The sequence below is a fragment of the Falco rusticolus genome, chromosome 7, assembly GCF_015220075.1.
Source record: "Falco rusticolus isolate bFalRus1 chromosome 7, bFalRus1.pri, whole genome shotgun sequence".
In the NCBI taxonomy this organism is placed as follows: Eukaryota; Metazoa; Chordata; class Aves; order Falconiformes; family Falconidae; genus Falco; species Falco rusticolus.
This window is the reverse complement of record NC_051193.1, coordinates 36,086,247-36,229,290: the sequence shown is the minus strand read 5'-3', so window position 1 is coordinate 36,229,290 and position 143,044 is coordinate 36,086,247. Positions and strand designations below refer to the sequence as shown.

The 143,044-nt window shown below is 48.1% G+C and overlaps 2 protein-coding genes across 7 annotated transcripts; both read left to right on the top strand.

The window, feature by feature from the left end:
* The first annotated feature begins 60,813 nt into the window (after positions 1-60,813).
* EXOC3L4 (exocyst complex component 3 like 4) lies at positions 60,814-85,866 on the top strand. Of its 6 annotated transcripts, XM_037394607.1 has the most exons (13): positions 60,833-61,011; positions 61,082-61,297; positions 62,837-63,236; positions 67,780-68,431; positions 71,454-71,571; positions 72,615-72,740; positions 73,996-74,096; positions 76,027-76,122; positions 78,280-78,394; positions 80,431-80,553; positions 81,181-81,333; positions 82,303-82,424; positions 84,462-85,866. In XM_037394607.1, the coding sequence occupies exons 3-13, from the start codon at positions 62,894-62,896 to the stop codon at positions 84,622-84,624; spliced, it is 2,112 nt and encodes a 703-aa protein (XP_037250504.1). In that variant the 5' UTR covers positions 60,833-61,011; positions 61,082-61,297; positions 62,837-62,893; the 3' UTR covers positions 84,625-85,866. The 6 variants fall into 6 exon arrangements, with proteins under 6 accessions (XP_037250506.1, XP_037250507.1, XP_037250505.1 ...); XM_037394609.1 differs by having other exon boundaries at positions 60,814-61,297; positions 81,181-81,276; XM_037394608.1 differs by lacking the exon at positions 61,082-61,297 and having other exon boundaries at positions 60,830-61,037.
* Positions 85,867-100,669: 14,803 nt separating this feature from the next.
* LOC119151689 (tumor necrosis factor alpha-induced protein 2-like) lies at positions 100,670-121,254 on the top strand. Its single transcript, XM_037395876.1, has 12 exons — positions 100,670-100,713; positions 108,138-108,489; positions 110,410-111,037; positions 112,725-112,839; positions 114,073-114,198; positions 114,958-115,058; positions 115,148-115,246; positions 115,446-115,569; positions 116,524-116,646; positions 117,544-117,699; positions 118,777-118,898; positions 119,303-121,254. Exons 2-12 carry the CDS (start codon positions 108,150-108,152, stop codon positions 119,442-119,444), a joined length of 2,076 nt encoding a protein of 691 aa, XP_037251773.1. The 5' UTR covers positions 100,670-100,713; positions 108,138-108,149; the 3' UTR covers positions 119,445-121,254.
* The last annotated feature ends 21,790 nt before the right edge of the window (positions 121,255-143,044 follow it).

Sequence of the window (143,044 nt, the reverse complement as noted above, 5' to 3'; positions counted from 1 at the left end):
GCTGGCACCTGCTGCAGAAGAGGTTTCTCTAAATCTCAGTTGTTCCTGTCCTTCTTGGTGTTGGTTAATTTGGCCCAGTGGTGAAGCCCAGAGGTGCTGGGATGGTGTCCCTTAGGGGGACAGGGGCTAACCCCACTCCTGCGAAGGGTCTCTGCAGAAAGGGGAGAGCAGCTCCTGGTGCCTTTTCTACCATGAAGCCCTTAAAGTACCACAGGGATTGAACAGTCCTGTGCTGAAACCAGTTTTGCTCCAGTAGGAACAAGAAAAAAAATTAAGATGGGGTTTGTTACGCTACACACCAGGACGACTCGGTGCTTAAAGCACAACCAGAAAACATGAGCAAAGGCAAAGCAGCCATTTGACTCCTGCTGGCCCCAGCACCTTCCTTTCAACTCACGGTCTCTCTCTGGACCAACCCAGTGCCCTTGTTACCTTTAATGACCCTTTAGCAGTAGGGACACATCTCAGATTAAAACAGTGCCTCTCAAGTGTGATTGTAACTGAGGAGGCACATCTGAATTCCCTAGTTCATGTAGAGGCTAAGGTGCTGCTTCCTATTTATAGCTGGCTGGGTTAAATAAAGTGCCTTATTCATCCTTGAGGTTTTAAACAAATTCCAGAGAGGACAAAGGGCCTTGTGTCTTTTTCCCCCACCCTTTTTTTTTTTTTTTTTTTTTCATTTTGGCCTAGTTTGTACATGCAGAGCTAAGACTTGTTCCAAGAATGATTCAAAATAAGACTAGAAAATTATTTGCTGGCTCAGCATGAACCGCTGTCCTGCTAGAAATCATCTGTATGATTTTCACATGCATTCTGAGAAAAATAAGCTGTTAAAATAACACAAAGTTTTGGTGTGTGGGTTGCAGATTCACTGATAGCAATCCTCTAAATTTACTAGTATTGCTTTGGGTCCACTGCAGCTGAGGGATGTTTAGGTATGGAGGGGGAGAAAAAAGGAATAAAATGAGGGTATTTTAAACCTCTGCTTTATAGAAATGCTCAATAATATATTGAAATAAGCAGAGCAAGACATGGTGCTTATCACGCTAAGCCGCTGTCCCGAGCAAGGCCAGCTCTCTGAGTCAGTACAGATTTTATTGCATTTTTCAAAGTTGTTCTCGTTTCTAACAGTGATGTGTGCCCTTGTCACCATGCAGAGCCACGGCATGTTTGGGTGGCAGTGCTGCTGGAGGTGCTTCACTGTTCGAACAACAGAGAAACTTAGCTTAGGTGCTTGCATTTCATTTCAGCAAAAAGGAAAGAACTGACTCAACTCACAAATAACCCAGACGTGTAATTACCTTGTTTTTGCAATAGGTGATTTTGTCACAACCTAGCATCTGACTCTGGTCATGATAACCACTAATGTAACCAAGCCAGATCTTTCCTTCCAAGCAATTGGATTTTAAACTCTTTAGGGTAGCAACTGCCTTTTGGTTGCCTTGCGTTGGAAATACCTGCACAGCACCTAGGGCAGCGGGCTCCTGTCTGCAAGCAGGAGGGTCCCCTGTGGTAGGAGGAAGCCGGCAGGAGTTGCCTGTGGTGCTCATACCTACGCAGAGGTTCCTGGTCCATACCATGCCCACGGCTCCAGCTGTGCCTGCCCTGCCCTGGGGCAGCTTTTGGCATATTGCCCCTCTCCCCACTGCCACCAGCCCTTCTTCCCCCTGCAGCTCAGCTGAGGAGGGGGCTGCCAGTGCAGCCCAGCTGGGTGGTCAGGCTGGCTCTTGCAAGGACAAAGACAGCAGGTCTCTGCTGTGTTCCCCACTGCAAGTGTCTGGGACTGAACTGAGTGTGGGCTGAGACCAAAGGGCCAAAGGAGGCAGGTGAAATGGTCCAAGAGCTGCCAAACATGTTTGCCTAAAAGCAGAGTAAAAGCAACAGCTCTGAGTGTCTCCAATTTTCTTTCCCAGTTACTCCTGAGTTGCCAGGAAAACCATAGACAAATTAAGTAATTTGTTTCCTGCCCCCGACCCCCCCCCCCCCAAAAAAAAAAAAAAGGCTCACATGCATTTATATGAAGACACAGTATTTCTGCTTGCAGAACTCTGCCAAGAGCTGTGCTTGTTATTCCAGATTTACAATAAAAATTGTTGTGCAAATGACCTAGATACATAGAGTGCAACACTTAAGTGGGGATTTGGCTAAATCCAGCACACATATCTAATCAAAAAACATATACAGTCTTGGGAAAACACCATGATGTGATCTTACAGAGTCTTAATAAGAAGAGGCAAACAATACTACATTAATGCTGGAAACTATCTTTTGTATTGGTTCGTAACATCTGCTTGCCAAAGGAGAGAACTAAGAGCATCTTGAGATGTAAATCATCCTGATCCACCAGCTCAGTGCCTGAATTGAAGTCATTTGATCTCTTGTGTCTCAGTGTTAGAAAATTGGATAAATGACTGATTCCCAGAACAAGAACCAGGTGCTGCTACATTTTAGCAAAATCTTCCTGCCCATGGAACTATTCTTACTTAGAAAGAAAATTCCACAAGCAACACTTTTGTGCCTCGAACACAAGTGGATGCGAGCTTCTAGCAGAAGCATGACTCCAGATGGAAGGATAAGGCCCGTGCTTTGCACCAGAACAGAATACAAGTATCACTATAATGTGATCACACCTCGAGTGTTCATAAACAACAGAGCTTCTGTAGCAACATATGCCTATAGGCAATGCATCGTAGTAGGTAGGTTTCTAAGTACTGTACCACTGCAGAGTAGTTAATTTACACAAGTTAAACATACGCAAACCAAATGAGACATACTGGCACAGAGGATATGATGCCAAACATCAAATATCAAACATTCTTAGAGTGACCATCAGCTCTGTTCCAGAGAAAGATTTTAGAAGACACTGGAAAAGCTGATTTCCACTCCAAATTTACTGTGATTAGAACTGCATCTAAGATGCCCATGTTGATATTTCAGACTTTACAAGGAAACACTATTTATTCTGTTTTACAATGTCACCTTCTTTTCCAGTGCATTTTAATAAACTTTAAAATCATTACTAGAATGTGCAAGTTGAATTTTATCAGGACTATACATGCCAGTACTAACTCAGAAAACTTGCATATACCACTCTTTCTACAGACTACCAGGAACACATAACACTCTGCACATTGAGTTGTCCCATAGTGAAGCCAGATATTCTCTTTGTGGATTTATTTTTTCACCTAGAATGATACCATTACATTCTGAGTAATGATTTGCTTCCAACTCAAAGCAAAACACTCTGGACACAATACAAATGAAGAAGCAGAAATCACCAATGTGTAATGTGAAAACAGCTAATGCAGGTACTCGAGGTTTATCACAAAGGCATAAAGCAACCCCAGCTGTGTCCATGCTGCTAGGTTCGGTCTGGTGAAGTTTTGCTCATGAACCTCCAGCCCAATATTCCTCTGAGATCATGTATGTACAGAGGTAACTCCTTTCACTTTGTGGACCTGCTTCTAGATGGGTAATAACACTGAATTTGGTCATATGGACTGTTATTGGAGCTTACTTTTGGGGTGGCTGTCACCCTGTTCATCTGTTGTGCATTTCTTGGCAGCTTTGCTGAGCTTCCACTGAGAACTTTCCTCATGTGTCTTCTTGGAGAGATCAGGTAGCTCAAACAAAGGAAGGATTAAAAAACCACAGGATGGGATCCCTTACAGTGCCTATGTGCTTCCCTCTTCTTTTTGGAAAAATTTTGCAAAAGGGCATGTTACCCCAAGCTGGTCTGTTCTGCACCAGAGACTGGTGGATTTGGCCCACAGCCTGGAGCAGAAGTCAGCTAATATGCCCCATCTTTGCTAAGCAGCTTATTATCTGTCTTTGAATCCCTAGATGACAAGCACACAAAGAGCATATTAAAGATTAATGCAAAAGGCCCTGAAGATTGGAGCTTCCTGAAAAGCATCGCACAGCAGGTCTTCGTTAGCGCACGAGAGCAGATGGATACACCGCTGGGGGGCTGACAGCACATGCAATGCCTCTCCACACTTCCTTCTCTAGCCTAACGCATCTGAACTTTGTAAGCAGCCTCAAAACACCCATAAATGATTCAGAAGAAGGTGGATTAACCAGCGGGGAGAAGTGTCACTTGCTGGGTTGTAGGAGTCCCTAGACCTCTGCTCTGGTTCTTGTTTCACCATAAACCTAGGACTAGCCACTTCATCTATCTGAGGTGAAGTCACAAGGAGATTTATATGTTCAGTCCCCAAACTTTCAACACCTCCATCTTTACTCTCCTGGGATATCTACCTTTCCTCAGTAAAGAGCTCTGCATTTTCCCATCTGACATAAACAGTCTGTACCTGTGGGATTCACAGAGTTTGTCATCGGTAGGGTCTGGTCCAGGAGACAGTGTCTCCACAGTACAGATTCTGGCTGCCTCTTCTCAGGGCAGGAGGAAGGCTGCTGAGCAGTTGTTAAGTGTTCCCTGCTAAGAGCATGGCATTGACATGATATGCTGGTTAGAAGTAGTGACACTCTTCTCATAATTTCCCCTTTTCACCCCAAACTCAAGAGCAGCAATTTGTACGCCTAGCATTTCAGAAATGTTTAAAATTAAAAAAGACTACAAAATAGGATTTCTAATGCCCACATGATGTGACACTGAGCACTGCTGCTTAGAAAATTGGACAAGATTCGTAAGTGATATAAGAGCATAACGACAGTGTTTTTACTTGCAGCTTTGCATAAAACATACTGGTGAGACTGGCATGACTTAGGGATTACATCTTCAAAGTAATGAGTGGAAACATGCATGTAGTTACCAGAAGCTGTTACTCTTCCATTCTTGACTCTTCTCCTTTTTAACATTTGCTTTCCTGTTGCATTGCTGGTGCTGATACTGAGTTTTATACACAAAAAGTGAAATAGCTCAAATATTCTACATTCCTATCAGCAGTTGCCTGATGTTGCTACACACCCATCTCTCCTCTCCAGGACGCAGCTGCCTCTGTTGGACACAAACAGCCAAGGGAGAGCTGAGGAGCTAAACCTGTGGCTGCATCAACGGTCAGCCAAACACTGCTGCTGGCACCTTGCTGCCTGCCCTGAGCAGGTGCCAGTGCTCAGCCCTCCCCAAGTGCCACCAAACCAACACCTACAAACTGAGTCGTTGCTCTTTTGCAGCCCACATATGCCTAACAACTTCCTGCTCTGCCTTCTCTTCCTCCCCATCTACTGACACAATGGCTGTCGCCCACCACCAGAGTCATGTCACCAGCAGATGCTGGCGACAGCCCTGGGACCCCTCTGGGGCTGGCTGGAGCTGTTGCTTCAGATTACAGAGTGGAGCGGCAGACAGCAAACTTTGTGTCAGAGCTATCAATGGGACCTGCCTCTCAGCTCCGTGTCCTATGCTTAGATGCTGAGATTTGCTTCGTATGGCGTTCAGCCCCAGCACTGCCCAGCACCCTGTGTGATGCCATGAGCTCTCCATCCCTCTGCTTTGTGACAATTCACCGGAGCTGCAAACTCAGGCAATGCCTGGTTGTTTTCTGAACTTACACCTAGTTTTGTGGCAACTCCGTACCTGGCTAAATGTGCAATTTAACTCACAGCATGTAGCATCATGCAAACGAATTTTTATCATCAAACATTCAAAAGGGAACTTTTTTGCAGAAGAACACGTTTCAAACCATCTGACAATCTCCACTTTCTTCAACACGATGTTTCCAAGTGGAGGAAAGAAAAATACCTAGCCCAGCTTCCAGAGACACACTACTCACCATAGAAACTATAAACTAAACCAACCCTACTAGTGATTGCCGCTCAATGGAGCATTTTAGTTAATAGGTTATTTGAGTAAGAGGGATATTTGCAAAACATCCCTGCTAATCTTGCCATTTGCTGCATGTGGAAGGGCTCCAGCCGATTTCAGTGAAACTCCACCCATGCAGAGTAGGCAGCAGAATGAGGGACACAATGAGCTCTTGCCTTTTTTACCAAAATAACCTGTCAGCAGCCATGTTTCAATGTAAACTAATCATGAATAAATATGGGCTTGTTTCTCCATAGCAGTTTAAGGTTTTTTTTTTCTCGCTGTCCCAGCAGAGCAGTTCAGGATTTGCTTTCACATCAGCTACACTGGATGGCCATTGCTGGCAGTGGGGTAGCCAGGGCTGGGTGTGAGTCGTGGGGTAACCAGCCTTTTGTGCTGCTCCAAACCAACTTATCTTGCTCTTTCCCCTGGTCAGTGCTAGGAAAACCTCTCTGTCTTTCTTGGCACAGGTGGAAAATTATAGGAGTGCTCCAAGCAGTTTTTCAGCCTGCATCCTCTCTGCAAGCTGATGCTACGCCTACTCACACCAGCTCATCTGGCTGGAAGTGCCACCAAACTCATGCCAGAGGGTCTTGTGTGCACAGATGAGTGAAATGATAACACTGAGTTCAAGCTCAGCTTAACTCCACAGCAAAGAACACATCGTTTGGACCAGATTTCTCTTTCTGAAGTCTGAGGCATTCCACTTAGCACAGGTTGATTTACACCTAACCATCCTTTGTTTCCCATGAGAAGTCACAAGCTTATTTTTAAAGGCAAACCTCTAACTGAAAACCTGATACATCAGGTTTTTCATCTTGGAAGAAGCAAAGCCATAAATTTTCCATACAAGTGCTTCAAAAATCATCCCCATTTTGATTCATTGTGCTTGAAAATCTTTCTGAGCCAGAAAATGCAGATCTTTCTGGGTTATTCATTTTGAAAGTTGAACAAAGGGCTGAGGCACCCTTTAGGAAGTCTGTTCAACATGCCAGAAGATGAGCAACCCAAATATGCAACTGCATATATTATCTTCCTTCTGACCAAGTGACAGCAGCCTCTCTATCACACAGACAAAAAGCACATGAATACTTCAAAAGAGGCCAGTGCTTCGGAATGTGAACATTCAAAGTATCAAGTGCCTGTTTCAAGAAACTGAAACAGCTTTTGCAAAATACATTACAAATTGAAGACACATGTATCTGTGCAGTTATTTGCAAAGGCTGGGTGGTCTAGGCACAAGGACCTCTGGGATGTAGCATTGTCAGCTCCAGGTATTCAAAAGTTCTACGATTGGGTTAAAATTACAAGATTTAAAACAAGTTGATCTGGGGTCCCTCTTTGCTTTTTGCAGCAGGGTAAGAGGAGAGATAACTGCATTTTCAATTGTTTCTCTGCAGCACAAAGAGCAGAAAGCATCCCTTAAGAAATCCTCGAACTGAGGTTCTCTGATAGTCTCACGACTCCAGGTGCTGGACTTCCAGGGAGAGAATGACAGAATGTGATCTGGTGAACTATAAACCCTCAGTCAGTCATATTGCCTTGGAAGCCGATGTTCCCCCACTGTTTCAAGCATACTTTGTGACGCTGGGCCGGTGGCTGGGTCCCTCTGTGCTAAACCCACACAAGGATATCAGCCCCAGGGCCAGACTCCTGTGCATCCTGCAAACCAGTAGACGCAACAAAGGAGACATGGAGGATCCCTAGGCAGCACACGGGAAAATGTAGTGCCTGGGAAACAGGACTGCTTACAGCTCGGTATTCATGGGGAAGCCCAAGTTATGCTGCTGGAAAACCTGAGGAAAGAGGTGGTTCAGGTTCCACTTCCAGTGATTTACACGTGGTGTCAAAGAGTGTTTGCATCTGCTTAGCACTTGCAGCCAGAAGCCTTCTTGGACCTCCCCAGCCTTCCCCTCTCCCAGCACGATGGAGGGGCAGAGCCTGCCAGCAGGGAAAGAAGTTTCAGGGCCCGCGCTCTGCCAGGTCAGCTGGAAAAAGCACAGCTCAGGGGTTAGTATTGGGGCAGATCCAGGCACAGGGGAAAGTGAGACTCCAGGAGTTCAACCCTTGCTTTAGTGGATCCTCACTCCAAAACATTTTTTAATTCACACTTATCTTCCAGCTGGCTGCCCTAAGCAGCAGCCTACATGGTCTTTCTCCTCCTTCTCAGAAAAACAGCTGTTTGATGTTGCATGCAAAGTGGAGTAGGTTTTTTGCTTATTAAGGTTTTGAAAATAAACTGCAGCCTCACAACTCCCTAGTGCTTTACAGAGCAATCACCTCTGAAGCAGGAAATACGGTCAAATCCCCTAGGCAGATGTGAAAACTCCTGAGGCTTCTCCACATCCCAGTGTGTGCACCAGACAGCTGAGCCCCTGGGTCTAAAAGTGATGGCTTCATCCTGATGCTGCCTCCTGGGGAAAGCACTGAGCTGTTCAGACAGGATGGGGAGCACGCCAGTGACCTTCTTAAACTCAGAAAAAATGCAGAATCATTTAGACTGGGAGGGACTTTATTGGATTCAATCCCTGCTCAAAGCATGGCATGGCTATGTCCCATTGAACGTTGAACACCTTCAAAGATAGAATTGCCATATCTGCTCTCAGCTCCTGCTCTCCTGCTTGACCACCCTCTTGGAGAAGCTTTTGCCCATATGTCCTAACTCTTGCTACAATATGCAAATGTCACCTTCTGCCCTTTCACTGTGCACAACTGAGAAGAGTTTGCCTCTTCTCCATAACCACCTACTGGTGGTTAGACAAGTCAAGACAGAAGGGAGATCTCCCTTTAGCCTTCTCAGGATTGGAAAGGTGGGTTTAATAAAAAGAAGAACTATTGACCCAGGCCTGGTGCTCAGGATATCCTGGCTTAGTGACTCACTCCAGTACTAGCCTCCCTGGCACCATTGGCAGGTAACCAGAGGAACATGGCTCCAAAGTGTCCAGCTCTCCCAGGAACAGCTCCTCTGTGCTCCTAGACGAGCTCAGTTTCTCACTGCTACTATCTGGACACTTCAGAGTGGATTTTTATCATGTGGTGATGACCTGCCATGAAGATCATAAATGTATGCTTGAAAATACAGGTGTTTCCTTGACACCTAAATAGCAATTTTTTGAAAATAGGCTGGATGTGATAGGTGCAGAGCAGATGTTCTGTGAGGTCCCTATGCTTAACCTCTCCAGCCATAAACTGCATATGCTAAGACTGCCTTTCTCTTACCTTTATCTGTCTTCTCCAGGGACATTTTCAATATCTTTGGGAAAGGGCTGTCTTTCCTGAGTCCATTCAGTGTTTAGCAGAAGGAAACTGGTCCTATTTGGGTCCTGTGTGGCATAAACCATAGAAAGTGAGAAGCTGGGACTTTCTCTCCATGGTTGTTGCTGTGGCAGTGCTGTAAGTGACTCACAGATCAGTACAGTCCACTTGCACTGGGATTTTCATGGGCAAGGGAGATATTTTCACAATACAGATGTGGAGGAAGCCTCGGTGACAATGTGTGTAGGAGTGGGGCTCTGCAGGCACCTCAATTGCCTCACACCAACCGTATTGTGCACTGGCATTGCTAAGAAGTGGCTGAGGGCAATAGCTATTGCTATTTTCTCCTGTTGGGACAAGTACTCCCTTGTTTAAAAATCCACACCTCTACGCACACCTACACAATGCTCCAAATCATTGCAATATGTGGACTCAGATGATATGAATAATATAAATATTCCTTTATACTCATTAAGAGACCTAAGCTCTCCCCTCCGCATACCCACCCTTGTGTACCTCTATATATCTGATAATATGGGATTATAAAACAGTACTGTTGTTCCTGTGGGGCTTGATCATTTAACATTGTACTGAGCAAAGTTATCAGCACAATCCTGAAGGACCAAAATAACTCTTTGTTTCTGATATGGCGTTTGTAAAATGTGAGCCAAAAATAGCTGTTGGCCAGTTGACTTGAAATATTGCTGACCTTTCAGCACACCCAGCAGAATCTGCCAGTGTAGAAATCCCTTTGCTCTGCATGTGCGGAGCAAATCACCCTCCGCTCATCTCTTCCACTTGATTACTACTAAATTTGGGTCCAGTCCCATTAGCTTTCAGTCCCCTTGAGTTGCATGCTGAAGGGGAGAAAGATGTCGGCTCCACCTGGGAAGACTGTCTGGTCTTCCAAGAGAAGAGAGGTCTGTAAGAATATGCCACCACCTGCTCCATTTCTGCGACCATTTTAGGTGATCCAGAGCCAGTCACAACTGTAAATGTCTTTTGCACTGTTTCCTGCTCCATGCATGGAGCCAGACCTGGACCTGAATGCCAGATGGGAGCCAGGAGACCATTCCCTGTTCTGCTCGGCAGGGTGTCCTGCTTTCTGACTTGTGTGCCCCCTTTTCCTTCCTGGTTTGCACTTCTCCATCCTGCTCAGGGCTTTGCTGGCCAACTCACTGATAAACACCTAACACACCTGAAGAGGCAAAGTGTGTTCATCAAAGCTTAGGCCCATGAAGCCCTGATCCCTGCAACTAATTTCTTCCTATACAACCAATCCTCTGACTCTTCTGTTTCCCCCCTGGTTTAAGAGCCTCTCTTGATCAAGGACCATTTTATCCCATCTCACACTGAACCTACAGTCCCATACCAAAGAGCAAGGACTTAAGAAATTCCTGAACAGGTCTCCTCAGCCATGCAAATGACTGTAAGAGAGGTGCCTCCTGCTCATCTCTACTCCTTCTTGCAGTGTCTCCTGTCCATCATTACTTCTTCTTACCTTTCTCCCACCTCCTTAACTAAGCAGAAAACCCAGGACGTGCAGGAATGAAGGTACCTTGTAAGTCAGGCAGCCAGCTGAATGTAGAGACATCAGGAGCAAGTTCAGGCAATAGCCAGAGAAAAGGGGAGGTGAGCTCCTTGTCCAGGTGTCTGTTCCTGACTTGACCCATGGGGCCACTGGTGGGCAAGACCAAGAGGCAGGGAAGACCCTGCTGGGCTGACTGAGTTGCACTCAGAAGAGAAGCCTGGTGAGAAGCAGCTCCAACTTTTCCCTAACCACCCTTCCTAAACTTGCCACAAAGCACACTGCTTCGTTTGCAGGATATAGAGTGTTTTAAGACAGGACATTAAGCAAAAATCTCTTTGCTGGCCATATTTGAAGAAATCATCTGCTCATGCTGGATCTTGTGGGAAGCACCACGTGACACAGACTGGACCCAGAGCTCTGGTGATGTGCAGAAGTAGCTGTGGAGAACTCAAGAGTGTAACACTGCTTGGATAGTTTCAAGGACACCTTCCCTGCAGTGCACAGAGCTCATGGAAAGGAGAGACTCTTAAGGAATCCAGCTGTGAAATTCCTGCAGCCTTTCCTGTGCAAACTGTATTTTGAAGGTTCACACATTTAGCTCCATTTAGGGGAATTTTCACAGAGAAAGGTGGCCTTGATACAACAAAATTTCAAATCGCTCCTGCAATTCTTTCATAAAATGGGCAAAACAATACACTTTCTTTGTGCTTCATTGTCAGAAACTGCTACTTTAGGTTAACATTTTTACATATGCAGTAAATATCAAATTACCAGGCTCAGTCAGAATGCTCTTCATGTTACATTTCAGGCTAAACAGGAAAAGGCTGCAAATTAAACAAAAGGGAAAGAAGGGTCATGTAATCAGAAGCATCAGGCAAGCAGCTTAAATAGCAGGTAGTGTTAGCAGGACGGCCCATAGCAGAATGCTGATGATGCTGTCAGCAAAAATTTTCCTAAATGTGCTGCAGAAGTACATGAGAAACACCAAAAAGGAGGAACCTGAAAACATTAATAGACTTTACTGATCTGGGTAATACTTAGTCCTCCTGTAATACTGCAAGAAGTGCACAGGTGCTGGTTGAACACTGAAAAAAACCCCTACTGTGAACCTGCTGGGAAGGGACTAGTGCTGCTTTTCAATTAGTTTCTAATCATGTTGGGATCATACTGGTTGTTTAAGGAATGTTCCTTGCCAGCAACAACCCCACTAGCCTACTTTCCATTTGCTTTTATGTAAAAGAGGCAAAACTTGGGAGAAGAGAGGGTGAAAGCAGAAAGGGAGCAGCATCTAACCTTTGAAACTCAGCCAGTTTTAAACCTGGTTAGATTCACATCGGTGCTGTGCATCACCATGGCAAAGTCATTACTCCCTGCCTGACACTCCTGCTGACACCCGTAGGTATTTTGCTTGCAGAATGCAAGCGGGAATGTGCAGCAGATAGATACCTCATTACAGACTGGAACTTCTATTAACCCTTTCAGGGGCTGCGACAAATTCTTGCTTTACTGCTTTGCTCGCAAGTTGTCTTCAGGAATTATCCATTGCAGAATCTGGCTCAGGTAGCATCGATCTCAGATTTGACTTGCTTGTCTTTGTTGCTTCACATCCTTATTGTATCATTCTTCAAAGACAAGTGTGTTTTCTCTGTAACAAGACCATCTCATAGAGGGTTAGCATACAAAGGGCAGATTACCAGAGAATCAAGAGCAAAGCCCTTTGGGACACTTGTGCAAATAGCAGCTGAAGCAGATGGTATTTAGACAGAAAGTCTGGGAAAAATCAGAGGGGGAAGAGGGAAGCCACAGAGGACCTGGGAGGCAGACTAACAAGATCTTGTAGCCTTGGCAACACCTCCTGATTGCCCACATCAAATGCAGAGGATAAGGCATGAAGGAGGTCAATAATCGAGTGCCATCTTTGACGATCTTCTTCATTTCTGCCATTCCGCTCTGAAGGGCTCCTGACTTTCTCCTAGCCCAGGAGAGACAGTGTGGATTTGCCCCAAGGAGCAGCAAGCAGCCTGACTACCAGAATAACTAACTCAGGACTTCCAAGAAACTGCATGAGACTGTGCTGGTGGCAGGACAGAAATGTAAAGGACACACAAACCAAAGTTTCCAGATGTAACTGTCATCAGGGAGGACTTTCTCTCTGCACACTTTTGCTCACTCCCTGACCTGTGGTGACATGTCCTGGCAGCACAGCGGTACCTGGCCACCAGCTGAGCTGGAACGAGCAGTGCTCACAGGCAGCTGCGCTGCGCACCAGCAGCTGGGAAGAGAGGCTGCTGCCAGACCTGCTCGCAGACATTGATGGGCTGGGAATAAAAATCCAGGGTGAGCTTCGCCTTCAGCAGCTGCCTAAGGAGGGACGTAAATAGGCTACTGAATGTCTCAGGCCTTATTATCTCCAAGCACATTCAAACACAGTGATTTCCTAGGACAGATGCCCCCAAAACACACACACAGGAAAGCAGAGTCAACCTCCCTTTTGCGCCTCTGATGAAATTGATGATTGAGATATAGAATCATAGAATCATTTAGGTTGGAAAAGACCTCTAAGATCATCAGGTCCAATCATTAACCCAGGACTGCCAAGCCCACCACTAAACCATATCCCTAAGCACCATATCTACGTGTTTTTTAAACACCTCCAGGGATGGTCATTCCACCACCTCCCTGGGCAGCCTCTTCCAATGCTTGACCACCTTTTTGGTGAAGAAATTTTTCCCAATATCCAATCTAAACCTCCCCTGGTGCAGCTTGAGGCCGTTTCCTCTTGTCCTAGACAAGCTCCTGGAAAGCAGCTAAAGAGGAGCCCAGAAAGCACAGGTGTCCAGGCAGGCAGGCAGGTCCCCTACATGAACTTCAGTGATTTGCACACACCAAACTATTCCAGCTGTAGCCAGTGGAGACAAGTGAATGTTTCTAGAGGAAGATCTGTCTCGTCTTCGAGTAGATGTTTAAAATGAACAGAAACAAAGAAGTTCCCTATGTAAGATAGAAAGAAAACTACATGCAAAACTTGTGACATTGGAGTTCTTAAGGGATTTCCAAGAAAACTGAAAAGAACACAGAGATATTTTCTCTATACACTCTGGCATAATCACCTTGGCCATTCCATGGAAAAACATTCATTTAGATGACAGATAGAAGCTAATTTTTAATTTGACATCTCTAAATTCCAGAATAAAACTTTCTGCATCACCTGCCAACTTACCTAAAAAGTGCAGATTCAGTATTTTACCTACAAAAGCGTTTCTAAGACTTGTCTTCTAAAGAAAGCAGTGGATAAACAAACTGAACTCTAATGCAAGCAATTCTTATTACCATGGGATTGTAGGAGGGGTAAATAAACAAGGAAGATCTACTTCAAGGGTAAGCGTGCAGGAGGAAGAAATGGATGGATGAGGAGCTGAAAAATCTGAAAAAAAAAATTAGTCCTTTTCAAAATTCTTCTCAGCTTACATATATCAGTTGAAGGGGATGTGGATTCAAGTTCCTTTTGCAGGCTGCAGTCTCTGCAGGACTGAGCAGCAACTACTCTTCACCTCTGCTCTGGCACATATGATCCAGGACCTTCTGGCCAGCATAAGGATAAACCTCCTGCATGAAATTTCCCTGTACATTTGTCTTTCCTCCTACAGTGACATCTGCCCTGATCTGTTCCTCTTCCTCCAGAAGCAGCACTTTATCAGCAGCATAGATGAGCCCATTTTGCATTTCACAAGTCCCAAATGGGGAATCTTGGTTGGTATCTGAGCTCTGATCCTCACTGGCACTTGGTCTCATCTGTTAGGACTCTCCTGCTGCTCAGTTTTACATGTACCTTACAGTGGTTGGGCAATGCTCTAAGCATACCTGCAACTCCCCCGCTTCCCCAGTACCCCAATACTTTAATGCTGGAGCCATGCACAGCTTCTAAGAAAGCCCTTAAACCTTTCCTAAGAGCCAATAAAGTTGTCAGCATCTCTTTTTCCCTCCCATTATGGACTATGACACTGCTGTTCTCTTTCATGGCTTAGCCTATGGAGCAGAAGTGTAATTTCAACATGAAAAGAACATGAATAAAATTTTCTCTGCTCCTCACTGAACTGCTCTCCCATGTTAATAATCTGTAGTGTTAGATTTGAACAAGTCTCAGCACTCACAGCATCCGGAACTTGGAAGATGCAGAGATCCCTCCACAGACAGCAAGGAAGGACGGCATGGGAGCAGGGGCAGAAGAGGAAAGGCTGGGAATGCCTCCTGCAGCCCAGGGCCTGGCCGTATGTGCCTTTGCATGGCTTAAAACCCAGGGGGGAGCTGGGGGCTCGTGTGAGCAGATACTCACAGCCTCTGCATCCAGCTTTACTCAGAGGTCAGCTTGCTCCCTCGCACCCGCGGCCCAGTGGAAACAGGGCAAGGACATGAGCAGTACTGAAAGAGAGCGCTACATTAATAAGAGGAGTTGCACTCAGAGCTACACCAAAGCAGCGAGCCAGGCAGCTCACAGCTGATGGTTACTTCTGAGGGACTGAGCCACAGCGCCATTTCTGCACATGGAGGATCCAAGAGGCCCTGTGCATCCTGCTCTGCCTTCCCTCTCCCAGCAGCTCCCTGGAAGAGAGCATCCCTTCACTCCCTGGACATGTGCACTGCCATCCCCAACCAGCATCCATGTCCCTGTCCCCAGAGCGGGTCAACACCCTGGGTGCCCTGGGAGCAGGAGCAGGGCTGAGCCAGCACCATTTTCTGGATATCTTATCAGACTTTTTATTTTTAAAACAGGAGAATAATATTTCTCTTTGCCTGTGTGGGGAGCGTTCTGGGTGGGTTTGCAGCACTGCTTCTGGGAGAGCATCCAACGTCCTGCGCTGTGTTTGGAAAGGGTGGCTCCTGCCCCACCGCCAGGCTTGCCGTTGATGACATTGGCAGCTGCAGCAGATCTGGCCCATGGACCTTGCTCTTCTGGTTGGTTTTCATCCTATCTCTCGTGTTTTTTTCCACCCAACCTCCTCCCTCTCGAGGACAAAAATAAATGTCTCTGTGGCTGCTCCTTGTGGTTGCCCTCGCTGTCCCCCCAGCAGCTGGTGCCACACATGCGTCCCTGGGTGCTAGCAGAGCCACCAGAGCCACCACAGCTCCTGTTTTCCAGCGCAGCAGCCAGCTATGGGATGCAACATGAAACCCGGCAGGAAGCTCACGCCTGTTCCCAATCCCTCACTAGCCGGGAGTTGCCTGTTTTCAGCAGCTTTCTGCACCGCAGTGCCGTGAAGGTCAATAACATCCTCTCCCCAGCCCAGGACTGGTTCAGGATCCCACATCTCCGGTTATAATAGTGTGAAAATACTGATTAACCAGAGGTTCACAGCAGCAAGAACAGCCTTATGCAGGCAGTGCTCAGGCTCGGGGAGGGCATCCCTAGGGGTCTGGGAGAAGGCAGAGAGCAAATGCTGGTAAAGGTATCTGCAGCCTGCCCAGGACAAGTAGCAGAGGGGAAGGATGAAGACGCACTCCCTGCAGGCACACTGCAGAGAGAAAAGCCAGAAAAAGTGGGTTAGCTCCTGCACTGATGGCTCTGCAAGCCCCTCCCGAGAGCGTGAACACTGCACCTCCCCGAGGGACTGATGTTGTACCCAAGCAAGTCTGCACAGGGTGTCCGAGCAAGCCCGCAGCACGTTTGCACCGGTGGCAGAAGTGCCTTTGAGTCTGGCTGCTTGCAGGGCTCCCAGCCACCTGGAGCACACCAGTCCCCACTGGTGCTGGTGCCTCTCATGGTAGCTCAACCTAGAGCCAGGCAAATCTTCAGGGAACCTCCTGGCCCTTTTCCCCACTCTGAGCTTTCCAAATAAACAAAATTCAAGAGCCAGGTTTTGAGAGCAGAAGAGAACAAAGAACCCTTTGGTGTAGAGAAGAATCAAAACGAGTCAGAATACAAGTAAATGGCGTTTGCAGTTCAGACTGCTGCTGCAAAGATGGTTTTCCTCTCCAGGTTTCCTCAGCCCCGCAGCTGTGTCTCCCTGCACAGAGACCAGTCCTTCCTGGGGACCAGCTCTCTCTCTCCATCACCTCCAAGGCTGGGCTGTGTGCCATCCTTGCCCATACCAAGCGAACAGAAAGCTTTCTGCTCTGTGTCATCCCTCATAGGCTTTGTAGGAATATAACATAGGAACAGACATCTCCCTGTGAAAAGACCATAGATCATCTGTCATATTTGCTGCACCTCAGCACAGATTTGGCCTGATACCTGCTGGTGGCTGAGCCCCCTCACCAGCATAAGCAGTTACCTGTGTTAGCTGCTGCTTTGAAACCATCTAATTCCCAGGCATTTGTATTTCTCATGGTAGCAAACCCAGCTCCCTTCTTTCCACGGTTTGGCACTCAAACCTGCACCAATACATAGTCCAAAGAGGTGAAATCAGCATTGCTGTGCTCCCATCTTAGGCAGCCAATTCTTGGCATCTTTCAGATGATGCACTGTTGGTGTAACCACAATTGCTTGGAGCAGCTCTGTGCCTCCAGACTCATTCCTGTCTGATGTGCAACACCACCAACACCAAAAGTCCCAAATCTGTCCTTCAGAATTGTGGGGGTGGGTTAAAAAAATCGAGGTATGGTACACCGGGTGTGATTCAGAAATACATGTAAGTTCTTTTTAATTTAACATTTTGGTTTCTGTGCAATCAGGAGCAGTGCTTTGTATTTTATACAGCTCTGACAGCTGGAAACTTCTTTCTCATTTAAACAGGAGTGAAGCTTCTGCATCTAGAAATTGGTGTTCTCAGAAAACCATGAATATGAAAATCACAAGACTTAACAAAGCTCTCATTAGTAACAGCCATTTTCTGAGAATGCCAAAGGGCTGGGTAGCCAAAGGCCAGGTTATGAGATCTGTGTAACCAAGGCATCACCCTACTCACAAAAACACACACGTCTTCCATAATTCCTTTTTGTGTGCCAGTTGGAAGAATGGTTTTGTACGGAAGATATTTTACCTGGGTTGCTCAACAGCTCAGGATTAGATTCCCAGCTCCACTACAGATTTTCTCCTTGAGCTGGGGAAACCGATGTTTAAACTCTTTCTGGTTTGGTTTCCCTGTTTCAAAACTAAGGAGACTAGTGATCTTTCAAAATGGCTAAGACTCTAAAACTATGTGTTATTTTATTCAAGTTTCCAAAGAACTTAGAAAATGTCACGTAGACAGAACTATAAATTACAAAACATTATTTTTCATATGAACTTTGTCTTGAATCAAACTTTCCTCTTTGACTACTGTCCTTAGTTGACACTGGTATGTTCCTTTCTTCATGCCTTTAATTGCTTCAATACTTCATAAGTACAAGACTTATAAAAATTAATTAAAATGTGAATTAAATGATAGCTTGCGGGAAGATTGCAATTACTATGATTTCATCTTTCACTGTTACGTCCCATGGTACCAACAGGTCTGTGCAACAGGTGTGCCAATTAATAGCATGCAATAGAGATGTCTGCAGTCACTTACCTCTCTGTGCTTCAGGTTATTCAGTAGATGTTGTCTTGCACAATTACTATACAAGTACCTATTGAAGTCTCCAGCTCCATCAGATTGAGAGGTGAGAAAATGAGGTCTTCAGCAAGAAAAGAAAGAAAAATTTGCCCAAAACAATGGACAGACCTTTAAGAAATCTTACAAATTATTTTCCACATGGTAAACAGATGGTTGCTGAGATAGTTAAGTGAAGCAGCATATTCAAAGTTGTATTTTGTCACCATGCCTTCACCTTGTCTAGCTGAGAATGGATCAGCCTTTCCATTATATCTGTGTATTTAGAGCTGTTGAGTTCAACATGTCTTTAGGCTGAAATTACCAAGTATCAAAAAGAATGTCAGTAATTAACTTGATTATACCAAATCTGAAAACAGAGTTGGGGAAGTCATGTTTTTTCTTGCTTACCTAAAAATGGAAAATAAAACACTTCTAACAGGGACATAAAAAAAATCACCATGGTATTTCCAATGGAACAAGTGCAGTGTATTGACAGTCATCATAAAACCCATCAGATTTTTTGTAAAAAGGAGGTGGAAACTCAAGATGTTTAGTGTCAGAAAATCCCAGAGCTTGAAATCTTTCTTCACTGTCTAACAAGCCAGAGGAACAGCCGCAGCATGCATTCAGCAGGGCAATAGCCACAGCAAAGGGGAACGTTTTCACACAGACATGGCTGGAGACAGTGCATAGGGGTTTCTGGAGATACAGAACGGGTGAGGCTGGCAGGGACCTCTGGAGACCTTCTGTGCAAGACCCTGCACAGGGCAGGGTCACAAAAAGCAGGTTGCTCAGGGCCATGCCCAGTCAGGTTTTGAATGTCCCCAAGGACGTAGATACCACATTCTCCCTGAGCAACCTCTTCTGGTGTTCAGTCATAGTCAATGCTGAGCTTAGGAAAGAGTGGGAAGAAACAGATGCCTTGTGTGCAAGACATCTTTTGATAGAAATGTATGAATACAGAGCTAAAATTTCCTGCTTGTGGAGCATGGAGGAATGGAGGTTCTGACTGCACCACAGGCACTGAAGGGAACACACTGTCCTGGAGATGCAATAGTGAAACCTACAGGAGGTGAAAGTACAGCTTCTGGTCATGCTATGTAGAGAAACAAGGAGGCAGAATATGCAACAGAGTAAAAACTGTCATATTATTTTAGGTGATGATGATCTACCAGGACTGTGATGGGCCCCTACTGCAAACTCACCTGGTCATGGACAAATATTGCTGTAATGATACCAGGCAGAGACATGGTGAAAGAGTCTTATCACCATGTGAGGCTCATGCCCCAGCAGCCACCTGGAAAGTAAGTGCAACTGTGGATGAGATTTTTGACAGTCGTGGCTTGGAAACCAATGAGGACTTTCAAGAATCAGGCTGAGTTAAAACCTTGCACGGGAAAAAATAATACAGGGGTCATTGAGGATGATGCTTTTAGTCATATGGTTTAGTTTAGATAGTCCTATGACGAGCAGGGAGTTGGACTTAGTGATCCTTATGGGTCCCTTTTGACTTGAGATATTCTATGATTCTATAAATGAAAGGAGAATAAGGACAGATCTGTTTTGTTATATGGTGAGAGTGTGGTAGATTAAAGGTAACTGAGGTATCTCCCCAAAACAAAGCAAATGCTTTGCTAGAGTGACAACATTTACACTGAAAATAACAGAGAAGGTAGGCTAGGTAATGGGAAAAAAGACAACAAAATGGAAACGATGCCTAAAGTAAAAGCATAAATCTAAGATGTTATTGTGTTAGAGCCAGCAAACATAGTGGGAGGAACAGACAGAGAATAAGAACAGATAGTCTCTACTGGAGCCTTCGGGCATGTGAAAACATTGTCCTAGTAGCCAGGTTCCTCAGGGAAGTCAAGGCAGTCACACCTGACTAGGCAAGAGCAAATGTAGCACATCCATGATGGGATGGTGGGAAAAAAGGTATGAAAGGCTTTAGAAGACATTCTGAAGAAAGAAACAATTAAATAAATACATGGATAAAACCAGAAAAAAAATGGAATAAAACTATTTTACTTAACATTGAGACAGATTAACCTGACCTCTTCTATTTTTTTAAGATTTTCCAGCTATACATTTCATCAGGCTGGAGAGCAGACAAATGTTCTTATAGAATCATACAGAAAATATGGAAAATGTTTAGGGCAGGCAGAAATCAGCAGAAGTAAAGAAAAGCAATTTTTCTTGAAAGACAGCTCCTTCCAAACTGTTGCAATCCACCACAGAAACAATGCCTACTTCTACAACTGCCTGAAAACAGACTTGTCTTGAATGCTATTGTAGTGCAACAGCATTCTTGTAGTATCCTGGATCCCATTGCCCAGTTTTGCAGAAGAACCTGAAAAGAGGACAATGTCTCTTTATGGGTGTTTATTCAAGCACCGCACAAATGAGAAGGCAAGAAGGGATAGCACATGGTTATGCTCAATCTCAGTTTTTTGAGAAGGCTACAGCATCAGTGATGTAACCCTTGAAAGGACACAAGCTTTCCTTCCTTGGGGGCTATGAAGGACCTTGCAAGGGAAGCCAGGCAGGTCAGATGCAGTGGCAAGGAGAAGAGGGAGGCATGGGAAGGATGCCAGTGGAGTGGCATATTCAAAGCAATGGTGAGGATGGTGATCTCTGCAGCATCATCACCAATGGATCAGGGCAGGGCCACAGACCTTTTGTCCAGATTAAGTAAAGGGGGCTTGCAAGGAACAAAAAACAAAAGAACATGTCTCTGGAAAGGAGCTTTGATTCTAGTATGGCTAGATGCACCCTTCCGTAGAGATGTAATAGGAGAAGAAATCCAGAGGGTCTAGTCATTACCCGGATGCTGGGGCCAAAAGAGATCAACAGCAAAGACGATGCCCTCTTGGCCATGGCCTCTGTGGAGGCAGGATGTTAAAGAGATTGCCAAAGCAGCTTAACCAAGTACTTGGTTAAGCACTGGAGGAAAAACAAATCCAGCCAAGGCAGGCACACGTTTCATCTAGGCAGTCATTTCAAGTGGCAAAAAACCTGAAAAAGCCTCTCAAGAGCCAACGGCTGGACTGTGATTTACACCAGTGTAATAACAGCAAGGTTTGGCCAAGTAGGATTAGTTATTATCATCTTTTATCTGTTTCTGTATAGAACATCTTTGCTGTGAATTGTGAAAGCTTTGCTGCAATAAACTTTCCCTGATTTCTTTGTTTGGTACTGGGGAAGAGGCTCAAGGTGAAAGTACAAATAGGCTCACAAAATGTAGTAGCCAGTCTACAACAAACAGCTTGCTCAAATATCACAAAACCTGCTGTACCGAGCCACCAGAGCAGTACCGGGGCACGCTGGAGCCATTTACTGTTGTGCTGCCACTGCACGGAAGAGCTCCATGTAAAAGCACAGAAAGGTTCAACAGGACCTATCACCTGTGGTGAGGTGTCAGTGTGTAAAGAGCCAACATTAGGACAAATGGTGACTGAGAAACAAGACTGAAAACTTCTTAGGGAGTACTGATCACAGGAATACTGGGTCAAAGTGAAGGAAGATGGACCGCAGGAGCTATCAACAGAGCTCACCTGGGGACCAACGCTTGGGGCTGTAGGCTGGGTCAGGAGGTGGCTCTGTGCAAAACACCATTCACTTGCCCAGACATGCAGCTCTGCACCTCAGCACTTGTAGGGCACAAAGAGAAAAGCCACTGTGTTTATGAACTCCCATCTGAGCAAAATGGGGCCTTCAAAGAAGATGACAGTGCGTTAGGATAAAATCCATGACATGTTCCCTTCCTTCTCCGGTCCTCACATGACGAGCTGCCTCCTTGCTTCCCATTTTGCCAAACAAGGATGGCATGTCCATCCATCAGAGGCACGGGGCTCTTTGGTTTCCTTTTTTTGAGCTCATAGACAAGCCTTGATCCAAACTGACACAGATTTCAGGGAAGCTTGGGATGTAGCTTCTCAGTTCAAATTCATCTTGTATTTTTAACCAGAAAATGTTTCTAGTTAAGATAACCTCTAAGCAGCAAGCAAGGAAGGAAAAAGAGGAAAAATAACCCATAAATAGCCTCTACCTGCGCCAGTGGAAGGGTAGAGAGCATGGGGACATGGAAAAATGCTCCTCAGGGACATTGTCCTCAGAAACTGGGACCTACTGCAGTGCAGCCCATCCCACCATGCTGCACTGCTGCAAACAGGGACTTTGCAAAGTCTAACTTCTATTTCAAGGTGGCAAGTCACCCTTGTAGCCTACAGTCACCCTTGTAGCTCAGGCAGTGTGGGGAGCGCGCCCTGCGGGAGCGTGGCCTGCACATAGAGCTCAACCTTTAGCAGCTGAACTCCAGCCGGCAGTCCTGCTCTGAGTCACCTTTTGTGCCCCCTCCAAAAAGTAATAGTGCTGTTTTTTAAATTTGTAAGAGAGTTTATCCCTTGTACTTTTGTAATCAGTTCTTTCTTGGCTCTTTGCATGCAACGTTAAAAAAAAAAAACAAAAGGCTTAAGATTGGCTTTTATACTGTGGTATGGTCACTGAAAACTCCTAGTGCTGCTGTGGTGTGAAAATGACATATTTAGTCCTACAGAGATGAGAGTGAAAGGGAGAGTATGCTTGGGACCTGCCTCTCCATCACAGGTACCCCTATGGGAAGCAGAACCAGAGTAAGGAGACACAGCCCATCAGCAGAACCTGGTCAGAATGAAGAAAGGGGGAGAGAGGGGACAATAGCAACACTTTTCAAATTGTGAATGTGTTTATGCATTGCCATGTCAGAGCAGAACACTTACCCTTCCTTACCTTTTAATGCATTTTGCTTTTGCATTGCTTTCCCTTCTTCCCTGTTGCTTCTTCTTGGCCATTGAATGACATTAATGTCATTTTTTTTCTCAACTAGGACTCTCGTGCTTGTGTCCCTGCACAAGAATGGCTCCACACGTCCTAGAAAAATCAGCATTTCTGTTTTCACAGTGTTTTCCCCACCCCCATTCTCTAACTTCTCCAAATCGAAGTTTTGAAAGGTTAGACAGTGGAAAAAGGAAGGTTTGGAAAGAATATGTGAACGTTGTACTTTCCCTGGCAAGCAGATGGAGGAAAAGTGGAGGGGAGGTGGTGATGGGAGTAGGGAGTGGAAAAGAAAACCTGACTGAGAGGAAAAAAATAAAAGAATTTTTTATTTTGAAAATCGACAAGTGGAGACAGTACCAATATTTTCACATTTCCTGTAATTTCTTACGAAACTGCTGTTTTGTCAAACATGAAACTTTCCCATGACTTTCCTCCCTCTTGTCACAGTAAAGTGTATTCCCATTGGAAAATACATAGGTATTGAGTCCAGGACGAAGAACACAATAATGCTGGAGCACTGAGCCCAGGGAAGGGGGAGGTGAGCCGGGCTGCCGCCATGCCCACCGGCGAGCTGGCTGGCACAGCAGGCGTGCTGCTTGCCAGCACCAGTGGGCTCGCTGCTTCCCTAACCACGTCAGTGGTGCTGGGGTCCAGGAGACCCCTGCATTGGGGAACAGTCTGCAGTAACTAGGAAACTATAACTAAGGGATACAGCAGTGCTCAATGGCTGTAATCAACCGTACTCGGCAATCAGTCGCTCACGGTGAGACTGGAGGTATTTACAGTCCAAAAGACATCTTTGTGGGGTCCTGCATCCTTCAGTATCTTTATCACTAATGTTAATAGCGGGATAGAAAAGATGCTTATTATATTTACAAACAGCTTTGGCATGGGGCAGGTTGCTCCGTGCTGGATCACAAGTGAATGTAAAGTAATCTCAAAAAATCAGAGAAATATTCTGAAAAAAAGATAGGATGAAATTAAATGAAGACAAATTCAAAGTCCCAACTGTAGATAGGAAAAGGTGTTCATGTTTATAGGAGATAAGAAGCTAGTTTGGTATCAGCTAGGTAGGAAAGGATCTGAAGGTTTTAGGGGGTCACAACCTGACCATGAATCAACACTGCTGCTGCAAAGTAGTCAAATACCATACTGTGACATACAAACACGATTGCTGCTGCAAAGTAGTCAAATACCATACTGTGACATACAAACACGATTGCTGCTGCTAAGCCACATGAAGCAATTCTAGTCTGTTCAACAGTGGTAAGATTTTAGCTTGAGTTACTGCTCTTAGTTTGGAGGCAATTTAAGAAGGTCTTGAGCTTGTTGGTGGGAGTTCAGAGCAGATGACAGCTGGGACACAAAACCACAACTTGCGTAGGAAGGTCAGAAGAAGTGGGTCTGTTCTGCTAGAGAAGAGAGGATGAATTCAAAGGACATAAAGAAAAAAAGAAATACATTTCTCCCCCTTTCTACTGTGAGTAGGACAGAAATAATCTAAGTTACAGCAAGGGAGATGCAGACAAACTCCAGTAGAGCTTTGGGTCAGTGGGGGCAGCAAAGCACTGGAGCTGTTGAGCCAAGGCACATGGGTCTCCATCTCTGGAAGTTTACGAAGACATTGGACGAGTACCTTGAGAAATGACACAGGTATGTCACCTGAGATAACACCTTGTCAGTACCCTTCCACCCTGTGTCCTGTGATTTTTATGACAGGTGTCATAACAGTTCAGCAAGTCATGACTTTTAAAAATAGCTCCCCAAAGGCTTGGAGCTTCCTGAAGATGCCTAAACTTTCTTTTTGCAGGCTTTTCCCACTGCCTCGTATTTCCACTGGCTTCAGTGAAATGAGCACTTGCTGGCTGCAGCTCTTGGACCACATCAATGACTGCTCACAGTCAAACATTTAATTTACCTCCCAGCCACACTCGGAGGCTCTGGAGTGAACAGCTATTTTTAAAGCCACCATCCTGCCACACTGGAACATTTGCTCGGCAGTAGAGAGTGTGTTCGAAGAAATAATGACTGCCTTTTTATCCAAAGACTATTATAGCTAATGTTTAAAGTTCACTAAAAAACATGTTTCTGTATATTTGTATGGAAGGTATATTTAAGGCAAACCTCCCTCAAACTCTACTCTATAAGCAAAGAGCACACAGCAATACTCCACTCTTGACATTTTAAAAAGCTCTCTGATGTTCTTTTCTTCCATTAACAATGGGGCCAATTTTCACTTTCCTGGCTGCCAGCCTGCCTCTCTTTTTCTTTTAGCACCTCTTGAAATTACCTTGACCTCACCTTTAAGCACACTATTCTCCAGGACACTGAGCTCAGATGGGGTGGGAGGTGTTGCTGATGGAGGGATGAAAGATCAGACATTAGCATAAGGGTGAGAATATTATCAGCGCTCAGTTTTCTGTAATGAGGACCCAGCAACCTGCTGGGGCCACCATGAATATTGATCATGGGCCTTGCCTCTGCCCTGGTTGCTTCCCAGGGCTGCAAATCTCTGATGTTTTCTGGCCATCGTTCTCCACGAAGGACTGACTGACTGCCAAACAGGCACCTGTGTCTGGGAGGGGAAGGTGAATAGACCAGGTTCAGCCTAAGCCTCTTCCCAGCCATCATCTTCATGACACAGCTCAGTCTCTTGCTGTTTTACTGCTGCCTTGCCAGAGACAGATGTTGACTGCTGCCGCCAGACACTCATCTTCACCAGACCAGAGGTAGCCACCTCTCACAGCTTGAAAATAAGCAGCCTACTTGCTTAGAGGTTTGAACACCACGAGGGAAAAAAAAATATGAGCCTCCCACTGATAAAAATAGAAAAGCCAGCTACCAAGAGGAGCCCAAAACTGTGAGTGTGTCTGTGCTGGAGAGTTGTGTTCCCAATTCATAGGCACAGGGCCAGCACAGATCGCCAGCTGTGGCTGCCTCACTTCAAGCCATGTCTGTTTGTCACTGCCCGGGGAAACCTGGCTGATAGACTGGGTGATGGGCTTTGAGATCAGGAGCCAACAGCCATGCTTTACCCCTAACTGCTTCAGTAAAGCATTGCAATGAGGTCACCTGCTCATCTGTAAGCCCTGCCGCATCCCCCAAAAAATTTGGCTTCTGAAAAAAATGGCATAGCCCAGAAGCTGATGAAAGAGTCCTCCTTTGCCACCACTATAAACAAAACCTTCTATTTACCTTTCTGACACCAAACACCACCGATCCAACCCCGTCAGCACAGCTCAGTCCTGCTCCAGCAAAGGCTTCCCTCTGGGGCAACCATCTCCACTGGCTCCATAGCTCCTGGCCTGACTTTTGGGCCATGCCTCTACTTGAAAGGCAAATCAGATTCAACTAGGGTGTTAATTGTAAGTGCAATCCCCATTCTTAAATATCTCAGCTAATCTCAACAAAATGTGTTATGCTAAAACAGAAAAAGACATTCAACCTAGAATGAAATGGATCATGCATAAAACCAGAGAGCTGCTATGGAAAAAACGCGTCCTAAGTTACTCCGAACAGAGAAGCTCTGAGCACGCCAGTGAGCTCGGAAAATAGCACATTTGTGAGTTATTGGCCAGAAAGGAGATCCAGCCCATATTCACTAGGCTGAGGAAACTTTGTAGGCCTGGAGGAGAAAGGCTCTGCACCCTGTTAGCAAGCAGTCAGTGCACTTCTGAGGGCGCTCCCCTGAAGGTAATTAGCAACTCCCATTTTGCCAAGGCTCAGTCAAATGTGTTATCTGATTTCTTTGTGACACCCCGTCCCTTCTGAAGAATAATCTAGGACATTTTCTACAGACAAGTCCTACAGCTAGTTCATGTAGAGTGAGTGCTTCCTCACCACCAAACACAGCAAGACATGAACTAAACCTGCTAATGAAGCCCTACGTGCACCTTTCACAAGGGTGACTCGCTCCACATGTTGCCCCAGGGCCTGGCAGAGCCTCCCCTTCCTCCTCCTTGCAGCATGAGTTGTGGCTCCCAGCCCTGGTCCTACCCTTGTGGTGTGCTCCTACCCAAATTTTTCACTTGCCACAACTGATTCTCACTGGGTGGTGGGATGAGCAGCTCCAGGGGAAGGTGCTCATCCTCACACAGCTTCTCCTGCCCTCCAAGGCAGCGGGCCAGGCTCCCCTTTCTCCAGTGCAAAACCCCACCACTTTGGCTGCAAGCTTGTTCACAGCAGCATCCCAGGCTCCCGAAACCCAATGGCCTGTGGTCTTCCCATGGTGTTGTAGATCCCTGTGTCCTTGTCACTGCTTTCTCACCCAGCACTACCAACTTCCCCCCCCCCCCCCCCTTCTAAATTTTCTGGTTTAGTCATAAGCCCTGCTATTTTGGTTTGTGGCTGTGGGCTACTTGCTGCACAAAAGGAAGCAGGAGGAAGGTCCAGGCTGGGTGTGACATAGGGGCAAAGAGCTCATAGTAACTGCAAGAAGAAGTGAGCATGTCTGCTTGTCACCTTTCAACCGATTCAAATGAGCAAGGAGAGCTGGAAAAGCACACTGCTTCAGCTGGTCCTGCAAGAGTGGTGCACCAGCAATGGGACCAAGGAGTAACCATCTCCTTTCTAGGGAGAACCACCTGGCTACCACCACTCCTAGGCCACCCTTTTTGAGCCAAGTCAGCTCCCGAGGGCCCATATGTTTGCTCCCAGAAGGTAATTGCCAGCAGTTTTCACAGCCACTGGCAGCATGATCTGAGCTGGACCATGAGACTACAGAAGAAGATGGAAAATGGTGAGGAAAGACCTAGAAATTCGGACAAGATTTTCACAGCTGCACAGTCACTTTACCATGCCCTCAGCTTTCATAAGGTGCTCAAGATGCAAACACAAACACAACCCAACACATGCAGAGTCAGTAGTCTCACAGACATGGAGAAGGCAGAAGACCTTGAGAGACCTGGCAGACCCACATACCATGTGTGGTGTGGGGTAATGTTATGCTGTGGGTGACAGCAGAAACGTGTTTGAGCAATGAGACTTCTGTGGCTTGATGAATTGTCTCTCTTTCCAGTAGACAGAGGCAACACCCCACTCCAGAAAGCTCAGACTGGGGTTGTGCAAATAGCTGAGTTTTTTTGGCTTTAATCCCAAAACAAAATATTTTAAGAAATTGGAATCAGAGCAACCTGAAAAAAAAATTGTTATTCTTCTGGGCTAAGTAGACTGGTCTGAGCCACCCATCCCTCTCCTTCTCTCCAGTGATACTGCAGAAATATTTGTGCATGGATAGATTTATTCTGGGACACTTGAAGAAACAGAAAAAAAAGAAAAAAAAAAAAAAAAGAAAAAAGGAAAAGGGCTGTCTTCCCCCCTGCTGCAAATAACTGTGGGAGCCTTCCCCCCCTGAGCTCCGCATGGCAAGCGGCAGTTGTCGTGGGGCTCTTGGCCCTATCAAGATTTTACCCCCGTGCAGATCAGGGTCAGGAATGCCAGGGCTGAATTCACAAGCCCATAGAAGGTAATGGTGACCTTGCAGGGAGTCTGGAAAAAAGGAGAAAGCAGGACTGAGCCCCATGCTTAAAAGGACACTCCAGTCTCGTTAATCCAAAGACTGATGGGGTCTGTACTGACTTGACCCAGGAGATGTTGCAGGGTGATCACAGAGGAGCACTGGTGGGAAGGTGTCAGAATTGGGCCACCAGAGGAAGAGAGCTCGTCAGTACTGGGCAGGAAAGCAGAATCCTGCTTTGTAGCAAATTTCTTATTTAAAAATCTTAAGAATAGACCTGATTTGAATCAAAAATGTGAGTCAAATATTTAAGAAAGAATTTTCGGGCATTAATTTTGATATAAAAACAAATTTGAGAACAGTGCTTTTCTGAACCATGCTCCACCCTCAGCAACTCCATTCCAGTAATATCAGTTAGATTATGAAAACACTGTCATTAGAAAAAGTATTTCTGCAAGAAATTTCATTTTCCTGGTGGAAAATCATCTATTGGTATTTGTTCAGCTTGGTCTAGTGCCAGGAGTTATTTGCTGTTTTGTATGATGAATGTACAGTACAACTAAGAACCCATGACAAATACATGCATATGACCCAATCAACAGGAAAATATTAGTAGAAGGACGGAAAACCAGGTACAAATTTTATTTGTGTTATCATGAGTTATTATTTTTATGGAGTAATAGGATGCTGGCAACCTGTTGTTTGTTTTTTTTTTTACAGTATTAAACCAAAATTCAGTCTTTCAGAAAGCATCCTTTAACTGGCATTTACTAAAACCTGTTTTAAGCTACTTCTTTAAAACATAACTGAGTTTTCACTTCCTCTGAAGGCCTGCAAATGCCTTCAGCATGGGAGAAACCAAGCTGGTGATCCAGTGCAGCAAGGAAGCAGTGAAGCAAACTGTACCCACTGCAGCTATGTGCAAAAAACCAGGCTGAAAAACAGGAAAACCCTCCTTACCTGAAATGACTCCTTAATTCTAGTCATGCTGAAGGCTGAAACAAGAAAAATAAACATTGACCTCTTTCATAAAGATCTCGGAAGTCTCTCAAAGAGGAAAAAAGCTCTATAAAAGCTTTTACAATTTACATCGTTTCCAGAGAAGTGTGATTTCTATCTTGTCAGCAGGCCCTTATGCTCTCCAGCAAGGCTTACTCCAGTTGGGGCTTTGCAGCCCTGTCATTTCAACATTGAAAAGGGACAGTTTCTTCCCTTCTCACCATTCAAGTAAAGGCAATAGATGTGTAAGACTAGAGGTACAAACATTTTTTTCTTCCAAAAAACATCATGTTCTGGTACGTCAGAATGGCGTGGCGAACACAAAGACCTTCATGCCTTCCCCTAAAGCAGCATTTGTGGCCCCTTTGCATTGATTTATGATTTATGGACTCCTTGGGGCCCTTTTTATTTGCATATCCATCACCTTCTCTTCTCCCTGGACTTGATGTTCCCCTCAGACAGCTTGAATGTTATATGCCCCTTCTCCACGGGCACCAAAACTCCTTCCTGGCCCAAACCTGCCTCACCTGGGACCCACACCCTGCCCAGACCTGGCTTATCACTTGCAGTGTTTGGGACTATTGATGGACCCCACAATGAGCCCTGCTCTGCTCGTGCCTTTGGTCCCCAGGGGACCATGCCGCTGAGGAGGGCACATCCCACCTGGGACCATCTTGGCTCCTGTTGGCTCCTGGCTCTGGCTACTCCCTGGCGCAGGGAGCACATTAGGAATGCCTTTCTATTAGGAGACTACCATGCACGGCACCAGCAGGGCATGAATTACAGATAGTTTTGAATTGCAGAGGGAAGAAAAATATTTAGCAAAATTATGTAACCAAAGTTCAAAAATAGCCTATTGCCATCTGGTTGTGCTATTTTGAAAACAAAAAACCCCTCAAGTCTTTTTAGAGCTAGCTATAGTGTTTGCAAACTCAGCCAATTTTTTTACAAAATCTCAAATTTCACATGCTTGATTTACTTCTGGAGTTTTTTGAACCAGCTTTGCCTGTGCACAAGCAGTACACAGTCATACAGTTCCGTTCCACATCTGCCACACATATTTTAAAAGCCCTGTCACATTCCTGTAAAAGCAGGTGCACAATGTCAGAAGACTGCATAAAAAATAAAAAATAAAATACAAAATAAAATAAAATATACCCCCTTCAAACACTATGGATTAACCCCCAACCTGCTGTCCTGTCTCCATTGTGCTTCAGGAGGTGGCTATTTTAACAGCCCGAGTTGCAATGAAAACATCATCCTTTAGCCGTTACGTTTGCTAAAGCAACTGAGAACTGCAGAGAGCCTGAAACGATGCCCAGACGTGACCTTCCCCATTAAACAAAGGACAACTTCATGCCATTTGCACCCAGTTGAAATGTTAGCAAGGAAGGGAGCATCACCCTGCAATCCCTCTGGGCCAGCAGCCTACAGACAGGGGACAGAGCCGTGCACCGTGATATAACAACGTGCAAGGAGGCAAGGTTATCCAGCCTATCCTACATCAGCCACACATCAACGCTTCCTGGGTTTAGTATTCAAAGATCCCTACTGACTACTAACCGTAGGAACAAACCCCAAGAAATCACCTTCCTACAACTGCAATTGCATCTCAGAAGTTGTGCATGAGTGAGAGCGATGTTTATGGAAACCTTCAGCATTCAATATTGGCTATGTGCAATTCCCCAGAACATATCAAAAAACAAAGCAATGCTTTCAAATGGATTCTAACATCATCCAGCCTGAACCTGACCCCTGCAGCAGGGATGAGGGGCAGCACCTACCTGCTCTGCTCTCGGACTTGCTACCGCAGCACTGAGCTAATGACTTCCACAGCCGACGTACCAGGGAAAGACTGTTTCCCCTCAGCAGTTTTATGTGTATTGCCTTTCAGCCTCATTACATAAGGTTAATTATTTCTGACTTGCTTCCTCTGGCATTATGCGCTTATTGCCTGCCCTGATACTTTGCAGTCCTGACCCCTTTTCACACTTGCCTTCTGAGATAGGGGCACAGGGTAGTATCCCAGCATAGACCTTCATCACCTCTGGAGACATCATCTGCCTCCACTGATGCTCACAGGGGCCCAAACCTGGAGGGAAACCTGGCCTGAAGCAAAGCCTTGGACCACCCTCCAGAAGCCTGGTTGAGGTGCTCCTGCAGGAAGCAGAGTCACAGAACTGCACACCCAGTTGTAGGTAAACACCGAAAGCAAGTTATTTAAGAGCATTATTATAGTCCTACTGTCCTGGAGTGAACCATTAGCTAATAGTTAGGACTTCATAGGGTTGTTTCTCCACTAGAAAAATTGAGAAACCAATTAAGACGTGTCCCAGGTGCAATTGTGTCTGTTTATGGCGACTGAATACAAAGCCTAGTTTTGTCAAGTGTGGAAGGACAGAAAAAGACAACAACAACAAAACAGTTTTCTTGCTCCCGTTTGCTAAAAGTACCATCTTTCATGGCAGCTTATCGCTACCTAAATGGAGACCTCTGCCACCCTGCCTCCTCCCCTCCTTGGTCCCTGGCTGTGTGGGGCTGCCCCCTTGTCTAGGATATGCAGGATCTGATCAGACTGCCAAGGGGGTTGTGAAGGAGGTGGAAACGATGGCAGGATGGGCGCCAGGATGCCATAGGAGTATCAGCTTCAGCTGTCCGAAGCTGCACTCCATAAGCAGGTCTGGGTTTCTAATGAGCTCTATCCCTGACAGATAGCAGAAATATTTCTTCTACTTTCTTTCACAACCATGTGAGACTATGACTAATTAATCCCTCTGACTTTGTGATTACAATCCCAAAGCAAAGCCCTGCCACTCACTGCTCCCCTGGACGAGGCTCCTGCTGGCCTGGCGTTGACTTGCAAGGCCATGCTTGCTGGTCATGTTGGCCATTGAGTGACAGCCCCTGCTGTGCCAGGCTCTCAGAGGGGAAAGATGTGCTCAGCACATCTGTCACCCCTACCAGCCTGTGGATAAAGATCAAAGACCCACCTGATTGCGGACATTACAAATCCTAGTGTGGTGGTTTTTCAGCCTCATTTTCTACATCTTGGCAGCTTAACGCCCTGCACCCACCTCACCACTGCTCAGGGAGCTGGAGCTGGCTATCCACAGCAACACGCTGGTTTGTTTTCTCCTTGGGCTGTCACAGTTAATTGGGCAACCCAATAAAGTCACTTCAAATTAATCTTCTGAAGAGCCATTAGTTAGCCTCTGTCAACACTGAATTTCATCTGAGTCTTATTTAGTTCCTCACTAACGTAGGCGCAGAGCTTTGCCAGCTCCATCCTCACCTTCCCTTGGAGGTTACTTATCACAGTGATGAACATGAGCCCGTGTGACACCCACTCCCACCCCCCCAGCACCCCAAGAACCAGCCCTTATCCTGGTGGTGTGCCATGCCGCATCTTCTTCTGGACATCCCAGGGGCAGGGTCGCTCGCTCACCCCGTTACCCTCTGGGACAGAGGCTCTTTAGTCAGTACAGGTCAGAATAACATTATTCAGTGGATTGTAAGTTTGACATATTGTGCTGCTCCAAATAAAAACGTACTGAGTTCAAGTCAACAGTTTCAGTTGAAAAAAGTACTTTTTTTTTTTAAAAAAAAAGCTTTCTATTAGCATTTCTGACAAAAAACATCTAAACAGTATTTTTAGTTTGAAACTGATTTTTTTTTTTTTAATTGAAAAGAGAAAGTCAACAGGTGAAGAACCACATGGTCAGACAGATGTTCCCCTCCCTCTACCTGTCTCTGTATCACACAGTCTTTGTAGTACACCATCCTACAGGAGGGAGAGGGGAGAATCTGAGTTACCCATTAAAAAAAAAATAATCAAAAACTGACAAGGCATTTAATGTGCTTACGAAACACCATCTTCCCAGCAAATGCTACACTGCTGGTTGTGACTGTGGATGATGAAGCTTCTTCATCAGCCCAGAACAGAATCTCCCATCAATGTCAGCCAGCTCTGTGACAAACCCTCATTCAAGCCACTGTCCCACTGTGGGCATGGAAAACTCGCACTGTAATCAGGGTGTGCCCTGCCGTGAGCTGGCTCTTCTCAAAGCTTTCCAGTCCCCTCTCTCTTTAAAGGGCTTGATTTTATTTCAAAAGGGAATCACATTTTTATGCTGGTTTCAGGCTAGATCCAGTACACATCAGCTCCGTGCCCCGTAACTGCTACATTCATTCCTTCCCCCTCTGTAAGGCACCATCATCTCTTCTGCTTATAATTAAGATGGGTGAGTGGCAGTAACAGTGCAGAGGTTAATGGCAACTCAATTCACAGTACACCATGGGCAGTGCAATGACGATCGGTGGATGTAGCCATGCACTCATCTGTCACCTCCTCCACCAAGCAGCCCGCTCCCGGTGAAGGCGTATGTGCAGCATGATGCCATCTCCCCTTAACTGCTTTGAGTGCTCTGGGTTAGGCAGGGAGCAGGGTGCCCCAGCCAGAGCTATGCCTGACCTGCACCCCCTCGGGGCTGAGCAGGGGGGGACGCTCTCTCAACAAGCTATACAAGGCAACCCTGCTCCCACCTTTGAGACCATAGTTTAGTGCCTAATATTAGATGGTATGATCCCAGGCCACACAAGAGGCTCAGTCTCCTGTGTTTCCCCTGTTCCCTGCCCTGGCAGGTAGGATAGATCAGGAAACCCAGGCACACAAGGGCTGGATGTGGCATCCAGACTGCCTCTGCACCAGTGCTGAACACAGAGGAAACACAATCTCACCGCTCCCACTCGCTGTCTGCTTTATGCATCAGGGAATTGTGTTAGCTCTCGTTATCAGCACAGCACATGTCCACACCTCCTCTTCTTATTGTCCACCATGACCTTCCCCTCTGCACCTCCAGCAGCTTTCAGAAGCACTGGCTTCCCTGAAACTCCCTCCCACACCATAAGTCTCATCCCAACTCTTTTCTTCTGGATCGACGTCCTTGTATTTGGCCATGCCAATATAAACAACCTATTTATAATTTTCTTTAACCTAGTTTACCAAGAGGGTCCACTCAGCATCAAGGTCCTCTTCATGAGTTACCAGTCGACCAGTGTCTACAGATGCAAGCTGTCAAGGTTTTCTTTGCAAGCTACTCAAAGTTAAATAGGACAGGACAAAGCTCCAGGACTGTCTTCCTAATGTAGTTGCCAGCATGATTTCCAGAGAACAGTCAGCTCAGGAAGGCAGCAGCCACCCACCTCCAACCTGCAAACTGGAGCTTCAGAGAAAGCATTTCTGGAGAGGGGCTCTTTGGACAACCTTTGTGATGGGGAAGAAGACTCCTACCACTGGTGTAAATTGTCAGTGACTGGGTTGGGGTCTTTTGCCTGTGCTTCCTAAAGTAATGAAATTTCTGTAAGAATTTGTGTATTTAGCCTGCAAGCCCTAGGGTGGCACCTGAGTTGTCCTGGGACAGGTCTGGGAGATATGGGATGTTTGGCAGGTTGCACTGTTGCTTATGGAATGGTTGCAGAAGAAGTCAGGCTTGAAGCAGGTTTCACATAGTGGAACCATGGGATTCCAAGGGGTATTTAAGGATAAGGGGACAGGAGATGCTGACATTTCATTGTCTAGCAGTAGAAGAACTGCAAAGTAGACATGTGCCAAATCAGAGATACACCAGGACTCTGCATTCCCTTCCTTACCACATGCTGAAGCTTCCATTTTACTTTGCAGCACCTGATGAGGGTCTCTGATGATGAGAGTTTGATAGATTCACACCACTTTGTTAATCATTAACTGAAAGCATTGGTATTTCTTGACCATAAGTCAAACTATGGTTGCAGTGGCACTGTGTGGAATGGTAGCGAGACAGGGAGATTGGAAAGCCAATCCACAGATGTCCATCAGAGATTCTCATGCAAGAAAGCCTCCTGTGACATCCTTCAGGATGTTTAGAGGATGAAAATGAGGAAGATGTGAGCCAATCTCTCAAGTAAATCAACTTTGAGCTGTCCAGGACTGTCCCTGCACTTTTGGCTGAGCAGGGACCAGTTGTGCAGCACGAGTGAGATGCCAGAGCTTCTGCTCACCTGTGGCTGGTAAAGGTCAGAAAGAGGAGCCTTCCTGGAAGCTGTGGTCTTGTAGGTAAAGAAACTTGTCAAAAGGAGGGCTTTTGGAGATCTTCTTGGAACTGACATTGCCTACATGTCAATGGGAACAGGACTTAACTTCTCTTGTATGGTAGGAAGAAAGCAAGCCTGGCTGCTGTCAGTGGTTAGGAGCCTGTAGTGAAGTTTCCCAGCTGATTAGCAGGTTTTAAGGAAAAGAGTTTCTAGACAGGAAAGAGAAACAAAATAGGCTCTTAAAATAATAATGTATGTTGGTTTCCTGCCACTGGCTCTGGCCTGGCATGTGCAGGCTGCTGCCCTGCAGACTGCTCAGTGGCCCTGGCACCGGCATCACCCCCCACACACACACACCGCCCCCAGCCAGGATCTAACTGCACAGGGCTCATTCAATTGTCCCAGCGGAGACCTCACCCATAAGCTGGCCGGGAGTCTGGGCTGGGAGCCTCTTCCATTTCCTTCATGCAGACTTTGCCCACAGCAGAGCGAGGTGGCCAGTTCCCAAGGTCTGGCATAGCCGGTTTCACCCTAGTACAGCCTCTCCCCAATGCTGGCAGGTGACTGTGGGACAGATGCTCTCTGCCTGCCACCTTCTGGAGAAGCCCTTGGGAACCCTGGCCACACTCTGCTTTGGAAAAAAGCCTCCACACCCATAAATTACAAGAGAAACTATTAACAGCTACAGAAACAATGACTACGATGGAAACCCAGGGTCTTCACTGTGGGCTGGTGGCATAGCCCAGGAGATTGTCTTGAGCTCTCAAAGACAGGATCTTATATGCTACCAAACACTCAGGAGCCTGGGAAAGTCCCTGCTTTGCTGCCCACCCTGAAGAGCAGGGTCGTGTTGGAGATAGCCTTGATACTGCTCCTGCCAGAGAGCCATAGCAAGGCTGGTGGGTAAGAGCATGTAGCAGAGTGACTTGGTTGCCTCTGTGAGAGTACATGTTCAGGAAATATGGCAAGGGAAACAAGTTGGACTCATGCCCTGTTCTGGTTCTTTGTGTATGAGAGGCTGGAAGTGTTTTGTTTTCTGCTTTTTCTTACTTAAAAAAAATAAAAAAAAATATCAAACATCAAGTTGTGTTTTGGCAGAGGTCTCCTCAGAAGATCTAGAGAAGTGGAGTGGGAGGTTTTGCAGCTTCCAGTGAAAGGGGGAGAGGAGGAGGTGTTGAGCTGCAAAGATTTTCTCTTCCAACTGTTGGTTAGGAGTGGAGTTAGATAAATGTTAGCTAAATACAGACTGCTTGAAAGATTCTGTAGGAAAAGCAATTCTACTCAAAATTCGTCAGCTTTTACTTGCACTGTCATAATACTATTAGTTCTCCAGTGAAGAAAAAAACAAACAGGGTAGACAAGACCTGAATTGCTAATGTAAAAAACAAGAAACAAAACAACTTTTGTACCCTCCTCACACAACAAAGAAGTTGACTGAGTGCCCATTTCTCCTTAGCTTTGCACATTTTTCACTACTTCTTCCTCTTACCATAAGTATAAGAGAAAGGAGCGTATGGGAGTTACACCTAATTGCAATGCAAGATGCCTCACACTCCTCATATCCCCAGTGCACAGGACCAGGGGGATTTCTGACCTTGGCAGTGACAGGATCTAGAAGATATAAACATTCAGACCAGGCAAAACTGGTTTCTCATGTCCAGAAATGGAGATGAGGATTGGACAAGGCTGACCACTCAGCCTGTCAGAAGTTATTTCTCAGATGGAGGAAAGAGCATGTCGATGGCTATTTATGAGCCTTGGACCAGTTAGTGGTCCTCTACTGACTGGTCCTAACCAAACTGCCTCGGACAGAAGTCAGAACCTCAAAGATCAACCCTGAGCAATAGAATTCTTACTGATAGGAGGTTTCCAGAATGTACCCACAGAGACACCAGCTGGAAAATCAGCTCAGGTCATAGGCAAGATGGAGAGAGCAGTGATCTGGTCAGCATGAGTGAGTGCAGAGAGCCAGGAGGAGGTTGCATCAAACTGAAGAACAAGAAAGTGATGGACCTCTGAGGCGCCCTGGCTGGAGGAAGAGGGGACACTGCCCTACCTCTGAGTGGCATTGTGCAAAAAAAGACCAACAATAGGTGAAAGATTCTTGACATGGATTATGCTGTGGAAAATCACTCAGCACTACCTCTAAACAAGAAGGGTGCAGTGAAGAAGACAGAGAGGAGTGCTTTCATGTCACCAAAGGCTTTGCTACAGCAAGGTTATGTACCAAACCTTCCATGGGCAAGGTGTCTATGCAAGTAAGGGTAGAACACCAATGGGCCACCGAGAACTGTTTCATACATTAGAAATAAAGACGGGAACTTTGCCAACAAATCGCTGGCAACTTCCAACTTTTCTCCCCAAGAAAAATTAAAAGTGAAACATATTTATTACCAAGTAAATTTTCTCCTAATTATGAAGAGCTTTTGTGAGCATACAAGGCAGCTTTGGACAATATTGCCAGGAACACAAATGCTTCTCTCTCCCAAGTAATTTTATAAAAAGCAAACAAATAAAACTTCTAAGACATACAAAAGAACTTGAACTTCAGCCCTCAAACAACTTACCCACATGGGAACCAGTTCTCGATAATGTATGCCAGGTACACACATGTGAATATTACAGAGTTTCGCGATTTCCTGAGGACAGGAGGTAAAAGGTAAAAATTACTTCAAAATACCATAGAAGTCCTCATGAAAATAAACAGGTGGCTCTGAATGTCTTCTATTAATAGACAGGAGAAAAAGACTGATCCTGTAAAAAATCAGCTAGAGAAGACAGCTAAATGTTGTTGACATGTTTGCCCAGGAACATGAGGTGGCAAGCACAAAAGAGTATGTGAGGTCCCTTGCAAATCTCAGAGACCTACAAGTGAACCAGCTGCAACTGGAGTGCTTCAATCAAAACGGAAATAGAATTATTCTCTAGCTATGAAGGACAAAGAAAACATGAAGTAGACCTTTTTATTCATTATGTTGAATAGATACTACTTGGAACAAAATTCACCTTTATCAGCATAAAGCTAGAATTTTATATTAATCACAAACAAATATCACCTCAGAGGATTTCAAAGTAATTACCAACAAAGAAAGACTCACAGAGCAACACATCAGGATAAAAGTCCTGCCATTTTCTTCCAGCAGCTCTGTAAAGAAAGCTTTGGAACAAAGCTACATCTCCTCTGTTGAGCCTGGGAAAGGAATCTACCCCTAAGGATGGGAAAAAAAGGTGTTCAAAATTTCCTCAGCAGATTTGAACTACTAAAACTATCAGGATGGAAACATGCTGTTGCCTGTTCCAAGGCAATACTTTTTGCATAACAGCACTAAGCAGAGCCCACAACTCCGTCAATAACAGGCTTCCAATGCAACCTGGGTTTCGTCCTATTCTTGCATTGACCATATTTTGTACATCATTTAAACAAATGGAAGAATAGCTGCTATCATGCATCCGTATATTTGTTTTCAGAAAGTCTTTGACAGGGCAAACAGAGGCTTTCTGTGGCAGACATTCTCCAATACCAGAGCAGTCACACTGAAGCCCCATCTGCCCTACATCCTGGCTCCAACAGCAGGCAACAAGTAATGTTCAGGTAAAGGACACAGGTATGGACCATGCATACAGTGATTTCCCACCCCAAGGTGTACTTCTCCCATTCCCAACCACAAACATCTGTGTTTAAGGTCTCACTGAGCCAGGAGAACATCATTGTATTTAATTGCCTTCAGTGGATTTTCATTCTCCTTGGCTACCTACTCAGTTTGTGAATCCTCATAAAATTCTGTCATCTACAACATCCCCCGGCAATGCAATTCACAGCTGAACTGTGTAGTGGAAAAAATTAACTTCTCTTACATTTTGAGCCAACCTCCTGCTAATTGCACTTTCTTGTACTGACAGAAAAAGGGTATGATCATTCCACATTCAACTCTTCTATTTGCCTCTTCTGACTTCATAGACCTGTCTTACATTTCCCCCCCCCCCCCCCATTTCTTTGTTTCAGGCTGAAGATTTATGGTCTGTTAGAAATCTTTAGCTACCTAAATCCAGACGAATCATCCAGACACTAAACGTGATCTCCATTCATGAGTTAAGAAATACTCAGTGCTACCACTGAGTAACAAAATCAAATATTTCTCCTTCCCTGAGCGGGAACCAATACTCACTTCTCTGAAGGAACTGGCCTTTTTCATGGCAACTACTGTTCCAGGTTTGGACAGTGTGGCTGGCAGTCTGGGCTTATCCAACAACATTTATCTCCTGAGTGATAAACAGGATGCAACAGCATACAAACAGCTTAGTTTGAACCAGCTAGCAGCAAATGGATCTTAAAAATCAGGGGGGAAAAAAAAGTCAGTGTGTCCTCATACCATCTCCTAGAAACAGGGTCCTTGAAAATTTCTGATGCATTCACTTACCTAGGCAGCAGTTTTCATAAATCCGATGGCTTCAGCCATGTTTTTTTGTTTTTTTGCAGGATCAGCAGTGGAATTCCAGCACCCTCAGCACCAAGCCACAGCTCATTAGCAATAGCGCACTGAGCATAGGTCAGAGTCTTAGAAGAGAGGTAAGTCCAGCCAACAGCCGTTAAAGAGCTTTTAACGTGAATGCCTGCAGCAGATGTTCAGAATAAAATGGCCAGACATAATGCAAACTGCTGAGGTCTTACAGTGCAAAAGTCCACACACAGCTATACAAACAGCACGGGAGAGAATTGTCTTGGGTATGCCCTACAAAAGCTGGGCAACAGGGTCTCTAAACAAACTCTGTTACAGGCAAACCCCAAATGAAAAACAGCCTGGTGTAGTGTCTGTAACATGAAAACAACTACAGCAGTGATTTTATAAGGGAACAGCTGGAAAAAATTAAAAGCATTTTTCTGCTATGGGGCTGTCTGGCAGGGCCAGGCTCTGCCTCCTGCACCTGGCAGGTGAGATGTTCATCACGATGACCAGAGGTGGAATTGGAGCTTACCAGGAGCATCAGAACCAAACTAATCTCAAGTATCATGATCATTGCAGTATGGGCAAGGCCCCTACAAACTGCCTGATCTTTCTGGCTTGCTATAACCTCCTTATTATATCTTTGGGGCTTTGAGATGCCTCAGGCCTGTGTTCCATCTCATGACACTCAGTGTCAATAATACCGTAATGAAAAGGGTCTCAGCTGTTCATGCAGCTGACCAAAACGCCTAACTTTATTCTAAAAAACACATTAAATTTAATCTTTAAAAGCCACCTTTTTGCCTTTGAATTGGTGCATTGACGTTACTTTGACTTGTGCCTCATGGTATAGCATTACCCTTAGGAAAGCAAAGCAAGCCAAGTTTTAAAACATTTTCTATTGCAGGCTTACATAACTTCACAAGATAATATTGCTAGACAACTTAATGTAATAGTTTACAGACTTGTAAGCTTTTTAATAGCAATCCAAAATCATTGTCTCCTAATCGCCTGACTTTGGAGGAGCCTTGCCAGTTTTCATCAGCCAGGAAATCTGTTCCTTGGGCTCATTCACAGAACATTTTGAGCATCCCTGGCAAAACATTGGCTTGAGTAAGAGAGGAAGAAGTTACTCTGAGATAAACTCAAAAATAAGTGTATAGACAGCAGGAAGCAAAATTCCAGGGTAGTTTTGTTTTCATGGGGATGCACAGGCACCAAAGTGTCCACAACACGACATTTCAGCATCCCTGTGCCCTTGACACAAAGCAGAACAGAAGAGCTCATTGCTCTGCAAATGCTCCCAGAACTGGTGGAGGAACAGTCAGTACTACTGGTCCGGTGCAGTGGCCTGAACAGCACATACATCAAAACGGCTCCAGAACAAAAATAAGTTGTTTTGTTTTTTCCCTGAGGGATAAGACCTTCCTTTAAAATAAGCATAGAGAGCACTTGATGTGGGGCTTCTTCCTAGCAACAGCACAAAGTGAGAAACCTGTGGTCACATCTCTGCTGCCAAGAGGGAAATAATTGCCCGAGACTCTAAAGCAAAAGCTGCTTGAAGGCAGACCTCAAAGCCCAGCTGTAGAAGCCTGGGGCCTCCTTATGCGGTTTGACACGAAGGACCCAGCAGGCCCACAAGAGAGGCAGCAAAGGCACCCCCACAGCAGCCACCTTTCCACACAAGCACGTCTACAGCAACCTGGCAATTAGGCGATGCAGCTTAGGCATCGCCAGCTCCAAAGCACTTCAGTGCTTCAGGCACTGCAGCTCCAGTACTGCCAACCTCAAGGGGTGCAAATACCATATGCTTTTAAAAAATCAGCAGCTTAAACAATAAAAGCAGGTGCCAGTGGCCTTACCTAACAACTTCAGGTTACCACAGGGAAGGTATTGCCTGTGCCAGAGAGGGTCCTGCTGGAGCACTGCACCAGCACAACAACATATGGACCCAATCCCAGCTCAGGCTGGAGTCATTTTCTCACCCCAAGACCCTCTGCTCCAGTTCCCTCTCACACAAAAGGTTTTAGCAGCTTCATGCACTCACACCCAGCTTCAGCTCTCCTTCCCTCCAGCTTCCCCTACCCCTCTGGAAGGTCAGAGGAACATCACCCATGAGGGAACAGCCAGGATCACAGCTCACCTCACCCTAACATTATGCCAAGGCCTCCAAGATGTCTTGCAAGATTGCTTTAGCAATACTGCACACAGCTATGGAGAAAACAGCAGTCTTACCACCAGTACCCTAGTTAAGGAGGTTTAGCTCACATGCTTCAGCTGGAAATCATCAGCTGATCAGCAGTGTTTACTTATCATTAACATCAATTAAAAACATGATGGAGTTAAAAACCTAAGGAGCTCTCAGTGACACAAAAACAGGTCGTGAAGAGATTTCACCTGCTCTGTATCACTTCTCACCATCCAAAAATATTGTGGCTTTAAAGACTCCTCTTCAGTGTGGCCCTTTGTTGCCTGCTGTTACTTGCACTGCGGTGTCTTACAGATGCCCTGTGCAAAGAGAAGGATGATTTCTTGGTGTGAAGTCCCTTGGCAGGACTGTTTCACAGATTACCTGCATAGCAGAAGTCCCTGCCAGCATATCACAGCCACAGCCCATCTCCATCCCCAAGGTGTGGCATCTCCCTCACCCCGCCCCTCGGCAGTGGTGGGGCTTTGGGCACAGCCCAGTTGCCCATGGCCTCTTTCCTGCCCTGTGAGAGGGAAAAAAGTCACCGAACAGAGAGTCAAGCTTCCTTTTGTTTGCCTCCCCCATCACCGCTTTGAGTCACCACACGGAGGGTGCGTGGTGCCTCCCAGCGCTGCAGTGACACACTGAGCCCTGGCATCAAAGCCAGAGCACCAGCAAGTGCTCACGAGTGGCAGGAGGAGGCACCATGACCTACATGAGTCACAATTTTTTTCCTTGCATTACTATGTGATCCTCACAAAAGAAACATAAAGCACGCTCTCCATCTCTCCTTCTCTAGCCCATGTTTTTCTCAACGGGACCAAGCCCACGCCACCACCCAGTCCATAGGCAGCGCTCCACTTCTGTCCTCCACTTCCCACGCTGTTGCTGCTGGACCCTTGTCCCTGCTGTGCGTGTGTGGCTTCTCCTTGGTGGGGTGATGGTGGGGGACCACAAGACAGGAGCACCTCACCTTGCTGGTGAGGAGCCAAGCGCGGGGGAGTTGAAACCCATGCAAAGCTGCAAATAGAGCTGCAGAACCCTGCGTTTACTACTACGCTCATCTGGAAACCCTGAGGCAATTGTCAGAAAACCCTGCTTGCCTCAGACTTTCTTTAGAGACTAGATACAGCAAGAAAAAAGTTTGTGCAGGAGCTGCTTTTGCCTTTTGATAGCCTGTTTCTCCAGCACGGGCAGAAAAGATAAAGGGAGCTCTATGGGGAAGAGATCTGCACTGAAGAATGTTTCTGAGTCACTGATCAGTGAAGGAAATAAAGGGCCTTAGAGCTTCTTGCTCACTTGAAGAAAAAAAAAAATCAGATCATTGATTTTACTGGGACTCCCCTAGGCAAAGCAGTTACCTAAAGTACAATATATTTGTATTGTGCCACTGGGAACTGGATGCAAAAATGTGTAAATCTTCCTTTGAGGAGGTTATCACTCAGCTGTTTTAAGTAGCTTTGTGTGATACAAAATTCCTCAAAACCAGACACCCCTCACATTTAAAAGGTTCCTGCAGGGAGGTGAGGCCCCATGTTTGAAAATGCACCTCATGCTCTCAGGGAGGAAGCCCCCCTACCCAATGGGGGTCTGAGGCTGGATTGCCCCCCAGCAGACCCTCAGTGCTGGTATGTGGTCCAGGACTCCCTGGAGCTGGCCCAGCCCTGAAAGCGCAGAGCAGGGATCCCCTGGGCATCTGTGGCTGCTGGCCCCAGGTCTGCTTAATGCTGGGGCAGGCAGAAAGGAGGTGGCTCAAGATACTGGAGCCTGGTGGGATTAGCTGCTGGCCACTACTAACAGGAACAGTTCGCCCATTTAAAACTCACTCAGGTATGTCTGCATTCACCGTGCTATCTTCAGGATTGCAAAGCCAGCGCTCCGATAGCAAGACGCAGCTGTGCTGAAGGAGTGGCAGTCTGGAGCTGCAAGAGAGGAATGTGGGAAGATATATCTTCTATTATCACAGCTGACAGGTTGGAAGAACTGGACAAACTCTGGCCCAGAAGGGGTTTGGGTACCCTACAACTTGCCTTTTTTTGCAGTGGTGTTCATTTATCAAACAAGGATGGAGTCTGCAGAGGCAGTGGAGACCATGAAGGGCTGGTATCTGATCTGTTTGGTACTGCTTAGCTGCACTGAATCCAAAGCAGTGTCGCTAAAGCAATATAACTCACTTTTCAGGCCACACAGTAATTAAAACATGTCTTTTGAAATCGTTTTCTCCTTTACATTGAAGGAAACATTCTCTGTCTCTTCCAGTACAGCAGTTAGGGGCAGAAAGTGTAAGCTTGCTTCCAAGTGAAGCCCAGTTTCAAGACACGCAAAAGAAAGTGGTCCTTCAGAGAGTGGGTGGCCATGTGGGACTCCTTGCTGCATGATGTTTTGGATGCTAAAAGTTCACATGCATTGAACAGAAAGCTGGAGAAGTTCCTGGAAAAGGAACCTGCTGAGTGCTGCTACATGCACGCTGCAAACCACATTTAGTCCAGGAAGCCCCTGAGCCAAAAATAGTTGGAGGAATATCTGATGTATCTGTTTTCTTCTTACTTTGCTCTGCACACCCATTTATGATGGCTTTCAGAGGCAAGGTGCTGGGCTAGATGGACTTATGGCCAGAATCATGTTGCCAGATTTGTGCTCTTTTAAAACAAGCCATGCTGATCCAAATCATCTTTACACCAGTGTGACAGTGTCTGCTCATCAGGACCAAAATAAATTACGTGGGACCCGTGTAAAGCAAGGACTGAGGGATGCGGGAATCTAAAACAAGAAGTGAGAAGAGAAGCCAGCTCCCAGGAGCAGCTGTGCCACAGAAAGCAAAGTTTTTTCTGGATGATCCCCTGGCCCTTCCCTTTCCTCCCTGGGCCCCAATGAGGATAGCTGCAGCTCTACAGCTCCTGGACCAGGATGGTCACAGTCCCCTCACTCATCTGCAGGGACATAAAAAAACGGATAGGGAAGGAGCAACTCCTTTCTGGGCTGGGGGTCCACTGTTCCCCCCCAACACAGGCAGCCTTGTTTGTTTGCACAGTGCATTTTGTACTTGTTTCTGTTGGAGTACCAGCCCTGGGCGGAGGAGCAGAGGGAGGTACAGATGCATGGAGTCTGACTGTATAGTTAATCCTCAATCATAAACACAGACACAGTGTCAGAAGTGTCGAGCTGCTTTTTTTTCCCCTCCATGTTTTGAAAATAGTAACAAGAAGTAGTTTCCATCCTGTCCCCTGTGTTGCCCCTGCTTCCTAAACACTGGGCACTCCAAGGTAGCAGTGCACGTACCCCATTAGGAGGCACGAAAGGGAGCATCGCTTGGCCAGCATTGCTCAGAGGTGGTCTGTCCTGCCGAGGAGGCACAGCAGGGGCAGTGGAGCCCCTGGCCAATTCCCATGGACAAGGAAGGTCTCAGGAGCAGGAATTACTGGGGCTACTGGGCATGCTGGGCAGCAGCACAATGCTCCCAGCACGGGCACGTTGGAACCAGTTTGCTTAGTTCTCAGACTTTCTCAATTCTAAAGACCTTTCAGAAACCCCAAAGAATAACAGTAATTAAATACAAACCAGTGCCTGGACATGATCAAGTAATGCTGGCCTGAAGGGTATAGCGGAGGAAGCCAGCAAGTACATACCCTAATGTCAGTGTAGTGCAGGTCTGTCCCTGCACCACAGTGAGTCTCACCAAGGCCACCAAGTGTGAGTGAAGCATGAAATCCAGTCGGCAATAGGCAGTCAGTCACAAGAAAGCATCTTACTGGGGGCTGTTGACATTATTATTCTAGATCAAGAAGCAAATCCTACATGTTAGTTACTTAGTAGATGAAGTTACCATGCCAACTCATATGCTACCTTTTTTTTTTATTATTATTATTATTATTGCAAGAGTAGGCAGCGCTCCCTTGAGATTTCACAAAAGGGGAGGAAAAATGTCAAAGTGCCAAGAATATAATGGAATTTCTAGTCTCAACTCTTTTCCCCATAGATCTGTTTTTCAGTATACATCCTTCTCCTCATGGCAGCAGCGAGGCTAAGCCAAGAGACTCTCTGAATGGTAATTTAGTGGCCAGCCCACGATATTGTGGTGCTACACTTCAGTAATCCGCAGCTCTCTGCCCCCGCTTTGCACAATTTTCAGGGAGCTAATGCAAAGAGCTGGTGACAAATGATTGCGCAGCCTTCCTCCAACCTCTTCTTGACTTCTCTGCACTTCTTTCTTTGTTCACTGTTTTTCTCCTGTCTTCCCATCTGTCTTCTTTTCCTCTGCTTGAAAGATTTTTATTTCTGCCAGTTACTTTCATTTTTTTTCTCTGTTGTCTTTACTTGTTTTCCTTCTCAAAACATATTATATCCCTGTCTCTTCCCTGACGTGGTGCTGCCCCTTCTGTTATCCATCAGCTCTGAGACTCCCTCGCAAAGCATGGACCCCCAGGGGAGCAGACTTGGGTGCCACCAGTGTGATGCTGGGAGGCAGGGAATTAGCTGTCCATACCACTAACAATTTCAGACAGGCACCAGTTCAGCATGAACACGAGAAAGCCTTTGCCTGCCAGAGCTGCTGTGCCCAGCCTTGCTGGAGGCAGAGACGAAAGTGTATGCCTAGACTTAGTGCATTTTGCTTTCTGCCTTGGGATTAAAAGCCACCCAGCTTCAAGAAGCGCAGGTGCTGTAACCTCTCCTGGGGGAAATCTAGTGATGCAGGACATCTAAAAAGAGAGGGGCTGTGGGGAAGAGATTGAGGGCAGGATACAACCGCCAGCTTCCTACATCTCTTTGGGAACCTGCGTAGGGTTGGTTTGTTGAGGAGCAACAAGATTCTTGAGAGTCTATGGAAAAAAGGTGCATTCAGTTAAATGCAGCCACTCCTGGCACTGCCTCCTGGCACAGCCGGGAGTCCTTGGCGCAGTGCTCAGCTGGATCAGCACAGGAGCCACTTGTGCCCATACACCGATTGTTGGTTGTATCAACATTGCCGTTTGTTTGGAAGACAGGCAGCGGCAGCAGGGAGAGGATGCCTGGCAGAGGCTGGGAGGCTGCAGGGGGGAGGTGGGGATGGCAGGGGTCCCTGAGCTGCTCACTATGGCGGGGCGAGGGGGTCTGGGCACTCGCTGTTCCTGCAGCAATGGGCAGGGGGATGCCAGACACCACTTTCAGATCTTACATCCCTTGTATGAAGACACTAGAATCCAGGGTTTACCTTCACTGCCTGGGAGCCAGCTCTGCCTCCTAAGAAGGAAAAGTGCAGATACTTGCACTGGTTTCACACTCTGTTTTCTTTAAGACCTGACCGTGACAAAAAAAACTGGGCAGAGACCTTTGCAGCAAGTAAAGGTTCTTTCATGACATACTTTGCATCACTTTAGCCTGCTTATCTGTTCACAGCCCTGGTCAGTTAAGTTCAAGGATGTGATATGGGTTGTGACTCAGCAGCTGGCTGCGGCCAGTACCAAACAGGATACGTTACTTTGTCCTGGTCAACATCCAAGGCCAAGTCCTGCTTTTTATCTTATTTAATGATCTTAACTATTGACCATTGTGAAGTGGCAGTGAAGGCAGGCCATCCAGAGGTGCTCTGTAGTTTTTCACAGACAATGAAGCAGGTAAATATGAATAATTACTGCAGTTCTAATATTATGCAATGTGTGCCGATGCCTGGCTTTTTTGTGATCGGGTCCACACATCTATTTGACTTTTCCTGTTACCATTGGACCCCACAATACATGAAAGCCTGACTTGGTGGTGCGTAACAGGACTTCACAAAAGAGCACAGCAACTGCCAGCTCTGCTCGCACCAAGGTTAGTGGCCGTGAGATAAATCCACACTGACTTCACACTACCTGCTCCCCCCCAGACATAAGAACTATTTGAGAAATACCAAGCTCAAGCAGAAGCCATTCTTAGACTTTGGAAAGGTTGCTCACAAGAGTGAGGACTATCCCCACGTATCAGTGCCAGTGAAGGGATGGAGAGATTGGAGTCTGCAATTCGAGAAATTACACCAGCGCAATTACTGGTTTGCACACAATGACCTGAATCATGGCTTGTGGGGGGTTTATTTTCATCTTGGCGCAGTGCCGTAGCATGGTGGGTTGTACAATGTGATGCAGTGTGTAGTAAATCTGAAACTGAACTGCACTTGCACTGAATAACTCAGAGCCCACAGTCACAGCTTGAGCAGAGGGTGAATTGCATTTCAGAATATGATGTTGGGAAAAAAACAAAAGCCCAGAGAAGTTTAATAGGGAAAATTGAAAAGGTTTGTTGGTTATATTCTTTCAATCTGATAAAAGTCAATAATACATTAGAAAGAAGTGTTTAATAGGTCAAAGAAGAGGAGATGACTGACATTCCTCTGCGATGTGGTACAAAGATAATCACCATGAGGCCAAATATTTTTCAATCTCAGTTTAGCAGATGAAGCCAGAGAGAAAATTAAAATTCAGGAGACAAAATGTGTGATAGCCACAGAAGCAATACAAATTTGACTTCATTGTTTATCCTTTGATTTTTTAGCAGGCTGGGGAAGACATTTGGGTTTGGATTTAAAATGTGATTTATCAGTCCCATTGCTATTTTGCAAACACAGAGAGGGAGGATTTATACATTTTAGTGTCATCTTCTTTCATCCTCTTTCTCTCCTTCCAAGAAAAGGTGTCTCAAATGGCTGATTAGAAAACAAAAAAATGCAGAAAACTGGAGGAATACCCTTGGAGTTTTGGTAATTCATGCACATCTGTGTTAGTTCTTCTGGAAAGTTGCTAGAAATGACCTAAAATCCAGATTCCTGCATAAAAGAGGGCTGAAGCCTGACTCAGACCAGGGCTGTGTGGTTCCAGCATGTCTGCCAGGCACTGCCCCAGGAGGAAGGTGCCAGTCTCCCTTTCGGAGCCTGCTCTGCTTTGCACAAGCAACAAAGCAGTCCCTGGCGCAAGCCTGAGTAGCCACCTCCGGCTGGGTGACCTTGTACATATCTAGGTGAAGGTCTGGCTGGCCAAGGTGTGCTTGTATGGCAGGGGACACCAAGCATCAACTGCCACCTCCCACCATCCAGTCCTACCCACAGGTAGCTGAAAGCAAAATGGGGAGAAGGGCAGGAAAGGTCAGGCAATGTTTCATGTGAAACACTTAAAAAAAAAAAAAAATAAACCAAACCACCCTGAAAAATCTTAACATTTAGTTGAGTTGTGAATTGATTTCTCTCCCACTCCCCCCTCAGATTGCTTGGTGTAGCTGCTGGCCTGGGAAATCAGGCAAGAGGGATGCCCCACGGCAAGGCACCAGCCTGCGGTTGGCGCGGTGGCTCCCTCGGGGACAGCCCAGCTCCAAGGTGTCCATCCACCTGGCCATGGCAGAGCTCTGCAGTGCTGCTCGGCATGGGGGATGGGAGTTTGGAGCAGCTGGGTGCCGAGGAGGGAGCTGCTGCTTCCCTGCAGGGAGGAGGGAAAAGTCTCCCTCTGGGAAGGAACAACACTGACGGCCACCGGGAGCCAAGGCCTCGCGAGGGGCTCCACAGAAACCAGCAGAAAGCTCAGCTCACTCCCATCTGCTGATTTCAGAACTGGGGGTGGTGGTGGTATTATTTCTTTCTTGCAGCACCAGTGGGGAGCACATCCAGCATTGGTGGCATTGAGAAGCAGCGAGGGTCCCTGGCTCCCAGGTAGGGACCCTGTCCTGGGGGCTGCTGTGGGTGCTGCTGTGCCCAAGCCACACGCTCGGCAGGGGCACGGGCACCGCTGCAAACCGAGGGGCTGGCTGCAGGACACAGCTCCCGGGCAGAGGGAGTGATGCTCCCTGGAGAGCCCAGCTCCGCGGTGGCACAGGTGAAGAAGGCTGCACAGGCACGGTACTGAGAGCTTCATCCACCTTCCAGCCTTCCAACTAATGCCAGGCTTTCCAGCACATCCTCAGCTCTACACAGATGAGTTTGGCTCAGTCCTAGAAGGGATGTGAACTGGAGTTTTCTGCATACCAAGGCTATGCTGTGGCTTGTAGAGCATGTCGTGTCCTCAAAACTGTGTCAATAGCATTAGGTCAAATTAAACCACATCTGTTGATGAAAAAGAAAGGTTGGCAAGGTTTGCCCAGCTAGGAGGTAGTGCAGACTGACGAGGGTTGCTCAACCTCAGCTGCACCACGGTGTGTTTGGTGCTGCACAAACCACACAGACATCGCTCGGAGGAGTTTTCTGTGGGCTCAGGGATAGAGTCACAGCTGTGCTGCCATGAGGCTTGGCGTCATCTTGGCAGAGAGCGGGACAAAGTGGTCTGAGGCAGGCTGCTGGGCTTTGCTCTTTGCAGCTATGTGGGGATCAGGACAAGGGTAGGGTCTGAGCTGGCAGGACACAGGGAACCTGAGGAACATGGCCCTCTGAGATCTCTACGCTGCCCTCTCCTGCCTCTGCCAGCACTGGATTTCATCCCCTTCCAGCAGGGTAGAGAGAAAAGTTAGGTCTTAAGTCTGTTACCATAACTTACTTCCATCCCTGCAAGATTTGCTGGGCAGAGACAGACTGACTTCTAAACTCAGAGGTAGATTTCTCAGCAACATGATTCAGCGAGTAAAATAAAAAACATTTTGCACTTTAACCCTTACCCTGCCAGCACTAGAGCATCACAGAAGGAAGGAAGCAGAGGAAAACACTACAGGAGAGTGAAATGTTCACTGCAAGCGTTCGTATGAAGGGACATGTGATGGCCTGTGACCCTTTGCTGTCCCCAGGTATGTGCACGTGTGTGAACACAGCCATCTGCCTATGTAAGCGCATGCAGACAGTTGCAGTTACTGCATGCATTGAGGTGACGTAGTGGTACGTGATGGTAAGTAAATACTTAGTAAATGTGAAGCCCTTGTTTCCCAAGTCAGAAGAAAGTCAGTCTCGTCTCCCCAGGTCCAACACTGCCTTACTGATTTTTGATGCCGGAGGAGATAGAGGCAATTAAGCAGATCATTTACTTTCTGGTTTTGGCTCTGGCATAGCGAAGCTTTTGCAAGAGCTCCTTGGGAGCCCGGGACTCCCACACACCCCAACGGCAGCTCTGCCCCCCGTGGCACAAGCGCTGGGGCGAGGGGGAGCACACTGCCAGGCAGCCTCGCCTCGTTTCACCCCAGATAAATCACAGCTTCCCGCAACACACGCACGGAGTCAGCCCTGGCACTGCAGAAATACATCTGCTCCACTTGCCTTCTGTTTTGGGTTGGTTTTTTTTGTTTCCCTGGGGAAATGTGATATATAGGCTTTCTTAAAGGCACCGGAGCCTGGTTTTGTGCATCGGTGGGGGAAATCCCTGTGCCAGGGGCAGCCGTGGCTGGCTAGAGGAGAACCAGGGCCGGGGATGCAGAGGCAGGGGATGGCCGAGCGGTTTGCAGAGTGTTTGCTGTCCGAGCAATGCTGGAGGCACCTGGCTGCTGCTGCCCAGCGGGGGGAGATGCACAGGAGCCCGTGGGTGAAGGGTGGCCATGGAGGGTGGCCAAGGAGGGCAATGCCGGCGGCCGTGCTCCCCACAAGCAGGTGGCCCCTGTTTCACAGTGGTGTGGCCCATGGCCCCCAAAAGACAGTCCCCGTGGGGGTGCCCATACTGAAGCAGGCTTCACCTGTGCCCCTGCAACTGGGGCTTGGTGGGACCACAACAGCCAGCTGGTACGGCCAGCCTCTCCGGCAGGCACACGTGCTGCCGTACACTGCTCTTGCACCCATTTCTGCAAGAGCTGCGGGGAGGAGGGGCAAAATCCGCCAGCGCATGTGAGCGATTCATTGTGTCCCTGTCACTGCTTTAAATGAAATTAAACTCTACAAAAAAGAAAATGGCATTTTTACAGCAGCACCTGTTATGCTACTGCAATTAGGGCTCCATTATAGCCTCACACGCTAAAAGGTTTCAAAACACGGCTATATAAATCCCCTTGGACTGAAAAAAAAAAAAAATTGCCAGTGAACTGGTCTGTTTGTAAAGGGCTGCAGATGAACAGGACTGGCAGGCACCTCTTGGGGCTGAGAGCGTCGGGGATACTCAAATCTTACACCCTACTTGCTCAACAGTGACATTCACCCGGGGTGTGAGCCAGAGCCATTCCCACCGACCTCCTCAGCAGCTGCCCGCACTCCCACTGCTCCAGGGGAGGTCTGGCACCATTTTCTTCTGGTCTCCAGTTATGCATAGGGATTAAGCATTTAATACAATAAAGGGCAAACTCCTAGGACTGGTTAACAATAGTGTCATTAAGCAGACTCCAGTCAGCCAGAAGAGGTGTCCAGTGTTTTGCAGCAGCAGCAAGGGTTTGCAAACTCTCTAATAACTGGTTAGGAGCTACTGCCTTCAGTGGCTTAATAGCCAGCTTACAGCTTCACTAGCTCGTTCTGAACAAAGTGACACCGTGACTTCCATACCAGCTGGATGTGGACTTGCCAGAAAGGTCCAGCCACCCCACCATCACTGCACAGACAAGATGCGCAGCTCTACAAAGGACAGGAAAGACTGTGGGGGTCAGACTGATGGCCTGGACATGAAATAGTTTGGGGTAAATCAACCAAAGAGAGTGACCGGGCTCTGACACTCGCCCTGGCCGTGGCTCAGTTATAAAACTTTGGGCTGCCTCGCAAGGACGAGGCCCCTCTGCCATTGCCGACCACCCGTCCTTGTGGCAGCAGCTTGTTAAGCGAATTACCTCCACACCAATGAGCCCCTGCAGGCATTCATTGGCACAATAGATTAGCGCAGTTTCAGCAGATTTATGGATTTAGGGTTTATGGAGTCATTGATATGTGAATTAAGCACTGACTGACTGAGACTAACTCTTCAAAAGGAGTCATTATAATCTCTATAGAAATATAATGATTCCAGTGACAACATCTTCAATGAAACTTCAAAAACAGTCATTTAAAAAAAATAGTAGAAAAATATATAATTAAATAAAGTGCTAGTTCTCAGTTTTTCCCAGCCACTGAAGGTAAGGAAAAATTCAGCTTTCCAGAGGTTGGACATTCGGGATTCATTCAGGGAGGTGTTCAGTAAGAGCTGCTTCCCTCTTCCCTGGGGCATTGCTGTGGGCACCACAGCTCACACTGGTGTGGGCAATGCAAAAGTGTGATACATGCACCCTCTGGCATTGCAAGAAAGACATGGACTCATAGTGGTATACAGGTAAGAACCAGCCTGCACTTTTCCCTTGTCCCTCAAACCAAGCCTGGGATTAATCTGGAGAAAGTTCAGCCAGGAAGAAGAGGTCAAAGAAGTTTCTTACAAGGCCTCACTGTTTTTTCTCAAGGTCCTTGTGCTTGACAGTATCTTGCAGCAATGTGGCAAACAAATATTAACCTGGCTTTGGTAAAGTTTTTGAGCACTGGGGACTGGAAAATCTGGTGGAGTAAAGCAAACCTCTGCAATGGAGAAAGACAAGTTCCCACCGACCGCAACCTCCCTGTCCTCTGCAGCAGAAGCAGCGCTGAGCTCCCAGCTCAGTCCTTAGCCTCAATGGCACATTTTCAGCAGCAGACATCTAGCTGTGGTGGCAGGCACAGCAGGCAGGTGCCTTTGCTCCAGAAGTGGTTTGCTCTTCGCCACCTAATTTAAGTGCCAGAGGAGTCTACTTGAATTGGTCAGCAGGGCTCAATGCACACTCACAGGCTGCTGGCCACAGGGGAGCCATCAGCCCTCCGCCACCTCCAACGGGACACCCTCCCTGCTAAGTGTGATACCCCATCTCCAGGTGGTGGGGCTGGTTACCCCCCTGTGCTGGGGGACCTCAGACTCCACCACACTGAAGCCCGTGGAGTCACACCACAGTGAAAAGCCATGGTGTCAGGCGGGTGTTTTGGCAGGCATGGGGAGAATTAAGAGCAGAAGCACAGTCATGCAGATAATCTGTGGTCACTGTCATGCACGAAGCGCTTCTGCTCTTTGAGGTCTGGTTTGGCAGCTCCTGTGATGAATGGGATGAGGGCACCCTGCTTGGTAGGACAGCAGCTTCTTTCTGAATCAGTGAGCTGTGACATTTCAGTCTTGAGGCTGCTCCAGGGACTGGGGCGATGGACTCCACCCTGGCCTTGCTGATGTTCACTGTGAATTAATGGGCTACTGAGTGCACAACCTGGACTATTTCTTTGTGTGAAGAGCAATTACCATCCATCTACTCATCACCTCACCACTAATGAAAAACAAGCAGCAGGAACCACTCAGCAGACAGCACCATGGCATGTCCCTGATGCACCAGCTGAGCATCCCCAGGAGCAGAGCTGCAGCCAGGGTTGCGGGGAGCACACGGGCAATGCACCCCAGCTCCAGCTGCACCACACAGCACTGGGGCTGGCAGGGGCTGGTCCATGCTGTGCTGGTGAAATGTGCTTGAGGAGCTGTTGCTGCGAGCGATGAGCACAGGATTTGTAGCTCAAAAACCAGATGAATGGGGAAGCCTGTTTCCCAGCTGCACCATGCCTGTTGGACTTTTGCCAGGTCTGGCATGCTTTGGCATAGCACCCAGGGCTGGTGTCTTGCTGAAAGGATGAAACATTTTCATTATACAAAAAAAGAAGAAAACCAGTATGAGAGATCCTGCTCACATGGGCTTATTTCAGACCTTTTCTGGAAGGAGGAGGGTGGGGGGGGAAACTTTGATCCTTATCTTTTAAAAGCAGCAAGGATGAGCTTCTGCAGCTGTGGCAGCTCCCATGGAAAATCCTCCTGGCCGACCCCTCTGCAATGAGATGAGCACGTGCGTGTTTGTTTCCCACTGTAATATTTGCTAATCCAAGTGCTATCCTTCCACGGCTGCCCAGAAACACTGTTGGACCCCATCACACACCCATCCCTGGATCTGGGGCAACCTCCTCTCCCAGGCAACACTCTTGTGCTTTGCAGAAACACATCTTCCAAACGCTTCTACTCAAGCCCAGCAGCCAGCATCCCCTCTGCAAAAGTCAGTCTCCAAATCACAACCTGCTTCTTCCATGTAAAGGGATGTTTCAACTTAAGGCTCAACCCTCCCTCACCTTCCCCTACACCCTAAAAACAGGAAGCAAAATATTGCAGTATAAGCGATATATCTCATTTCACTCCAAACCACCCCCCAGGAGGCAATAGCTGCATGGGCACGTGCAGCCCCTGAGCATGACTTTGCCTCATCCATCACTTACGATGCTGTTAAAAATATCAGGCTGGTTCCTCTGCTGCAATAAATCAATGAAGCTCTGGGGCTCCCTCCACCCATGCAGGCTGAAATTTTAGCCCCACCAAGGGGCGAGTGGAAGCTGCAGAAAGGGAGTGGGTCACAGCACACCCCGCCAAGGCTGTGCCAGTTGGACTGCCGAGACTGGGAGCAGGGATCCAGCGTGGCTTTCTGCAAGTGCATGAGAGTAATATTCCCCTGTGACCTCAGCAAAGCATTTTACTCCCGGCACTTAAAACCTTGGGGCTGCAGAGTGGATGGCAGGACCCCCGCAGCCACTCTCTCTCCCTGCCCCTCACCCCCACCAAGGAGCACCGCACATCTGGAGCCTTTTGTCATGTCCCATGAGCCTTGGATGCAAGAAAAGAGATAAGCAAGAAGACAAATATGAGTAACAAGCACAGAGGAGGGAAGAGGGAGCAAATAAACAGAAAACTAAATATTCAAAAGGGTCAGGAGGCAAAGCAGCTGTGTGAAAGCCTCACGGAGGTCAGTGGGTGCAGAGCACTAAGAAGCTGTTGGCCAGCAACATCCCTGCATATTTGGGCTGTTCATTTCCTTGACAAAACTTTTTGCAAAAGCCATGTGGAGAAGCATGCTTGTGCATGGGGGGACTTCGCTGCTGCAAGGCTCAGAACACATCAAGGGTAAAAAGAACTATGTTAATCCTGCTTTCGGGGGAAACACCAACACGTGGGAGATTCCTGCATTTTCAGTCAGTCCCTTCTTGCAGCTGGGCAGGTTGCAATGAAGTGACCATACTTCTTGCACTTACCAGACCCTTCTCTTCTAATAAACACCAATGGAAAAACTTTCTTTTGAGGAGCATCACTTGCATTGTCATTGACATTTCACCCCAGCTACACTCCTGAGTTCTGATATGAGCTGTGCTGGAAGACAAGATAAACCAGCATGTGAGGAGGAGCTGGCTTTGCACCTCAGGGTGCTTTTAGTGTTTTTTTGTTCCTGTGAGCACTGCTGAGGCAGGGCATGTACTAAGGGCTCTGCTTGCGAGCTAGTGGGCATCAACGTGGCAAAGGCTGGAGGGGGCCCTGCCCCATGTGGGCCATGGCAAGTGATTCTGCAGCAGAATCCAGGGGGGACATCTCCAGGTATTTCTCTTCTGCTGTGGACTGGGCCCTGAGAGTGAGCAGGCAGGGACAGTCCCACCCTGGGAGGGGGTGGCAACAGTGTGAGAGCACACGGCGAGCTGTGCTGGACTTGAGGATGAATTTGCTGCAAGAAGAGAAAAAAGAAGAATCCTTTTCCTCTCAAACTGAACATAATGGATGGGGAATGGGGCTGGTCACCATGGAAACCCCTGAGGCTCTGAGGCTGTCACTTTTTGCTGCTTTGTGGGGAAAGCCATATGTGTTTGAAAGCCTGTGAGGTGGAAACCTCAGTTCTGCCCATTCCTGGCCTAGCCCTAGCCCTCTACCAAAATTTCCACAAATATCCATGTATTTAGGGACACCAAGCTTGTACATTGTTCTCTAATCCTTACCTCATGCCTGGGTCTCTGTCAGCACCTCTGTATCCCCATCAGCTCACCATCTGGACATCAGCAGCTCCTCACCATTAGCATCTACCAGTAACTTGGCTACCCCTCAAAACATAGAGTGAAAGCACTTTGACAGTGCTGCATGACGAAGTGTAGCCTGAAAAAGGAGCCGAGGTCACACAGCCAGGCATCTGAGAACAATCCTGGTTTCCCATTAAACCCAGGCTGCAAATTTCTCATGGAATATAACTTGCAAAAATTGGCTGCTAAATTGCAGCAGCCACTTGCCATGGGATCCCTGACCACAGCTCTGAGGCACTGATGCTTTCACCTGGATTTGCTAGGTTCCCTCTTACTTGTGATTTCTCAACCCATTTTTGCCTCCTTTTCTGTTTTCTTCTCCCTGGTTGAGTTGTCCTGGTGGGAAGGTCCAAGGTTAGCCTGGTCCACCAGCCTGCTACTAGCTCAGGTTGAAAGCATTGATATTCAAAGCCCCGGACAGTGATTAATCTGTTCTCACAGCTGTGCCTGGGGACCCAAAAGGCAATTACGCTGGTGCTGCTGGGTGGAAGGCAATTTCACGAGGTTTCCTCCAGATGGACAGATCTTTTCAGGAACGTGTTTCTGTGACAGCAGGACTAAACAACTGTATGGAAAACTCCACGAACAACTGTGCAGCGCAGTCAGGATGCTGCGCGGCTACTGCTGTGTCAGTGGGTGGATTAGCAAAGGCTGAGCAGGAAGCAATCCAAAGAATTGCAGGGGAAAAACCCTTGGAGGCCACCTTGCAACGACTGGCTTTTCTCTCCAGTTCACTCATCCACTTCAAATTAAGAGCACGGCTGTGAGTTTAGCATCAGAGGGCTGTGCCTTCCTGGTGGTTGGGAGGGATGGAAGAGCATCATGAGCCTGTGATTCCTGTCAGGGCTGATTTGGGTGCCCCACAGCTCATGGGGAATAGAGTGGTGCCCACGTGGTGCCCACAGCAGTAAGGACAATGAACTTTTTAGTGCAAAATTCTCTGAACACTCACTAGCTCCACTGTGATACTGCTGAGAAAACATACACCTGATAGTGCAGGGCTGGTAACGGTGGCATGTGAGGGACCAGGGCTTCTTGAAGACTTTTCAGGGGCTATAGAGAGTAGGAAGCTGTAGATGTATTATAGCATCACCCAGCTTCACCGTTTTATTGGACTTCACCACAGTGTGGTTAGCTGTTGGGTTGTTGGTTGTTTTTTTTTTTTTTTGAAGACACTTGCTGGACTAAGAGGACCCTTAGGTTTCCTTTTTAAAAAAAAACTGACCCTTTCAGCCAGCTTGAGGGTTATGACCTTCTAGGTCAAGGAAAATGGTAAACAACTGCAGAACATAGTAATTTTTTAAATTCTCGTGGCCTTCTGGGGCCAGACTCCTGGAATCAGCATTGCCTTGATGGCATTTCCAGGAGCAGGCGTGCTCCTTGAAAGCTGGTGCTGGAAGAAAGCACTGGAAAGAGCTGCGGGGAGAGAGGTGACCAAACTGTGGGGTGCAGAGCTCCCCCGGCATTGTGTTTATTAGCATGCCAGTAGACACTGGTGTTAACTGTGTTTTGGGGTAGCTGGCAGCTCCCAGGGAGGTCCAGATCAGACCCCATCTGTGCAAGACCTGCCACCTGCTCTGGCTGCACCACAGTGGTAGCAACCCTGTCTGTACAAACCAACACCCCCAAATGCCTGACAGGGGAGGCAATTACTGACCGGGATGGAAAGCAGTTTAGTTGGACTTCGTGTCTAAAGGGACTTTCCGCACCTCAGCATGAACCTGAGTAAATAGCTCCTTCCCTTTTTCCCCATTGTCACCCTGCCAGAGTGACAGAAGCGTTACCCGTTGCAGTTTTCCCCAGCACAGCAGAGCTGTCTCTGGCTTAAATGTGGTTTTGAAGAGCCCAAGGGTGAAAAGCTCAGCACTGGGCTGCCTGGCTGGGGGAGCCTTCAGGCCACCTTCCCACCAGTCCATGCTGCCACTCTTCCCGGTTTAGTTGATCACAATTATTCCCACCCCACACACTTTCCATCAGCTGGACACACAGCCTCTCTCAGCTGTAGGGACGTTATGAGTTTATCTGTTCTCCCCTGTGTGGCACAAAGTCCAAATTCCACAGGACTTTATTGCATCAGTCCCTCACTCAACCCTGATTGGGTTATCTATCACATTGGCAGCTGATGTGCTGGCAGGGTCCTAAAGCCAAAAAGCGCCCATTGCCCATGGCATGGTGGCACCTCATGATTTATCGCTCTTGCTTTGCACCAGGGCCTTGGCCACCTGGGACTGCCCAGTACGCCCAGCTGGATAGCCTGGTTTGCTCCACAGAGTCACAGAATGGTGCAGTAGGTTTGTGTGGCAAGGTTTTGGAAGCAGCAGTGCTACAGGGGCTGTAAAAAGCTGCTAGAACCTTCCCCCATGTTCAGTGGAGCCAATGCTAACCAGGTCCAAGACAGAGCCGCCACTAGCCAACTCTGAGCCTGTCAGTGATGGTGGTAGCACCTCTGGGAGAACATAAAGAAAAGGAAAAAAAAATAAAACTGTGCAAGAATTGCACTGGAAGAGGGGAGTAAGAATATATGAGAGCAACAGCTCTGCAGACACCCAGGTCAGTGAAGGAGAGGGAGGAGGTGCTCTGGGTACTGAATCAGAGATTCCCCTACAAACTGTGGTGAAGACCACGATGAAGCAGGCTGTGCCCCTACAACACATGGAGGTTAATAGTGGAGCAGATATCCACCTGCAGCCTAGGGAGAACCCTACATTAGAGCAGCTGGATGCACCTGAAGAAGACTGTGGCTCATGGGAAGCCTGTGCTGGAGTAGGCTCCTGGCAGGACCTGTGAGGAGTGGAACCCAGGTTGGAGCAGGTTTACCAGCAGGACCTGTGACCCCACGGAGGACCTAGGCTGGAGCAGCCTGTTCCTGAGGGACTGCACCCCGTGGAAGGGACCCACTCTGGAGCAGTGTGTGCAGAACTGCAGCCTGTGAGAAGGACTTATGTTGGAGAAGTCCATGGAGAACTGCCTCCTGTGGGAGGGATCCCATGCTGGGGCAGGGGAAGAGTGTGAGGAAGAAGGAGTAGAAGAGACAACATGTGGTAAACTGACCATAACCCCCATTTCCCGTCCCCCTGGGCTGTTCAAGGTGGGGAGGAGGTAGAGAAATTGGGAGTGAAGTTGAGCCCAGGAAGAAGGGAGGGGTGAGGGGAATGTGTTCTTACATTTTGGATTTAAGTTCTCATTTTCCTACTCTGATTTGAAAGGTAATAAATTAAACTAATTTCCCCAAGTTGAGTCTGCTTTGCCCATGATGGTAGTTGCTGACTGTTCTGCCTGTCCCCATCTCAACCCCTGAGCCTTTCATCATATTTTCTCTCCCCTGTCTGGTTGAGGACAGGAGTGTTAGAGCAGCTTTGGTGGGCACCTGGCATCTGACCAGGCTCAATCCACAACAAATGGTCAGGGTTGGAAGGGACCTCTGGCAATCATCTAGTCCGACCCCCTGCTAAAGCAGGTTCTCCTAGAGCAGGTTGAAAAGAATAACATGCAGATGGGTTTTCAACATCTCCAGAGAAGGAGACGCCCACCCCCCGCCCTGTCCCCCCAGCCTCTCTGGGCAGCCTGTTCCTGTGCCCTGTCACCTTCAAAGTAAAGAAGTTCTTCCTCATATTCAGACAGAATCCTTCTGTCCAGGCACTGCAGGCTCCCCAGGGGTCGATCACTTACACCACTTAGTGACAAGCCAAGTGACTGCGTTTAATGTCCTTTAAACCTTCTAGACCCTATTTGCTCCTCTGCTTTGAGTTCCCTTCAAGGTGCTCAAATGCCCTGGGGATGGAGGGACCCAGGGCCAGCATCCCCATAGAAACACGTGCCGCTGGGGCAAAGCAAGGGGCAGGGAGGTGAATATATAAACATATAACCGCAGGGCACAGTGCTCCCTGTCTATCACCCATGCCTGGCAATCATTACTGGGACCTGGCCACCCGTGACCTCTGGAAACAGGGCAGATGGGGGTGAAGAGCAGCTGTTCCCAGGTGGCAGATCTGGGGCTGTTTCTGAACCCCCCACCCCAACACCATGGGGTTTTGCCTCTTCTGGGGCAGGACCGAGTGCTGAAATTCTTCTTCCCCCAGCTGCTCTGGACTGGCGGAGGGGTCTCGCCCACCTCTGTCTGTAGAGTAAATAATTAACCTTGGACACCTTGAGTGCATTCAGCATTTCTCCCCCGCCTCTCCCTTCCTTTTAACTGGTGGACATAGTGAAAGTGAAACACTGCAGGAGTCTCTGCTGGGAAGCAAACAGGTGAAGGTGCTGGAAGTCTCGGGCAGGTGGGGACAAGCCTTTTTTTCTGCTTCTAACAGCCATTTTCCAGAGGGCAAGGGAGGATGGAGGATGACGCCATTCCCAGAGGAAGCCCCTCGGACAGTGCTCCAGTCAGCTGAGGCGGGAGAGTTCCCCCGGACCCCTGCCCTGCAGAGCTGCCCACCTGCCACTGCATCTCCCTGGGATTTCCTGCGGCACGGAGCTGCTCTAGTTTCTGTGGATCACACCTGTGTTATCCCAGCTCTCCGCAGAAAGGATTGGTTTGGTCAGTACTGGGGTGCATATCCCTTTTCTTTCCCTGCCCATGGGCTCGGGTCTTGGGGCCATCCTTCCTTGGCTCCCTCCACTTCACAGCTCGCCCCTTCGAGGGTCGCCGCTGTGCTCTGGCCACAGAGCCCCCACGCAAGGTTTGAGCTAGGGACTCAGCCCCCTCCCTACTGAAATCCCTGGAAAATGGAGTGCCCTCCTCTCCCTCCCACCCTCTTTAAGGGCTGTGGTGGGGTGAGCTCCTGCGCAAGGCAGTGAATGATTAAATATTCCCCTGTGAGGCTGTGACGCAGGGTCTGAGCCCCACTGCGCGAGCAGCTCAGCAAACCCACGGGAAGATGCTGTCCCTGCAGTTTATAGCCTGTGAAACAGCCATTCCCAAGGGAGCAAAACTCCGGCCAAACTCCAATCGGGGAAGGATAGGTCTATTTCCTGAGTCCCAAGATATCTGTTCGCTGCAATAGTGTTTCAATCTCTGGCTCCTGTGAGCTGGAGAGACCCGAGACAGGCAGTTCCTGGGTGACCTCAAGCAATAGTTGATTTAAATTGATCACTGAGCTGCCTTGAGCCTGCTGGGGGGGAAAGTGGCGTTTCCCATCCTCAGAGCTCTGCAATGTACAAAGTCCCTGTGCGCAGGCTGTGTTAGCTGGTGACCTGTGGGAGCCCTTTGCAAGGGAGGGAAGGCAAAACCTCTCTCTTCCCCCTTCCCAAGCACTTGGGCTGGTCATCAGGGTGGGCATGGGGGAGCCAGTCTGTCTGCAGCAGGGCAGGAGTTGGGCAAGTGCAGGGGGTGTGACTACAGCCCAGCAGCACTGACAGGAGCCCTTCTGTTGAAATCTGAAATCCCCTGCAGCATCCCTGCAGCTCACACAGGGGCTTGCTTGGCCCTTGAGATGCTCAGTCCCAGCGTGCCAGGATGCAGTGCTCTGAGGCAGGATGAGCGATGTGAACCCTTACTGCATCGAAGAGCCTCCTGCACTGTAACCATGACGATCCGGAGCGCAGAGATTGCTGTGGGTTTGAAGGGGCTAGAGCAGAGCTCAGCCACCCACCAGGGACCACTCACCCTGGGCCACCTTCCAGCAGCAGCAGGGCAGGGCTTGAGCAGAGCAGAAGCAGCACCACAACCCAGCCCTGCTGTATCCACATCAGAATGTGGCAACACCTCAGGAAGGGTTATCCTTATGTGGCTGGAAATCCACCTAGAATGGAAAGTACCTTGTTACCAACCAAAGTGGTACATTTACACAGATTACAGCACCTCTGATGTTTAGTGATTCCTCTGTGCTGGAGAAATAGCTGCCACTTGCCTGATGTATGGAGTGAAGTAGAGCTTTCCAGAGCTAGAAACCGGGCAGCACCTGGTGTCTGTGGGTAGAGAGATTTTCAGTCCCTACAGGCTACAACAACTTCCTCGGTCCTTGTATCAGGCGCAGGAAAGGGATGGGCTGGATTTTCAGTCTGGGGCTGACTTCAGAGGCACAGTACTACCCCGTTATGAACGTTTTACCTAATTCTGCTGGTTTGTGCATTTCAGCAGTTACCATCAACCTGTTTGGAAAAGCCCTTGTTGAAAGACAAGGTGAATAGAAATATGGACTTAGACTCAAGGAGCATGACCTCAGAACCAGCCTCTCCGATGAACGGTGCAGGGGAGGAAAAGACAGAGGCTGCTTCTGAGCTGAGCAGCCCAGCTTTTCACAGCAGGGACAGTGGGTTCTTTGAAAGAGGTATTAAAACTATGTTAAGCATCCGGAAATCAAAACAAAGTCTGAACAAAGAGAAAGGAAAGGAAGGTACTGGCACTTGGAAAGGAAAACGACTTTCTTTGCGATTGTCTAAGAGCTACGATGAGAAAAAAAACACAGTCTGTAATGGTGTGGAGGATATTGGTGAGAAGATAGAAGCAGAGTCCATCCAAGGAAAACCTCTTTCAGGTAAGAAGCAAAACCACCAGTGTAATTTGCTTTGCAGCATGTATGTGACCTTCAGGTAACTTACACTTTGCAATTCTTGGGCCCAACAGAGGTGCTAAAAACTAGGCATCCTGTTAGGGGGCAGAGATAACTGTCACCCCTTGCAGAGACTGATTGCGGTGTTACCTGGCCAGCCTGGGCAGGTCACCTGTCACTGAACAGGCTGCTCTGCGGCCTCCACTGTGTGTGTTTAACTGTATCAGCAACTCACCAACCTGTCAGCTCACATACCAGCAGCAGACGTCACGCTCATCATACGTATCAATCGCCAAATCAAGGTTTGGGAACTGCTGATCTGACAACATCTAGAAGTGCCACGTGGGCTATTCCTACACCATTGCCTGTGTTGTGCTTCTGGACAATTTCTGCTCTTCAGCTCTCAGTTGTATGGTCCCCACAGTACTCTGTAGGTGCTGCAAGGCCTTGATGGGGGGGGCAAAAAAAGGTGGTTTGGATGTGAGCTGGTTTGGCACCTCCACCTTGGTTCCTAATCTTGGACTGTACTGCAAAGAGACTTCCACAGATACATTTCACTCTCGCACTGACTTCCCATCTATTCTTCTCACCGCAGTGGTGATGCAAGTATTTGTTCAGTTTGTTTTCTTGAGACATGTTTCTCTTGTGTGTTTTGTCAGCATTATATAGATAGGACTTAGGCAAATTGTAATAACTACCTTCAGCATAACTCTCACCTTTCCCCAAGTGTGGGCAGACTGCAATGACTTAGATCTTGGTTTGAGCACCATTCTTTTCTGCTTTCTCAGGGCAGAGGTACTACAATGCATCCACCAGGAGATCGACTGAGATGGGTCAATGTGGCTTGAGCTTTTTTCAGTCTTTCTCAAAGAAATTCTTGATTTATTGCATAGGGTGTCATGGGGATCGCATAGAAGGGCTGGCATTGTCTCACCACTATAATGCACTCTGCTGTGCCATGAAGTTATTTACTGCTTTGCACTTGTGTGTTGTGAGGCTGGTAAACTGGATCTGAGCCCATCCCATAAACTTTGCTAGTCTGTTCTCAAAAGGTTATAGATGAGGAGCAACAGGAAATGTTACCATAAACCCTTTTCACCTCCTGCAATAAACAAGCTAAGGAATTGCATGAATAAGGCTCATCCTGTGCCCAATAACTCATAATTGGCCTAGACCAGAGCAGCTCTGTCAGAAACACATCCCATCCTGAGATAAATATGGTAAGCGATGGAGACTCTACCATGTGCACCATTAAGCTGCATAATGGTTAATTGCCTTTCAATTGTCTTCCTTCAACTACCAGCTGGCTGATCTTGTATTGCTAAATTAAAGATCCATTTAGCACCCAATATCACCTCCCTGAATAATTATCCTAGATGGTGATTAAATGGTGTTTTCTTACTTTGATAAACAGAACAGAATGTATTCCTTTAGTCTCTCACTGCAAGCATTTGTGCAAACACTGGTTTTATATTAATTTATCTAGAAAAGGCTAAGTTAACTGGCACAATCTCCCTCCCCTCTGAGTGCAGAAGCAAATGTAGCTCCATATAGGCACTCGGAGCTCTATGCATTTTATGCTGCATCAATAGCTGGATTATTTAGCATATTTCATACAGGTACTGTCATGCTGCACAGATGATTTGGTGCATATGGTATAAAATACCATCAAATATAAAATCTGTGTGCAGACAAGCCCAAGGGCATCAATCATGGGCTATGATCCAATCCTCCATACCTGCTTTGAGTGCTCTCTAATTTTTTGGTATTGTTTTATATATGTATGTCCCAGCAGCAGTGGCCACATATACCTAAATAATACCCTTTCCCTTCTCCCCTTTAATATTTGCCTTATGCCCAGTATCACAGTGGGATCTCCTGTTTAGAGCATCTGTTAGGTTGCTAGAGATGGTAAGAGCTTCCCAGGGCCTCTTAAAAGCTAACAGTGCTCTTGGATCTCCTCCTACACATGGCAAATACTTCTTGTATTACTGGCAAATAGGCAGTGGCTCTTCCACCAGCAAGGCTTTGAAAAAGAAATGGGAACTCAGTAGACCTCAGCCACGTTGGAGGTAACAGTATTTGGTGACTTTCACCCAGCCTCAGCCAACACCAGCCAGTACTGGTAGTGGTAGTCAAAAGCAAAGGAGGTGGGGAAAACCCATGTGAGACCTGAGCACCAGGAGAAAGCACCCACGGATCTGGATACCCCTCCAATGCACACAGCTCCTCAAACTGTCCAGGGACAGCAGTACTCACTGCTTGGAGAACAAATGTCACTGGTGAGAGGCGGTGCCTGGCACCTGACTGTAGCTTTATATACGGGTGGTGAACAGCCAGGTCACCCAAACCTGAACCACCCCACACAGATGAACTTCATACACCTGGCATACTTTGATGTTTCTCCATTTCTTATTGCTGGGACCCCAAGAGCACCATCCCAGAGCACTATCTCCTTGCTCCCCAGCCAAAGTGTTATTGCAGTAACTGCAGAGCTGAGAAGCTGTGGCTTCTGGTCCTCCAGAAGTCCCACTTCTTGGTTGAGAGGAGGCTGGGGACCACAAGCATCTACAGAATATCTCCCAAATGCCTGGAATAGGTAAGAGGCATCTTTTAGAGGCCGTTTGCTCTTGCAGGCACAGGCTGCAAAGGGTGGCCAGCCATGGATGGGCCAGTCTCTGGCTTGCTACCTTGGTCCCTATGTCTCAAGGAGTTCTCATAATGCAAATCACACAGCATCTGCAGTTTGCATTAGCATTATTTTGCTTAGTCCTCAGAAATGCAGAAGCCAGTTTAGCTGTGACATTAGTTGGCATGTGTCTTAGGAAAAATTGATAATGCACAAAATCAAGACAGAAGGGAAGCCCAGGGTTTGCCCAAGGTTACATTTGAACAGAGAGTGTTCCCAAAAATGTATCAGGAGCATCCTCAAGCCAGTATCCCACCGCCCCAGGGCCTTGGTATCTCTGGAGGACATGCTGGTGGGTAGGCTGGGGGCAGACATGACCACAGGATTATGATGGCTTGTATATGTTGGGATTTTCCAAAGTAGTTTCTACAAAAAGTTTTTTATATTATTTGATACCTTGAATTAAATATCTGTAGAATTTCTAAATTGATTCATTAGGCTAATGAGTCTTTAAGCAAATGGTGGTGTGCTTCCAAACTGTCTTCAGGACAGTTTATGGGGGTGTGCTGTGCTTGTTTTACAAGCACTTGTGTGAGCTGAGCAGAAATGAAAGTATAACAGTTGAGGGTAGACTTGTCTGCTCTAGGCTGTTGTAAAAGCTGAAAATGAAAAGATGTCACGGCTCTGCCTGCCTGCCTGGGTAGGCAGCACTGGAGATAGCTAAAGTTACCAAAGTATTTTAGAAATAAAAAGTCTACTATTTAACACAGGGTTGTAGAACCTTCCTCTCAGGAATAAGTTGCCTGGTCTTGGTGATATTTTATACTTCTTTCCTTTTCTCCTGCCCAGTAAGCAAACGATATTTTGGCAAAATCTTTTTCTTGCTCTGAAAATTATTGGAAAGATCCATGACCCTTTATTTTAGCTTGACTAATATTTCACTAGAACAGAACTAGGCTTTTGTTAGCCCACGGTACCTAAATGCATATAGAAAAGTTATGGGCAGAAGAGAGAGGCTAGCTCACAAATTTTGTTCAGCCAAATTTTAATTTTATTAATCTGTTTATTTTAATTAAAATTCCTTTTGCAGACAGGAATCGAATACTTAATGCACGTTTTAGGGACATGGTTTAGTGGTGGATTGGGCCAGTGTTAGGTTTACAGTCAGTCTTGATGATCTTCAGTCTTGATGATCTTAAAGATCTTTTCCAACCTAAATGATTCTATGATTCTGTGATTCTATGATCTAGTCAGATGTTTGACCTGAGAGCTCAAAAGACCTGGAGGGGTCTGTCCTGCTGTGCTGCCTCCAGCCAGACCCCTGGATGCTCTCCCTGCCTTGTTGGGCAACATGCTGAAATGCCCTCTGGCCAGAGATGCCAGTGAGCTGCACCACCATGGCCAGTTCGGCAGCAGAGCTATGCTGGGAACGCTGGTATGCTGGGAAGCAAGGGCATCCGTGCTAAGGGAAATCCTGCCAGTAGGGTACATCCCAAACTGTCCCCACTGCCAGTCCCACTTCAGCTCCATACTGAGAGGGGCAGAGCCAGTGGCGGTTTTATGCAGCCTGAGACCCCAGTGTCCCTCTGTGCAGCCTCGTTAGCCATTGCTTGAGGTTTTCCTGCTGGGCTATGATCAGGTTTTTTGATATTTCTTACCTCTGAAACCAGAAGTTTAGAGATGTGGCTCACTTTGCAGTGCTTGCATTTCCACTGCTTTCCTCTCCTGTGTCGAACAGGAGCTGGAGGGATCAGAGGGGTCAGTCTCAGAGGCACTGCTGGGACATGACTACTCAGAGCGGTCCTGCAAGCCTCCCTGTGGGGCATCTTGTCCTGTTACCAACCTGCCAATCACCTAATGCCTGCTTTGTCCCAACCTCTTCCCCGCTTCTTTCTGCAGTAATGGAAATCAATGAACTTATTCAGAAAGGGCAACTTTTGGAAGCATTTGCAAACATCAAGTACTTGGAAGATGAGACCATCACTGAACGGGATGCTGAGAAGTACAAAGATAACCCCCAGGAGCTTGTACGGAAATCCAAGGATGTGGATTTGCTTTATAACTCCATCACGAACATGATCCAGTCCATTGTGGTGGGAACACTGGAGCATCCCACTGTAGAGAATGCCACGTTGACCTCGCTGGTGACTTTAATTGCCCGTGAAGAAGCAGCTCATCCTAATACAGGCAACGCTGCTGGTCCTGGGTCAGACTTGCTCGGCACACCCCGAAAGTGGAGGGAGGAGTGGAAGGAAGCTATCAACGAGAGCGCTAGAAAAAGAGTCCTGAGAGTACCCATGGCGTCAAAGGAAGAGGAGAGTTCTTGGCTTGATCTCCACTTAGGCTTCCTCCAGAAATGCCTGAGTGAAGACTTACTGAAAATCAAGTTATCAGTAAAAAAGTGTTATCCAGAGGAGTACCAGGTGTGTGACGTGTATGTGGAGGCTTTTCACAAGGCCATTGCCTCACACTTGCAAGATCTCTCCCGGAGACCGCTGGAATTCAACGAGCTCTATACCTTGCTCGACTGGGTGGCCAACGTCTACCGCAGGTAAGCTGCTGCCCTTGCCACACGGCCTCAGCCTCCTCCGCAGAGCGGCAGGGCCATGGGGTGCTTCAAAAGCACTGAGTCATCTTCAGTTTTCTAAGTGAGTGAGAGAGACACAGTCACTTCTACAGTAGAGCACAGTAGCTGATTTATTAATCGGTGGGGACAAAGGTTTGTGGATAAAGCACTTGCTGCTTTTCACAGATCAAAATTACCCAGTTTTGCCCTCCCTCTCCCACTTGCGGTTCTCACTTGCCAGGAAGCTCTCCTTGCAGCTCTGATAAACCTTCTCCCTTTCTGCAAATATTTCGCAAGGTCCAGCAGCTGATCAGTGACTTTTCCAGGCATGGGGAGGGACCTGGAGGGAAGCTCTGCCCTCTCCCTGTTCAATTAAAAATGTGATGCATGTCGTAACAGGTCACTTTCATCCCCATGCTCAGGGGTCAGTCATCTCAAGGACATGCCAAGACATGACCACGTGGAATTAGCCACATTAACACAAAGGATCTGCTGTGGACAAGTCTGCTAGTTGAATGAGAGGTCCGTGGGTTTTAGGACGTCTTAAAGCTCCCTGCAATTCAGGGGTGACTAAAATATTCTAGGAGCTGTTCAGTCATATCAATACCATCCTCAGGGCATCCTGAATGTGTAGGAGTAAAGACAGGAATTGTTTGCAACAGCAGTAAAACCTGTGCTGCTGGGCATTGCCTCCTTTTACATCTGAAGGAGAAATCCAAGACAGGCACCTGTGGAAGGTCCAGGCATTGAGCATCAGTGTCCCCAGCTGTTCGCTGGCCTAGACCACAACCTGTCACCCCAGCCTCAAATGGCTCCCACACTAAAAGCCAACAGAAATACACAGTGAGGTGGGAAGGAGAAGAGAGGCAACATCTACAGGAGATGGGTCTAGTAATAAGCACATAAAACCAGCCATATCAAAGCGAAATTGTGCCTGTCCTAGTAGCTGGTCTCTAGGAATGGCCTGAACCAGATGTCCAAGGATGGGAGGAATGCAAACCAACCGGCACCCTTCAAATAAAAAAAAGGAGGAGTGAAGGCAGGAGTATCGACACTGGGCAAATGGTGGGTAGAAATGGGCAGGGAGGGGGCAGTGGTGGAGCAAACCGTGCAGCAGCAGCGCTTCCCCAGAGCATTCCTAGCCTGGGGTGGCTTTTGGGTCAGGATCATTTGCACCACAGATGGTCTTTGTTTTGCACAGCCCTCAACAGATTTCTTCTGTGACCTTGTCCAGTTGCTCCTAAAACCCCATTTGTAGTGTGATGACCATGTGTGTGTAAACCCCTCAGCATCATGGCAGTGGCTGTCCAGTGTTATGGCAAGAGTGGTATGGGAATGACACTCCCACCCATTGCCCTTCTTCCTCAGGTGTCCCTGCCAGCCTCATCTGGAGGGCAATCCCTGCCTGTCCCCAGCCCCTGGGCACTGTGTACTGCATTTGCAGTACATTGTATACAATACAGAATTGCAGGAGAGGGGGGAAGAAATGAGCTTCAGCAGCCAGGTTCTGCACCAAAGAAAAGCCCCCATCATATTTCTCTAACTTGTTGTCAAAGAGCTTATTGAGCTTGCAGCTGTTATTGGGCACTGCTTGCAATCACCTTGCTGGGTTGAGCTGTTGCCATTTGATTTTCCCATTCTGAAAGAGCTTCGGCCTCTCTTGGGACCCATCCCAAAACAGAAGAAATTTTCTGACCCAAACTCATTATGCTACAATTCAAACAAATGGAAAAAAAGAAAGATAGGGGAACAAGCTCCCTGAGTATACATTTGAGCCAGTCCTTTCAGTCATGGTGGAGAGTTTGTAATTAAATGTGGTGTCTTTTTTAATGAGCAGCAGACTCCCGCAGCAGCTGGGCTGTGCAATGCTCCACATGCGCAGATGTACCTCTCCAGGAAATCTGAACCATGGCTGCAGGAACATTGACTCCGGGACACTATCGGCAGGCTGAGCTTTTCTTCTGCTGAGCAGTCACTCGGCACCAGCCTGGCCCTGTACAGCACTATCCTCACTTGGATTCAAACCTAACCATAGGCTTAGCACTGGTTTGGCAGTGGGAACCCTTTTCAGTTGTTGGGCAAATGAGCACGCTGCGTGTAGGACGTTGCAACTGTATTCCCTGCTAACCAAGTGACTGCTTGCAACTTATATCCCACATTCATCAAGGGCATGAATGTTTTCTTTGTCTTCCTCCTCTCCATCTTCATCACCCTGAAAGACACAATACCTCTGCGGTCCGTGGCAGATTGCAAGGGTAGCATATTCAATTGTACAGGCCAGTAACAAGTTCCTCACCCCAGAGGCAGAAACACAAGCACTCCATTCCTTTCCCTGCTTCCCTATCAGCTGGCCTGGTTACACAGCAATCCAGAGGAAAGTGAGTGGTAAAGTCATGTGTCAGCTGAGCACACTTTAGAGTCGGTATCTGTGGCTGCACGTCCACCCACCACTTCCATCTGCAGAGGAACCGTGATGCTGCCGTGGCCCAGGCACGGGAGTGCCTTCCAGGGGCTGCCCTGCACAGAGCAGGACCTGCTCTGCCTGCCACCTCCCCTTGCTAGGGTTAATGCACAAAGGAAAATAACGTGCTGACATAAGCCGTGATGTGACACCAGAGAGGAGCCAAGGAGATCAGCTAGCTCCAAAGCAGCACGCTGCTACAGGAATTACCCTGAAAGGCATTGCACAAGCTTGTAGTCAAATGAATCAGATTCAGGTTGTTTATTTTAAAAAGTAAATTCTCATAGCACTTTTCATGTCCAAACAACTCAGAAGTCTCATGATTTCTAAGGTGGGCTGGAACCTTAGATCATTTTGATTTTGAATAATTAGGATTTTGAATAGTGAGGAAAGATTTTCTTGTTAAAGCTTGAAAACAAGCATTGCAATTTAAGCTTTAAGTGTATTTCTCACGGCTTAATAATTATGTAGCTCATGCCACATGAATATTCCATCAGTTTACTCACCCTCTGAGGCAATATAATTTGTTCGTTTAAATTTTTCCAGTGAACTCTTTCTGGGTCACCCTGATCTCAAACCAGAAGTTAAGACAGAAAACCTGTCCCTGCTGTTAGCACCAGCTGATTGGGATAAACTGAAAACTGACTACATCGCTTCTGCAAAGGTGAGCATTTTGACCTTGTCCCCATGTGCCCCCCAGGGAAGACCTGGGAGCCCCAGCCTCCCGCGCAGACGTCTTGGATGGCTGCATCATGGTTTCTAGCCCCACCAGGTGCCAAATCCTGCCAGCACCACACAGAATGGCCTTTCATCAAAAGTAAAAAAGTCCTGAACACCAACTCATGGGCTGAAACGGGCCATGGGCCTGCATCTAGATGATCACAGAGCCCAAGGGACTGTACCAGATCCATACAGTATGGCAGAACCTTACTAAAAGGTCATAGCTGGGCTCCATCAGACTGGATGCAGTGCAATGCTAGATGTAAATGCATTTTAGCTGCTGCTTTTAGAGCTGGCAATCTCCTCCAGCACTTCTGAGGTTTGCTATAGGCAGGCAACTTCGGGCATGTCCCTGCCAGAGAACATCCCCATGGTTCGGTTTCGCCTAAGAAGCCCCTTCTGCCGTTGTCTTTCTGCTGTCCTTGGCTGGGACCCTGTGTAAGACTACGTGCTTTCCTAGTTCTTTGCTGGGCTCAGACATTTTCTTGCAAACCGTTTCTGAAACAGGGCACTGCACAAGGTGAGCTCAAGGTACCCAGCTGAGTAATATTGGTATTGCTCCATCATGCTGGTGAGGGAGTGTTTTGTTTCACCAGCAGCAAGATTGATTTATCAGCCAGGACTGAACAGTGCTGCCACTTACTCATGGGGCCGTACCACCAGAAAGGACCGGTTTGATCTTTAATCCTGACCTTGTGCATTATACATGCTAGAGGACTTTGCAATCAAGCAGTCAAACAGCTGACACAATATTTCCCTGCCAGGAGAATGATTCTGCCTTGATTTGGGAGTACCTTTCCCCCCTCACAGCCCAGCTCCTAATTTTTCCCAAGATCCTGTGTAGACTGACGGGGTCTGGAGCAAGACCTTTGCCTCTGTGTACCTTTCTGTGCCCCACGTGTGAGCCTTGCACAGATGCCGATGGAGCAGAACACAGCGAGCTGCTTTACCTGAGCTGCATGTTTCCTTCCTACATTCAACATTTAGGGGAAAATCAAAAGCTATTTTGGAAACATCCTGAGACTGGAGGTCACGGAGAAGTGGGAGAAGGAAGTTCATCCAGAAGTGAAGGAAAACCTCTACCACTCCTCGCTCTCCTTTGATATTCAAACGGTATTTAATTATCTGTGGTAACATGTGGGGGGCTCCGTGGCTCCAGGGAAACTGGATCGTTACCTTCTGGGGTGGAGGTACCGCCTCCTGTGTTAATTTATGTTAGTCATGCACTGGCAGAATACATTAAAACAGAAAATGCCATTTATTACAACTTTTTGCTCTCCTGCTTGCCTTCTAGCTGCAAATTAAACCCGCTGTCAATTGTGTCAGCAACATAATAGGCAACTGAATTTAAAGTCCTTAAATCTCTTTCATTAGAAAGAAGAAAGAGAAAGGGGAAAAAAAGGTGGAAAGAAAAGGTTTGTCAGAAAAACCTCTTGGCTGAAAGAGCGACTTTGTCCCGGGGCTGTGGCAGCTGCTGAAAGGCCATAGGCAGTGACAGCCACTCCAATTTAAACAGTACAAAACCCAAAAGCTCCTACTAGCTTCAGGGACTACAGGGTAATAAATCCAGGAGGGGTTTTGATTCATTCTCCTCATTCAAAGGGTTGAGTCATTTCAATTAAATGATACCCAAAAAAAGAGAGGGAGAGAGAAAGAAAGAAAATCAAAGAGTTTTGCCTGCTGCCGTGACTCTTTTTCCATAGAGGAATGTTACACGTTGTGTGATCACTGGGGAGGCAGGTCTGAATTGGATTAGCAGATGGGTAGGATGCCTCGGGAAGCGCCAGAGTGGGACCACAGCCTGCCTCACTCCAGAGAGGCAGCCAGAGTTGTGGGAATGGGAATTTGGGAGGATCCCCCATGCAAGCAAGATTTAGGAGTGATGCCCAACCCTCCATGCAGCCCTGGTATCACTCCTGAACAGGGGGCTTGTGTGGGTCCCCAGGGATGGTGCTTATAGCCACCCTCAGCATGGGGATTTGGGGACAGCTCAACTCCCCTTGGGCACTGGGTTGGGGATTGATCCCTCCTGCAAATCCCCCCAGAAGAGAAGGATGGCACCAGGGCAGCTGGGGGGGGTGCGGATCCAGTCAACACCGCATCTAACTCACGCTCAGACAGCAGAGGGGCACGGGGCCATTAGGGATGAATGATTATGCCACGAATCAGTTTGTGCCTTTTGGCCCATTCTGCATAATTATTTTTAAAATTGCCAGAGAATAATGAAAACCATCTGGCAACAAGTCAGCTGTGTCCCCCTTTGCTAAGGGAATTGCTGCTATTAACCAAAGCTGCGTAAGATTCTTGCGAAGGATGTTTCACTCATGCTTGTCCCATTCACTGCAGTTCTTTTCATGCCCTTTTCTAGATCATCGGGGAGCACATGAAGATATCTGGAGTAATCAGCCGAAGCCTGGAAATGAAAATGCTTGAGCTGTGCCTGGCAGAGCTGCAGGAATTCATACCAAGGTCATTGCCTCTCTGGGCAGCACATTCCTTCCAAATGAGTCCCACATTGGTAAAAAAGCAGGGAAAAGGTCCATATGCTGGGCCAGACACTGGCACCGAGCAGGCACGGGCCTGCTCCTGGGAGAATTAGAGATCATGAGCCAAACAATGAGCAAGCTGCAAAACAGCTTGAAGGGAATCATAAACAGACCCATCTGGGACTCTTGCAAGTCCCAAAATCTGAGGTTAGAGCTGCAGGAAGGAGCTGCTGGCTGGAAAAGGACGGGACCACTGTGGCATCAGATACTGGTTGCTTGCAGCTGCAGCCATGTGCAAACAGCACTTATGGACCCCTAGACGCTGAGCCTGCTTGCCCAAAACATCATCTAGGTGTCCTGGGTTGAGTCCTGCCGAGAGGGTTTTCTGCTACATCCCATGGCTATGGGCATAGAAATGGATGATGGGACCCTCTCTATTACACCCAGGCAAAACATAAAGCTGGGCAGCCTCTGGAGTTTTTTTTTAAATTTACTTAGTGTCCAAAGGACACAGGAGCCTGCACCTTTGCTGAAATAATGTTTTTCTGCTTGGTAGTCCCCAGGTTATGGCCTCAGATCTTAACCCCTGCGACGTGCTTTGGGGATGCTCCAGGGAAGGTTTTTGGGTCACGGAGGGTCCCAGCACAGCGACATGCTGTCCCACCCCTCCAGCAGGGCTGTGTTCCTGGGGGTCTGCAGCCACTTGCCAGAGCAGTGATCTGCAGAGCAGAAAGGCTGTTTGCATGAATCAACTCCAAGCGAGACTAAAAATAATTTGTTGTTAACCTTTGAAGTTTTCCACCTCCAGCGGGCACTGAGTGGGGAGTTTGCTAATAGACTTTTGCAGGAGCGAGGGTGGGGAGCCCCAGCACTGCTTTCTCAGATTGTGAACCTGGGGCATGGCAGGTGTCCGAAGTGCACGAAAGGCAATGCTTTCACTTCTAAACCCTCATCCCTAATAGGCCAGTGATCTGCACTTGTCTCCCAAACCCTGAGAGAGCAGGATGGGTCAAACCAGCTATTTGACTTTGAAGTCTTCCTGGGTTTTTGAGGAGAAACGCAGTATGCATATTCCATTCTTTCAGGGTTTTTTTCTTTTTTCCCCCTTTTTCTTTTTTTCCTCTTTTTTTTTTCTTTGTTCTCTTCTTTTCTTTTCTTTTTTTTATTTCTTTTTAAACAAAATTGGTGTAAAATGCAAGCTGGGGTGGCAAGGGCTCCCAAATGTAAAGGTCACTGAAACTTAAGCTTTTTCTTACACAAACCAGAGGTGCAAGCAACTGAGGCCAACCCAGGCAGGTTCCTTCACCCTCAGAATGGGACCACCAGGCAAAGCCTGCCTGAGCACGCAGCCTCCTACCAGCGGTGTGGACCTGGCTGTAAAACAGCTGTCAAAACCATAAAAGCTGTGCTATAAATGAAACAGCTACCTAACACACCATGCTGAAGTTACAGGGTGGGGGAAATGTAGGTGTGCTGTCCCATTCCTGTTCCCTTTCAGCTGTAAAATCAGCCCTGAGGTAAATCTTTTCCTTGTGTGCTTAAGAAGGCACACATCATATTGCCCCAAAAGCTGGAAAAATGAAGGACCAGACTGATGAGCCTGAGTACCAGGGCTGCAATCAATCAATCCCTCAACATGATAACAAGCCAGAGATTTGGTCTGTCAAGATCCCTGGCATCTCCCCAAAAATGCTGCATAGCTGCTCAGGCAAGTGCACCCTAAACCCATAATTACCTGCCATCTATTCCCCTCCAATGCACATGCATGTTACAGCAGCTGAAAAAAACATGTCCTCATACAAAGGGGACAGGTTGGGCCAGCCACCAGCATCTCCTGGCATCACTGTGTGCACAGAAGATGAGCATCCTCCATCCCCCCACTGTCAGCATTACCTGTGTGCCTTCTCCTGCAGGTTCGGGGAGGAGTTCATGGCATGGAGCACTGCCCAGGACAGCCCCATCTTTGCACCGTGTTTCGCTGCCTACATCAACAGCTTCCACGACCTGGCGTAAGTCTGCTCCTCCTGAGCCAAGCTGCCGTGTTGCTGGGGTCCGGGAGGGTGGCAGTGTCTGGAAAGGGAAGACCAAGGTCTCCTTGCAGTGCCCTGCTGGGTGCTCAGCCTCCGGCCCTTCCTCACCTCACAGGGGGATGTTCCCCAAGAGATGCAGACAGAAGTCACAAGGGTTAAGAGAGAAGCAGGGATGGATCCAGTACTGGGGTAAAAGCTTTAAACTAATTTTCAGCTCATCTTTTTTTTTTTTTTTTTGGTGCTGGAGGTTAGCAGTATAGACCCAGAAACACAGTCTGAAGGCTGCTTTTGGCATTTTGGCACTGGGCTGGAGGAAGCTCTGTGAAAGCACTCAACCTGCAAATAAACCCCTGCTATCGCTGCTGGCAGCAGGAACTTCCAGGGCTTTGCACACAGTATGAATTAGGTATTTAAAGCCTCTGTATATATAAATGCATGGAAAAGGCCTCTGATGAACAGGTATGCCCGCCATCTCTGGCGGTCAGAGTGCTTCCAGGAGAGGGGCACTCTCCCCTTAAATAGGACGGTGCCACTCAGTGTGTGTCCCAGGGTCTGTTCCATCAGCCGGGTGCTGTGGCACATGATGACCTTGCACTTCCCAGCGCGCAGCTGCCCACACAGCCACCGCTGGTGCTGGGGGAACCGGAGCTGTTAGTGTAGCACCTGCCCCAGGGTCATGGCCTGCAGCTGTGAAAGGACACAGCCCACCGAGGCCCAGGGGCTCTTCAGCATCTGGGGTTGTCCCTGCCATGCAGATGTGGTGCTCCAGAGGCCAACCCAGCCAACTGACCCGGCAGACTGCGGTCTGCCCACCAAAAAGCTTGGGCTATCTCCAGCCCATGCTGCCACATCGCTGCCTGGCACTGGTGGCGGGGACATACTGCGTGCCAAATACTATTGAGGGGATGCAGAGAATGTCGTGTTGCAGTGTCTCACAGGAGCTGCCGGCTCCAGCTGCAGCGAGCACTTCTGGTGGGAAGTCTCTAGATGGCACGGTCTCTCCAGCAATGCTAACTGCGCCGAGGAGCTGCCTTCCTCTGCCTCCGCCTGTGGAATGTCAGAATATCAGAATATCACTCTCCCCTTCCCTGCTGCGGACTGGAGAGGTGCTGAGGGCATAGCCAGCTCCAGGCAGCCAGCTGGCAGGCGTTTGGGTGGTGGATCAGCTCCAGTGGGTTTGTTTCCTGAGCTGAGTTAAACATTTGTCAGCCGGGGGTGGCCAGTTGCTGGGCAGAGGTAGGTGACATGATTTTGTGGATGCTGGACCCAGATTTCAGGGGTTCAGCAGGAGTTATGGAACTGAGCCCCCAGCCTGGGGTGAGGGGGATGCTCTTAGGTGTTTTGTACTCCTGCCTGGGCAGCCTCAGACATATAAACTGGCTACCAAGCAGTGGCAGGAGCCTGCCACGCACTGTGGCCACAGCAGTGGTTGGGGCACTCCGTGCAGCTCAGGGACCACTAACACTTTGGTGGTGCTGCCTCGGGTCTCCCCAGAGTATGTTACAGTGGGGCATGGATGGAAAGAGAAGCAAGCCAGGAGCTGGCAAAGCCCCCAGGGCCCACGCACAGCGCTGGGGATTTCATTAACCTCTCAGAACTGTGTTCTCTTCCTCATTAGTGTGAACCCTTGCAGAAGTGCACGCTGTCCCTAGGAAATTCCACAGGTTTCCAACTCTATTGTTCACTGTCCCAGCTGCTGCTGATAGACGATATGAGGAGTGGGTCAGCTGGGCTCTGGAGGATGCCTGCTTGGCACCTTTCTTGTCTCTGGCTTTATTATTTACCTCTCTCTTGCCCCATGAGCCCCTCAGTGCTCTCTCAGGTACCTGGAGAATATTTAGAAGTGTTGCTCAAGTGAAAAAGTTACCAGCCTACGCAACTGCTCCGCATGGTTGAACAGTCCCACCTGATGAGGAAATAGGTGTTTTTTAAGCACGGTTACTCACTTGTGATTAATTTTCAGTGTGTGTGATTGTGCAAAAAAAAAATAATTATTGACCCATTAAGTGTTTCCAAGAGGAAGTACTAGATACACAAATTTATTTTAAAGTTATGCCCAAGATGCCAATCTGAATAAAATGCTTAGGGCAATATAATACATTTTAATATTAACCCATTGGTGGTCTCTCTCTCTAGGTCAGGGTTAGAAACGATGTTTAAAGTCAACACTGAGGAACTGCAGAAGATTTTGGAAGCTCTGACAAGGAACTTCACTAATATTTTTTTTAATAAATTAAGAACAAAAGTACAGGTAAGAGGACCTTGGCCACATTATTTCCTAAATATAAGGGGTATGTGCTGGACCACTGCAGCAGCTGAGGGCCATTGCCCTTCCCTGGTCTCGCCGACCAGACCTCATTTTGCAGCGCATGACATGATGGTCCCTCCAAAACGCATCGTGTCTAGCATTCATAAAAATCCTCCTTAATCCAAAGTGACACTTCAGGTATCCTGGGAGTTTTCCACTATGAGGTATGTTACATTTCTCAAGCTCTTCAGTACAACAGCAACCAAAAGAAAATGCTTCCAGCACCACAGGCAAAATAGCGGGGGGAAACCTTGCCCATAGTGAAGCACTGGGGAAGTCAGCTGGACATCACCAATGGGACATTTTTCCTTCTATCAAAACATTTGGATTTTTCAGGACTTTGATTTGCTCTTACTTATTCATAGATCTGCTATCACAGTCTGTTATCAACCTCTTCAGACAGGACAGAATTCATTCTGGTAGAGGTGATTTTTCCAGGCTGTTTCCATGGTGAAGGAAGACTGATTCTTGCAGTGTGAGGATGCTAAAGCTCTGGTATCAGCTGATAAAGCTCTGATATGAGCTTAACTTGTGTTAAGAGGCCTAAAAGCCAACATGCTGCAAGTCAGCTTGTGCTTTCCAGGTGCTGTAGACAGGACGTTCTGTTCTTAGCCAGCTGGGGGTCCACTAGCTCTAGCTGATACAACACAAGAGACAGGGAATTAAGCCTTTGGTCTGACTCCTTTTCATCCATCCTAATTCACTTTCTAAATCACCAAGCATAACTTTCAGAAACCAAGACAGTCGTGCAACTGCTCCAGTCTAAGCCAAGCCTGCCTGGACAAGGGGACTTTCCAGTGGCTGCAGAGCCTGTCTCAGAGCCTAAGGGGCAGGCAAGGAAGGAGTCAAGCCAAGGCATTGAGCAAGAGAGCTGAAATGCCGTGAGAAATTAAAGCGGTCAAGGCAAAGCATTTCTAAACAGCCCTCCAGCAGGCTGGGAGCACAGCAGGAGGGAGCAAGTCAAGGAAATAATTGGGAAGGAGCTTGACAGGACTCTAAAGACAGAGCTGAGAGCTAGGAGGAGAAAAGTACAAAGGGGATGTGCCAGAGAGGGGATATTTTGACTTTGGCCTTAGGGGAGTCCCTTCCAGGTGCCACCAGAAGCCTTTAGCAGATACTGCTGTGTTTCTATGTGGAAGCATGTTAGCTTTAGGGACCCGGCAAGGGAAATAGCCCTCTGGGGACACTTGAGCAGAGCATCTTATACCCAGGGTAGTTGGGAAATGGTACCATCGCTCCCACATCATCACTGACCATAAGACATGAAAGTGGGGATGCACCCAGCTGCTATTCCCCCACTACCACATCAGAGCAATGAGCAGAAGAAAAATCCCAGCGAGACTAAGACTTTGTGCAGACACACGGGTCTGCAGAGGGTACAGACAGTCCCCTGGAAGTGCTTGAGCAAGAGGAGCTTGATTTCCTTGTGGAGAAGGCTGGAGGGGTGATGGATTATTGGGCTAATTTCCAACAGATTCGCTGTCATGTCATGTTCATAGCTGGTGCAAACCCACGTAACACTAGCATATGTGGTTCCACCCCACAGCCTGTTCTAGCTATGCCTGGATTTTCTCTGATTAACATTCCCATACAGTAGAGATACAAATTTATTTACCTAAAGAAATACAGCTGGTGGATTAGAAGGCGGCACAGAGCAAGGAAAAGAGGTGTCCCAAGTAAACCTTTAATGCCAAAGCATCTACTGCTCGGGGAGTGGTGCTTCTCCTGCCTGCACTGGGGTGCCTGCCCAGAGAGGGAGATGTGGCTCTGAATTCCCTGGGGTGCTGAGAGAAACCCAGCCTGGTCCATGCTCCTGGTGTCTAATTCCTGACACATCTTCACACAGACTGGGTGTGCTGTTGGTACTCTGTGCTTTTTGTTTCAAGGCCCCTGAGCAGGCATATAGCTGGGTGCCTTCAGCTAGTGCATCAGCTAGTCTGAGTATTACCAGGACCATTAGTGAGTTGGTCTTTTTTCAGCCACTCCTTAAGAAAATCCTGACCAAGGACTGGATTTTCGCGACAGAAAGGCCGGACTCGCTGGCATCGGCAGTCTCGCAGTTCTCCAAGCATCTGCAGCACATGAGGGAGCCCACGGGGCAGGTAGGTGGCTGGTCCCACCCCAGGTGTAGTGATGCTGAGGGGATCCCACTGCCATTTGTAGGCTGTGGTCAGACTTGCAGACTCCTCTCCAGCAGTGGGGACTATTTATAACCGTGGGGACTGCTGATGTGAGGGAGTTCAGCTATTACCGTGCTTCCGCATGAGAATAAGCAGCATCTTTCCTCTCTGTAGTTTAAAGATGGGAACTGATTTCTTTTAAGAAAAACAAAAATCTGAAAGTTATAATTCTACGAGTCACAGGCTTATGTGCTCCTTTCATATCTATGCAGTTGTGAAATACATGGGTAGATGATAACAGCTCTATATTTAAAACCTGCAAGCACCATCAAAACCTACTTTTAAAACAATCTTAAATAAACCCCTTTGCTACTGAGGAGCCAACACCAAATCATGGGCTATTTCAGGGTGCAGAGTACTTCCATGGCATTCCCCTGGGCAGTGCCTTTGCTGTGTGCCAGAGCAAGCAGCTGCAAGCTGCTGGCTCCCTTTGACAGGACTGGCATGGGCAGCGTGTGCTGCATTCGTGTATCTCCTCTATGCCCTCAGCAGTAGGGCTTGCATGGAAACCACAGGAAAATCATGAGGTTGTTGGGTTTTTTTAACCAGGAGCTTCTCCGTGATGTTCATAAGTATGTGGTGAAGGAATACATCATGCAGGTCATCAAACCCAGACGGAAAATGAACAGGGAGACACGGCAGCAAGTGAGTGAAAAGATGAACCAGGAAGCCAGAATCCTTAATAATATGCTCATTGATCAGGTATGTGAGTTCTCTTCTGGCATCCCCTGGTTGCCCCATCCCTGGAGGTGCAATGTCCCCACTTGGCTTTCCGGAGACCAAGGTAGCAGGCTCTTGAGGAGGGCAAGCCTCAAGAAATGTAAAAGTGCTTAAGGGAGCAAGTGAGGTGGTTACTGCAGGTTCATGGTGTGGACTTTCAGCCCAGCAGCTACTCTGTAGTAGTGGCTTGCGCATGCTCAGCTGGCTGCTCTCCGATTGCAGCGCCTGGTGTCCTAACACACTCCCAGGTGCATGGGCACTGTGTGTAGGGTGGTTCATGTGCTGTAGGATCACACTCATCCTGTGGCAGCTTCTTCCTGAGCCTGTTCCCCTGGGCCATGGGATGCACCTTGTCTCCAAAAGATCCCTGCCTTGGGTACAGCTCATGGAGGAGTCCACTGAGGTCCATCCAGGCACACAGTCTGCATACAGGAGGGTGATGGGGAGAAAATTGTGGCTGTTTGTGTGTTTTGTGACAAGGCAACTTCAGCTTGGGATTTTCAGGGAAGCCAAAGTTGAATTCATTGTATTTTGCAGAAAGTCAGGTATCTGGGGCACTAAATCTCACTGAGGCAGATCCTTCTCACAGATAAGGCACACAAAACTTTTAGGCAGCAGGAGGTGAAGTCTCTGGCATCTACTGCTGTTCTGGACCACAGCCACAACACCTTGCTCAGGGTCTGGCTCTCCAGATGTTTCTCCAATGCTTGTGAGCATTGGGTATGGCAGAATCAGGCCCCAGCATTGCTCCCAGGGGTGCCTTGCCATTGCCCCCCAGTGCTGCCCCGCTGGCAGCATGCTGCCTGCCCAAGGCCATGCTGCACTGGACTGCAGCAGGACTGTCTTACACCAGGAAAAGCAACACGCTGCCATGCTCTGCATGCAGGTAAAAGGGCATTGTGCAGGTGCTGTGCTCTCCCCTGACATCCCCGTACGCCTCTTTGTTTGCAGGGCTCTGACTCGGACTGGCTCCTTCCTGCCATACATCACATTGCCGATATCATCGGGGAAAAGAAAAAAGACAAGATCAAGGAGTACGTCAAGGAGCTGTGTCAGCATTATCCAGATATCAGGTACAAGAAATGGCAGACACCAGAACTGCTGGGATCCATCCCAGAGTGCCAGCTCACCCCATACCTTGGCCACGCTCTTCAGCTTCTCTTCTCTGCTAGTAGCCACACATCAGAGGTCAAGGTGCCAGCAACAGGAGGAAGGTCACCTTATTCTTCTTTCTGTACAGCTGTATCCTCTCTCTTTTTTCCCGTTTGCTGGATCTTATAATGCACGCAAGTTACCACAAAAGCCTTTTCATTTTGGAGTAGAATAGAACAGAACAGAACAATTTCAGTTAAAAAAGGCATACAATGATCATCTACTCCAACTGCCTGACCAATTCAGGGCTGACTAAAAGGGCATGTTAAGGGCATTGCCCAAATGCCTCAAACACTGCCAGGCTCGGTGTTCGACCATCCTCTCGATAAAGAAATGCCTCCATGTCAAGTCTGCAGTTCCCCTGATACAAGCCTGAGTCATTTTCATGCAGCCTACCACTGGATACCATTTTATTGTTCCAAATGAACCTCATTTCACTCTAAAGCTCCAGGCTGTTTTTCAGTATGTCACCAGTATTCGCCCAGTTTGCTGATTTGCAGGCTTCAGCTCTGGGGCAAATAGTTTGTCTCCTGTTCCCAGGCTCAGACCTCAAAGTGCAGCAGACATTAACACAGTTCAGCTGCAGCTTCTGAAAGGGCCTCAACACAACCACTAAATTTTGGAACAAGTTTCAAATTCTTTCTTTTGTACTTTCCATTTGCTGTTCCAAAGCAGCATCTGCAAAAATTAAGGCTACTGGAAAAGCAAACAAAATGACTAAGCAGCTGCGTATCAGAAGTTACCTCATCTTCTACAGCTTCTACCAACCATTGAGAAGGAATATCAGTAGTACAGTTTGCAAAAAATTCCATTTCATCAGAGTTGTTTCAGAAAAAGACCAAAGTTTTTTGCACTGGGTTACACGGTTCCTGCTGGATAACATTTATACAATCAAAATAGACCATAAATTTAACAAATTGCTCAGAACACTGAAGTGGACCTTCCAATATTCAGAAAAAAAGGATTACATTAGATATATTTTCCTCTCCCCAAAACTGAGGCTCAAAATTTTTCAGAAGTATATTTAACTTGATTGGGTCAGATATGCTTCGGGCTTAGCTGTGTGGGGAAAATCAAGACAGGGACTTGGAAAAGAATAATTGTTCCTGGATGATTTCCTAGGTGAACACACCTATCCTACAAAAAAATAGCCTTAATCCCAGTGACCAGATTAAGCTGACGGAAGAGGCAGTGCCTGTTCTGGGAAGGATGGGGGAGGTAAATGAAGGCTAGTCAGCCTTAGCTATTTGAAAACAATTTTCCAGGGGGAAAAGCCATTTACAAGTCTGTGATTTTGGTACTTTTTCATCATTAGCCTTAGACCTCAGCCAAGTTTTAAGGCTCATCCTCTTGGTTGATCTATTTCCTGGCTTTCTATTATTGAGTAATATTATTTTTAACAATTAAGTCTGGGAAACAAGGAAGAACCTGCTGGACTTGCATTGCTTCCTGTTCAGGTCTCTGAACAGGAGAAAAAATAACAGATTTTTCCCCTGAGCTCTCAGAGACGTTGCTGAATTTGTATATACTGAGATTACTGGAACGAGGCATGTTTCCAAGTTGACTTTCCTTGCTCTAATCTAATTAGTGCCTGCCAGCTTCCTAAATATTAGCACTTCCATTACTCAACTCAAAATAATCATTAAATAAAAGGTCTGCAGCCTCTCAGGAAAACTTGCAAAAGACATCACGTGTGTGGAGATGGAAGAGAAAATTCCCCAAAGCACCAACAGCAGGAGGGTGTCCCAGCAGCGCAGGGTGGTAGGAGCTGGGGCTGCTGCCTCTGTACCTCCCAAGGCTGCAGACCCCTGTCCTAGGGGCTCCTCCAGTGTGGTGAGGGGACATTCCCCAGTGTTTTGCTATGGCCTTGCTCTGTCTCTGGTATGGTTGTTGGTTGCTTACTTCTGGGCTGGTTTTGCACAGCCAGGATTGAGCAAGGTCTTGTTTGGTTTCTGCAGAAAGGAGCATGTCCTGGCAGTCCTCGCGCTCCGGGGGCTGGGGCACACCAGGAGAGCAGCAATTCTTCGGCAAGGCTACCATGCACTGGAGAGCCCAGATGGTGGGGAGTGCAGCACGCTCTTTGCTGAAATTGATGCCCCGCTGATCATCAGCTGCTTCTAAAAGAAGACCAAACCGCAGTCAGCATCCTTCCTCCTCCTACGTTGCCTCTATGGCATGATCCAAAATCTACTACTCTGCCTCACTCCCCTGCAAATGCAAATTTTTGACTGCTGGGGAAAAGGAGCATTTTTTTGAACTTGCTACCCCAAGTTTGGAAACCAAAGGCAACAGACACAGCAAGACACTGACCTTCTGCAAGAGCTCCTGGGCAGCAGCTCCAGCCCAGGCACGGTGTCCACCCTGTGTTCAGTGCAGATTTTATTGTTAAGAGGCTGTTGCTTGGTCCAAGATTGAGTCTCTTCTCATAGAAGAGGAGAAAACCAAAAGAAGTTCACTCAGAGCTATATTAAGCCTGGGACTGAGCATTGCATAATTATACAGCAGCAGCAGCACCTCCTTCATAATTAGTGTCCCTGAGCAACCGAGGGGCAGAGCTTGGGCAGGGATGTGGTCACGCCCAAGTCTTATTTCCTCCCTCATGAACCAGTTGGCCAAGCTGGCATGCTACAAGGTCGATGATGTTGTGACTTGATGCCACAAACCACTACCTGCCTGAGGAGAAAAACCTTGGAGGGTAACCAAACCCCTCAACTGGGACATGCAATGCAGAGACCACTGTACGCTCCTGGATGGACCCCATGGCCCTTCTGGTGTTTCAGCAGGTCTTCCTCACTCGTGAGCTGCCTTGCAGAACTCCTGTTGGACCGAAGACCAGTTCATGCCATCACAGCCTCTCTGTGCAGGCAGACATACCTGGATGGGACAAGCCATGTGGAGGGAGGCTCTGAGTCCTCCTTGCACTGCGGAAAAGGGTCACCGTGCCCCTAATCCTTGTATGTTCAAATGTATTTTAGCAAATCTGGTATAATCTGACTGCAGAATTACATGAAAGCTAATGTGAGGTGGACAGGCATAGTGCTACAGATCAGATCCTCATCTGGTGTAAGCCAGCATCACCCCATTGATGGGCATGGGACATCACCAGTTTAACGCTGTGAGGGATACAAAGCATTACATCCAGCATCTGCAGGGAGGACTAAAAGAGACATCCAGCAGCCTACAGCTGGACAAATCTGATTTTATTTAATCCAATTTATCCTTTAGGTTGCCTTCCACGGGAATTAATCCATGAGTCTGTATAGAGACATGTTTACCATCTATCAATTAATGTGATGAATGTGGACATGAACATAGCCTTGAACACTAATTTTTCTGCTGTAGACCTTAAAGCATCAGTAGTGAGCCTCTTTTGTTTCTTTTGCTCAGGTTTGCACCGGTATAAATTTCAGCTCGGGTGAGCAGCAGGCACTGACATCAGGCCAAGGGAGCTGTTCTGATGAATAAGAAATACAGAATGCACCTTTCATTCACAGTCATCATATGAATTTTTTTTTAAGATTTTCTACCTCCAGAGTCAAGATGAGATGTTTTTATAAAGATGGCTTTGAAATATCAGGTATAAATTGAGAGGCTGAGGCAGGAAATCCTGGGAGTACAGCTCATGACAATTCCTGCAGATCCTCAGCTTGCTGACTCTGTATTTGCTATGGAGAAGGAGAAGTAGAGTATCATCTGCATCTCCCATTAGGTGTGCAGAGCTTAGGAACACTTTGGAGCTCCCCTTCCCTGTCCTGGGGACACGGTGCAAGCAGGGAGCCCTGGATTTCACCCGCCATGGGTGTGTGAGCTACAACCCCCATCCCAGCAGAAGGGCATCAGCGCTGAGAGATTTACATTTATGTCAAAAGCATTAAGTGGGTAGGTAAAAAGGGGGATAGCAACTTTTGCATCCTCAATCTGAGACATGTAATACTGGATTTTGAGGAGTGCAGGATCTGAGGCACTAACGCCTCAGCAGGAGTTCTTGTGCGTCAGAAATTTCCCTCTGCCCTGTATACAGCTCTGATCTAAGCACCTCATGCAAGGCATCTGTGGCAGAGAGATTTTCCCAAGTGCATTAAATGTATACTGGGGTTTCAATCTTACTATTTTATTGGCAGTGTCTCTACAAAACAGCTACCTTTACCCAGGCTCCAGCCGCCTGGCCCTGGAATTAGATGAGGCGCTCAACTTCCATTTTCTAATAAAAGCAAGTTGCTGCCCTGAAGTCATGGAGGAAAGCTAGGCACGACATGTCTTTTGTTACAGCCTCCCCTGGGACACTCAGATCCTGCCGCCTGGCATCCTGTGAGCCAGCAGCAGGAGCACAGCCTGCTTCCTCCAGCAGCTGCTGCTTGCTCTTGAGCAAACCAGTTTAAAGTTAAACCCATTAGGGCAAGGCTATGGCTTGATCCTGGTCCTACCCCGATGGCCTTGCAAGTGGAGAGGTTGCTCCAGGGCAGGTGAGGAGTAGGGGTCTCCCTAGGCAAGAGGATGCTCGGTCTGGGCTGCAGAGCAGATCCTGGAGACACCTGAGCAAGGAGAGAGGAAAGGCTGTGCTCTCCAAAACAAGCTGCTCCCATCCAGCCATCTCCTGTGAAACACCAGATGTTCATTAGGACCATATCTCACATTCTGATAAAAGAAAATAAAGGCCTCCCAGGGCTTTTGTTGTGGAATATGTTGTTCTTGTGAAGTGCCAAGAAGCTCACTTATTACCCTGTTTGTTGTTTCCCTGTGGTTTACACAGTCAGCCCTATTCCTACCCCAGCACCCGGTTACATCCCCCACCAGGAGCTTACTTTTACCCCAGAGGGCCCAAGCTGCCAAGTGCGGATACATCCTCCAGTGAATAAAGTTTTCTCAAAAGCATCCAACTAAATGCAAGAGCCAAACCCTCCAGATTCAGCTTCTCAGGGGTGAACACTGCATTTCGGGGGGATGTTGATCTGGCACAGCTCACAGCACTGTGTGGGTGGGTGACAGATTTTTTGTTTGTTTCAGAGGTCTCTGCTGTTTCACAATACTGTTTGTTTCTGGTTTGGGGCAAAAAGCGGTGTTTCCAGCATTCCCTGTCCAAGGGAACAGTGCCTGCAGCCAGGGTAGCCGGTGGGCTGGGGTTTGCCATCGGAGAGTGGCCTTCGGCTGCCATCATTCCAGCAGTTTTGCTGGGTGAAATTGTCTTTTCCTGGAAGGAAGATACGGAAAGCAGGCTTACTCCAAGCAAGAAAGGAACAATACCAAGACATTGCAGTGAGAGCACCAGAGGCTGCCCCTGAGCTGAGAATCCTAATGAATCAGTCAAAACATTCCAGAAAAAAACCTTTTAGTGCAGCACCACCATGATGTTTAGCTCCCTGCTGTACAGTACCTTTGAGCAAAGAGCTATCAATTGGGTTAAAAAAATCAAGGTTAAAATATCAAGGCTGTTCAGCAAGAAGTGGATTGCAGTATTACATCCACTTTGCAAGCCAGAGAACGTGGCCTGACACAACCCAGCAAACACGGCTGGGAGGAAGAGAGGTTCCAGGTCGTTCTTATCTCAGGGGGGGATGAAAAGTAAAGCTGTATTAGTTGTAGGCTTGATTACTTTGGTAATTATATACCACTCTTCTCCAAAGGACCAGTGTCTAGTAAAGCAAGAGTCTCGCTTAATATTCTGTATGTTTAAGATAACGGACTTCTTCATTTAGAAAGATTAAATTCTTTTTCATAAGTCCTTTTAAAAAGTGTAAAATTATCTTGTCAGATATCTTGTCAGAAGTATAGTTGATATTTTTAAGCTTAAGCATGCATCAGTAGACATTAATTTGACCAGTTTCCCACGACACTTTTGATGTCATACACTGACCTTTTGGGGTCTCCATTAACAGTATCTGTTGTGGTTTTCTAACAGTGGCTACCATATTATTATAATAATCTTTATCTTCTGTATTTTGTATATTTGTCCATCTAATTTTGTTGTGGCTGGATTTACTGCCCCAAAGGCAGTCATTTCGGTTCTCCAGGCACTGGGCAGATACAGAAGTGCTCTGCTCAGCATCACTGTGCACTTCACTTCCTTAAGGACATAAGGACATTTTTATGAAATTCCACTAATGATGACATAACATTATCACTGGGATTGGCCCACCTCTCCCACAAAACCTGTGCAAAACATCAGATTGCCAGAGCATTTATCAGACAGAGCATGTTTAAACTATTTACTATTATAATAATAAGACAGTATTGGGAAAAGGAAAAGACTGATATAAACTAAAGGGTGGCAAAAGTGGATTAAGATTAACTTTTAAAGAAGTACAAGAGCTGCCTCTTGTCCCACAGCTATATAACTATTTTCCTGAGGACACCAAGCAAATGTGAGCTCCCTGTATTCAACCCTGTTACACGGGGCACTGCAAACAGCCTCTAGTAGTCTTCCAGTGTAGCACTCTGCATTTATATCTGTAAATTCACATTAAGCTTTTCAAATACATTATCCCAGAAAAGGAGTGACATGTAAAACAGAGAAACCTCCAAAAAAAAGCCTGTTGTATTATTTTTGCAACCTATTTTGCTACCCAAGTGAGATTCTCAGGATGCCTGTGTAAGGCATGCTTTGTTAGCTGCACAGAGATTATACCGCTCATTAAATGAGGCAGAAAAAACGAACAGCAGATCAAAGATGAGCACCTAAGTCCCAGAACATCTGACCAGGCATAGTTTATGTTTGGCCAAACATGAAACTGTGCCTGGCAGTACAAGTACGCCCATAGCCTGAGCTCTGTAATGAGTGTGGGGCTGGGGAACTGCCATGGGCTTCGCTACAGAACACGGGATTATGCCTTGGTTTCTAGGACTGTGGAGAGACTGGCATCAGACGAGACGCTTTTTTGTGGACAGTGTTACACAAGTACAGAAAAAGCAAATCAAGCTGTAAAGTGGAAAAAGGTGATTATACAGCTTGCCAGGCTGCGCTCACCCCCTGGAAAGGGGCTGGTGAACTGCACTGGGAGAAAGTTGAGGATAATCAGAGAAATCCCAGAAAACAGGAACGGTCTTGCAAACTGCACCTACAGAGAAAGAGAGGTTTGCTTAACATTTGTCGGTGCAGAGCAGTGGCCATAAACTTTTTTCTGCCTATGGACTGAAAAAGTACTTCCAGGGAAGGCACAGAACTCAGACACAGTAATAGTCTTCCAGTCAGTTAAAAAATTGCTGCTAAAAGGTAGCAACAAGCTCCTCTCCATTTTCTAAGGGGGTCAGGCATAGAGAAACAGGCTCCTGCTATACCAAGTAGGTGCAGCAAAACATCACTAGTGCTGACAGGGCTGAAGCACTGAGGACAGCGTGGCATCTGTACCACCAGTGGCATGTAGCGACAGGCCAGGCAAACACCTGCCAGAGATGTGCTGGCATGACTGGTCCTGCTCTGCGATAGTGACAGAGGTGCTGAGTCCCTTTCAGCAGTGCTGCATGACCACAGGGACACAGAAGCAGGAATGTGTTGGTAATCTGAGCCACCAGGCTGATAACATGTGGCGACAATGATGCTGTGGCTCTCCAGGGCTGTAGTGATGCGAGGGACCACAAGGCCATAACCAGTCCCAGGGGGCTGTTTTACTTTCAGATGCCGACCTACAATGAGATGCTGCATCCTTGGTGGCCCACAGCATCAGCAGCAAGAACAAGACCAGGGAGCTTCTCTGGCTTTCACAAGCACATATCCAACAGTGCTTTCTGCTGATGCTCATCTTGAGTAATCCCAGAACTCAAATTAAAGAAAATCAAAGTAATCACAAAAGTCTGGAATCCTGAGCAAAGCACAAAATTTGGGGGGTCATTTCCTGCGTGAGGGAGGTCACAACTTTACAATACTGTTTCTAAAAGTCAGGAAAAAATATTTCCTGAAGGAACTGTGTTATGAACAGAAACTCATTGAGTAGATGAGAGGCAATCATGGAATTAATCATCATGAATTCATTAGGAGGAGCAAGGCCAAAAAAGCTGGTGGCTTTTGTTTTCAAAAGCATATCACTTGCACACGTGGACCATCATACTCCCTCGCAGCCCCAACTGCAGCACAAGAATGCAACACATATGCTTTTGTCTTGAAAAGCCCTTTAAACAGACAGGCCCTGAGCCCCCCAAAGCGCTAGCAAACGCCCACGGTGCCTCTTTACCTCAGTGATCTCAAGGCTGAATCCACCCTGCGCACGTTCTTGCCAAGCAGCTGTTAGGCACCCACTGCAACAAAGACCATTCCCTGGGACGGTGCATGTACTGACTTCAAGGAGACACGTGGAAAATCCTAGCAGCCCAAAGGGCCAGGCTGGGTTTGCCCATGGTAAGAAGTTCTCCCAGCAAGCTCAGGCAGGAGCTGTTATTTGAAGGCACGATCACCTGTGGCTGCTAAAGGATGCACAAGACACCACATTGTTTCAGGAGACCTTCTGGATCTGCTGAACTGGCTTCTGGTGGCATAGGGAGAGGGGCAAAGAGGAGACAGAGGGGTGCAGGGAGGAAAAGCACTGAGAAATAGTTTCTGCTGCTCATCCCATACACATCCTGCACCTGACTTAGCCTGCAGCCCAGCCCTCCACCTGCCTCTGCCCAGCAGGAGACTATGGCCCCAGGAAAGGTGGCACTGCACAGCTCCGGTCCTGCATCCCTGCCTACCTCAGGAGTGCCTCTGGCCCTAACAATGCAGTCTTGTGGCATCATACTCGAAATGTCTCTCTGCAACTCTATTTTATCTAAATAAACCAGATCCCTTTTTCCTTTTTTGTTAACCCTATGACTTTTGCTCATTTCATCGCTACCAAACAGCACAAAACCAAACTTAGCCCTGGCACAAGAAAAAAATAGATCCATGGGATTGTACCAAGTTGTGCTCTAAATTTCGACCTTATTATTCTATGCAAGGAAAAAAGCCACCCTTAAGAGGATCTTGCACTTGTAGTGCTGTCCAGGTTCTTGGAACAGCTATGGCACCCTCCCAGGCTGGACATGCCCATGGCACAGCGGCACTCAGCGCTGCAGGGAAGGCTACATATGCCATGGCAAGGGAGCACCCCCCAAGAACCCCCATGATGGAGTCCTACATGTGGTGTTTCGGCACTGCCTGTGGGGAGGGGGCTAAACCCAAACACACCATTTCTTCTGCTTTTGGCCCCAGCCCTTGGGTCTGGGATTTCTCATTTCCATCCAAATGCCTTTTGCAAGGGATTATATACTGAAACAGCTCAAGGTTATTGCTTCTGACTGAATTAATAAAAAAAAAAATAAAACAAACAAAAAAAAGATTTGTTTGGCTTGCAACAGGGCAGAAATACTTGAATGGATGCCTAGTTTTGCTCTGTTAAATCATCCAGAGCACAGGAAAATCTTGAGTTAACAAAACTGCCTAGAGACAAGCAGCAGAACTCAGAGCAATATTGTTCAATTGCCCACAGTTATTCATAATCTATTGCAAACAGCAACTGCTACTTTTCAACAATCAGTTAATCTTGGGCCTTGGCGTGTGGATTTAGATGCCATTGTCTCAGTCACGACACAAAAAATGAATTGTGTTGTTGCTGTTACAGCTTTATTTCTGGGAAAACGTTTGCATGGGGTATATCAAACAGAATCCTCAAAGTAATTTTTTTTAGCTGTGTAAAATAATATTCATTTTTAATACTATATGCAACAGCCTTTCAACATCTTATAAATGTGGCTGCTTCTTTCTAATGCAGGTGGGTAGAAGCTTGAAGGAGTTAAAAGTACAGACATCGGGCTTACCTCTAAATAGTGCATCCAAAATACTACCTTTACGTAGGCACTGCAATATTGGTTTTCATATCCATCATCATCTTTACTTACTTTAGAGCTTTTCCTCTGTTCTACAAAGGAGATGTTAGAAATACTATGACAACCTCATCCGATGCCGGAGTGGTTTAGGAAGGATCCATGTCTGGCTGCTGCACTACTGGGACAAATCCTAGGAGAGCAAATAGGTACAAAGCACCTTACCCAGGCCAGCAGTGCAGGCTTTGCCATGGCAAGGGGAGGCAAAGAAAAAGGTTATCATCCTGAAGAGCCAGCAGCATTCGTCAGATATTTGTTGAGGAAAGGGGAATATTTTACTGTGAGGTCAATGGGAATTTCAGTCCTCAGGAGATCTGTAAATCTCATTCAGGAACATGCCACTATTTACATAGAGATGAAGAGCCTCTACTGCCAGTAAATTTGATCGCAACAACCCTGTTGATTTCAGCAGGGCAGGATAAGTGATGAGTTCCTTACTGAGTCAGAGGGTTTGAAACACAGGCTATTGAGTCCTCACAGCCAGTTGGATTTCCCCTGGAAACTTCCTTCTGTGCCACTCACCAAGCCTGAATTTGCTTGGACTTATGAAGATAAGCCAGCAGGAGAGAGCCCGGGAACAGCAATGGGCAGACTTTGAGGATCCAAAAGAAAGTTCAGAACAGAAGAACTTACTGGCATCTTGCTTTCTAGACCTCAAAAAGAAGTACTGGTTTTGCAGTTGCACGTGTGTTTTCCCCCTCCCCAGTACTCTCCACTGCACAGCGATGGGGAGTTTATGGACACCCTTTCCTGCTGGGCAAAATGAGATGACCCAAGGCAGTGGGTTCTGGAGCAGGGGAAGTGCTTGGGCTGGGGGAAAATGACTGCAGCAAAAAAGATGTCCTGACCAGTCTCGCCAGGTCTAAACATAACGCTGCTACCACCATGAAGGCCAGCCAGGATTTGGTCCCATCCAGTGACCTTTGAGATCAGTGTTTCATTCCCTGATCTAAAATTAGGCTTCTCATCCCCTGCACACAGGCTGTGTGCCAGCCCAGCACAGCCATCACCTTCTGGGGAGGACCCATGAGCTGAGTGCTAGCGAGGACAGGCATGGCCCAGACTTTCACACACGGATGGGCACACTTCTCCTACAGCCATGGGCAGTGGGCAGTCAAGTAGCTCTGCTGACACAGCTGAAGCAGCTCTGGCTGCTGCTGCAGGGTGGTTTTGGCAGGCAAGGTTTGTTTTGCAGCAGCTGTTGAGGATCCCCTGACTTACAGGCACCCCAGTGCAGGTGCTAGCCTCCAGCTTGGTTTGGTATTCAAGACCTGATGCTGCAGAGCAGGTGCATCAGGACCAGGAGATGGACAACCCAGCCCTGTGCTGTGCAACACAGCTGTGCTATCACAGCTAGGAGCACCAAGCCACATCACTGAGAGCGCAGATGTCCAATGCTACCAAGGATCTTGGCTTCTTGCATCATTTCTTGTAGCTTAACTGGTGGGGCAGTTCCCACTCACCTTCCCTCAGCCCCTGGCTGTGCTGACCTCTGAGGGTACAGTCTTAGTAACCTCTTTGCAGTGCAGAAGCCCCGTGAGAAAAGCAGCGTGCATCTTTGCAAGTGCACACACACAGGCTTGTCTAGCTTTACAGAGAGCTGGTCCTTGTGTGTTCCTGCACCCCACCCCACTCCCCACACCCATGCCCAAGGGCCTTAGGAAGCTGTAAAAAGAGCAGCAGTGTTATATAAAGAAGCAAGATAAAGTGGTAAAAATAAAGAACTATGGGGCAGCAAGCACTGGAGTATCTTAAAAATAGGGCAATAAAAACCGATGGTGTTTTTCTGTCAGAGGATCTCTGAGGCTTCGCAGAAATGGCAGTGTTTCTCAAAACAGCTGGGGTACAGGCAAGCATGACGCCCCTAAAGCTGTGCCAGCCCACAGCTCTTGCAGATCTGCTCCAAGCACCTCGTCCAGCCCTGTCCCAGTCCCGAGCTCGGTGCTGTGACCCCACAGCATGCCCTCTGTTTCCCCGACAGGAGAGGGATGCCAGGAAGCGTGAGTTCCCACTCCTCCGGAGTGAGCTGCGCTGAGATGACTGGACTTCCACACCGGGAAAACGCACTTCCAGTTTCCTTCACCTGAAGGGATAAAACTACACCCTTCCCTTAGTACTGGCTGCTCCTCCCCAAGTCACCACATCAGACTGCAAGCAGGTCCAAACACAGGGACAATATCGCTGCCTCCATTTCATGGGGGAAGGTCATTTGTCCCAGACTATGAAGCCATTTGGCTGAAGGTCTAGGGATAGCAAACTGGGAATGTCCAGCTGCCAGGGTGGCCAGGACAAGGGGACCTCGCTTCCAGCACGTGATGCCTCCTGCCCACTGTGAACATGCGAGAGACAGCTGCACACAGCCAGAAACTTCTGATATGGACCCCTCCTCCAGTCTCCACATCAGGTGGAGGGTGGCAGAGCAACCACAGAAATGCACACCTCCCTCACACATATAAGGGGAAGGGACCACAGCAACCTCAGAGGCAGATTCCTCCTCCACCAGAAATATCATGGTGAAGGTGTCATCAGCCTCAGCTATGGACCACTCCTCAAGCAGCAATATCAGGGTGGGGCTGCAGACCACACTTGCATTACAAGCCTTTCCTTTGATGAAGATTTAGGATGTTCCTGTCAGATTTGAATTCCTGGTTCATTACTCAGACATGTAGGATTTTGGGTGCCAGTAGAAACCAAAATGAGGAAAGCTCTGTATGGTTAGCTTGGTTCAGATGCGGCTGGAGAGGGCAAACAATCACCGTGCAATGTTTGTACAACTAGTAGCAAAGTTCTCAAAGGGGGTTCACACTTTTGAAGCCATCACATCACAGCTTTGCTTCAGGCCAAACCCCCAGCACCAACACCCCTCGAACAGATCTGGGTAAAAACATGTATGTTCACCATCTGGAGAGGAAGAGAAGGAGCCAGAACTATGAGAGAAGGATGAAGATACACTGCTGCAATGCCTGTTGCTACTGAACATAGTTGGTGAAGGCCATCCTGCTTGGCTTTCACCTCTAGATTCAGCAAAGACTGAGCAGATCAATTTTCTCAGTGCAAGGGCAGGCTTTTGTCTGCAGCAAGATGGTTCATGTTAGAAAGGACAAAGAATTTTACACAAAGAGGGGAAAAATTTTAATCTGAGAACACCAGTCTGGGCAAACCCTTGAATACTTAAAAAATAGTTTGACAGCATCCAAATTCAACATCTTAATGCTTTTGACCGGTAAGATATCGCTGGGATTGGCCAGTTCAATGGTTCCTTTTAACCTCAGACTGAGCTATCACAGACATGAAGGAAGAGCCTGCTCCTCACTTATCGCAAAACACAACCTGCCCAAGGAGTTCTCTAGAGAAGGCTTCAAAGCCAGCATGAATCTGTGCTTGGTGTGTTTCTGTGACCATTTTGAAAGCCAAGGTACGTTGTACTTAAACCCATATAACTTAACACATCAACAGACAAAGTATTCATTGCAAATGCGTAATTATGTGCATAATATATACCCCATAATTTGTGGGGCAGAAATGAAAACAAAGTTAGGCCAGGGAAACAGCTCATGAAATAAGAGGAAAAGTGAGAGGTTACATCCTGTCATCTCCCAGGAGGTGTCTCAGACTGGCTAGAAGCAGCAGTCCCATCAGCCTGAAAGGTTTCAGACTCGTGCCCCAGGAGGTATTCTGCACTCACCTGTTGAAGCTGGGCCCTAGGGCGTCTAGAAGTCAGTTAGCTGCAGCCTAGGAGGTTCTCAGTTCATTGACACATAGAGAAACTCCAAGAGGAAGCAGAACTTCATCCTAGTGATTTCAGGTATTGCCTGGGAGGAGAAGTCGTGGGTCTCTGTCTTTGCTCACCACTATTTATTTATGTCTTTACATGAAGCAACCATCACCCATCACAGGAACTTTCCCACAGCGGTTGGTACTGAGTGACACAATCTGCATGGTGAACTCGGGTCCCCTCACTTCCCATTTCACACTCTGTTCCTGCCACTCACAACTACCCTGTTCCTATGCTATAAAGCATAAAGTATTTGGGTATGTCATCACAGCTCTTCTAAGCCTGGTCACTGGTAGAGAAAAAGTTTCTGTTACCATTATTTGCAGTCACGATGAGTACTGGAGAGGAAGACACCTCAATCAATCAGAAGTAACATATTTTGGTGTGCACAGCACCCAAACAATCCTTTCATGACCTGAGTGTCCCGAGTTAAAATGCACAACAATCTTGAGAGCTGGAACCACCCCTCCTAGACCTCCCACCAGTTACTGGCTGCTTTGCCTTAGCTGCTGAGCAGTGGCCGTGCCTTTTGAGCCAGCAAGTTGCTCTACAGGTTACTGAGCTGCCATGTCCCTCTACTCAGGCAGAAGAGCTGAGGTCCATCAAAACCTAGCTGACAGTGCTCTGGCCCACAGGTCTGAGTCAGTCTTCAGAATTTAAACTTTCAGCCCGTTCACTGACCCAAAGCTTTACAAACTTCTGAAGAAAGCTAGATAAATGCAGCTGGTGTCATCTCTTGGTCTTTTACCCCACAGTTGAACAAAGACCCCAAATTCTTCTGTTACCCCTGTTTGCCCATGCCCCCACTTCTATGAAAACATCATAGAGTGAACAGAAATAAATAAGGTCTTTCTGTTCACAGGAGCAGCAAAGCACCCAGTTACAAGCAGCTCAGGATACAACATATGCAGTCTCCATCATACACTCTTTCATGTACCTCCCCTAGCACTGCAGGGAGGCCAGCCACCGCAACAGCATCCTTCCCCATCCCTCTCCCCAAGCTGCTGCACACCTCATCCCCCATGGAAAAGCTACTGGACATTACCTGACCCTCATTTTCCAGTCCAACCCCACAATGAGACCATTTTCTGACCCTCACAAGCTCTACTTCAGGCAGTTCTGCTTGGGCTTTTGTGCCTCACCACCTCCAGGAGATGGTCCCCAGATCCCCAGCAGAGGGTAACAGGCTAGCACCTGCTCACCCAGAAAGCTGCTGCCAGCCACCTGCACCCAGACCTGCTGCTTTTACATCACTGAAACATGCACAGCTGGAATTAATTAGGACAAATGAGTTAAGCTCATGAAAAATCTTACAGGGAAACTGATAGTTCTGGTAATAAAGGTAAATAAAACAAGCTTGAATAAAAAATCTCAAATACTGTTCAATGAATAAGCATATTGAATTAATGGATTCCAGGAAGAAAACCTTAACCCTCATAACAATCTCCTTTTTGACACACCTTTAGCTAGCAATGAAGGATAACAGTTCTTGGGCATGCTGAAAGAGGAATTAAAACTTCACTTCAAAAATAATCTTATCAACACCACTTGTTTATAGTCTCTTCATTTTTACAGGTAAGACAAATCTTTCATTGCCTAGTGCAAAGGTTTTACAACTTTTTTTTTTTTTTTTTTAGTAGAGACACATCCCTTTTGTAGGCTCCCACCCAGCTAAATTTGGGTTTTAGGACTGCTAGTAAGAAAGTCTTTGATGCTCTGTATAAAAGAGGTGAACAATCCCATGTAAGGTCACTGTTCAAATTTAAGGGAGCATCTGCAAAATTAAGTTACAAATCTCTGAAGCACATCTTGCTTTTAAGTGTGGGTTGCAGCTGAGAAATGTATCATGTATATTATGGAAGTGTAAAACCCCAATTTCTCAAAATCACAGGCTGAAGATAGCATCTTGGACAGCATAAACTATAAATGCAGAGTATCAGAGTAGCCTATGCAATACATTCTGAGTGGTTATGGGGCACAGTAAAATTCCCGTGCAGCACTAGAAGATGTGCAGCCTGGTGTAACGTGGTTAGCCACTACCCAATATTATATAAGTAAATGCAAGATGCCTGTCTAGGAAATCCGGCTACATAGACAAGCAATATCGTGCTGGTGTACCAGCAGGAGGTCAAAGTTCTTCAGGTAAATAAGGGCACCCAAAGGATGACACCTAAGCTCCATGGTTTTAATTTAAGATGCAATTACAAGTTGCTTCTTGCTCCCCTGTCTGCTGGCAGAATTGCCCCAGCCCCACTGAAGTTAACATACAGTAGCTGTAGACGAGGCCCAGCAACAGATTCTACTATGTGAATCTACTTTGGATCCCGCATAAATCATTCTGTACAGACATTTATCCAAGAAAGGATGCCTGCAGATTTGCAGCTAACACCAGCTGAGCATCAGAATTCCTTGGGCTTTCCCACATTTCTTGGTGCAGGAGTCTCCTACAGTCAGGGTCTCCTGTGTTAAGACTTTGGTCTCAAAGAACAGTAGCAGTGCTGCTGAGCCAAATGCAAAGACCCCCTGACCATTTAAAGAGAGATTTCAGTGGGTCTGAGACGTGTCACTGAGCCCCTTCCCACTGCAGATTCACAGCACACCAGGGGCCTGACACCCCTGCACCCTGCAGAGATCACATAACTGAGGACGTGAGACGCAAACCAGCCTCAGGGTACTCCCTGCATCCAGAGCAGCATCCTCTGCTTTCAGCCAGCCATGAACATTGCCTGCCCAGCCATGCCCAGAGCTACGTGTGTGTGCGTGTAACCCCCTGACCACACCGGCCTCACCGGTGCCCTTCAGGAGCTTTGTCCCTTTGCCTCCTGCAAGAAAGGGTCATTGGACACAGCGTCAAGCTCACCTCCAGCTGCACCGTGCTGCCCTAAAACTGGCTGTAACTGCAGATGGCAAGCCTTGCCTCCTCTCCCCTTCACACTGCCATTGGAGGTGATGAATCACAGAGAAAGCTGCTGCGCTTCAGGGCCAAATCTCGCACCATTTCATGTTTCAAATGATTTTCAGACCGATTTGGCACCCACATTTCTGTCCCATAATGATGGTTGTTTCTGGCCACGGGCTGTCAAGCAGCAAAGGGACCCAACCCCGGGGCAATCCCAGAGGGGGACCCTCCGCCCAGCTCGGCCACAGGCTGGCCTGAGATGAATCAGTGTTTTCCAGAGACCGGACATCATGGGTTTGCCCACTGGGGTGGTCCTTCTGCTTCTGCTTCCTGTTTTGGCAGACATTGTTGGCTGGGAGGGTTTTTTCCCTGTTACCATGGTCTTTTTGGGGAGAGAGTCCCAGGGAGGAAATCATCAGCGCCAGTGGGCAGGATGTCTGCCAAAAGGCACATACTGGGCAAAACATCTGCTCTCCAGTGCCATGCCCACTCAGCTGGGTGCCTCCTTCAAGCACAAATGTTGGCCCCAGACCATGTCTACTGCTGGGGGATGCCCGCACATGGGACCTGCATAGCCCCCTGAAAGTTGTGCAGCCACACAGGTGCTGAGCGTGGGCATGAGCAGCACCATGGAAGCTCACAATTCACACTCAGCTTTAAGTCTTTGGACTTTTTTTTTTTTTTTTTTTTGCGTTTTGCATTTTGCATTAGACCACAGCTATCAGATATAAACCAGAAATCATCCCAGGCACTGGGACCTGCTGCCTGCCCCACTCCCTGCTCCACAGCAGCTTCCCAGGAAAGGAGAGAAGAGCTAGGCTCTGCAGGACCACAATATTTTGACCTTTTTTGTCTCCAGGGCAGCTGCTTCAGCCCAGATCTCACCCAGGTGGGTGCAGAAGATGCTCCACATTGAGGCTATCTAAGCAAGGGACAGCACAGCCCTGGCAGCCTGTACAGACCCTCTGCAATGCCCCTCACCCAGCCACTGCTGTCACCCAGGCATCCTCTGGCTATCCTCCAGCCATCCCTGGCCATGACACATGCTTCTGCAGTGTGACGGGCCCACCACACCCTTGCAGCCAGGGATGCAGGTGCCTAGGAAATCAGGGGCAGAAAGCAGGAAGACAAATGTCCATACTACGAGTGGAAGATGAAGGTTCCGAGGTTCTGGGGTGAGGAAGGAAGCCCACTCAGTGCACTGTGCTGAAGGTGCTTGATGACACCAGTGCCTCCCGGGAGCGCAGCGAGCCCTGCTCCGGGGAAGGCACATCACCGTGGGCTCGGGGCAGGACCCCAGCGAGCAGGCTGGGCTTTGCGGCACCCACTGCAGAGCCGCAGAGCTTTGGGGGGCACCTGCTCCATCCCTACCGGCGGGGCTCCAAGCACCCAGCACCATCCGTCCAGACCCTCGGGACCCTGCGGACACGCCGCGGGGGGCTCAGCCGCTCCGCAGCGCCCAGCCTGGGGCAGCCCTTCCCGTCGGCGGGGATTTCTCGTTTCCCTTTGGCTCGAACCCCTTTTCGGAGGGGAGGCGCGCCCGGAGTTTCCCAGCCGCCGCCGGGCTCCCTGCGCGCCGGGTCCCGCCTCCGCGCCCTCCCCTTATAGCCGGGCTGCCCGGGGCCGGCCGCCAGCCCGCCCGCCCGCCCGGAGCCGCCCGCCGCCCGCTGCCCGCTGCCCGGGGCCGCCCGCCCGGAGCCGCCGCACAGTAAGTCCTTCGCGCCGCCCGTCCGGGCCGCCGGGCTCGGGGCTCTCCCCTTCCCCGCAGCGCTCTGCGGCCCGCTGCCTGCCTCCCGCCTCGCGTGTCGCAGGGGGAGCGAGCGCGAAGGCTCGCCGTTGGGTCTGAGAGAGGGGGGGGGAAATCGGTGAAAGGTGCTAAAGGATGGATTCCCGGATAAAGTGACAGGTTTCAACCCCACCTGGTAATTAGCAGGGTAGAGAATAAATCGGGCTGCTGCGAGAAGGCAGCAGTTCCAGGCGTCATGGGGCTGCGGGACACAAGAATATGTGTCTGGCAATTGCACTGTGGCAGCTGGGTTTGATTTCTGTGTCTGCCCCAGGTTTCAGGGCATGAACACAGGCTGCCAGCGGTGACTCCTCTTACCCGCCAACCCCTTCCCCAAAATCTGGGTGTCGACCTTTGGCACCAAAGCATCCTAAACCTAGATCAGGCACCAGGATCCAGATTCAGCATGGCACTTCCCACCACTCCCTCCTCTTTGTTCAGAATGAAGTGCTTTTCTCCCAAATCGCAGGAAATTAGTGGGGTTGTGATTCACTCAGCCCAGCTGCACTGGAAAAACACCATTTTGGTGCCTGGATCCTGTATGGTCCCCGGCAGCTGCTGTGCCCTGCACCCTGCCAGAGTCACTGTACCGAGCTGGCACACTTCTGTATTGCCACGCTCACTTGTTTTGTGACTTTTTCTTTTTTTTTGTCTTTTTCTAGTCAGGGAAGTCCCACTGCCCCTTTTCCCAGAGCGCTGAAGATGTGTTGAAATTCCCCCACATCCACTGCGTCAGCTCCTCAGGGCCACCATGAAGGTTCATCCTCAGGGTTAGGGTCATTAGCGTGTTCAAGGTAGGATTTCTTCTCGAGACTGCTGCAAAGTAAGGAAGAGACTTTCTGTGACTGGAGCGTATGGCTGATCTAGAAGCCATGGTTCCTCACCATCACACCCAAGTTCAAAGCAGAAAATGAAGAAATGGTCATTCTCCAAAGCATTCAACCACCTGCCCCTACCAAGGGACTTTGAGGCTTGCCAGTTCCGATAGAGCTGATCAAATGGCAGGAGAAAACTTGGGAAAACCGAGATTCAGGTTTGCTTCAGTCACCTTCTCTGTAAAAAGAGGCCCAGAAAGCCAGAGTCTGAAAGTGCCTGTAGAGGTGAGTGTTCCAGGAGCTCTAGGTCTGGCTCCCAGGGAATATGTGTTTCTTCTCAGTCACTGTTAGCTCTAGCAGTGAACTTTGCGAACTCCAGTCCTGAATGCAGGATTTGTCTTTGGGAATAATAATATGAAAGCAAAATCCTAGATCGCAGTTAACTGGTTTCTCTTTCAGCGGTAGCAGTTTAAAATTATACTGCTCAGATTTGAAGAGAGAAGAAAAAGGAGCATATTACACTACATTTTCTCTGCTTTGCCCCAATAACAATATATATGTCTAATTTTCTTTTCTCTTTTGCTGTTTGAAAAATTCTCACTAACAACAGGAGATGCTGGTTTACAGGACCGTTTTCAGTTGTGCTTCAGTAATTTAGGGAAATGAAATTCTTGTTTAAAAATGATTGAGGCACCGTGTAGCTCTCTTTACGTCATTCCCCAGACAGGTGATAACATGGTTTAATGCTGGTTTAAAGCACCTCACACCAGGTGAGATGCCCGAGGATCCTCTGCCTGATCTGCCATTCTCCAAGGTCCCTTGGGTCCCCCACCGTCCCCAGCCCCATGGGGGTGCCTGACAGTGCTAAGGCACGTGGGTTGAACCCCCTGGGGAAGCTCTGCTGCTGCCTTGACTTTTTTACTGGGGTCAGGTTTTGTTTCCCCTCAGGTTTTGAAGCCATTAGGAGCAGAGCTTGGCCACCATCAGGATAGCGCTGAGCCACATGGGCTGGTGGGCGTCCATAGGGGTCCATGAACAGGAGCATGGATTTGAGCAGCACAGTAAAACTTCAAGGTGGGGCTGTTGGTGGCCCAGCTCATCTATGGACTGTGATTTCCCAGGCACAGCCAAGTGGGAGCCCCCAGCTTCATGGTGTCTCCATTCAGTAACCAATCCATCTAAAAAAAATTGGTAGGAAAAACCCCACCTGCTAGGTGGGCTTCCCAGCTTGCAAAGATTGGGGCTGGCATCTCTGTAGACTCGCTGTTTTGATTTATTAGCAGCTTATTTAGGTGTCACCGCATAGCCTGAGGTACACTAAACTCAGACTGTCTACAGTGCTTTACTGCTTCAAAAGATGGTTTGACTCATGTGGGCAGAGGTGACCCCACTTCCAGAGGGAGCGAGTGATGGGAGAAAAGGCTGATGCAAACTAGAGAACAAACTTTGCTAAATAACTTTGGATTTCTGAGAGGCTGTGGGAGAGTGGGGGATTTCCACTAAAACAAGACATAAATCTTCATGACATAGGATGTCAGCAGGCTGGAGAGGATTAAAGATCCAAACAAATGCTTGTTAATACTGGCAGCAGCTCAGGACAAAGAAGTCAAGAAAAAGATCAGCAAAAGCTTTCAGAATAGGGGTAATCGGTAAATCTCTTCCCCTGAGTGCTCTCTGGCACACGATGAGCCGCCGCTCACAGATGAGCTGATTCCTAAGCGTGCAGTGTGAAAGCTGTTTCCTTTGGGGAGGAAAAGGAGAGGATAGGAAGCCACCATGCCCAGAATCTGGATTGTGTCCTGTGTCATGGCTCTGCTCCAGGTGCTTCCCTCACCCTTGCTGCCCACTCCAGAGAAGCTCCAGCCTGGAGGTACAGGCTGTGATCAGCACCATGCTGAGAGCTTGCTGGGTCCTTCTCCGGCCACGCTGGCAGGCAACAGCCCCGCTGTTGTAATTGTGCAGGGCCTCTGTATGGGGTAGCAGAGGATGCTATGCGAGCCGTGCTGCTTTTCTGGTTGGAAGCCCTAAGCCGAATATACTATGTCAAAAGTAATTGGAGCTAAAGACTCCCCTGGCACAAACTACAGTGCCACATAATGATAATCATGATGACGGTAACAGTGAATCAACAGTAAATTAGTAATAATGGTGAGCTGGGATCTGTGTGGAGTCTTGACCTTAAATCATTAATTTTTTACAAGACTTGCATCTGAGCTCTGTGCCTGGGAAATTTTTCAGCATTTCCCAAAATGTTAACTGCTAAAACAATTACGAGCCCGCTGGAGTTCTAACAAGCTTTCATTTGTGAGCAGAACACAGGCATAGAGGAGCAGCCCGTGTGAGCCAGAGCCGAGCTCCTGCATGTCCCGCCTGTCGCAGCAGGCAGGAGCAGATGCTGGTGGGGGCAAAAGGACCAGTGCTGGCACAGCATCACCTGCCCGTGGCCTCCAGCTGTAACTGGTGCCACCTCCTTTTAACTGAGCATTTCCTGTAGAAAGTGTTTTCTGTTCTATAAGAAAGTATCTTATAGATATTTCTTAAGTTCTCGGCCATCTAATGATAAAGGAAAGAGATGGAAGGGGAGGTTTTGGTACCACTTGCCATAAGAGACTGAGGCTACATTTCAAGGCGGAACTGGAAGCTGGGGTTTACTGGTATTTCCTGCCGCAGATACATAGGCAAACCAGCAGTGGCAAACTGATTAACACCAGGTGAGCATCCAAGCTGGCCAAATGTGAGTGAGCATGGTAACTCTTGCATTGACAGCCTTACTCAGATGCTTAACTCCTTTGGTGTTTATTAGTTCCAGATGAAAAAGCACACCCAGACATGCCAATATTGCAAACAGTTCTCATGCTGCTGATGTGCAGCCCCGGGTGGGTGAAAACACTGGACTTGATTTTGTCTTCTAATTCAGTTGTGGGATGTTTTTAGGCAGGTCAGGGCATAGGGACACGCTGCAGACAACAGCTCTGTATGCTCTGCAGAGGGGCTGCAGGGGCTTGCCCAGGCTGCAGCTGGGCAGCTGTGAAAAACTGCCAGCTGTGAAAAACTAAATTTTTTTAATCAGCTTAATTGTCCCCTGTATGGACTCTTTTATGTGTAGTGTCATTTCAGTGGTTTTCAAAGATATATTACATTCATCTTAGTATTGAAGAAGAAGCAAAACAATTGTTGAAATCCATCTTTCTGATCATCATTCATAAAAACAAAAGAATCTGAAAGCCACCTTTAGCTGTAGGAAAAGAAGTACTTTATTTAGAAAGCAAAAACAAAAAAGGAATAATAAATGCTTTGTTTAGAATAAATGGAGAGAGAGAAAGGACTCGTCTGAGTCTGTGCTTGAACAAACAGGAAGGAAGGGATTTGGCAGAATTAATCTAAACACAGCCTTGTATTAGGAAATGCAGGCTAAGAAAACAACCTCACAAAAATTAGGAAAGTCCCAAATACTTATAGAGCACCTCTGTTACAATGATACTGTTTTGTAATGAAAATGCAACAAAAAAGAGCTCTTTTTCCACCGTTTTTAGGATTCTAGTGGAACATCCTGACTAGAGGAGCCAGAGTGGGAAGTTTTCCTCCCTCCCTCCCTCCCCCCTCCCTCCCCCACCCCCTCCTCAGTGAGTGTGCTAGAGGAAGAAGTAGGTGCATGGCTTGAGCCATGACTCTGCTGCTGGGCAGCTCTGGGGTTCAGGCCCCCTTTGCTCGCCCACACAACCAGCCCTGCAGCCCTGGGGCACGAGGGCTCGGCTGAGCAGGACCCCCAGCAGCCCCACACCTCTGGCAGCCCCCACTGTCCCACTCGGCCATAGCATCACCTGAGGTTCACATTTTGCCCCAGGTCACAGATCACCAGTTCAGCATAGAGGCAGCAAGGTCGTGCACACACACACACACACCCCCTTTCTGTCCTTCCCGAATAAGTTTTCGTCTTCATTGTGCTTTAAAAGCAAAAGCGTTACCAAACCTGAACATGGCCTGGCAGCCAAAGCCCGGAGAAGGGAAGCTTTCAGCCATGCCAGGTGCTAACTGCTCGCTCTACCACCCGGCTGCTACCACTAACTTGATGCTTCAAAGCTCTCCAAGCTGCCAGGAGCCAGCAGGAAGAATCATAATTAAAACCAAAAGCCTCAGTCTTCGAACCAGTTTGCCCAGAAATAATTACCACAGTTTGTATCAGCATGATACATATCAACGGTATAAACTTAACAAGGGTATTTGAAAATCACCACATTGTGTCCTGTAACTGAAGCCAAATTCTTCCTTTATTTACAGCCTGATTCCTCTGCCCTTATGCAGTACAAGTAAGCCAAAACTTGCCAGAGAGTTCTTCATACACAAGTGTACTGGTCTCCCAAAAAGTCACTTAAAAAAAATGTGTTGTTAGAGCAAGGATTGGAAACCATGAGTCGCTTTATTTACAATCGTTATATAATTACAATCATTATATAAATGAATGTAATTATGCAAATAAATCTATAGTGATCTATTAGTTTATACATGTACATAAACTATTCTAAATATAAATTCTAAAAAGATGTTGTTACGATAACAAATTTATATCGTTAATTATTTGTAGTGCAGGAGTGCTGGTGGTAGAGCAGGACTCTGATGGCATAACGTCTGTTTAAACAAGGCTGAACCAGGCTGATCCCGGTGCCTTGTCCCCTTTCCCCCTGCGCCAGGCCAGCACTGCTCCAGCCGTGCAGCAGCCCTGGTCATTGGAACCAGTTTCATTCAGCAGCTCTGAGAAAAGTCCAGCCTGGTTAGTTAGTTCCTGCTGTTGGAACCTTCCCCCTACCCACCCCATTTCACTAGCCTTTCTTCCTCCAGGAGCCACGTCCTGTGCTACCGCCCCACGTTTCGACATAAACAGATGGGACAATAATTGCTCCCAGGTATTTGAAAAAACCCAACAAGTCACTCTGCAGTTGCAACAAGCTGCGCTGAAGTTGTCCTATCATGGGATGCCATAGCCACCCCTGGGACCATCTTGAAAATGAGATTACATAGACTGTGAGTGTGTTTGAAGGGTCTGGATGCATCCCTGAGCTTTGGTCTGCCGCTGCAGGGATGCGGGCAGCATGAAGAGCACTGAAGCCATGCTTCTGGCTGGGATTGTTGGGCTGAAGTGATAAGCCTTGTGGTGCTCCTATCAGGAGGTACTGCTGTACTTCCCACACTCCCTTTCTTTCAGCCATGTTTTTCACATCCCTGATGTTTCTGAACTCTCAGACACCTTCTCTGGGAGCTCTCCTCAGTAAAGCTAAGAATTTTATTACTGACTTAAATGGGGACTGTCATGGTTTAACATCAACCAGCAACCAAGCACCACGCAGCTGTTTGCTCAGTCCCCCCGACCTGGAGCAGTGGGCAGGAGAATCAGAAAGGAATGTAAAACTCAAGGGTTGAGATAAGAACAATTTAATAATTTAAACAGAATAAAAAGGTAAGAACAACAATAATAACAATGGAAAGGTAGGGGGAAATGATAAAATCCAAAGGAAAAGGGAGAAAGGAAAACAAGTGATGCACAGTACAACTGCTCACCACCCGCTGACCGATGTCCAGCCAGTCCCCGAGCAACAATCTCCCTGATTTAACCTGCAAGTTTATATACCAAGCATGACGCCCCATGGTATGGAATACCTCTTCAGGTCAGCTGTCCTGGCTGTGTCCCCCACAGTTTCTTGTGCCCCTGCATCCTTCTTACTGGCAGGGCCTGAGAAACCAAAAAATCCTTGACTTAGTACAAACATGACCCAACAACAACTAAAACAGTCAGTGCGTTATCAACATTGTTCTCACATCAGAGCCAAAACACGGCGCTGTACTAGCTACTAAGAAGAAAGGTAACTCCATCCCAGCTGAAACCAGGACAGGGACACAGTTAAACCAGAAGCACTTTTGCTCAGCGAAGACTGGCACATACCTAGCTTGGTAGGCTCATCTCATTTCTATGCTGTACTTGCAAATTCAGTGTGCGATAAGCTATGTGGGTGCTTCCACAAACACCTGCAGCCAGATAAGCAGAGATGAGCAAAACCACACCCTGAAGAAGGTGGGAATTGATCCCAATGCCATATAAAAATATGGGAGTTTTGTGGTTGCTTTGAATAGGCACAGGATGCTTGTCCCACCCACATCATTCATGTGCAGCCTCCATGCACACATTGATACTCCCACAGCATCCCTGTGGGAGAGCCCTGCTCTCCTGTATCTAGATAAGGTTGAGGTCTGAAATCAGGCCATCCAAATCACCCCTAAAATCAGTCATCAATTTTCTTTAAGTTATTTATTAGATCAGAGAGCTGTTTCCATCCTTCAGTTGCCTGGGGTGATGCTGCTCAGGAGCTCTCCTGCAGAGCTGTGCTCATACCAGACGTGTAGTGCTCCCCACACTGCCCACACAGGAACAATTCCCTCCAGAATTTTTCTTTTTTACTGGAAATACACCTTGACATATTGTGCCATGATAATTTTTATGCAAACTGTTATAATCTGACCAGTTCTTTCTGAAATTTACAGGCTAGAAGGAAAATGATGAAAATGTTACCTTTTTTCCAAAGTGGTCCTATTGGAATACGCAATGGATCAGAGGGTTGCGTTGGTGCCAACAGGCAGCTTGAAAACCCTGCAACATCAGTAGCTGAGCAAATCCCTGCCCGTCCTGAACCTTCTGGAGACGAGATCTGGTCCAGGGACCAGGAGAAGATGAGTGAAAGGCCAGAGGCAGCCTGCAGACCCTCACGAGCATCTTCCATCACGAGCAATGGGAGCTGCACCTCTGCTGGAGACAGCCCTGAAAAAGGCAAGAAAGGAATAAAGGGAATCCTTACAAGTGCACTTAAGAAAATGAAAAAGACCAAGCCACCCAGTGGTAAGTGCTCCTCCATCCTCCTTGCACCACCTCATAGGCCGTAGCTACCTCTAGAGGGGCTGCAAGAGGTGAATTGTCCCCCTGAGAAACAAGGGCACTGACAGATTGGAGTGACTTGGCCAAGGGGCTGTGGGAAACATGGGCTGAGGGAGACATGACTCAAGTCCTAGTCCTTTGGTACCAAGGGCATACTCCTTGAGGAACTGCCAGTTTGCAGGTTTTCTGTCCAAAGCAAAACTCCTTTTCTACTTCTTATTGGGACTTAGAGATCTGTGGGTGGATGAGAAACCAATGCATACCTCTCTGCTCTGCTCCTCCATGAAACCACCACCCTGTGAAATCTCCTCTTCCCCCAGGGACAGCAGTGAGCAGCACACATTAGTCTCTCCCGGGGCTGATATATGAACATACAGCTCCTTCATGGGCACCATCCCTGCAGGGTGCTTAGAGAGGTAGGAAAATACCTGCTCAGAGAAACCCAGAACTGGAGAGGAAAGTGCCCCTTGGCACTTCCAAGGCTCACCTGCCACCTCAGAGGACACATAAATAAGTTCATTTTTTAGTCCTACCTCCTTTACTGGGGGGCTCCTACAAAGGCTCGCTGTTTTAGTAAAATTGTCCTATTTCCAGTTAAGTCTTTCCCCCAGCTACTTGGCATCTCTTTCTCCATGTGTCAAATGGTTTCCCTAAGTGGTGTTTCCTTCTTGGCCTTGAATTTGTTCAGCTAAATGAACCGAGTCTATTGAAAACAGGCCCTTCGTGCCTCTGTTTTTACTGCTGCATTGCCCTGTTCCCAATGTCTTTTTTTGAAATAAAGCAACCAGAATTGCAGAAAATAATCCAGGTGAGATACCACCAATGCCTGGTACAGTATGTTACTGTTTTCCTATCTCAGCTGGACCATTCCTCACTGGATACATCCTGGGGTCGTATCTGATATTTCCACCATCATCTCACAGTAATGACTTACTAATTCTCCAGGCATCTCTCTTCCTCCTCCATCTCAAGCTGATTCACATCCAGCTTGCAGCAGAAAATCCTATTTGTTGCTAAGTAACTTTTGTTCTATTGAATTTGTATCTTATACTTTGTGCTATTAAATTTCAGCCCATTTACTATTCACATTATCCTGTTGTTCCTGTATAATAGACCAAGCCCTCAGTTTCGATAATGTCTCTGAACTTTGTGTAATCAGCAGATGCAATAGGGCACTCCCAGCTTTTGTGCCGCAATCTCTAAGAATATAAAGTAAGATGAGTTTCATGAATAATGAGCTTTCTCCACCCATTTCCCTAGGGTTTTCCATACAAACCTTACATACCTAACAAAACTTATTTCGGGATGTAACTTCTCCAGTTTAACTAATAATTTCCCAGGTTGCACCATATCAAGTAACTGACTGTAGGAAAAGACAGTTCAATTGTATTTATCTTGCCTGCTAATTGTGTCCTCCAAAAAAATTTCGCAGGTCAGAATGTGCTGACCTGTTTCTGGAAAACACATGTGGTATTTCCTTTAGCACCTCTTATTTAGCTACATCTTTTCATCTACATTTTTCCTGAAGCCGTGCTTCTGACTTGAGATCGTATTAATGGGAAGAGGGATACTCAATAAATACATAAATAAAACTCCAAAAATCTAGATTTTCCAAAAAATTATGGGTAGCTCATGAATAGCTGCCCATATGCAACAGTGGTGATGTGTATTCCAATGTCCATTGTCCCCATTAGAGGCAAGCTAGAAATAATCTGATCTTTAAATAAACAGAAAAGTTTTCTATATGGTGAAGGAGCTTAAGATCTTGCATTATAGAAATGTAATTTTTTTTAAAAAAAAAAATATTCCAGAACCATAATTTTTTATGAAACAGAAATTTAAATCTTTGCTGTTAGGTAAAGAAAGATTGTTCTTTTTTACCAGTCAGACAAGTCTTGGATCTCCTTGAAGAGCAAAAGCTTTGTGATGCTGCTCAGCATCTCATTGTCCTGGAGAAGAGCCGGTCTAGCAAAAGTGAGGAAGGACTGAACACCAGCCAGCAAGACATTGAATCAGTCTATGAAATTCTGAAGCACAAAGTCTTCAGCATCTTGAAAGACTCCGTGCTGCTAGCGAAAACTAACCCAGAACTGCTGCAGCAGGCAGTAGAGGCGCTGAAAGAGCAGGAGAAAGAAGATCAGAACTACATGTCAGAGAATCCACCTGACGAAAACATGCAATTTAGACCTAGAAAATGGAAAGAGCTTTGGATGGCTACAGTAAAGGAGTCAGTAGAGGCTCGAATGAAAGACACAAGCCGTACTCCTAGAACTGAGAACCTCTCTACAGTTGGCCAGAACCTCCTGCACATGGGAAAGACCATGAAAGAAGATTTGACAGTAGTTGTAAAGTATATTAAACAGCTTTATCCTCCCGAGTTTAATGTGTTCAGCATATATGCAGAACTCTACCACAATTATTTTGCCTCCCAGGCGAAGGAAAATGCTGAGTCTCATCTGGAAGACAAGGATATTTACCTTCTCCTCTCATGGGTGCACAACATTTATCCGAAGTAAGTGAGGCTTTTACACATTTTTATCCCTGGTGATCAGCACAGGTTTGCTGGCTGCAAAACCAGGCATTTGCTTGATTTATGAATCAGTGTCACTGTGGTGCAGTCTGGCACCTTGCTAGATTTTGGTGTCACTGGGGTGCAGTCTGGCACCTCGCTAGATTTTGGTGTCACTGGCATCTGGCTGCTGTACATTAGCTGGTCAGGACAGTTGGAAGGGACACGCTCAGGGCTGCCAGTCTGTAAACCAGGGGCTGACCCCACCATTCAGGTTTCTGAGCAACATACACACACGCAGATGTTTAGGGCTTCGCTTGTGTAGTAAATTGGGCAGGTTCATCGCCCTGATCTCTATTCCAGCTGCAAACCTGAAGTCATTCTTGGAAAATTTGGAAGTTTCAGCCCTCTGGACCAGAAGGCAGCCAATAAATAGAACAACTTGAGATGCAATTATCCTGGGCATGGAGGGTGTTGCTTAGGTGTTACCCACAGTCTATGCTCTCCTCCCGGTTAGGAGACCAAAGGGTGTACCCCTGTGAGAGGACATCATCAGTTAAGGGTCACTCTTCATCCTCACAAGCTCTGTATGTTGCAGAACTGAAAACATTCTTTGTTGTGGCTTATAGTAGTGGGTGGAGAACCGAGGGCTCTCATTTCTTAGATGAAACCCAGTAAATACACTAGCAATGTTTCCTCTGCTGTTATAAAGCCATTCAACCTTCACCTCCACTTTTTTCTTCTTACGTTTCACTGACAGAGTATAATGAGTCAACGTTGATCCTGGAAGTTTTCCAGAGCTGGCGTTGTGCTCTAGGTCAGGATATTCAGGCCTGAACCAGTGTGTGTTTGGAAATCAGTAGCTGCAAGGAGCAGGACTCAGCCAGAGCCACGCAGCTTGGCACCGGGACGGTGCTGGTCAGGGCAGCAGCTGCTTTGTGGGGGGTTCCCAGAGGCCACATCCCAGTGTCTGCTGAGAGACCACCTCTCTCCACAGCCAGCAGCAAAGGGAGCAGCAAGGAGGAGGGTTGTATCACCTGGCTCCAGCTCCCAGTGTCATATCAGAAACAGCCTATGTGCGGGAAGCATGGCGGTGTACCCATACAGAGCTGGGTGATGTGCAAACACTGGAGTCAGGTGATGCTCAGGATTATTCTCTGCAGTTCCAGAAGGAGAGATGGCTTCCAAATCAGCTCCCTCACAAGTGCTGGCCTGACACCCCCACAGCTGGCAGGTCCCTTCCCTCAAGGCTGCTCAGGAGCTCCCAGCTCAGCCAGCATGTGGTGGTGACACGACAGCGGGGTATGAAACAGCCTGCTCCATTCCCAGCTAGCCACAAAATGCCAGTTTTTAATCTGATCGCTTCTCTAAATTGATGGAGAGAGGTCATGCCCTGAGGCTAGATGCTCCTGCTTGCTGCAGGTCCTCCATCCCCACCAGCAGGCAGCGGCCAGTGCTCAGGAGCTCAACAGAACATGACTCTGTCCCCCAGGGTTGCTTGGGGTCCCACCCTCACAGTTCCCACCCCTGGCACAGATTCAGCTCTCCCAAGTCCTGCCTGGACGAAGGACAATGTACATTTCCATCTGTTTTTTCACTGATAGCCTCAAAAAGTTAGCGATTTGCATCAACAGCTGTCTTGAATTACGCTGCCTTTGGAAAATGTGATTGTTTGGCTTTTTCATTCCAGAGATATGAGAAAAGATCATGTTTTAGCTGAGGAGTTGGAAAAAGTTAAGCTTGGAAGCCTTTTGCCATCAAGTCTGAGCAAAGAACTTGAAAAGAAATACCTTGACAGTGAAGAGGTGAGAATTTGTTCAGTCCCTCCTCTTCCCTTTCTGCTCCCTCAGTGGAGCTCTGACTTGTCCTGCACGCACACGTCTCGCCCTTGAGCCACACACCCTTCCAGAGAGAAGCAAAAACAAGAAAGCTTTTGTTTGTTATAGGGGAACAGGTCAGCTTTCTGCTAGACGGGACTTGCAGAGCAAACTTCTGCTTAGCCCTGAGAGCCATCAGAAAAGAACTGTTCTGTCCTTGCAAACCTTCCGGTAGCAAGGTGGGGAAAAATCTGACAACAAATTATTATGGGTAACTTTCTGGTTGTCTGTCAGATCCCCAGGGGGCTTTATGCTTCCTCTCGCAGCTGATGGATTCAGAATTCCTTGTGGTCTCTGCAGTGGTGCCAAACCTTGGGTGAGCACAAAGCATACAGGTCTGCTCTTTAAAAGCCTTGCTCTGATGGAGAATTGCCTGGTCTTTAGAAAATAACGGTTGTTTTGTTTTTTCGATGATTCTTGCCTTAATGGAAACAAGAAGCAAGTTTTACAGTACTCTCATAGCTTAGCACTTTTGGCATTTTAGGCTGGAATTCCAAGAAAATGAGTAGACAAGTTCCAGGTTTAGCTGTAGCCCATGATGGTTTGCATATGCGAGAAGTGGGTGCGAGGGCTGCAAAGCACATGAACAAGGCGCTTAGAGATCAGAACTATATGCCAGCCACCGCACAGACCATTTCCAAAGCCTTGCTGCACAATGTGCACGCACGAGAGATCAGAGCAGAGAAAACCTGAGAACGTTTTGTTTCACTCTCCAGCACTCGTAAGACGTCAGAAGGGCTCATGAAAAAGGATTGCAAAACCAAGGCCAGAGGGTAGCACGGAGCATGACACACAGGCAATGCGTGGCTGGGGGAATTTGGGCTCTGGCATGTGTAGCTGCTGGCAACCTTCCTACCCACCGCCCCCTCCCCTGCCCTCCAGGTCACCACTGGTGCGGCAGGGTGGTGGACAGGGATGTAGATCTTGGTCTTTGTTTCTAACCTGAAATACTCAATGGGTGGGTATCATAAGGGGGTTGTCCTTGCTGCTGTGAGCTGGTGGGTAAGGCGTCTCACAACAAAAAGCCTTTATTTCTCAGCCAGGGCTGAGGAAGAAGTCCGCTGAGCCAGGCAAATGGCGGGTGGGCGAGCAAAACCTGCATAAAGCGTGAGCTGCTACATCCACTTTGTGGTAAATGCTGTTGTTCTTCCTTCCCTAAAGGCTGCTGTCAAAAATTCGCTGAGCAAATGTTTAGATAAAGAAATCCAAAGATGGAAAGAAGACCAAGAACCAGAGAAACTGAATGGGCACTTTCAGAGTGAACTACTAGCAATATTTGTTATCCAGGTAATACACATATATATTAAAAATAAGCACTTACATCCTGCATGTATTTAAGATTTGAGACCAATTACAGTCAATGCAGGAGAGCAAAAGGCCAAGTCACTTGTGTGGGGTGGTGGTAGAGGTGGGTGGTACAGGGGAGCCCAAACCCATGGTCTGGCTGTGCTGGAGACAAACTCCTCTGTTAGCAAAGCGAGCAGGAAAGCTGCCTTCATTTCTCTCTGTGCAGTCTCTTCTGCACCCCCAGCTGATGCCACGCCATTAGGCGCTGGATAACATAACAGCAGAGAGATGGGAGACAAGGTTTAGCCAAGCAAGGAAGCAGCGCAGTGCTGTTGTCCTGTTTGCTCCCGGGGAAGCTGTCACAAGCAGCTGTGGGTGCTTGTGCCCTTTCCCCACACTCAACACTCTCCCTCCTCTGACTGCAGAGGATTAGGAGAGTTTATTTTTGAAAAATAAACCTTTCACACATTGAGGTTAAGCAAAAAAGCCAAGTGTCACTTTCCCTACTTCCTCAGCTATTTTATAACCTTCTCTAATGCTGCTTTCTTCTTCACCTCTCTCCCCATTTGAAAATGGAGTTTGAAGTTGGCTGGAACGCACCAAATAAGTGCAGCTGCTCTGCACAGTCCCTGGCTGTGTCGCAGCAGGGGATGCAGGAGAGCCAGGTGCACTTACCGGCATTACAGATCTCTAGCCTTTTTAATCCGTGAACCTGGTCTTTTTGGAGCAGGTGCATTTAAAATTGGTTTTGTTTGTTAGAGTGTCTACAGCAGCCAGAAGCGAGCCAAGGACATCAGTGTGGCAGTAGGCGAGGAGCTGTCGCATCGCCTGTCGAAGGAGCTGCCTGCCTTCCTGAGAAGGTGCGGTAAGGCAGCGTGGGGCAGCAGGGCTGGCAGAGCCGCCTGGGGCACACGCTCATCTGCCTCTCCTCTTCCCATCTCCCCTCCAGCTACAAGGATGCTTTTGAAGACTTTAAGGAGAAAAGCAGGAAGCACAGATACTACAGGCCTATACTGATTGCAAATATTAACAACTGCTGGAATTTTAGGTAAGGGTCCAAAAGGAAAGGCTTTGCTCCTTCCTCTGCAGGCAATGGATAATGGTGTCATAGAGGGGAGGTGCTCCAGAGCGAGCAGAGGAGGGTCCATCTGCCTGCAGAAGGTTTGCAGGCCTCTGACTTTCTCTCTCTCTCTCTCTCTCTCTTTTGAGTACAGATTGTTCTGACCTCGCTGATTATTTCCTTGCAGAGACTACGCAGAGAAAAACATGGCAGAAAAGGACGACAATAAAGCCAGTATCCTCAGCACTCTCAGTGACATTGAAAACAGCGGCTTTGACGTGCTGCTTCAACAGCTGTTTGCCCAGCTGAAGGTACCATATCCGTGCTCCACACCCTCCTGCCCCATGGCTCAGCCTGTGCTGCTGCTGGGCATGTTCTTCTGCAGTTAGTTGCCCAAATCTCTTATTCAAACACAGCAAAAATCAGAAGGGCTCTGGGCCAGGTCACCTCTCGGCATCAGTCCTAACTCACATTGCTGCCAGAAAACTCAAGACTCACCTCTCCTTGAGCTGGTCCTCAAGCCTGAGTGCAAAACGAGCGCAGCTACATAGGCACAGCTGTGCAGATAAACACAAAACATGCTGATCACACCCAAGCTAACTGCTGCCGGAGGGAGAGTCTCAGCCTGCAAGGGTTTACGCTCCAAGCTGTAGGAAGCAATCACAAATGACACAAACTGCAATTGTGCATCTCTTGGCTGCTTCACAAAAGTGGCCTGAAAGGCACTTTTGGTTTCTTTCTTATTTTTTTCCCCCCTTTTTTTTTCCAATATATAATACAAGCTTTTTAAGCAGGTGTGGTGAAGGAGAAGGCATAGGATTCAGGAATGTTCAGCCACAATCTTTCCTGATTTCTCTGTAGGGCCTTTTGGAAGACATAACAGAGCAGGGGTGCTTTTTTTATTTTCACATTGATTTATTATAGCCAAGAAAAATTGTCATTGAAAATGTTTCATAATAATTCTTTAATCAAACAAAACAGTGTGGACAAAACATTAAAAATGTGGAAATAAAAAAACCCATCTCTGATATGAGCCTTTCAAGCCCTCAGTCTTCTTCATCATGAGGAACCAAGCAGGGGACACAACCCCAGTACAGCCCCCTCTTCCCCTTCCCTGTAAGTCATTGTCACACATGCCTGCACACCACTGTGCAGGACTGCATGCCATGCTGTTGCTGTGTAGGATACTGCATGTATAGAAATGCTAAATATACATGTGCATAGAGTTTGTTTTGAGGGAACTAAGCAGATTTTCATTTTTTCAGCCAATTTATAAGAAGTTTACAGAAAATAAGTGGGACTCCAGCAATGAAATTATGAACGAGATCATTAAAACCACCAGCAAACATATTTCAGACTTCCAGACCCTAAAGGACCCTTTCTACCACGTAAGTTCAAGAGAAATATTAGAGAGTCTGGGATGCTGAGGCTGCACTTTCAGCAATGACCCTCCGCAGCTCGAGTTGCCTTGACCCACATTAAGCTGGTGAGCTGGCCTGTTATTGGAGAACCCTCCTGGGCAGGATTTCCATCAGCATGTAGGTTTATCTAGATTAGTCATATAAATCTTACTCGTCTCCAACAGCAGCAGACTCCTGTAGCTCTACTGCAGTGTTTGCAGATAAAACTACCCTTGCTGTAGAGAAAGTGCTTTAGGGACCACCCAAAATATGGCTTTATTAACGTATGGGTTTGGTTTAGCAACCTTGAAACACAAATGCAATTGCATGGTTCTGTGTCATAGCTCCTTTGACTGCCCTAAGGACTGGAGGAGATGGGTGTAACTGGGACAAATCCTAGATAACTGAGCCACAGCCACATCTTCAGTGGTGCTGCAGTATATATGATACCTCACCACATGAAAAAAAAAAAGTAAATTTGATGTCCTGCCTTTGTCTTTTTAATAGCTGAAACAAAATTATGATGTTTTGTATATTAGAGGAACAGGAGGAGCAGCATTAATTCCTGTTTTTCTAAAGTAGTGTTACTTCTCTAACACATGGAGATCTTTTCTACGCTTTAAACTCTTCCCAGAAGGAAACAACATTTGGAAATTCCCACACTTCATTAGTTTGAGTACAAAGAAATTCTTGGCATCTAGGTTGTCGCATAACCAGTCATGGGGAGGTTGGCAGCCAGTGCCGCTCCTGACGTGTGATCAGCAGCAGGCATTTGGTGGGGCATGTCTTACAGCACCCAAGGCATTTTTGTCCTACATCCACACACGGTTTGTTTTGTCCCCAAGCAAAAGACAGATGGATGATCCTCCCTCTCCTTCCCAACAGGCTATCGTTGAGAAAATCCATGCCCGTTTGGTTAAGGAGTACATCGTGAGGCTGCTGAAGAGGAAAGTCAGCCTGAAATCTCCAGCACAACAGCAAAACCTGGCCCAACACATCTCCAAGAACGCTGCCGACCTGGAAGCCTTCTGCACCAGCAAAGTACGTGAGTGCTCGCCATGAACACAACAGCATGGGGCATGGGCACACTGAAAAACAGGGAAATCAATTTTCTGGGGCTTCTTGCTAGCCTTTCCAACTCAGCTTAATTTCCAGGAAGGCAGGACCTTAGGTAGAAAGAGGTCTCCAAGTGCCTGTGGGCAGGAAGGCTCCCCTGCCACCAGTCTGCCCCTTCCCAGATGGAAAGCCATGATTTCATCCTCCTGGTTCTGTAGGTAGTGGTTTGTCAGAAGATTTAGCTAATCTCTGCTTTCAGTACAACTTGCATGGAGTCCTGGGTTTTAACTCTTCCCCTGCACCCTTGATACCCCTCACTTTGCTGCTTTTAGGTCAGGCAGGGGCTGGAACAGGCAGCGTAGGTTATCTGGTACATAAGGGTTTCCTCCATGAGAGGCATAGCTGAAACACCCCGCTCTGTGCTCTGAGATCACCTCCCACCTTCCATGCCTCTAAACTTGCCTGCAAAAAGGCTGAAAGCCAAGCCAAACCCCATCCTCTGCCACCCCATGCTCATTTGGCTGGAGAAGAAACAAGCATGAGCTTCTCACGGTGTGGGCAGGAGGCCAGGTAGCTGGCACCTTGGGATATCCAGTGGCCAGAAAACAGGTCCTGAGTGGGAAACTCCTGGAGATGCTGAAGGCAGGGCTGTGTGCAGGGCTGGGGGAGAGCAGCACGTGGCAGTGTGTTACCTGGCCCATCAGACCTCGCACACATGCTGGGCAACGTAGAAACCCAAGGAAGGGAAAACATGATGAGAGAGAAGAGAGAGTCTGTCAAGGTAGATGTGGAAACCTCGGTCTTATGGCAAACACTACATCACTTGTGTAAGAGGATTAAAAACCAGCACAAAGCTAATCCAGTTTCTCCAAGGCTGGCTGAGGCAGCTAGAAACATCACGGAAAACAATGAGGCACCTGAAATCGCTGCCGTGTTCTTCCCCCTTGCCGGGAAACAGCCTCAGGAGCTGACTCATCTGCACCCGCCGTGAAACACAGCTCCTGGGCTGAGTGGAGGTTTGCAACCCCACGGTGCCCTGCTGACCACTTTCTTTTCTGGCAGGGGTCTCAAGCCACGTGGCTGAATTCAGCGCTCCCCAAACTGGCTGAAATAATTCGACTTCAGGATTTAGGTGCCATTAAAATTGAAGTTGCAACACTTGCCACGACATACCCAGATATCCGGTAAGAGATGCTGAAACAGATTGCCTAATACTCACGTGGAATTTGAATTGAGCCAGGAAACAGTCAGATATGAGTGTAGGTGAGGTTCATATAGCCCAAGTCTATGGCTGGGGGCTGCCTGCCAGGCTGTGGCAATCCCAGTGCTATCTGACAACGAAAACTATTTTAAAAAGCCTGTTTATATATTGCAAATTCTGGCTTGATTTTCTCCTTTGCCTTGGAGATTACCTACCCTACCCCAAACCTCACGGAATGGTGCTGGGTCCCATGTAGGACTGCCAGATGCAGAGATGGCATCTGCCGGGGACCAGTGCCTGCTGCAGGGTGGGGATCGCATCCTAGTGCAAGACACCCAGCACGCGGAGGTCTGCAGGAGATAACACCTGTCCGTTTCTCTTCCACAGCAAAAGGCACCTGGAAGCGTTCCTGCACATCAAAGCCAATTTGTCACGCAGCGAACTCAAAAGCATCCTGGGCTACTTGGCAGACACCACGGTGTCCACGCTGCCCGGGGCCCTGCTCTTTTCCAACATAAATGTGTCCTAGGCCAAGGCACCCCTTGGCACTCCCTTGTGCTGAACTGTTGGCTAAGCCAAGGATGGAGACCGTCCCCTGGAGTGATGTACAGTGCACACTACGGCCTTTTCCTACAGAAAGTACTTTGTCCCAGTCTGGTGATCAGCATCTCTATGGGAATCACCGTCCTCTGTGCAGGGCTGGGAGGAGGGTGCACCACAGGAGGAGCAGTGCCCACAAGGACCAGGGCTGCTCCTTGCACCAGTCATGGACTACCCCAAGGCCTCCTTGGTGCCACTGCATTCTCTGCCTGAATACTGCCCTGGTGCTCTGACCTCTGTCTACCTCACAGGGTGCTGCGAAGGCCATGTCGCCGATTCCCCAACAAGCCCAGACTGAGCAGACAGCTCCTATAGAGCTTTTTATCTTCTAAGGAAATGGAAACAAAAACTGAAGCCAAAATTTAGAGGTGTTGGAAAAGTCCCGTGCAAGCATGCTTTCACCCCTTCTGCCTTCCTCTAAGCTGAGCCGGGGCAGCTGCGTTCGGCTGGTGGAAGAGGCACGAGGTGTCAGGTCAGGAGGACTGTTGCGCAGCCGTGGCAGGGCTCCTGCTGCAGCACCCCACACCTGGGGCGCAGAGCGGCCCCAGCCGCACACCCTGCCCCACGCAGCAGCATTGCCCAAGGACATCGGGGTTTCCAAGCCAGCCCGCAGCAGCAGCCCGGCCAGGGCAGCATGTGCTTCCTTCACCTCCATGAGGTGGGAGGTCCCAATGCCCCCAGCAGCCCCCAGCCCTCTCCAGGGACCCTACCCAGTGCATCCACGCTGGAGCAGCACCCTGCTAACAGAGGGTTAGGAGCAAGCTGCCTATTGCAATGGATTGCGTGGGCTAAGCCCCAGCACCTAGTAAAGCACTTTGGATATTACTTAGGCCCTCCTTATCGAGGAAAGGACTTTCCCAGACTCCGTTGACATCACAGGCTTTGAATGGGTGGTAGAACTAGTCCCAAATGCCGTTAAAACATATTGAGCACCCTGTATGCGTCACCATTTCCTTGCTCGCTCTTTGCCCTCTTGCTGTGAGGTAGATATGATGTGAAAACACAAATGGGTCTGTTGTGAAACTGTTTTGTTGGTACAGCCCAGTTTTTTGGGAAGAAAATCACTTGCCAAAACAACGTGTTTAGTTGAAGACCTTTCCCTTCTGTTTTTCTCTATTTCAACTTTTCTATCCGTCTGTAGCAAGTCGATCCAGAAGACACATAATGACTGTGCAAACCATATAACGTATTTATATGCATATGCAGTATACCACTGGTGTATTTTTGCATCTAATTTTATTTTTTCTCAGTTAGAGATATTCATTTACAATGTTTATTTTTAAACAGTATTCAAATATGTTAGAAAAGTGACTCATTTATTCTGTCTCTGACTGTTGTTTACTGTGTTGCCACATGTAGTCCTATGTACTCCTTCCAAGGGCCAACTCTTCCACTATTCCCAGCCTGCTCTGGTCAATGCCATCCACTGGTTCCAGGGAGGGTCTTGCTGGACTACAGACAAGCTGGAAAAGCAGAGGCACCCTCTGTTTGCACTGCGTATGGGTCTCATAGCCCAGCTTTGCTTGCTCTGTGGAGCAAGGACTGCCATGTGCACCGTGCTTATGGTATCTGGTATAACAAGGTCCAGAACACCAGCCTCTTAAGCACTACCACAGTCTGAATGTTGAATAATAAAAACATAAGTATTTGGCATACATATATCTCATCCTTACTGCTCTGGCATCCCCCCTCCTCCACCTCTGTTGCCTCCTGCTGTTCGTACAAGCCTTTAGGAGACTCATCCCACCAGAATTTGTCCCCATCTGGCCCCCTCCTACCCTCCTGACAGTTGCTGTTAACCCTGTGGCATTGCTGCTGACCCTGTGAGATGGATACTGAGTGCCCTGGGCTACTCACTAGGTGGCCAGTGGTGCATACGAGGAGAAGGAGTCCTCTACCAACAGGTTATGTGGCAGAATTTTACCCTGAGTGAAACACAGCCTGCTGCCTGGCCACGGGTAGCACAACTGCCCTCTCCTTCCATAAGCAGAGAGTCATGCTTGCACAGAACTCGTATATACATACACATATACCTACTTCTGACAGCGCCAAGCACTCATGACAACAGTCATACTGTGGAAATGTGCAGCATTTTCTTTCCCAATTAGTGAAAGGTTATTTTATTGCTATAAATAACTGTATTTTGATTTAGAGATCTGTTAGGGGCCTACAGAAGTGTATCATACAAGTGATTGCACCAGTCTTTAAAAAAAAAAGATTCCAGCTAAGTAAGCGCTGGAAGGAAAATAATGTATCTATTTATACATCATAATTAGGATTGGTAGAAGAAAATGGTTTTCATACACATTTCATAAGCCATATGGAACTGCATTGTGCAATTCTCTTCATCCTGCTATAAAACCCCAGCTTTCAGCTCTAATGAGCCCAGGAAACTAATTTATTTATCTTCCTGTATGACTCAACATTTGCAATGACATTATTTATATGTGGCATATTACACATAGCCAGGTACTTTCAGGAGGTTGCACAAATGTCTTCTGATAAATGTTAGATGAATACTGATAAATAGCACTCCTATAACTACATGAAATTTTCTGAGATCACTGTAACTGGATTTTCTTTATCACGCAACCTCTGCTGATGTTGATGACTGCCCCTCCTTGGAGGCAGAGCAGATGGCCAACATGAAAAAAACTAAAATCACCTTTACAAAACAGTTAAGAAAGTTGGCTCCTGGGCACAGCTGCCATGACATTGCTAGCTCTCCCCGTCAGTTGTCATCCGTGCCACCAGGACATCAGCCTGCAACAACCACTGCACTGGACATGGACTGAGCTCACACATGCATGCACTCACGCTCCTGGCTCAGCTCCCTACCTATCCATCTCACCAGGCACTTCCATCATTTGGAAGAAAACTTGCAATTTGCAGTGCAAAAGATGCAGGGACACAAACCACAGAATACCAGAGGGTGGACCAAGGCATTACTGCCTCTTCTGCTCCTGCATGCAAAGTCCCCAGCAGCACCTGGGGAACCTCTGTCCTTGCTGCAGGGGAAGCCAAAACCAGAGAGCTCCTGGCCCCCTCCCAAGCGTGAGCATGATGTCAAAAAGCAGAAACCCTCTGTTAAAGCCTGCTGAGAATCTTTGGGGTCTGCAGACCTGGAAATGTAGTGTTAAAAATCCAGAACACCTGCAATTCCCCCCCTTTGAGGCTGGATCTTCTCACCAGGATCCCCCGAGAGATGACAGCACTGGACTAAAGGCCATAGGATTTACTGATGTGCTGATTTTAAGAGAAACACACTAGACCACAGTGTTTTGTTAATTAGGCCTTTCCAAATTCAGCCCCCATCTCCAGGTGAACAGTCCTGGTGTCACTGACACACAGTGACATGCACAGGGGATACAGTTCCTCACCTATTCATCCATGTAAAGTAGGAAGAGTATGTGCAATTACATATTCACAAAGAGCATGGCAGCAATTTGCTGACCTCCATTTGCAAATTTTTCTTTAATTTTGCTGGTATGAACTTTATTAGGAGAAAACCTGGAAACCCCGATCCAGGGGGAAGAGACTGCAAAGCCTGGCAATGCGTGGAGCACCCCAAAGGAAAGGTGCACCAGCAGTGAGTGGGGATGGCAGAGCTTCCTTCCTCAGGGGAATTAGGGCATACAGGCTGTGGGTCCTGCATCTTTCAGCATGGTTTCACATGCTGCACCATCACCTGCCTCCACTTCACACAACTTGAGTCAAAAGCTGGCGCTGGGGACCAAATGGGCAGGAGTCAGCATCACTGAGAGGTGGGGAGGAAGGATATTTCGGGAATGGGCTAGAGGCTGGCAAACTTGGGTGTGACACTAGCAAAATCACACTTCTGGCGCTGTAGATTGAAACCCATAAGAGTAATTGCTGCCTTCCTGCATGACTTAAAAAGAGGATGTGGCCACACCACCCACACTGATATCCTTGAAATGCAGAATAGTTCTTCTGTAGCCACAATAATAGAGCTCACAGCTAATGTGGGGGGATTTCAAAAGTCCCTCATCCGTCCAGCAACCACAAATTTCCCCCTTAGCAAAGGTGCAACTCCACGCTGCTGGGGGACAACCAGAGGAAATGCAATGGGGCAGATGCACACATCAGGCTGTTCAGGTCCACATTACTGGAGGCATATTAATTGTGGGGGGGTTAAGCAATACAATGTTTTCAAGGTTATTGTGAAGTGAATGTTTGCACCTGCTGGACACCATTTCTCCTTGCTACCCAGGGCTTTCTCTAGAAATCAGGTTAAAAAAAAATCCTTTGAACTGACCAGCTCGGAACCTTCCCTACAAACCTGTCTTTCATCTCTTCCATGTCTTGTCCCATGAGAGGTTTTCAGTTGCTTCTTTCACCTCTCCACCCGTGTTAGATATTCACCCCAGCTCCCCTCCCAACACTACCCAGTAGTGCCCTTGGACTGTGTTCTCCTGATGCTCCCACCCTTCATTCAGCAGATAGGACACACCAGGGCATGGCACGTACCAGCACCCAGAAAAACCATACTTTGAGGATGAGGAATTCATTGCTGTTTATCCAAGTAGGTTTCATCCAAATAGGGCAGAGTACTTGAGCTGTAATAACTCTCCCAATAGACTAATAAAAGAGGAAAACTTGCCATTTAGCAGAAAAGCTGAGCTCTCAAAAGTACTCATTAATGTTGGAACAGCTGTGATGGGGAAAGATTTGCTCTGAGAGGGAGGAGACTATAACAAACTCTCGGGTAGAACAATATTGGTCCTGGAGTCTTCAAGAGCTTTTGAGCCCTATCCTAAAGGCTGGAGCCCTATCCCAAAGGCTGGAAGCCAACCCCCAAGTCCCACTGGCAAAAGCAGTGCAGCCCGAGAGCTGAACCAAGTGTACAGCTTAGAGAAAATATCAGGATAAAGTCAACAGTGCTATGTCCTAGTTAACAGAGGGCTGGTTCTGCTCTTTCGGTTTCTTTACAGTCCCCTCTACCCAAGCTACAAGAAGTGGTGACAGACATCTGAGCTGTGGGGCAGGGAATGCCATCGTCATGCTCCTGCAGAGCAGACCCCTTGTCTTTGGCAAGGTCCCAACCCCAGCTTCACACATTGTGACACAGCTCCTTTGCCACCTGCATGGGCTTACATAGACCCAAAAAGGTTCATTGCAGCTACCCAGTCCCTCTGTTTAACGTGTGGGGAGTGACAGAGGTATTTCCAATGGCCCAAAAGAGGTATTTGATCCAGCAGGATCCTGGCAGCCATGACAAGCTTTTGTGCAGACACTCCTGGACCACACCGGCCTTCATGTCCCTTGTTCAGCAAGCAGGTGTGAAGGGAATGTCACCTGCAGAGGCCACACTTCATTCAGAGCTGTCACTGCTGTCCTGCCTGGGCATGGGTGATTTGCAGAAAGCAGCTCTGAGCAGGCTCGTGTCCCTTCCCCAGGATGCCCCAGGGATATCCATTTCTACCTCCCAGGGATCACAGGGCTTGGAGTAACTCAAGAGAGCAGATAGGACCCACAGACCAGTCCTGTGTTCTCACGGGGCAAAGAGACTGTAAGAGTTACTGAAAAAGGGGGGCAAACTGAACCAGGGTAACTCTTGCACATGCTGGAGGTGGGGGGTGGGGGGGGGGTGGGGGGTGGGTGGGAAGGGGCTAGGCCTGCTCCTGGAGGAACCTTGGCAGCTTGCAGAGATCTCACAGATGGCACTGTTAATCCCAGAGCTGGCAAACACAGCGTGAGCAGTAATTCAGATAACCTTTGCTGTGTACCAGTAAGGGAAACATAGGAGGTGCCCTAGAGAAACAAGGCTGCAGAAGTAAAGACTGGGAAGGTAGGAGAGCAGCCTTCAAGTACCTGCCATGCCTCTGGCTGTGCTCAGAAGTCTTTTGTTGGTCATTGTTTAGCTGTCCAGCTCAGCATCCCCTTCTGATCCATTGTAATATCACAAAGACTAAAGTATTACTGTGGAATGCATGAACTGCTCAAGCTCCCCTTTTTGTTTGATTTGATTTCCCTACAAACTTCTCTCAAGGAGCTCAGATTGCTTTTACTTGGGGAACATTTTGTCAGATCAGCACGTACAGCATGAAATCAATAGCAGCTTTTGAAGAAAGATCAGATTCATCTGTCATTCAGAACAGCCTATTAAGCCAACTTTTCTTGGGTAGAAACCACAGTTAAGAAAAGGAAAAGGTTCCACCTTCCTTCCACCTACCTCAAAACTTCACCCTCCATGTCCTCTGTGGGTGAGAGGAAAAAGCCCCTCTCTCCATATAATGTTATTTCTCTACAAAAACCTATTTCTGTAAAAGATACTACTATTTCTATCCAGGTATCACATTCTCCTTTCCAGTCTAAGTTCCTACTATCTCATATGAACAACTCTATACCACAAGCTTCAGTTTATTATTCAAAATTATACTAATTGCCCATTTTCATACATTTCAATATAGCTTGACTTGAAAAACAAATTTATGCTTTTGGTAGTGCATGAGCAATGCTTCCATGCTAATGTGCAAATTATCATTAGGAGAATCAACAAACAGCAGATTTCTGCAATCTGTTTACCTCTCCCTATACGCAGAAAAAAATCTTCATGGGGTATTTTCAAGATGGAAATAGAGGCAATTAAGTCTATAAGTTTTTGAGAGCTGATAACTGGTGTTGTAACGGATATTTAGATCCTTTCTTACTCTCACTCCTGCATCACTCGTATACACAGCACCCCCACAGATGCTACTACCATAATGACTGCTTTTCCTACAGACACTGTATCAAGCCTTTTGCCCAGTTTCAGCCCTTCAAAGAACACCATTTTCTAGAAATTCAACATTTTTCTCCACAGAAAGTGCCCAAACCAGGTTATTTTGTTTGGCAAACTCCAACTGTGAAGTCTGGGACCTGAGAGCTGGTTGTGCTGATGTGCAAAACCCCCTTCCTCTTCCCACACTCTGCCACAGTGTGGGTTTAAACAAGCCCTAGCATAGGTTTTGGTCATTATTCCTTCTGGTAACTTTCTCTTCAAGGAAAAGATCAGAAAATTCAGGACGTGGAAGTTCACAATGTTGTAGAAGCTTTGACATATTATGAAAGAAATACAAATAACGTGCAGATGATGCCTCTATCTTCTCCAGGTTTGTGAGCCATCAAGAACCTCAGTGTCTCAGTCATGCAATTCCTACCTAATGTACAAAATAATAACCAGAAAACATGTTACAATCTTACCTCTACTCCCCATGTTCAGGACCGACAAGTCATGAATCCTGAAGCTTGTGGTAGACAGAGACAAATATATGCAGGGTATGCCTAAAAGGACAAGGGTGGGCATCAGCTCCCAGAAGCTGATGCAACTAGTCTCAGGAACCAGTAATGAGTTACCTCATCGTTCTGTTGAAGTGTTTCACCTGCATGTCATCAGAGCAGCTTGTGAAGTCTGGTGAAGGAGATGTTCCTCTCTAGGTCTGAGAAGTCACCCAGGAGCCAGGGGCAGTATCACCTCTCCCAGCAGCAAAGCTTTGTTGGACAGCTGCTGATGGAGGGAAATCCCTGCCTACATGTGTAAGGATGGGAAACAACCACTGCTGTAATCTCATGGTTGTCTATCTTCTGGATAAGGAGGGAACAGAAGTTCCTAGGAGGAAGGTGATACCTGCCTGTGTATCCTGGGATGATGTCAGAAGAGAGTCATGCTGTGGAAGAGGAGGGTAACCCAGCACCTGGAAGGAGGACCCAGAGCTGGTCTCTGAGAAAAGCTCTTTAAAAACCAGCTCTGGAAGAGGAACGAGCCAGAGAATAGGAGCAGGCAGAGGCAGGGAGCCTTGCTGGGGTAGCATAAGTGCAAGTGGCAACACCTGCATCTTTCACATCTTAATTTGCAGCTCTCATGCGCATGTGCAATGGTGTTCTCAGGTGGAAGAGCTAATTATGAATGCCTGGCTGTGCTTGTGCTCTTATTTTAACCTGGCTTGTGTGACTGCAGTGTGAGGTGATTGGGTAGTAATAGGTTATCCTGACACACTATGGTACTTCTCCTTTAAAGAGGAGAAAATAAAAATCATAATTAGGGGCTGAAGCACCATAATGCAGTGGCCCAGCTCCCTCAGATAGTTCTAGCCATGGGCACAACATGTGAAGGTAGCAATGGCATCTCCTTGGGGCCCTCTGGTACATGGCATGGGCTGGGGACAAGCGCCTGGACATGGGTAGAGCTATGGGAGAGATGTCACAGCGGTGACTGAAAGCTGGAGAGACAGTCTTCAAGGCAAGACGATGACCAGTTTAGGACATGTGGTTCTATATTTGGCAGTGATGCAATTAGCTAGCAGCAAATACTCGTTTTCCATTATCTGTAGGCAGGGCAACAGTCACCAAAGGTAACATGAGCACTGTCAGTGACAGATGATACATTTTGGAGGTTCAGACCATCTGACTCGCCTATGTTTCCGTGTGGTCAACAGTTCTTAATGCAGTTTCACTTCTCTTGGCGGGGAGGGGGGAAGTGGAGAACAGTTATTTCCCTCTGGCTATATAGTACCAAGCATGCCAAGAAATGGTGTGGTATTTCCACAACCTGAGGCAGAGGTTTCCTTTTCTAACCAGGATTTCTTTGTCGATCTGCAAAGCTTCAGTGCTGTCAGCCACAGCTGTGCTGTGCACAGGAGTCAGTCAGAGACCAAAATGCTTCCGAGGGTGAAGTTTCAGGCAGCAGCGTGTGCCAAGCCAAACTTTAGCTAAAAAGCAGAAGGAACCTGGAGAAGGGGGTACCCTACCCTGTGATCTGCTGCCCCTCAGCTGCAGGAGCCGTGGCCCTGCAGATACACCTTCACCAGTCTGTGAGCCACCAGTCCCACAAACAGCATCTTCTAAACTCAACCCTGCTTTCAGCCACAGCATCCAGAACACAGAAGCCCTTCCTGAGCTGCTTGGCCAGAGCTCTTTCCTAGCCTCAATTTTAGCTGCCATCTGCCCAGATCAAGGAATTTTCTTTATGAGAGTGTGTTGCTCAGCACATGTCTGCTCTCCCATTGTTGTCTGTCCTTCATCCAGCTGAATTCAAGTAATGCCATTAATAAAGGTATCAAACATCACTCATCATCTCTTATAGCCAGACCAAAATGTCTAAGTGCTGCACATCATGCAGATCAGTTGAGGGGGGAGCAGGAAGGAGGGGGAGATGACGCACTGCACAACCCTGGAGCCATGGGACAGACTTGCCCCTGACTCACACCAAACCAGAAATATGCTGAGCTGTGCCTGCTGGCACCCTGAGGGTGCCACTCCCTGTGGCCATCGATCCTGCTCCAGCAGCTCTGCTGGCCACCAGGCATATGTAGCACCAGCTGGTGGAGTGGTGATCAGTCACCTCCATCTCCATTTAGCTCTGATGGGTGCTGTTATCTCACTTACCTCTGACAACAACACACCTAAGCCGGGAGGGAAAGGAAACCTAGGGATGAGAAGTGTTTGTGCAGCGTGGGGAGCTGGCCACGGGGGAGCTCAGAGTGCGTCCTTCTGGGATCAGGGGTGAAGATGCACGGGTTTGCTGCAAGAAGCAGCAGTGTGCACTGAGCTGCTTCCAGAAGCCAGGTGTCAGGGACACACCGTGTCAGACACAGAGGGGACCTGGTAGGTCTGGAAAGCAGATTGGTCTTTCTCACTTATCATTATTCATCAGTAGCATGTGAAGTTTTCAAGTCCCTGATGCAGCTGCTCAGCTCTGGAGGAAGAAATCGCTGCAGCCTTAGCCTAGGTAGTAATTGCACCTTTGGCTAAAAACTGCTCCTCCCAAGAGCTACCTAGAGAGATCATCGTGGATAAATGGAGCAGAGAGGTGTGTGGGGAGCCCATGGTGTCTGAGAATCCATCAGACCAGCAGCTGGGCAAGTGTGGTCCTCAGCCTCTCTCCAGCTTCCACCATGGGACCGTGGGTGTTGTGTTTACCCTGCACAGAAAAAAGGCAGATGGTGATTTCATCAGCCCAGGAATGCACATGCCCTGTGAGTCCTCAGTCTTATGTTTCCTCTGCCCTCTACTCTCTCACTTTTCTATTCTGTACAACACACACTTTAGCCTGTAGCTCTTTGGGGAAGATGCTATCGTGTGTGAGGCTGGCTTGGTGCCTAACCAAACCCACTTTTCAAATATAAGTGGAGCTGTCAAATGTCTCCGGCAGAGTAGTATGCACAGATTTCACCGTGCCCCAGTCCAGCTGACACAGCCACAATGTGTGTCCACCAGGTCAGCCCACATCAAGGAAAAATGAGGACATCAGGCATTATTTTTGTTGGCTTTCCTCCAAGCAGTTGAATTGTGTTTGCTTCACTTGGGTTTGTTTGCTTTAATTTATCCCTTATTACAGGAAAGCATTGGCAAGCAAACTTGGAGCAATCTCCAGTCTCATTAACAATGGCTGGGAGAAATCAATCCCAAACAGCCTGCATAGTTCAGTCAAAAACCTGCAAGCTGAGTTAATATAATACAGTCCGTATTGCTACACCTATACTTAGCTTCAACCACACAAGTGATTCTGAGTCATTTTTTTCTGCATAGATCTGAGCATACAGGTAAGCTGGACAGGACTGGCCTTAACAGCTTTTGCTACAGCATGCTGACTGCTTGCTCTGTATGACCAGTGCAAAGCACTTGCCTGCTACCACTGAAACATACTTCACAATGTAAATGGAATCAAGCCAAGCCAAAAAATTCTTCAAGAAGTGGACTACACTTTTTTTCAGACCAGATGCATAGCAATAGCCCTGCAGAAACCACATTATGCTCCGACTGGTTCAAACCACACTGCTGTTTCACTGGGGGAAGAGGTATTTGACCTAGTTCCTCCTTGGAACATCCGTCTATTTAGATGGCCCCTTGTGCCTAGGATCACAGCTCAGTGCCGAGTATTTATTCTCTCTGTGCACCAGGGGCAAGAGCTGCGCTGCATTTTACAGACCAGGAGATGAAACATAGATGAGACCAGCCCTTGGACACATGTCATGTGCTTGTAGCAAGACACAGACTTGAGCCCAGGCCCAAAGGTCCCTACGCACTCTTTGGCCACCAGACCAGCTTAGATTTTCCGTCAAGCTAAGGCAGGGTGTTTGGAAATGGAGAAGAGCCTCCTGCCATCCTCCCTTCTGACATCTGTTATACAGTACTTACAGCACTGCAACGCAAAAGGTGCCAGTGAGCAGATGCAAGCTGTGGCTCAGGAAGTCCCTGTGTTGCACACTGCTGGGTGCTAGACAGGGCAGAGAGCATCGCTGCAAGCATGCCCAGGCCTCAAATTCCTTCCCTGGCCATCACTAATGTCTTTTTTCTCTTTGCAGTGGTGGTTTGCTTTTTTCTTTAACTGTCGCAAAACTTCTGTGGCAAGGGTAGCAGCGTACATGAGGACTGGACACCTTATGAATAAACCAGTTTAATCACACACTACATGGATGGTTTCATTTGTATTGGACCATAGTCATTCCAGGACTTCAACCAGATGATGCTGTTACCATATATTGCCACTGTCCCTGTTCATCTCCTGTCCTCCCTCTATCGTCACCTGTGACCAGATGCACGATGGAATCTGTGTACATAATGGAGAGTCAACCTGAAAGAGCCATTCCTGCTCCAGCACAGCCAACCACACCCCACCACCCCTGCAGAAGGACCTAGATATATTTCCATCCTGCACTTGCTGCCCTACATCCCCCTGCTGCATGCCTGAGGCCTCCCAGAGAGCCAGTCTTCACCCTTAAAAACAGTCATATCCAGGGAATAACTGAAATGACAAACACAGGAATCAGAGACTGTGTAAAGGTCTTTCAATATCTTGTTATTGCAACGAGCCCGTAGGTCTGCCACAGCAGCTGAACCTCCCCTGTACTTCCCTGCGCCGCTGTCACTGACTGCTCGGTGGATAACCCTGAAGTTCCCTGTTTGTCACCTCGACTCAATCCACTTTTTCCACTTCTTCTTTTTCTAAAAGTCTCCAACCTCGAGCAAAGCCAGTGAACTATTATCACAGGATTTAACAGCACGCTTCCCATTTTCCCTGACCATTTTTGTTCACGTTGTGCAAAGCTGTCCGCAGCGTTCCTGGCACCGTGCTGCCGCACGCAAGCTGAACCTGCAATGCAATCAACACGGGTTTATTGGCCACACGGGCTGGGAAACACGCTCCGGTTGCCTGTGCTGGGAAAGGACCAGGATGTGGAAGGCCATTAGGTCTTGAAACACTGTGTTTTTCCTCAAAAGGTTAGCTCCAGCCATTAATGTATTTTGGGATAGTGTTTTCTTCCTGGAGCACTTTGGTGTATTCCAGCAAGGGGCTGGTTTGGCTGAGGGTTAGGGTCACAGCCTTACAGGTTTTACTTCATTTGTAAATTATCTTTTGCAGACTGAAACATGCAAGTTTTTAACTACCCCACGGAAAGGAAGGGACAGAGAAAAATCACTGTGTCCTTGGCCAAGGACAGCACATCAGCCAAGCCAGGCTAGGCAATATACGGAGGGAATAACCCAAACTGCATCCATGCCCCAGGGCAGCTGCCCACCTCCACACGTGCCTGGGACCCTGGGACCCACCTGAAGAAATTTACGGCTTTGGGGCAGTCTTGTTTCTGGGGCTCCTGAAAATCTGACAATTTAAATCACTTTCCTGGGTCCAAAGTTGTCTGCACCTTGTTCTAGAGTGTGTCTCTTGAACCCATGGGTTTTGCACTGCTGTAAGCCAGCAGCAGTCAGAGGCTAGTCCCATGTAGGGCACACTGGGAGAGGGTGACTGTCACATGAATGACATCGCCAAACATGTGCACTCCCTCCCACTCACAATTGGGTCATTTCTCCATTGCAATGAAAATGACTGGTTTTACCATTAAGCAACCCCAGAGAAACAGCTGAGTGTTCTTCTTAGTTGCCATCTATGTGCCTTTTCCACAGACACCCTTCCTGTCTGCTACGTGTCCCTTACATATAGATTTCCCAATTAAAAAAAAAAAATTAAAATCTCCCAACAGAATGGACAGCTGGGGCCCCCTCTCTGTGCTTCCAGCTTCAGCTTCAAATCCTGTTTGAACAACCTCCAGGGCAATCAGAAGGAAGGAGGAAGGCCATCATCATGGGTGCAGCAGACTCTTCCCATGAGCTGTCCTCCAGACCGCAGTTAGAACATCCCTGGTGTAAGGCAACATCCTCACCATCATGGCCCCATCTGCCTCTCTGCAGTTCTTATGAAACAAAACTTAAAAACTTGGGGACGACAAGGAGAGGTCCCTGTGCCCTGAGGTACAACACTCAAACGTAATGTGGGGATGGAGGAAGGACAGGTGTGTGATATGCTTGGACAGACCCTTGTAAACCCTAGGAAACCTGGCAGATCTGTCTCTTTTTGCAGCCAATTCAAGTGGGAAGGGTGCAAAACTGTTGGGTGAGCCTTGGAGAAGCACAAAGCAGCTGTACCCCCTTTGCACTGCGGCCCCATGCCCAGGAAGGGCTCCTCACCAGGGCAGGGATGGGCAGGCTCCCTCCAGCATGGGGCCTGCGTGGCAGCAGACACGGACCCTGTGGCAAGGGCAGCCCTTGGATGTTTCTAAGTAACCTGGAAGGCACCCACAGAGCCTGGCCCCCTCCTGTCAGGTGGCACCAGCAGCTGGCAGGCACCTTCCTCACCTCTCTCACAGTGATGCACTGGGGAAGAGCCAGCCCTCCTCGGCCAGGAGAAATGGCACCTCACAAACCCACTGGTGTTCTTGGAGGGGGTGAGCAAGGGAGCAGAAAGGAGATGCAGATTCTGTAGCCTAGTGAGGTTTCTAAAAGGCAAAGGCTCTGAGAGAAACTGGGAAGCAATAGGATTAATCAGAAGGTCTCACAGGGACAAGTAACAGAGCAAAGATGGGAAATAAGGAGCAATGTTTATATTGGAGGGGTGTCCTTCCATGCAGGGTTGTGCTGGGGTCTCTGCAGGAACCTGGGCAGGGGTGACAGTCAGGTGACAGCTTTTTCAGATGATACCAAATGACTCATGGCAGTAAAAGTGACCTTATGATGCTGAGCAAGCAAGTGTTCAAGTGGCAGAGGAGGTCTATGCAAAGGGATGCAAAATTCTTGTTTTACATACAAAACGGGGGAGTCAAATGAGATCCTGGGCAGATAGCTCTGTGGAAATGTTACTTAATGTGAGGAAGAAAGAAGAAATCTCAAATTAAATGTGAGGACTTAATAAGATGGGAAAAAGGGAACAGATCAGGAACAGGAAATCATGCCATAACAGACTCACGGCAGCCTCAGCTCGAGGACTGTGAGTTTGGGTCCCTCCATCTTAAAGAGGTGCTACCTAGATGAGCAGTAGGTCTAGAGCAGAGGCTTGGAACAGCTTCTCGGTGAGCAGGACAGGACTCTCCCAGCTGGAAATGGGACAACTGAGGATGGGGGTCTGCAGAATAATGGAGGAGTACAGAGGGTGGAAAGAAGAAAACGGTCTCTTCCTACACAAGAGGTATCAGAGGAAGGTAGTAGGTGCATGACCCAAAGCCAGAAAACTGAAGCTTTTTTCACACAAGGTGTAATTAGGCTGCAGCAGCTCCTGCTACAGGATGCTGTGGTTGTTAAGAGCTAAGCTGTATGCAGAAAGCAGCCAGCTCAAGGATGGAGAGGGGGCAAGAGAAACAAAACAACACTGAAGGTTCTTAAATACAGACACTGCTCTGGCTCAGGAATTGCATAAGCTGCAAATTATTGGTGTCTGGGAGAGTATGTGGGGGCGGATCATGCTTCTCCCATCCCTTCTGCCTTCCCTGGACATCTATTCTGGTCACTGTCTCAGGTAGGACACTGGGCACTTGACCCACGCAGCTATCCTGCTGCCAGACTACCCAGCTATTTGAGGCTTGTGGCTTGTGTCACTTGGCTCCATACAATCTGAATTTTGTGTTTATTTTAACAATTTTGATGTAGTGCCAGAAGTTCAGGAGAAGCAGTGAGTGCCTCTGTGAAAGGTCACCCTTAGACTCTGCCAAACCTCCGTTGTGCTCATTTTCAATCCCAAAAGCAGTATGGGAAGTCAGATTGCTAAACCAGTCTTCTTGTAGTTCTTCCCCCAAAATATCTTCTGTGCTCTTTCTTCTTGTCACCCAGCAGAAAAACAGAAGAAGGCTGATACTACATTAAAGAGAGGGAAAGTCTTCAGAAGAGAGGAACTGCACTTACAAATCTAAGTCAGCTTTAGCTCACCAAGAACTCCCAAATGTTTTCACTGTGGAATTCTGGTTTCATGGGAGCCTGGAGCTCTGCCTCACATCCTTGTGTGCAGCTAGGACATGTGTTTATACTCCAGTCATGTCAACAAGAACAAACTTCCCAAGCAAGCACCACTTCTTGGTTCCATGCCTTGATAAAGCAGGGCCTTGCAGGAAATTCCACCCATGCCACAGGCTCTTGGGAGGCCTGGCTTCCCAGGAAGCAATACAAAAATATAGGTACTCAATGCTGACAAGCTTCAGACTGGGAAGGACCATCCAGTGGCACAAGGAAATTCCTGTCCTTCCACTCTACCCTTTTCTGGTCACCAGCAGGGACTTCATCTGTCCCATCTGGTCCTATCCCAGTGTGGTGTGTGGTGAAGAAAACAGACTCCTGACACTGAGGAGATGCAAACCCCTCTAGTCCACTTACTTAATGAAGTTTTCCCTCTCTTTGTTTGCCCTTTCTTTTAGTACAGTAGGCCAATGTTTAAAAATTAGAGAATGGTAAGTGTTCTTCACTCCAGCTTTCTGCTCCATCGTACTCCCTCTCACCCTATGATTGGGAATAAACTCCTCAGACAGAGTCCCCAGAGCCTTCACCTCCCACTTCTTTTCAGGTGGGTGAGAAGTGATGATCCATCATACATAAGCACTCGGACAAGCTGTAAGTAAAGCTTGGCCTGGCCACAGGGCTCCCAGGGTGACAGCACCGCTGAAAGGGAGATCTGGGGGCCTCCACTCCACCTTCCCATTCAAAGCAGGTCCATTGCCAGTACTAACTCAGGTCATCCCATGGTTTTGCCTAGCAAAGTCTTGAAAAATCTCCAACTGGAGAATCCTCTACCTCTCTGAGCTGCACCACCTTCTAGGGCAGAAGTTTTTCCCTGACATTGAACCTGAACTTTCCAAACCACAGTCTGGCCCATTTCCCCTTGGTGCATCACCTGCTGCTACTGAGAAGACTTTGACTCTGTCACTACTGTAACCACCACTCACGTAGGTTGATGTCACATCTTCTTTTATCTTCCTCTTTGCCAGGTTAAGCAAGCCCAGCTTCTGCAACCGCTGTTCATTGGCCGTGTGGTCCAGACCCACCTGCTGGACCCTCTCACTGACAACACATCCATTACTGGGGCAACTCTCTTCTGCTTGTGTTTTTAGACATGAAGGACTTCAGTGGAGATCCTTCTGGCCAACAACTTGGCTTTCCAAAACTAGTGACTATCAGAGGACAGGCTTGTCCCCAAGCCCCCTGATGCTGGTTCCTACAGCCCTGGGGGAGATGCTGGAAGCATCAGCCCAGGCTAGAGGACAGCCTTTGCTCTCAATGTCTTTACAGTGTCAGCACCTCAGTGGTGCAGCAGTGCTGCCCTGCCTATGCCGGCAGAGCCCGGCAGCCCCAGGAGAACCTGCTCAGCAGAGGAACTCGTACACAGCCCTCCCTTATGGCCAAGGGAGAGGTACCCAGCTGCATCCTATCTGAGGTGAAAGGGGAGTGTCATCAGTGCTGAAACCATAGGAGTCCAGCATTGTGCAAAAGGTTTGAAGGCTACCATAAGCATCTCTGCGTTTATGAAAATGGAAATCAGGTGGTGTCTAAATGAACCCAGAGTGTTGTTCCTTCGGAGCAGCTCTCTGTCATTTCTCCACAGATAGAGGGGCTGCCTCTTTGGGAAGAATACATATTTTCCAACCAAATGGCTCAAATCACACTCTGCCTTCATTGGTAGCTACAGCCTTGCTTTGACACAGTCCTCGAAGCATGCAGAAATATGAGCTTGCATCATGCCTGGCAGCCTCCACTGTTTCCAAGGCTTGGGGAGACATGTGACTTCCCAGAACTGCTCCCTTTCCCGCATCCTTCCAGCCATGCCAGCCCTTAAATATAACCCCAGCATTCTGCTGGGATAGCAGAGGGAAAACCCTAAACACAGGCCATAACCTCAGGACATTTGGCAGCTCCACCTCTGCTGAAGACCAGGACAGACACAAGCCAGACACCACGGATTTGATGCATGGCCTTGCAGCGAGACAGGACAAACTCCCTGCACCTTCCTGCAGCTGGGACATGCATGGCAAAATGCAGCACGGCACAGAGCAGCAGGGCTGCAGCTTTAACATGGAAACTGAGGCACAGTGTTGCTGTCTGACAGCTCTTCCCAGGGCCATGTGCCAAGGTCTCCCCTGGCATCCTAAAGCCTTTTCAGCCCAAAGCTCAGCTGCAGAAGTGGTTTATCTGGAGCGCACCCACTCAGGGCAGTACCCGTTCCCAAAACGGCCCCGCGCTGCCCCAGAGGCTGGCAGCACTGAAGGCTCCCATGTGTGTGAGGCAGCCTGGCTGTCCTCAGCCTCTGGGCTGTGCTCCTTCCCAGATCTCTTATACCCCCCAGTCTGCTATTTTGGAGAGATCCCCTTTTCCTTCCAGGTCTCCCAGCTCTGATGCATCCTTCCCACCTTCCCGACAGGCTCAACCTAGCCATACCTGTAGGTTGCCCTGCTTTGATGCCACGGATGCCTCTTGTGAGCCTGAGCCTCCACAGATGCCTTGGGAAATGCTCCTCACCCCTGCACTGAGTATGCAGGGCTCAGTGCTGCTTTCCTGACCCCCTTCTTCATGGGGTAGGAGAAGGAATCTGGCCCTGGGCAGAGGAAGGTAGGCACCAGGGACGGGGAGACCAGAGAGACACTGATTCTCAGGACAGGAGGAGCTGGGAAAATTAAGTCGGTGCAGGCAGGTTGCAGCAGGCACAGATGTGACAGGAGAGACCCTGCGGCAGGTCAGTCTAGGGAGAAAGTGGCATTTAGAGGAGCAGGCAGCTCCTCAGGAAATAATATTGAAGGCATGAAGAAATCTCCTGGTGCAGAAGGAGGATGTGCAGCATGATGGGAATTCAGCTGAATCATAAATTCCTTAATCCTCTGAACTTTGAGAAGGCATTACAGAAAGAAAACAAGTTATTGAAATTCCAGGAGATTCATATAAAACTGTGGCACAAGCATCTGGGGAGCAACTGGCAAACTGAAGCGCAGATGCTGGTACTGAAGGATGAGGATCACCAGGGGAACACAACTGTAAGTGCTCAGAGATGCATCTGCTCCAGCAGCAGCACAGGCTTAAGCATTAGCCTGTCACCCATCACAGCTGCCCCCTCCCCAGCCCCCAACAGCAGCACTAGCACCAGGGGTGGGGACATGTGGTGGGAGCTGCTTACACCAACAACGCTGCCAAAAAATAAATGAAATAAGATAATGCTAACAAACTGTGCATCCAACTGCAGCCTAAATAAATCAGAGGCTTCCAGAGGCAGATTTCATCCACCCAACTTGTCCCAGCACAGCATGTTTGGAAAATTGCTTGAAACTATCTCACAGCCATCCACCACAATGGCCGAGAAAGAGGGGGCTCCCTGGGCAAGAGCAAGCAGTGCTGATCTTAAAAGAGGGAGAGGAATAAGCCCTGGGGCTATTTCCTGGAAAAATACTGGTAGAATTAAAAAGGTTTAAGTACGAGAATGATACCAAGACAATACGCCAAGACTGTTTTAATCAAATTTGCTCTGCATAAATCCATTTCCTCTCCCTCCATGGAAGGAGTTTCTCCTCCCTGAGAGCAGAGCAGCTGCAGATGTTGGGACTACTGACTTCAGTAAGGTTTTTGACACCGTCTCAAGTACCATTCATGCAAATAGCAACCATGGTCCCTGCCAGTGCCAAGCACTGCAGGGACAAGGCAGCAGAACAGAAGGGGTGTTACTGCTGGCCATGGCTTGGTGCAGGTCTCGGGAGCATCGCACATCTCTCTGGGCCTACAGACCTCAGGCTGAGGGTCTGCTCTTGCAAAGCTGCTGGGAGGCAGTCACAGAACTGGATGGAGGTTCATGATCAGAGCAATTGAGTGTGAGTCCACAGGAGTCTGGACTGAGCCAGGTTCATTAATAATTTGGATGCTGAAACCCAGAAGATGCCCATAAGAGATTCAGGGACTGTATATGTGGTGACCAGGGATAAGGAACAGAATCTGAATTTATCTAGTAAAACAAAAAAATCAATAGAATGCAATTCAACCAGAACAAGAACAGCTTATGGCAATGATACAGAAGTAAACAACTGCACAAATACAGGGAGGAAATTGTCCATTCAGTAATAACTGCAAAAACCCAAACACTCTGCAGTAATGATGGGTCATGAACGGGTTGTGTCAACACACTGCTGTGAAAGAGGAAACCTCTAGCTGGGGCTTGCAAAAAGGAGTGACACCTGGACAACATGGAAACAAACTCCCCTGCTCCAGCTGTCATCATCGGATCTTGGCTACTGTACAGCATCCACTCTTGGCACTCTAGAGTCCAAAAGAAAAGAGAGAGAATGACTGACAGTCCAGAAAATTGATGTCCAAGTAAGCACTGAAGAAACCAACATAGTCTACTTTATGAAGGACGGCAGGGCTAGGCAAGATGTTGGTCCTCAAACCGGTAAAAAATGCTTCAGAAAGAAACACAGTAAGGGGAAAGCAAGGCAAGGCAAGGCCGTCTTCAGCTCCATGGTGTCTTTGATACCAAACCCTGGTTGCGTGATGGCAGCTCTTCCCTGATCATTCCTAGGAAACCACTCGCTCAAGGCTTGCTCATACGTTGTGAATGCACGAGGTTTGCCGGCAGCTCTGCGCTCCTCCACGGCCCTGGTGTTGGAGCAGGCAGCAAGGGAAAAGGTGCCAGAGCTCTGCCTCTGGAGCCTGTCTGTCCCACCAGCACACCTCGTTTCTCATGGCATTCCTCCCCTCGCAGCGCTGCTGCAGGACCCCCCAGGACCGAGGCACCGGCACCTGGACAGCCAGGGCAGCCGCAGCCCGGGGATGGGCAGGTCCCCTGTGCCAGGACAGCTGCCAGCAGGGCGAGAGCTGGCAGCAGGGCTTTCCTCAGGGCACGGGAGGAGCCGGCTGCAGCTGGGGAGCCGCTGGGCAGGGTGAGGGCTGGCCAGGGTGGGGACAGACCTGTCACAGAAAGCCGAGCCAGCTGGCAGGGTGCTAGCGGGACGAAAAGCGCAAGCAGGATGGGAGAAGGGGGCTCGTCTGTGGGCCCTTCGCCAGGGCACAGAGCCGGTCCCCCGGCCCCACCGCATCACCCTGGCGGGAGAGCGGGGTGAGCCTGCCGGCGAGGGGCTCTGCAGCCCCCCGGGGCCGGGACCCCCAGGGCCCGCACTGGGTGGCAGGGCAGGACACGGGTACGTGTCGGTGCCCCCAGGAGGCAGCAGATTTGCCGCTGGTTGTGCCACGAGGGTGGCAGCCGGCGGGACGGGGCCCTCGGGTGTCACACAGCGGCTGGCCGCGGGTGTCACACAGCGGCTGGCCGGGGGTGTCACGCAGCGGCTGGCCGGGGGTGTCACGCAGCGGCTGGCCACGGGCCAGCGCCGGCCCGGCACTGGGCACGGGTTTGGCCGGAGGGATCCCCCGCGTCCCGCAGCGCCGCCGCGCCCCCGCCCCGCCGGGGTGCCGGGCAGCCCCCCCGCAGCCCCGCAGCCCCGCAGCCCCCCCGCAGCCCCGCAGCCCCGCAGCCCCCCCGCAGCCCCGCAGCCCCGCAGCCCCGCAGCCCCGCAGCCCCGCAGCCCCCCCTGCCCCACGCGCGGGCCGTGCCCCGCAGCCGGTCTCGGGCGCTCCGGCGGGTTTTACCGCCACCTAGCGGCGGCCCGGCAACACGGGGCGGGGGGCGCGGCTGAGGCTGCAGGCGGGGGCGATCGGACCTCCTCGCTTGGGGGGGAAGAGACCGACCCCCACCTGCCCACAGCCTCCGAACGTTTACCTCTTCCCGCAGACAGCAAGTGATGGGACAAGAGGACACGGCCTCAAGTTCTGCCAGGGGAGGTTTAGTTTTGATACTGGGAAAATTTCTTCACCGAAAGGGTGGCCAAGCACTGGCACCGGCTGCCCAGGGAGGTGGTGGAATCACCATCCCTGGAGGTGTTTAAAAAATGTGCAGATGCGGTGCTTAGCGGATGGGCTCGGCAGTGCTGGGTTAACGGTTGGACTTAATCTCAAAGGTTTTATCCAGCCTGAGTGATTCTGAGGTGACCACACGCAGGGCTGTGTTTGGGGTCTGCCCTGAGAGCAGGCAGCAGAGGCAGCCCCCCTGCCAGGGGACCTGCTGGCACAGGGCTGAGGGGTAACACCAGACCTCACTAACAGCTGCAATGAGTTACATGGGAGGGGGTGCTGCAGCACCCCCAGCCCAGGGCTGCACCCTGGCAGGCAGATGCCTCGCTCTTTGCAATTTGCTCCGTGCTGCTGCTTTACAGGAGAGCTGGCAAAGCCCATCACCAATGTGTCCTGGCAGCCAGCCCAGGGCCGCATCCCAGGCACCTGGGCAACCTGCAAAAGATTCTTCATCATGAAAGGTCATGAAACATGATTACAGCAAGGCCCCTGAGGCCATCACCATGTGGGTTATTGGCTGAGTCAGCCCCCACAGAGGCTCTGCATCACCAGTGCCCACGCTGGGGGCACGCACTGTCAGGGATGTCCAGCCACTCCAGCAGCAACTGCCCGAGTCATCTCTCAAGACAGGCAGGTCGCAGCACAGAGAGGAGGGGTCGGTGCTTTCCCTTCTGCTGCCGTGCACGGGACCAAGGTGCAGTTGTGGCTGTGTCCTGCCCATTGCAGCCTGTCCTTCAGCCTCATGCCCAGGCACCATCACCACTGCCTCTCCACAGCAGCACCGGGGGCAGCCAGCAGCCCCCGAACTCCCCAGCTCCACTGACAGAATCACAGAACAGTCAGGGTTGGAAGGGACCTCCAGAGATCACCTAGTCCAATACCCTACTAAAATAGGTTCTCCTAAAGCAGGCTGAACAGAACCGCATCCAGGCAGGTTTTGAATGTCCCCAGAGAAGGAGACTCCACAACTTCTCTGGGCAGCTGGCAGAGCAGCCCCACACCAGCCCCTGGCTGCCCTGGCCGAACAGCCTTGCCTGGAGCTGAAGCAGGGAGACCCGCAGGTGTGAGGAGCAGCTCCAGCCTGAGGGGATGAGGTTGCCCTTGAGTGGCCCCAGCCCAGAGCTGCATGCACAGACAGGTGCTGCCACCCACACCAGGACACTCCTGGTATGTTGTCACCCATGCAGCAAGGGTGTGAGGCCACTGACATGTGGCAGGATTGCCAAATGCAGTCTTGTGCAGCGCCAAGGCTTCTTCCATGCTGGTCTTTACATGGGTGCTTCACACCAGGCAGAGCACAGCCCTCAGCCTGCACACAAAAGTGCTCTCCCCCTTCTGCAGAGCTTTTAACAAAGAGCTGGTGTTTAGCAGCTACCCCAGCTCCTTTCTGGGCTGCAGCACCTCGGCATGGGCTCATCCTTCCCCTTGCCTGACCCAGCTCTCCCTCCCAGGTTTAGTTCATGCTGGATGAGACGCCAGCAGACACAGAATGATAGAATCGTAGAATAATTTAGGTTGGAAAAGACCCTTAAGATCATTGAGTCCAACTGTAAACCTAACTATGCTAAGTCCACCACCAAACCATGTCCCTATGCACCATGTCATGAGTGAAATGGGCCATGGACCATGTGGCAGCACCAGCAGGAGCCACAGCTGGTGTCTGGGAATGGAGATTCAGGTCTTTCTCAGCACTGGGCAGTCTGGAGGGGAAAAAAATGAGATCATTCAGCATAGTACTTGTATTAAGCACAGAAGACCAGTGTAGAGAAGTCCGGAGGGTATAATCCAGTGAAGAAAAAATCCTGATACTCATCTGTGAACCAAATTTGCTTTGCATTTTGTTCCAAAACCCTGAAAGGATATATGATATAACAAACCACTCCAGACAGTCTGCTCTTGTAAAAGTCCTTGCAAATACTTTGTCCCAGCCCTGAAACACGGGGGGTTTCCCAGCAGCTGTTTTAAACCCAGCCCATTTATTTCAGCTGCTGGCAGACTGGCACCCCTTTGAGAGCAGCCCCTCTGAGCAGTGCACAGTGGCCCCCGCAGAGGCTGGGTGAGCCAGGGTGGGCAGGCACAGCAGCCCCACTGCCCCACGCGCTCTGCCAAGCTGCAGGTAGCAGCAAGCAAACTCCCAGCAAGGGAACATCCCAGTCTGGTGCGGGCAAGGGGGCGGCTTGGGAGGGTGGCTGGGAGGAGTCTGAAAACCACAGCCCTGGGGATGGTGATAGGAGAGTTAGCAGGTGCAGAGCTGTCAGCTAGAGCTCAGAGAGAGGTAACTGCCCCTCTGTGCTTTTATAGGTGTGTTTGTATGTGTGTCTAAATCTGTGCAGATAAAGGTGCCGCTGTGGGGAGAGAAGGAGGGAGGCAAACCCATGCAGGACTATTTATTTCAGCTGT

Excerpts from the sequence above, each read along its gene's own strand:
- LOC119151689 (XM_037395876.1), top strand. The coding sequence starts at position 108,150 with ATGATGAAAATGTTACCTTTTTTCCAAAGTGGTCCTATTGGAATACGC. Across the intron at positions 115,247-115,445 it reads AACAACTGCTGGAATTTTAG|AGACTACGCAGAGAAAAACA; the intron begins GTAAGGGTCCAA and ends ATTTCCTTGCAG. Across the intron at positions 116,647-117,543 it reads TAAAGGACCCTTTCTACCAC|GCTATCGTTGAGAAAATCCA; the intron begins GTAAGTTCAAGA and ends CCTTCCCAACAG.
- EXOC3L4 (XM_037394608.1), top strand. The coding sequence starts at position 62,894 with ATGGACTTAGACTCAAGGAGCATGACCTCAGAACCAGCCTCTCCGATG. Across the intron at positions 71,572-72,614 it reads ACTACATCGCTTCTGCAAAG|GGGAAAATCAAAAGCTATTT; the intron begins GTGAGCATTTTG and ends TTCAACATTTAG. Across the intron at positions 74,097-76,026 it reads CTGCAGGAATTCATACCAAG|GTTCGGGGAGGAGTTCATGG; the intron begins GTCATTGCCTCT and ends CTTCTCCTGCAG.